This window comes from Dama dama, chromosome 13 (genome assembly GCF_033118175.1).
Source record: "Dama dama isolate Ldn47 chromosome 13, ASM3311817v1, whole genome shotgun sequence".
NCBI lineage: Eukaryota > Metazoa > Chordata > Mammalia > Artiodactyla > Cervidae > Dama > Dama dama.
Window position 1 is genome coordinate 22,831,768 of NC_083693.1, and position 144,179 is coordinate 22,975,946.

The 144,179-nt window shown below is 41.2% G+C and overlaps 1 protein-coding gene across 8 annotated transcripts; it reads right to left on the minus strand.

The window, feature by feature from the left end:
* Positions 1–7,736: 7,736 nt before the first annotated feature.
* CHD2 (chromodomain helicase DNA binding protein 2) lies at positions 7,737–116,856 on the minus strand. 8 transcript variants are annotated; one of them, XM_061158622.1, is made up of 39 exons: positions 116,293–116,825; positions 115,817–115,949; positions 98,821–99,052; positions 95,282–95,368; positions 93,599–93,660; positions 86,949–87,053; positions 84,019–84,159; positions 82,299–82,432; positions 81,378–81,603; positions 79,957–80,057; positions 79,029–79,073; positions 78,703–78,881; positions 76,644–76,768; positions 73,136–73,352; positions 71,142–71,231; positions 70,098–70,288; positions 58,632–58,820; positions 56,966–57,128; positions 56,483–56,635; positions 54,106–54,177; positions 50,872–51,021; positions 50,034–50,182; positions 48,951–49,047; positions 48,445–48,537; positions 44,827–44,997; positions 43,713–43,888; positions 39,277–39,318; positions 38,584–38,723; positions 35,064–35,202; positions 34,721–34,871; positions 33,486–33,608; positions 32,139–32,267; positions 31,119–31,259; positions 29,286–29,420; positions 24,576–24,754; positions 22,534–22,633; positions 19,757–19,970; positions 14,543–14,789; positions 7,737–8,070 (listed from the first exon to the last, which is right to left on the minus strand). In XM_061158622.1, the coding sequence occupies exons 2-39, from the start codon at positions 115,876–115,878 to the stop codon at positions 7,737–7,739; spliced, it is 5,484 nt and encodes a 1,827-aa protein (XP_061014605.1). In that variant the 5' UTR covers positions 115,879–115,949; positions 116,293–116,825. The 8 variants fall into 8 exon arrangements, 7 of the variants coding, with proteins under 7 accessions (XP_061014605.1, XP_061014606.1, XP_061014607.1 ...); XM_061158623.1 differs by lacking the exon at positions 86,949–87,053 and having other exon boundaries at positions 116,293–116,823; XM_061158624.1 differs by lacking the exons at positions 98,821–99,052; positions 116,293–116,825 and having other exon boundaries at positions 115,817–115,952.
* Positions 116,857–144,179: the final 27,323 nt, after the last annotated feature.

Sequence of the window (144,179 nt, forward strand, 5' to 3'; positions counted from 1 at the left end):
GCCTCCCTCCTGGGCTAAGGCAGCCAGGGGACTGTCAACCCATGTGCGTGCCCAGCATAGCCAGTCCAAGATCTATGATGGGAGGATGCCTAGCAAATTGCCGGGACTTAATACTCCCCCCCCCCTTGGTGGCCAAGACGGTAAAGAATCTGCTGGCAATGGGAGAGACCCGGGTTTGATACCTGGGTCTGGAAGATCCCCTGGAGGAGGGCATGGCAATCCACTCCAGTAGTTTTGCCTGGAGAATCCCAAGGACAGAGGAGCCTGGAGGGCTACAGTCCATGGGACTACAAAAGTTGGACATGACTAAGCAACTAAAGCAGCTTACCAATCTTTCCCCCAGGTCTCTATCGCCTCATCACCCTTCCAGTTATTTCCCTGGATCTTCCTAAAAAATCCAGCAAATGAAGAGCTAATGTCCGGCAGGCCAGGCAGCCTTGGGGAAGTTGTTCCACTGCCCAGAACTGTCTTCTGTCTGCCTTAAATGTCCCCCTGGTCCAGGCGGCCTGCTGACTGGGGCCTAAACTCTGGTCTGAGCCCCAAGCCCACTCACCCTCCAGGGAAGGGGGCACCCCGGGCCTCCTTTCCCGGGGCTCCCTCTCTGGGCACCGCACAAGAAAGAGCTCCAAGCCTCGCACCCACAGGGCCCTCGCGGAATTGGGGCTCAGGGCTGGAGGCGAAGGAGACCTGGGCCCCGCTGGGAGCCCTACTTCTCAGCAGGTGTGGTGGCATGACAACTTGTGGGCAACAGATTACCCCAGGGGCTCTGCTGGCGTCTGTGGACACAGGGAAGGGACAGAAGGAACGGGAGAGCAGGTCAGAGAAGGCTGTGGAGGAAACCAAGCTCCAACTGCATTTGGGGGGAGAAATAGGATTCGTCAGGGACCAGGAGGTGAGTGATGTGAAAGCCGCTCAGTCGCATCTGACTCTTTGCCACCCCCTGGACCATACCGTTGATGGGATTATTCAGGCCAGAATCTTGGAGTGGGTAGCCCGTTCCCTTCTCCAGGGGATCTTCCCAACCCAGGGATCGAACCCAGGTCTCACGGATGGCAGGCAGATTCTTTACCATCCGAGCCACAAGGGAGGCGGGGGGAAAACAGGGGCTGGAAGCCAATCTGCTGGTATCTGAGGCTGCAGGGCCAAAGGTTTGGGCTGGCTGCAGCCAGGGCGACTCAGGAGAGGAAGATGAGCCTGGAGAGCTGGTCAGGTCGTGCAGGGCCTCGGAACCCACTGAGCGAGCTTAGAGCTAAGGCGAGGGTCACAGGGAGCCGCAGAGGGATGCCTGGGCCTCGGGGCTCCGGGCGGCGCCGCCCGCCGCGGCGTGGGACTGGGAGGGAGGAGAGGCTGGCCCTGGCGGAGCCCGTGCGTCCCCGCAGGGTGGCGGGAGGTGGCCATCGAGCGGGGCCGCCGGACAGCCCCGGGGGCGGAGAGCCTGCGCGGCTGGCTGAAGCCCACCCGATGGGCCGCGGCGGGGCACTGCTGGTGGGGGCGGGGGGGCGGGGGGGCGAGGTCCCTGCAGCCGGCACCTTCCTTCTCTCCCCCGCCCCGCCACACGCCCGCGGGGACAGGGCGCCTCCAGGTCTCTGGCTCGGGAGCGGGCTCACAGCCCCCGAGACCGACCCTCGCCCCATCCCGGGGGGTTCATTCCCGGGGCGGCGCGGCCGGCCGTTTCTAGTGGGAATCTGCTGCCCTCTGCAGGACGGTTCTAGAACCGCGTCACTAGGACCCTCCAGCAGAGACCGGGGGCTGATCCCCAAAGCCAAGGCGGACCCCACCTACCTGGCGCGGTTCCCCGCAGCCTCCGCAGCCTCCGCTCAGTTCGGTCGCTCAGTCGTGTCCGGCTCTTTGCGACCCCCATGGACTGCAGCACGCCAGGCCTCCCTGTCCATCACCAACTCCCGGAGTTTACTCAAACTCATGTCTGTTGGGTCGGTGATGCCATCCAACCATCTCATCCTCTGTGGTCCCCTTCTCCTCCTGCCCTCAATCTTTCCCAGCATTAGGGTCTTTTCTAATGAGTCAGCTCTTCACATCAGGTGGCCAAAATATTGGAGTTTCAGCTTCAGCATCAGTCCTTCCAGTGAATATTCAGGACTGACTTCCTTCAGGATGGACTGGTTGGATCTCCTTGCATTCAAGGGACCCTGGTGCCTCAGGATGTGCCAACATGCCCCTTTGATAATATCAACAGATGCCAAGGGACCCCGCAGGGACCTCACGCAGGTCACCACAGCCCGGCCGGAGGCTCTCATATAGTTTGTGTTTGAGGCTTGGAGAGGTGGCAAACTGACCCAAGAACACCGGCTGGTTCAAAGCCAAGTGTGCCCACCTCCCAGACCCATGCCTCCCTGGGTCTGCCCTCGCGCCGTCTCGGGCCCCCGTCCCTCTCTCCCTGGCGTGTATGTGACATCTCGTCCTCCTGCTGGGTGCTTGTCCAGGGTCTGTCCCCCCCACCCCCCAATCCCCAACTAGGAAATTGGCTGAAAGAAGGCAGGGTCACACCTTACTGTCTGTGTCCACAGCGCCTAGCACAGAGCCCGTTCAGGGGAGAACCTCACTCTCATGATTTCGTCCCAGCTCTGTCTCCCCCACCGGACTGGGAGCCTTGATGGAGCCGGTCTGTGTCTCCATGTGTACACGGCTCCAGTCCCCAGTGGCCTTCCTCCTGTGTTTAATCTCATCTAGAGCAGGTTTTGTAGAGGCCCCCCCCCCGCAGGGCTCTCAGGACGGGGAGCTCCCATTGTCAGGTCCGGCTCCAGGGCGAGGGCTGTTACGTTCTAGGTCCCCCCAACCTTCCCCCCTAGACCCACGCCGCCTCCGGCCGAGAACTGATGGATGCTGACTGCTCCGGGTGGTCCTCGGGGCTTGCAAACCTCTCTCTTCTCCATGGCCTGAGTTCTCACTTACAAACCACCCTTAACCCTAGGAGCTGTCTGCTTCCTGTGCAAATGAAGGTGGAAAGGCCACCTGTCTTACAGCATGCAGAGAGGGGCCAAAGGGACAAGGGCTGGCCGCCCTGCCTGCCCCCAAACTATCCCTGCCCCCCAAGGCCATCTCAGTGCATGGCGTCAGTGGGGACCCTGCTTCGGTAACAGTTCCCTCTTGGGTCACCAAAGAAATTCAGAGAAAGGTGTGGACCCTCTGTGGGGCAGCTCTGGCCCCAAGAAGTAGCTGTCTTTCTGCCTGTTTTGGAGGTCTGAAGTCTGTAGGTTAGGGACTTGCCTGTATTCCACACAAAGTCCTGTCACGGGGCACAGAACTGACCAGGAGTCCCCAAGACTCAGCCCAGGGCAGGACCGCACCAGCAGCAGCGGGGACGGCCCCACAGGCCCGGGTTTCTACAGATGTTTATCCAGATGAGCCATATCTTCTTCCCACTTCACAAAGCAGAGCAAATGCCAGCTAGGAGGTGAGCCCAGTGGTTTTCCAACCTCAAAACCTGATGGAAGAACCGCCTCAGGCAAAGCTGGTCCTGCTCCTTTAAGAGCCACAGGTTGGAACCAGGAGCCGCAGGTCTGGCAAACTGTGGGGCCTTGTGTTTCAGTAAGTGACCTTTCTGCTGGCGCTAATTGAGGAGGACTTGCCCGGATGCCAGACGTGCGGGGGCCCTGCCAGGGAGCAAGGAGGGGCCTGAGCCTGCTCCTTCCAGTAAAAGGCAGGGGTTTTTGGCAGCGGTCAGTTTAGAAGCCTGGCTGCTATTGTAAATCATAAGCTGATTATTGCACTTGTTCTTAAAGTTTCCGATAGCAGTTCCAGGCGAGCTGTGAGTTGCAACACAATTGAGAGTTAAGTTTATGGTCAGGAAGAACCCTGAGCTCTTCCTCGAGTCTCTGACTCCCACTCCTTACGCTGGAACCCCAGCGCAGCCGGGTGAGGAGCAGCAGTGTGTCCTGGGCGGGCGCCACAGTTCACCCCCAGGCTCCGAGCGGACACACGGGCCTATTTGGTGTTGAGAGTTAATGGAAGACCTTTGCGAGGGCTGCAGTGCGGTTTCAAAGTCACCAAGTGCTGGTGAAACCCCTGGGGTCTGGCAGGCCTCTCCGCCTGCTGTGCAGACGGCTCTCCACCGCCGTGCCACCCTCCCTCCGCCACCCTCCCTCCGTCTGGGCCTTGCAGGAGCTGGGCCGGCCCCTGCGCCAAATCGCTCGAGTTAACATTTGTGTCAGTGTTTCCATTATAAAGTGCTCTTTCCACCTTCAAGAATATATGGCCCAACTGTAAAATTACCCTTGAGGCTGCAGGCTGGCTCAGACCCTGCGGTCTGGCTTCCTCCAGGGGGCTGCAGGGACCCCCGGGGATGCTCCCCGCCCGGATGACCCACCCGGGACCCGGGGGCGGTTGCTCTGCACAGACCCTGGTGAGTGCAGGGAGGGGACAAGGACAGCAGGTGCTACCTGGAGAAAAGTCTAGAACCTGCGGTGTTAGGTCCTGGACCCAACGACACAATGGGGGCCCAGGTAGGGGAAAAGCTCCATTTCATAAGCTGCCCAAGAATCCCAATGATCCAGCGACTGGAGGGAGATGAGGAGGTGAGTGTAGTCTTGGGTCACGCCAATGCAATGCAACGTGTTCGCCTGATTCTAAAAATCCTCAGTAACACTTTTTAATATACAAGAGTCAAAAGTACAGCAGTTTTACAATGTAGGAAAATTTAATACATACTATATAAACAACATTATTTACATCAGAAATCACTAGGACAGTGGCATTTTTCACAAATATAAATTAATTACTGTTTAGTCAACAGATTTTAAAAGTCCACAATTTTACAATAAAGAAAAATCATCCGTCCCCAACCAAGTGGGGCGCAGATGGACTAAAGCAGGCTGGGCCCCTGGCCTGGCTCTCCTCGCCGACACGGCCGCCCCAGACGAGCCGGGGGCCCACCGCTCCTGCTGACGAGTGGGTTTTGGTCTGTAGGATTCCCGTGTCGCTGTGTGAATTCCTAACTGGGTTGCGTTTGCACCGCGCGCCCTGATGCGGCCCTCAGGTATCGGGGGTATTGGGTTAGAAGGTCTGCAGCACGACATGAGAGGTGTCCTGGGTTCCCGTCGGAGGGTGTAAGGAGGGAATGGCTGGAAGGAGGGGGAGCCCGGGGCAGTGGCCGATGGGGGGACCAGCCTGGGGTGACCGCGTCCTCGGCGGGACGAGGGCACACACGTGAATCCGTGCTCCTGCTCAGGTTCTCGGTGGCACTAACTCTCCTCTTCCTCGGCCCTTGCTCTTTCCACCTAGTAACTACATCCTTCAGAGCCACAGAAAACCATCCTCAGAGACTCCAGGGGAGGCTTCTCCCATCCACGAGTGAGAGAATTCCTATCTGTGCAAATTTCTGGTTTCGACAGAAGCATACAGTATTCATACTGACTGACAATGAGGAAACGATTTCTCTCTCCCAACCCACTCTGCGAACACACTCCGGGACCTAAGACAGATGCTTTTATGAGGATACTGTACTTTCTGTAATCAACTTAACACTGATCTGGCTGATACTGCCTTTTGCTGCAGCATATGGCACTAGAAGTCCTGAATGTGAACAAAAGGAAGCTCCTTTTTCCTCATGATGAGACATCTTTGGGAATAACTCACACCTCCTATCAACAACTTCAGAGGAAAAAAACCCAAAAACCGTGAGCTCTGAAATGCAGGCCCTGCCGGTCCTCCCCGGGGCCCCTCTAACTGACAGGACCACGACCCGCCCTCCCACAGAGGAAGCCGAGCTGGGGCCTCTCTGCGGACCGCCACAGCCCGGCGATGGCTCAGGGACCCACAAGCCGGCCCGCCCTCCTCTCTGGCCGCGTGAGACCAGCACAGGCGGTATCAATACTGCGGGCAGGGACCCCAACCCGAGCAGAGGCAGTTTCCTGTCCCCCCCACAGCAGTCAGGCATGGCCCAGCGGGGCGACCGCTGCTGGGGCTCCCTGCGGTCCCCTGGGCTGTGCTCCCAGCATGCGCTCTACAAGCCCAGGGTGAACGACCCCAAGCACCAGGAGGTGCCGAGCCCACGGAACTCCCCACACCAGCTGTGCGGACCCTGCCTCCCACGAGGACCTCGGCACAGGCCAGCCGAAGACGCTCTGCAGAGGAGCGAGCGAGAGCCCCCCAGGCCCGCCCCTGCTTCACCGTGTGAGGCCACAGTAAAGGCATGAGTGGTGTGACGGTGATTCCTGGAGTCCCCTGGAGAGGGGCAGTCAGTGTGGGGAGCGTAACCCTGTGGACACCCAGGGAAGGGCTTCCACCAGCTCTGAGCCCGGAAACCCACGGGCTCACTGCACGTTCAAGTCAGTTATTCTGTCTCCGTCTAGAAAGGCCTTTGCGTACTCTAACAATACTGGCAAATTATCTTTAAGGTGAACGGAACAGAAGGCCCCGGAACCAGGAAAGGGAAAGGAGACTGCTAATTACTGCAGCTAACCTCAACCCGTCCTCAGCTCTAGGCCAGCTCTTCCTATCTGCAGCTCAGTCACCCTGTCCTTGAAGGCTTCCAGATCTGGGGGAAAAAAATGAACTTAGGTTTAGACTTAGCTTGACCTCGTTCTAAAAGATACTGAGTTCAGTTCTAATGATCTCCAACTAGCAGTGGCCACATGTTCACCACAGGGAGTAACGGATTCGTATCTGGCCACCCACCGCGCGCAGTGGCAGGAGATGTGTGATTCCATGACTCCTCCCTCCTCAGGTTGTGCAAAGATGAGCTGCAGATGGTGACCCGCCGCCACACGGACCACACCACCAACCCCCCCTCCAGGCTGGGAAACCCACCCCCCACCCCCAGTGCTCTGCTCCGGTGCCGCCAGCACCCAGCCAGGCGCAAGCCTGCTCCCAGCCCCTTTTCTCCCCCCATCACTCAGTGTGGGAACCGGAATCCACCCAGGATTCCTGAGCCCTGGCCACCCGCCCCCGCCCCCAAGGCCGCTCCCAGGCAAACCAGCCCCGCCCGGTGCAGTGCTGAACCACGACCTCCCCCCTGCAGGGGTTGGGGCTGGGATGGGGGGCTGGGGAATGGGATGGTAGGGAAATGGGGGATGGAGGATGCGGGGGAATGGGGGGTGGGGGGGGGTAAAGGAGGCCCACGCAGGAGACCACACCTCTGAGACACATAGTGTGGGGCAATTTAGTGTTGCTGGGGAAGAGGCCGTGGAGAAGGTGGCCCCCGCCCCCGCCCCCCCGCCATCAAACAGTGAGGCTCGAGTGTCACTTCTCCCGAGGACACGTCTGAGGGGGTACCTGCTCCCCTGCAGGTCCTGTGGTGCAAGACCCCACCCACGCATCCCCTCGCCTGTCAGCAGCATCCGTCTCATCAGAGTGCACCAGACCCCATGTGTCCAGCGGGTCCCAGCAGCCTTCATGCACACGTGCCTTCCCCGACCCCGCACTGAGGCCCAGGGCAACAAAACATTCACAACTCTAAGAACCTCTCCTGCCTTCACTGGGAAACAGCCCGTGAAGCTGGTAGACAAAAGCATCACCGCTTCCTCCTGGCACCCATCCGAGTGGGAGGCCAGGACCAGGCCGGAATGCGATGGGTGCCCAAGTGCAGGAGGGGGTGACCCAGATCAAAGCCGGGCTGAGCCAAAGGCCCCCACGCTCTGAGTGCCCCTCAGCAGCAGGCTGATGGCAGCCCTGTGTCCAGAAACGCCCTCTTGGGTCTGGGTAACCGGCTCCTGTGGATCAGACCAAAGACGTCCAGGTGCTTCATGACGCTCTCGCTCCCCTGCTTTCCAAGCAGTCCTTTATGTTTTCCTAACATTCCAGTTATAATCTGGGTTGTTTTTCTGTTCTAGTGATCTCTCCAAAGGAGACCGATGATCCAGGGGTGACTTGGAATCATGAGGAGATTTCTGAGAAGGGGGAGAGCGAGGATCTGAGACTGCGGGGTGCAGCGGGGGTAGGGGCTGTTTATACTCCCCCAGTTTGTCTGTGTGGAAAGAGCGGTGGTGGTCCGAGGGCCCCTGGCCGTGGTAGCCCATAGGGGGGCGGTGATCAGACATTCGTCGGAAATCCTGCTGGTGGTAATTTTGAGGCCTAAATTCATCCGATCGCCTCCGCTTGGAGTCATGATGGTGCCTGAAATAGAGACAGGAGAATCAGCTAAAGACTAAGGCTGGATTCCCACGCCTCCTCCGTCATCCACTGGCTCTTCCTCACGCTGGAGGACACTTCCAGGGACTCAGAGCAAATACTTACATACTAGAACTCAAAAAAAAAAAACACCCCAAACCAAAAGCAAACTAAAGTAGTAACAAAGGGCTATTTTATACTTATTGGCAAAACGCAGCCCATGAAATGACATGAGCCTCACCAAGTCTGCAATGAAACAAGCACAAACTCGACTCACTGATGGCTTTGTAAACTCACACTCCCTTCAGGAAAACTGGCAAGATCTACAAGCACTCTCATGCTCCTCAACCCAGCCCAGGAAAAAAACAGAGCCACAGAAATTATTTTCTAAGTTATTAGTAACAGCAAAAACTCAAGCAACCTAGATATTCAACAATAAGTGCAGGGTTAATTACTTTCAAACAGACTCAATGTGAAGAATATTAAAATTTTTAGCTGGGACTATGGCAAACTGCTTGTTATAATGTTAACGGAGAAGCTGTAAGAGTCGACAACAACCCCCAGCTCAAGAATTGGCAAAGGACTTGAATAGACATTTCTCCAAAGGAGATATACAAATAGCTCCAAAGCACATGAAAAGATGCTCAACATCCTTAATGAGCATTAATCCCTAGGTAAATGCAAGTCAAAACTACCATGAGGATGGCTACATTCAAAACACTGAAAATAAACATTGGTGAAAATGTGGCAAAATTGCAATTCTCATACATAGTTGGTTGGGACTGTAAATAGCTCAGCTCTAGTGGAAAACAGTTTGGTGGTTCCTTAAAAGTCAAACGCAGAACTACCATATGACTAACAACTCCAACCCTAGGTAAATACCCCCAAAGCACTGAGACAGACATTCAAACAAACACTTACATCCATGCTCACAGGAGCACTATGCACAATAGCCAAAAGGCAGAAAAACGCAAACGCCTATTAATGAATGGCGGGATAAACAAAATGCAGCATGTTTGAGGTTGGTGCAAAAGTGACTCTGGTTTTGCACTGTTGAACTTTGCCATTTGATATTGGAATACATCCTTAAATAAATGTGTTTATGTTATACATCATTTTAATGAGCATTTCTCACTTCACTTTTTTTTGCTAATGACATATTACTTGCTGTTTATTTTAGACTACAAAAATGATGTTAGACAAAAAAGCAAATTCGAGTGATTTTCTTAATGAGTTCAAAATGGGTGGTAAAGCAGCAGAGACAACTCACATCAACAACGCATTTGGCCCAGAAACTGCTAATGAATGTACAGTGCAGTGGTGGTTCAAGAAGTTTTACAAGGGAGTTGACAGCCTCAAAGATGAGGAGTGCAGTGGCCGGCCACTGGAAGTTGATGTCAGCCAACTGAAAGCAATCACTGAGATGATCGTCTTGTAACTACACAAGAAGCTGCAAAAGAACTTAACGTCGACCATTCTGTGGCTATTTGAAGCAAACTGGAAAGGTGAAAAGGCTAAATTGGTGCCTGATTAGCTGACCACAAATCAAAACAATCATCATTTTTCTATAAAACATTGATCCATTTCTCAGAATGTGACGTGTGATGAAAAGTGGATTTTACCCGACAACCAGTGACAACCAGTTCAGTGGTTGGACTGAGAAGATGCTCCAAAGCGCTTCCCAAAGCCAAACAAACCTGCACCAAAAAAGGTCACAGTCACTGTTGGGCGACCCGCTGCCCGTCTGATCCACTAGAGCCTTCTGAATCCCAGCGAAACCATTACATCTGAGAAGTATGCTTAGCAAGTCAATGAGACGTACCAAAAACTGCTACGCTTGCAGCTGGTATTGGTCAACAGAAAAATGAACCCAATTCTTCTCCACAACAACATCTGACCACAGGTCACACAACCAATGCTTCAAAAGCTGAATGAATGGACCAGGAAATGTTGCCTCATCTGCCATATTCACCTGACCTCTCACCAACTGAGTACCAAATTCCCTCAAGCATCTCAAAAACTTTTTGTAGGCAAAATGCTTCCACAATTAGCAGGAGGCAGAAAATGCCTTCCAAGAGTTCACTGAATCCCAAAGCATGGATTTTTATGCTACAGGAATAAACAAACTTATATCTCATTGGAAAAAATGTGTTGATTGTAATGGTTCCTATTTTAATAAAGATGTGTTTGAGCCTAGTTATAATGATTTAAAATTCATGGTCCAAAACCACAATTACTTTTGTATCAACCTAACATATACATTGGAATGTTATTCACCTGTGAGAAGAACTGGAGTACTGATACATGGTACAATGTGAATGAATCTCTAAAACATCATGTTAAACATCTGAAAATGCCAACCGTAAAAGGCCACATACTGTATGATTCCATTTATGCAAACTGTCCAGACTAAACAAGTCCATAGAAATGGAACGCAGAAGACTGGTGGTTGCCAGGAGCTAGGCAGAGAAGAAAGGAGTGGGTACGCAGTGGTCAGAATTTTCTTTAAGGGGATGAACATGTTTTGGAACTTGACAGAGGCGGTGGTTGCACAACACAGTGAATGCACTAAATGAATGTCCCTGAACTGTTCACTTTAAAATAATTAATTTATGTTATGTGAGTTTCACCTGAATGAAAAAAGGAGGAGGGGAGAGGATGGGAGGGAGGGAAAGAGAGACTGTCCAGGTTCCAGCCAAGATGGAGTACCAGGGACTATATCTACTGCTGAAACAGCCAGAAAGGGACAAAATGTGTGGACAACAGTTATCAAGACACCAGATATCAGGAAAGAACAAACAGCGATTCCTATGGGATGAGGAACCAATGAGGTGAGTCTTACAAGCACCCGGCTCAGCAGAAGCCCAGACTTCCTGAGATGGGGCGGGGGCATCAACACGGCTGGAGTTCAAGTGTAGAGTGCAAGAGAAGAAAGTTGCAGAGAACAGAGCTCAAAGCTCAGCAAAGGTGTTCCGTCGGGTACCTAGTGGGACGCGGCTCAGGCTCACTACCCAGGGGCCAGGGGAACAACAGAGAAGGACGAGAGACGCGGGCGCCCTGTGCTCACGCATGGCTGGAGCAGTGCCTGCTCCCTTCTCACTGACCAGACTGGCGAACCTCCCGCTCCAAGGGGCGCTGGTCGAACACCGTGAGGGGCCTCGCCTCAGCACTGCTCCAGTTCTGCCTAACAAGTGTCAGCAGCAAGATCGTAAAGAATCAAACTGCTCCCAAGTAACTAAACCCTGCTTCTGGACAAAACTCCAGAACAAAATATCCAGCACTTAACTAGGTATCTAATCAAAAATTATCAGGCATAGAGAAATAAAAGCAAAAATAAGCAAATCGGACCTCATCAAACTTAAAAGTTCTTGGTTAGCAAAGAAAACTATAAACAAAACAAAAATCAACCTATGGAATGGGAGAAAATATCAGCAGACAATGCCACCAACAAGGATTTAATCTCCAAGTTATACCAACAGCTCATACAACTCAGTAACAAAAAACAAACTCTGTGGAAAGAGGGACAGAGGAACTTCCCTGGGGGTCCAGTAATTAAGATTTCATGTTCTGATGCAGGTGGTGCAGATTTGATCCTTGGTCGGGGAGCAAAGATCCCACATGTCACATGGCCAAAAAACCAGAACACAACAAACTCAATAAAGACTTTAAAACAATGGTCCATATTAAAAAAAAAAGAAAAAACTTCAAAAATGGGTAGACCTGAATAGATATTTCTTCAAAGAAGACACAGAGATGAAAAGATACTTAACACTGCTAATTATTAGAGAAACACAAATCAGAACTACAATGTATCACCTTACACTGGTCAGAATGGCTGCCATTAGAAAGTCTACAAATAAACTGTTGGAGAGGGTGTGGAAAGGGAACGCTTTTTACATAATTAGTGGGAATATAAATAGATACAGCCACTGTGGAGAAAAGTAGGAAGGTTCCTTAAAAAGCTGAAAGTCAGAGTTGCCATATGACCCAGCAATCCCACTCCTGGGCATACATCTGAACAGAAGTCTAATTTGGAAAGACACACACACCCCTCTGTCTACAGCAGCACTACCTGTAACAGTCAAGACATGGAGACAAACGCTCACGGGCAGATAAAGGAATAAAAAAGGTGTGGTGCACACATACAATGGAATATTACTTTCAGCTATAAAAAAAATAATGTCATTGGCTGCAATATGGATAAACCTAGATAACATACTAAGTGAAGTTAAGTCAGAAAGAGAAAGATATCATATGATATCACTTCGTTTACATGTGGAATTTTAAAAAATGATTCAAAGGAAAGTATTTACAAAACAGAGATTCAGATACAGAAAAACTTACAGTTACCAGAGGGGAAAGGGTGTACGGGAAGATAAATCAGGAGTTTAGGATTAGTAGATACAAACTACTATACACAAAATAGATACACAACAAGGTCCTACTGGATAGCGCAAGGAACTATATTCAATATCCTGTAATAAACCAAAATGAAAAAGAATATGAAAAAGAACAGAACCAGGAAAATAAGACCTATAGTGAGGCAATAAATCAATCAATTGAAACTAACCCAAATGATAAAATTAGCAGACAAGGATAGAAAACCATTTTTAAATTGTATACCAGATTTCAAAACGTCAAAGACAGACATGATTAAAAAAGACAAAGGAAGAGAAACTATCCAAATGAAACAGAGAAAACATAATTAAAGAAAACGCAGCACCAGTGAACTCTGAGACAAATGTGTAACTGGAATCTTCACAAGAAAGTGAGGGAACAGAATAAAGTATTCAAAGAAATAATCGTTAAAAAATTCCAAACTTGATAAAATGATAAATGTGCAGCTCCAAGAATTCCCAAGTATAAGAAACATCAGGAAAAATACACCATGGCACATTGTAATCAAATTGCTAAAAAACAGTGGTGAAGAAAAAGACATTATGCAAAGAGGAATAAAGATGACAAATTTTTCATCAGAAATGATACAAGTAGAAAGTAGATGAACATCATTAAAGTACTGAAACAAAGTGTCAACGTACAAACTTATACCTGTCAATCTATAAATTTATACCCAGCAGAAAATATTTCTGATAAGTGAAGACAAAATTAAAACTTTTTCAAACATATAAACGCTAAAAGAATTTATCACCAGCAGACCCACACTAAAACAAAAGTCCTTCAGGCAGAAGAAAAATGATGCAATATGGAAATACAGAGCTACACAAAACAATGCAGGGCAAATGCCCACTGGAGCCAGACAAGATGATACAGCAGAGTGGGGGGTGAGGGGTACAGACCTCCTAACAGAGGCAGCTGCTGCTTAGCCACAGCTGCTATCCTGAAAGCAGCCTGGTGTCACCAGCTCTTCCAAAAAGAAGGCAGGACGTGGAGATGTTCATACGAAAGTTACCTATGTTAAATTCAAGGTGCAGCCAGAGCCTGTCTTTAGCCTAGGGGAAACCAAAGCTCCTAGGAAGTTAAAACATAGCTAAGTCCTGAAATTAAAGAGAGATAAAACCTCTTTCGGAGAAGGCAATGGCCACTCCCCACTCCAATACTCTTGCCTGGAAGATCCCATGGATGGAGGAGCCTGGTCGGCTGCAATTCATGGGGTCGCTAAGAGTCGGACACGACTGAGCGACTTCCCTTTCACTCTTCACTTTCATGCATTGGAGAAGGAAATGGCAACCCACTCTAGTGTTCTTGCCTGGAGAATCCCAGGGACGGAGGAGCCTGGTGGGGCTTCTGTCTATGGGGTCGCACAGGGTCAGACACGACTGAAGCGACTTAGCAGCAGCAAAACCTCTTTAGCCCTTCGTAACTCTCACAACTACTCTCACAGAAGCTGGCCCATCATAACATATCATCACATGGCTGCAGAGAAGGGACAACTTGGAAAGGCTCTGACCCTTGAACTGCAGCTCCTGGCACACCACAGGCTGCGTCCCACCTGGTGTGGCCAAGAGCCTAGCACAGAGCTTCACCATTCTGGCTGCTGACTCTAGCATTTTACGGCTACCCATTCTCTGGATTTTCTCAGAGGAAGGCAGCAAACTCTCCCTACACAAGTGTGATGATGAAACCACAGGTGGCTCCCTGGTCCCGAGAATGAAACTTAAAACCTGTAACTTGGCATTCGAAGCCCCTCCACCACCCAACCTGTCATCTTCGGGGTGGGCACCCCATCCTAGGGGGCCATCCTTGCCCTGGCCCTGGGATGTCTATTCTCTCTCTCTCTGCTTAACTGACTCTTTATGGCCCAAATCAAGCCTCCCCTCTTCCTCAGCCCTCAGGAAAAAACTCAAAACTCCCTTCTTTCATCCATGCATCCCTCTGAAGATGCCATGATGGCAGAAACGGGGGGCCAGACTTGGGACCACGCCGGCACACGTGAGGATGCGTGTTACGTCTGCGCTGCATGTCACTCCCCTGACCCTGAAGCCCGTAGAGCTCGGGCCGGCGCCTGAGGCCCACACACCGGTCGTAGTAGTCCCTGTGGCCCCGGTGGTCTCGGTCGCTGCTGTACTGGTCGTACGGCCTCTTCCTCGACAGGCTGTTGGGGCGGTAGCTCCCCGAGCGGTGGGCGTCCATGTGCCGCCGGTCCCCGTAGTGGTGGTCCTTGTACCAGTGCTGCTCGTACTGGTGGTGCCGGTCGCTCCCCCAGGGCGGGTTGTTATTGCCACCGCCATAGTTGAACTTTCTTTCCCTCTGCCAGTCACCTCGGTCTGCAAGAAAATAATCATCTCGTGACTGCAAGAAATGGCTGCGTTTCACTTTCACTGAAGCTTAAACTGGAAAGGGCTGACACATGCTGCAGACAGACATTCCACTTCCTCCTCCTCGGCCTTGTGCTGCTGGTTACCAAGCAGGTAATGAGCCCGAAAATTCTTTCCCAAAATGTTTAATGCAAAAGAAAACTTACCACCTTTCTCCTTCTGCAATCTTAAAAACTACTGCTTTTTGTTTTTCCTTTTTTTTTTCTTTTACTGCTTTTCATTTTCTATCTGCTTACCTTCCAATCCAGGGCAGACTCTTAAAATGAGATTTCACTAAAGCAAGCAAACAAAACCCAACAACAACAAAAAAATCCCAACACCAGGCAATTATTTGGGAAAAGGCACTGCTGAGTTTCACAGCCACAGGTAACATCCTCTGTTTATCCCTCTAAAGTTTATTCACCTGCTGGTACTGTCGGCTATGCCTCGTCCCGGGACACCTTGCTAGACCATACCTACTGATGCTACTCTTCTTCCTCAGCCCACACCACTTCCTTGCAATCCTCCTGTAAAAAGTGATTCCTCTAACTCTGGATTCTGTAACTCTCAAGAATGGGAGCCAAACTGCAGTTTGTTTTAGATTCTGTAAGCCTCCCTTTTTTCCCTGAGGTGAAGAATCACACTTATGAATCATAAAAGGCAGTGAAAAGAGAGAAGTCCAGGAAAGGAGGCTCAACTGGGTTGAAATGTGGTCCCCAAAACGTAGACCCACTTGGAGCCTCTCAGTGTGAAAACACGGTCTCTGAAGTTATAATGACGGATACTGACTTGAGATCACCTTGGACTCATTCACACTGGGTCCTAAATCCAGTTGGGGACAAAGAGACACAGAGAGGAAGGCCACGGAGAGAGGAAGACAGAGACTGGAGCCACGCAGCCAAAAGCCACACCACCATGGCTTGCTGGCAGGCTGTCAGCCAGGAGCGTGTGCCGAACAGGTTCTCCCTCAGACCTTGCACAAGGAACCAACCCTGCTGACACTGTGATCTCAGAGCTCTGCCTCCAAAACTGACAGAACATATTTCTGTTCTTTTAAACCACCTAGTCTGCAGTACTGTGTTACAACAATCTCGGGAAACTAACACAGAGGCTTAACCAGCAGGAACTCTCTGGCCTCACGGGACATCCATCTTCCAGGTAAGATCAAAGATGTGCCACTGACTAAACCTCTCTCTACTCATTCTATTGGCCTTCTAGCATTCTTCTACAAAGCCTAAGAATAATTCCATCAAGGAACCTGTTTGGCTTAGAAATTTAGACCATCAAAATAATATAGTCAACCAGTGGCTTAAATTCATTGCTGACCCAGGGTGGAGCACCAGGGGACCAAGAAGTAAAATACTTTTGACTACTCAACCAAAGAACCAACAAACAACAAAAAGACACACCTTCACAACATGAAAGGATCATTTGAAGATGGCTTCAAACGAAATAGAAGGTAAGGTTTCAAAAGGGTGTCAAGGTATGTGGTATAGTAGAGATGCTTAAACTCAAGCCAGGTCATTTATTTCCAGAGAAAGTAAACAGTGCTTTTCTTCCTTCTTGAATCCTCCATGGGGTAAGGTCACTGGTTGGGAAGTACTGACTATTAAGGAGAGGGGGTGAGAAATACGAAGTTTTAAAGACTACGAGTTAGTTTAATAAGAAGAGTTCTTTCTAAGGATCAGAATATAAAATCAGTGACCTCACAGTCTAATCCCGAGAGGAAAAAAATACGGTAAACCTGATATGACTGCATCTAAGAACATGGAAATATTTCCCAACCATGTTATTGTATAGTCATTCCTTACCCCACCAATAAAATGGAGATCAATTAATCGACCTAAGATTTTCAGGATTAATAGATATGGAACTTCTGCAGAATTACACCCTGCCAAAAACAATTAGAAAATGCCAGATAAACAGAAAATAACCTACTTAAAGACATCAGCGAGCAGCCCAAGCAATACAGACTAGAAGGGACAAGATTCCAAAGGGCAAAAAACCAAAGAGGTAGCGAGAGTCGACTAAGTTCACCGGGGAGATCTGTGATTCTGAGCCTGGGCAAGAAGCTGAATATCCGGGCTCTTCCCAGCAGAGAACCCCTGCTGGAGAAACAGAGCCACCAGCAGAGCCCTTGGTGGTCTTCCTAGGCTAAAGGGACACTGGAGACTTGAAGGACTCCAAACACACAGCCAGTTTCCCCTTACAACATTTGCTGCATCTGCAGGGAGCAGAAGGCTAAAAAGTGAAGCTGGAGACCTTCTGACAGGCAGAGCAGCTGAGGGTGGTGTCACAGTGCCGGGCAAACCAAGATCCGAGTTTAAAAGCTGCCCGCAGGGAGGGCCGCCAGGCGTAGCAGGCCCCCTGCCGAGCTCCCTGGAGGGCCAAGCCCCCCGGAGGGCCAAGCCCCAGGGGCAGGGGGTCAGAGGAGGACCAGGGCACTCACTAGTGCAGTGATCGCCTCCCGCTCTGTGTGACTGGGGAGGAAAGAGTAAACCCTCTCTGGGGCAGAGAGACTTCATCTGGAGCTTGTACAATTTTTAACACACAGTGCCTGCCATTTAATCAAAAATAACCAGGCATTCTAAAAGACAGGGCTATATGACTGAAAACCAAGGGGGAAAAGAAAACATACAAAATGGCTCACAATAATTCAGATATTAGAGTCAGCAGTCAAAAATTTTTAAATATCTACAGTTAATGTGTTTCAAATACGAAGAAAAGGTGAAGAACACCGATTTTTCTAAAGGCTTGAGAACTTTACTGGAAGATGAGAATGTACTTTAAAGGAAAAAAGTCAAATGCAAATCCTAACACTGAAGTTTAAAAAGAAACTACAATGAAATGAAAGTTTACTTCATTTTGATTATTATGGGACATTTGACTCTCTGTAAAATGTAATACTATGCTTCCATATCTAACAGTGGTTCCCAATCTTTTTGGCACCAGGACTGGTTTTGTGGAAGACAATTTTTCCATGGACTGGGGAGAAGGTTTGGTTTTGGGATGATTGAAGCGCATCATACTTATTGTACACTTAATTTCTATTATTACATCAGCTCTACCTCAGATCATCAGGCATTAGATCCTGGAGATTGGGGGCCCCTGACATATACTATATTAAGATTTTGTTCTATATGCTTTTTTCTTTCTTATTATTTTTATCTTTAAAAGAAGTAATTCATGCTCATTGTAACCAGTGAAGTAACAGATAATGGAGAAATTAATTTCCTCCAATCCTCCCACATTTTACCAGCCTAGAAGAAAAAAGAACAAAGAAAAAGAAGTGTTAATTGCTCAGTCGTGTCCGACTCTTTGGGACCCGATGGACTCTAGCCCACCAGGCTCCTCTGTCCATGGGATTCACCAGGTAAGAATACTGGAGTGGGTTGCTATTTCCTTCTCCAGGGGATCTTTCTGACCCAGGGATCAAACCTGGGTCTCCTGCATTGCAGGCAGATGCTTTACTGTCTGGGCCATCAGGTCTAAGGTAACTGCTATTGTGTGTATGCTTTCACATCTTTCTCTATGCTTATGCAAATACATCATTTAAATATTTATGATGGAAAACAACTTGGTGGTTCCTCAAAGAGTTAAACACAGAATTATCACATGATCAAGCAATTCCACATTCCTAGCTATACACCTAAAAGAAGTGAAAACAGACACTCAAATAATTGCATACAAATGTGCACAGCAGTACAATTCACAACAGCCAAAAAGCAGAAACCCAAATGCCCATCAACTAATGAAAGGACAAATTGTAGTCTAACCATACAATGGTGTATTATTCAGTCACAAAAAGGAATGAAGTACTGATGCATGCTACAGGGACAGACCTTGAAAACCAGATGCCCAGTGGAAGGTCCAACACATACTATATGAGTCTGTGTGATGCCATTAACACAAAGAATCCAGAATAAGCAAATTCACAGAGACTGTGGTAGTCATGAGCTGGGGAGAGGGCAAAATGAAGAGCGTTTTCCCTCTGAGATGATCAAAATGCTCTGGCACCTGACAGAGGTGGTAGTTACACAACAACACTGTGAATGTTTTAAATGTCACTAAACTGTTTATTTAAAATGGTTACATTTCTTTACATTATGTGACTTTCACCTTATAGAGTTAAACACACATGCCACAGAGATTCCGTGGTTTTTGCTGCTGCGTTTTTTCTTTCCAATTTTGCCTTTTATCTATAAGGCAACTCATTGTTTTTAACAACTGCTAATAAGAGAGTAAAAATGCCCTATTATTCATCTAGCCATCTTTCTATTAGTGGGAGGTCAATTTACTTCCAGCTTTTTATCATTATAAGGCTACAACAGCACCCTCATCACACACATACGTGTTTGCATTCCTACAGGACAGACTCCCAGAAAATGGGCCTTTGTATTTAGATACTCCAGACTATTTTCTGGAGTAGCAAGTCACACCCTTAGGAATTTGTGTGAATTTAACCCTGTAATGTTTGCTGATCTGAATGGGTTAAAAAAAATGGTTAACTTATTGTTACTTTAATATACATTTCCCTAGTAGTGATACGGTTCATCTTGTCCTACTGGCCATTTGAATCTCCTCTTCCAAATGAATTTTCCATTCCTAAGCTTTGTCCATTTTTATATTTGGTCATCCTGCTGTTATCAATTCATAAGAGGTTTTTCAATGTTAGTAGTTTTAACCATTTAACTCTCATACAATGTAAATGGTTTCCCTCAGTCTCTCATTTGTCTTTTGTTTACTTGAGTGAGTTATGTTTTCCCTCAAGTTGAATTAAGTCTTTTGGATCTTTATTTCATGTATTATTTCACTGAGGAAAAAAAGAGGACAATAAAGTGACAGAAAAGAATAAAGCACAAAGGTCAGGCTACTGTCTTTGGAAAAGCAAACAATTCTTTTGTCACCTCCTCTTAAACCTTCATGTAATGCCTCACCTGCAGTACTAAAGTGTCTCTTGTTGGGGTGATTGTAGTTGTCTCTTGGGTGTCCGTGCATCTGTGGGCCGTGAGAGGCAGGCAAATGAGGCTTCTGCGGGTGAAGGTTGTGCGGGGTGTGGGACTGAGACATCAGGGAGTCACGGCTGGAACCCGAGGCCTCTGGTCGAAATGGTTTCTTACCCCCAATCACATCCTCTTTCTTCTTCTGCTCCTGGAGAGTAAAAGGAAACCAAAGACCCTCAGGATCCCAGGCGCAATTCCCAAGAACAGTATAAAAATCATCACCTTTAAACATTTCCCTCTTGATTTTTGACAAGTCCCTCTAGGCTTCCCTGCTGCTTAATACCTTCTTAAGAAAACATTCTGGTAACTCCACTGAGCTCCAGGGCATGAAAACCCACACAGCATCTGCTGCTGCACCTACTAGGCCCCTCACTGTAAGGAGGCCCGTCTCCATGGCCCACGGCTCTCAGAGCACGGGCCGGGCTGCCGCTGCCGCTGCCTGGGGTGAGGAGCAGGTGCCAGGCTGGCAGCCCTCCTGCAGGCTGCTCTCGGGCCACGTGAAACCAGAACCACTAACCCCGGCTGGTCCAGTGGGATCTGCTTCCCATGCCAGAGTCATCACACTGAACACAGAAATCTAAGTAACATCACGTCTCTACCACACAAATGAACTATTCAAAATAAAAACATCAGAAAATATAGTAAGGAAAAAATAAGAAATGTGAGGTGACATAAAATCTCACCACCGAGGGAATTACTATTAATAATCTGGTCCATGTCTGCGTTTATAAATATATATACAGTAGTCCCCCCAATCCATGGGTGAGAGAGTCCAAGGCCCTCAGTGCACGCCTGATACTGAAGATAGTACTGAATCTGTGTGTTCTGTGCTTTCTAAAATGCATATATGCCTAGGGTACTTTACATTAGGCACAGAAAGAGAACATCCAAATGGCCGGTATCACTACACTTGGGCTTTGTGGCTATCATTAAATAAAATAAGGATTACCTGGACACAGCACTGCAATACCATAACAGTTGATCTGACAGCCAAGAGGGCTACCACTTAACTAACACACAGGCAGTGAACACGGTGTGGACATGCTGGACAAAGGGGTGGGTCACGCCCCAGGCAGGACAGAGGAGCATGGCTCAGGACTTCATCACGCCACTCAAACCCGTGAGCAAATTACAACTTACGGATTGTTTATCTCTGGAATTTTCTATTTAATATTTTAAGACCATGACAGACTACAGGTAACTGAAACTGTGGAAAGCAAGACTACATAGGAGGAACTACTATCTTGTGTGTGCGTGCACATGTGTATTTTTTAAACAAAAGTATTACCTGACATTCTTTTCTCAGTTAACGTACTGTGAAAATCTTATGTGACTACTTATTGAATATTACTATAATATTATATTTATCGCTGAATACTCCCTGATATGGATATATGAAGTCATTTCCACATAAACATATTTAAATCCTTAATTATCTCTTTCAACTAAATTCTTAGAAGAAATGCATGTTTTAGTCTTTCGGTAAATCTTCCAGAAAGGCTGTGAATGTATACAATAACCCCAACTAGTAGGACCACTAGTTTCATTTTTCACCTTAATCTAACTTCTGATAACCTGACTAAGGAAGCCCTTTAGCCTTTACATCATATGTCCAACTTACACTTATCCTAACTTCCCCTCTTTCCGAAAGTGCCTTGCCCAACTATTTCATTCCTTACTGGGGCTTTTCCTGACTATTCTTTCAAAGACTTTTCATAATGCATAAAGTTCACGCTAACATTCAGCAAAAATGTTACCAGAGTATTCCTGGATATTACTGTTCTAACACGTTTTTCCACGTGAAATTAAATTACAAACTACCTGAGGGTGCTGACCCGCCGCTCACAGCAGTGCTGGCGCAGGGCAGGCTCGTGTAACAGGAGACACTTCTGAGCACCTGCCCTGCGCCTGGCACCACTCCAGGTGCTGACGATCTGCGAGAGGATGAGCGCCCTTCAGCTCGCAGGCCTCCGCGGAGCCGACGGGGTGGTGAAGGAGGTGTCCAGTGTTCCTAGCCTGGCCCTACCTGGCTAACTGGGGTGGGGCACAGGGCAAGTCAGCAGATCTGCAAATGGACACACCTCTTCGTGCCCATCCCCCACTACCAAAGACAGGGCGGCATCTTCTGGGCACCTTTCAGTGTCTGCTCCTTCACTCAAGCGGTCGGGACCCTGTGCACAAAAGCTGGAAGGACGCCAAGGACACACGGCCCAGAGAGAACAGAAAAAGCAGGCGCTGCCCACGTGATCCTTCAGGAGCCACACTGATAAGCCACCATGAGACATGTGCATAGGGAAGGAAGGGCCTGGTGAATAACCGCTTCCAGGTCATAAGGACACAGAGGAGCAGGCCTCTGTCAGAACGTCAGCCCTGTCTGGCTCCTGTACATTGGCGCTATCACACATCAGGTCTTAGCCAACAGTCTGACTAAGTGGAGTATGTCTGACTGAGTCAAGTCTGACTTACTTGTGGAGTATGCGGACAAACTGCACGGCTAAACGGTGGAAGAACCCGCCAGGTGAGAAGCCGCACCCCCCTTCGGGCCCAGGCCTCCACCTGTGACGTAAGAGCAGGGAACCCCGGGCCCTTTCAAGACAGCAACCTATGAGTTTACAATCATCTCCTGAGGCGAAAACAGTAATGAGGGAATTTTTTTGGCAGAACTGATTTTTATCTGTTTGTATGAATTAGGCTTAAATTTGTATTTTTACCTCTTCTTCTTGAGATCTTTTCTTATGAGCCATCTTGTATAACTTGTGCAATTTTCGAGCATCAAATTCTGTAAACTTGGAAACAAAAATCCACAGGTTCCTAAAAAAAAGAAAGATAAATTTTTTCTGGTAAATTATAGAATTTTAAAAATAACTGTTCTCTTTATGGATGGCAAGTTAATGAATTTTGCTATACTTGGAATACTTTCCAAGTAGAGAAAATAGAGAAATAATCTTTCAGGTCTTGGCATCAATAACAAATACACATTCAGATGCTAACTAATGTCAACAGAATTTGACCAAGGGGTCTAGAGAAAAGGGGTCTGTCTCACAACTAAAACCCTCTAATTTATTTCACCTGTGACTTCAGACCTACTATCTGGCCCCACCTCTGTCCTCCCTGGACCCTCAGGCAGTCTTGTCATGATCACCAGCTCCGCAGGGACCCAGGTGCAGTTGGACGTCTCTGCACTGCTGCCCCTTCCTTCCTCCCACTTGTCACCACCACAGCCTGTCATCTCTGCCTTCAAAACTCCAAGCAACTGCTCCCTCTGACTCCACTGTGCGTGGCCTGACTGTCAGCAGGGGAGTGACTGGCGAAGCAGGTGTGGAGAACACAGAGGCACAGGTACCCTTGTGTGCTGGAAGGAAAGGCGCGCGTCCTCGCACGCTTCCTGGAGAGCAGTCACACCACGCCACGCAGTGCTGCTCAGAGAACACTGTCCAGCACCTGACCAGTAAACCTGCTGCCTCCTACAGAAAGTCATTTACCCTTCTCTCTTAAGCCTTCTGTAGTAGCACTTCTGCCATCTTAACAACCTGCTTTAAACCCTAAGAGCCACCTTCAAGGCTTTGCTGCAGCCCGAGAACTCTCCCATCTAAGCAGGCCCACTCTGCTCTCCCACACCGGCTCGGTCTACCTGCCTGCCCCTGCACGACTTCCCTCCCTGACTACTCTTCTGCATGGGTTTCTACCTTCTTGGAATTCCTACTAGACTTGATCTTCCAAGCACCACTTCATGAGGGACAGTTTCTCATGAGTGGGCAAGGAATTACTTATGAATCACAGCAGGCCAGGACCATAGTACCCAGCGCATCTAAACACAGACTGGCCTCAGTGCACAGTATCCAGCCTAGCTTCATGGATCTAAATGCTAGGATGATGACCTTTTATTATCTTCCAATAGGGGTTAAGCTGGGTAAAACGAGAGCCAGATGGCCAGATACAGGGATCCAGAAGTTGGGAACAGTCTAAGAGGATAGTCAAGTCACATTTCAAAACTTAAATGTTCTTTCTTCATGGCTGTGAAGCATGCTATGAATAGCATCATGACAGAGGTTTTCTTAAATCTCCTTTTCACTCAAAAATCCATCCACTGATATTAGGCTATTACACAAAGATAATTAACTGTGAAGTATATGAGTTCAGTGTAACTGTGGAGTATAGAAAGAGACTTAATATTACAATTGTCTTTGAGAAATTCCAGGCACGTTTTTATAAACACAGAAATGAATTATAAATGAATCTATGTAAGTCATGATGTCTTACAAACTGAAGTTCTGGATTAACTGCATTAATCTAAATTACTACTAGAGCTCTTCAACTATTAAAGAGAAGAAAACTCACAGCTCTGGTGGTTTGAACCTTTGCCTCCTCTTATCAGTTGATAGAGAACTAACCAACTAGTTGGACTATCTCTGACTATTAACCTGAGATGGGTGGAGTAGTGAAATTATAGATGATTTCTATCCCTTCCAGGTTCAGAGTCTTTATTCTGAGGACAGGCCAGCAAATCCAGTATCACAGTATTTCGTAATAATAGCATCCTACCCAATCAAGACTGGTCTCAGAGGAATAGGCTATTTCAGGAAAGAAAACTGAAGCCTGCAGGTATGCTGCCAATCATCGGCTTTTGCTGAGAAAAGGTTTTTTCATAAGGTGGCTGTGTCATGTTGTAAAAAACGAAAATAGAATCCTAACACACACTCTGTCATCAGTCAGAACAGGCGATCCGACAGGCATGCGAGCAGCGGCGGGTTACCTCCTCCACAGCTTGACGTGCTCCTGGTCTGAGTAGGCCTTGAGGCACTCAGCGATCCGGTCCCCAATCTTCAGCAGGCAGTTCCGGGTGTGCTCCAGCTGCTCCTGGACGCTGAGCCCCTTGTCAGGCTTGTCCAGCTGTTTCAGCGCCTTCTTCACAGGCCGCATCCTCTCCTTACACTGCAACAGAGTACAGACATAAGCCAGCCGCATCTCGCGCGTACTGTGCCCTGAATTCCCAGAGAGCACACAGCCCCTCAGGCCAGTGATCACTCATAGAGAAGCAGGGGAAGAAAGGCAGGGCAACAAGGAAAAATGTTAGAGTCGGAGAAACTTGAGGTTCCAGTCTCAGCTCCACCACTCAGAGCAGTGACATTCACACCTTACTTGGTCTCCAGAACACTGCTCTGCTTCCTCACCTGCCAGAAGGGCATTCATGACGAAAATCAAATGAGAAGCAGAGTTACAGACCTAACCTGAAAACCTGGCACCACAAACTACCTAAAACTGTAGGGTAAAATATTTACAAGTCCTTTGGGTTTATAAGAAACTGAGAGAAAGGCATCCAGATAAAGACAGTGGACTGAACACAAGAAACTTTTTCTCCCTGTCTCCATCCACTAACACAACAGGAAAGGAATTGACTTCAGAAGAGATAAGCTCACAAAGACAAGGCAAATGCAAGAAAACAACAGCAGCAAAATAGTACAGCAAGTGAAATCACTTAACAGAGAGCTGAGAGTCAACCCGATTTATGCTGCAAACTTATTGCCCCAAAGGCTTGCTAAGCATCACTGGCGGTAAGGGTGAAGGCCGAAAATAAGGATTTTTTTTTTTTAAAGACTGCCTAAAAGGAATAGACACCCAGATCTCTAACTGTGCCCAACAACATATATGGAAGTTTATTCTCTGGAGAGGATAAAAGTCTTTTAACTGGGCTACACAGGCATAGTTGGGGGGTAAGGCTACTGCACCGAAAACAGCATTTTATGGAATACATGTGTAATATATGCATATTAGATGAGCCACCAACCAGCTTGGTTTTTTTTTTTTTTTTGCCTCTCAGATTCCAGAATGAAGAAAGCCAGGTCTTAATCCTCCATCAGGAAAACTGGAGGATTCTTGTGCCTAAAACCTGACTACCCAAGAGCAAGAATCAAAAGATGCTAACCACCCCACTGAAGTTTCTGAGGAAGCAGCCCAGCCAGATCACCCTACGAAGAACACTCTCAAAGCGGACCAAGTGCCACCCACATCTCAGAGGTTCCAGTCAGAAGTTTAGTCTTCACTCTCAAATATAAGAAGGCAACCAAGGAGTGCCAAGCCATTGAAAAAATCTAACACAAATGATGAAAAACAAATCTAGGAGAAACATATGGGGAAAAAAGATCTTGGAAATAAAGTATGATAAGAGAAGTGAAAGCCTCAAAAGAAATAATGGCATTTCTCCTCAGAAATAAAGCTGAGGAGATCTCTGAGAAATGTAGGATTGACAAAGAAGTGGAAAACATTTTAAGATAATATCAGGGATCACTCCCAGAGTCCAATGTCTAAAAACTAGGACAAAACTAAGAACTGAGGAGGAAATTACCACAGAGTAAGTCAGGAGAATTTCTCTGACCTGAAGGGCATGGTTGTCAGCCACTAAGTTTCCAGTATACGGAACTAGTAAGGCACCTGTCCATGTAACTGGATAACAATGAAAACCCAACAAACTCCCATCACTTCGTGATAATCTCCATAGACATACACCTATAATCTTGTTTTCAGTATTATATTTAAAGTTTTAAAAAGGACACAAAATAAACTGGAAGATATCTGTAATGACTGTAACAGACAAAAGATTAGTATCATGAACAAGATTCCTATAGAAAAGGTAAGGACTACCTGTAATCACTTTTAAAAATCCAGATGCATATCAGAATTAGCTTGAAGTTTTTTGAAAAATACAAATGCTCAGGTATTGGGGAGGATAAAAAAGTATGGATATAAAAGTTACCTAGAATAGACAAAAGATATGAACAGGCAATTCACTGGAAACACGAATACCTGATAAATATGAAAATAAATGTTCAACACCACCACTAGCCAATTTTTTCATACCTTTTAGATTGGCAAAAATTAAGAAGTCAGAAATTACCAAGTGTTTCCAACACTGGGAAGCACCTAGAACTCACACTCATCATTAGAAAGCGAGCAAATCTTTACAATCACCTTGAAGATGAATTCTACAACATCTAATAAAGCGGAAGATGTGCAGACCCAAAGAAACACCTGGCTTTTCTGCACAAGCTACACACTAGAGGAGCTATTACACACACGTATGACAATATATTTACAATTTCACTGTAGCCTATTTGTAGTGGTGAACATTTGGAAAACCTCAATGTCTATCAATAGGATAAAGAATGAATTGTGGAAATCATAGAATAATAGGAAACACTGAAATCAGAGACACAATTATCAACATGAATAAATATCAAAAGTGTGCATGCTGAAGCAAGTTACAAGATACATAGTGTGGCATTTATCAGTAGGTTCCAGTCATGGGAAGCAGCAGTGCACGCTGTTTATGGACACTTGGGAGGATGTGCAGTGTAATGGGAAGAACCCAGACTCTTGGGTCAAATTGCCTGGGTCAGATCTCAGCTCTGCATCTTAACTCTGTGAAAAAGGACAAGTTACTTAACTCTCCTCGCATTATTTTTTTTTTTTCATTTATTTTTATTAGTTGGAGGCTAATTACTTTACAATATTATAGTGGTTTTTGTCATACATTGACATGAATTAGCTATGGCTCACATTATTTTTTAATGGGTAAAACAGAGATGATACCTACCTCACAGGTTGTCATGGAGAAAATACACAAAAAGCACACTAAAAATACCTGGTTGACTATGTGAGCTGTTACTGTCTTTAAAGATACTAAGCAGTAAAACTCTGAAGTCACACAGGAGGACTAGGACACGGGAGGGACACGGGAGGACGGCGACACGGGAAGACTAGGACACACGAGGACAGTGACATGGAAGGACGGCGACATGGGACGACAGCGACACGGGAGGACTAGGACACAAGAGCACGGTGACATAGGAGGACTAGGACACACGAGGACGGTGACACGGAAAGACGGCGACATGGGACGACAGCGACACGGGAGGACTAGGACACACGAGCACGATGACATAGGAGGACTAGGACACACAAGGATGGTGACATGGGAGGACGGTGACACAGGAGGACAGCGGCATGGGAGGACGGCGACACGGAAGGACTAGGACACACGAGGACGGCGACACAGGAGGACGGCGACACGGGAGGATGGTAACACATGAGGACTGTGACACGGGAGGACGGCGACAGGAGAACTACATCGAGTTTAGACTTGTGGGCACTTCTGGGGAGGGAACAAAGCAGGGCCCGGAGCTTTAACTTTACAGGCTGAGCCTTAAAAACGCAGACCTGACAAAACTCCATGGTACCTCTATCAATGCCTATTGTATTTCTGAAATTTTTCTGTTTTTTAAAAGATATCATAATATAAAAACAAGAGTAAATGAGCTGGTATATATAAATGCGATTTCCTTCCTTTTTTTTTTTTAATTCAGGTACAGTTTATTGATGCTTCCTTCGTGGGTCAGTGGTAAAGAATCTGCCTTCCAGTGAAGGAAACGCAGGTTTGATCTGTGGGTCAGGAAGATCCCCTGGAGAAGGAAATGGCAACCACTCTAATATTCTTGCCTGGGAAATCCCATGGACAGAGGAACCTGGAGGGCTACCATCCAAGGGGCTGCAAAGAGTTAGGGATGACTTAGCGACTGAACAGGAACAACAAACAGCTGATTTACAATGTTGTGTAAAAGCCATTTTTAAAATAATATGGTACCACAGAAGCATTAGTCAATGATTTTCTCCAATAAATAATGGGTTAAGAGAAGCAAGAAACAGATCAGAGAGCTGGTTGGGTAATTAATTTATTCATTTACTCACTTACTGAGATACTTCTATCATCTCCACGTACTTTAGAAGACCTAGTACTTTCCCTCAGAGAGCTCACAGGAAGAAGAGTAAAGAGATTTAAGAAAAATGAGATAAGTGTGAAGAGAAAAAAACATACACACATGCATATAGGTTTTTGGGAACACACACACACACACAAAAGGGTAAAAAGAGAGAAGACTCTTACAGGACGAGGTCAAAATTCTATCCATTGCTGCCCCAGAGCAGGAATATTCTGAGAGTTGGAAGACCACTTTTTCTTCAAAACTAAATGAACATACACTTAAATCAAGTGAGCAGTGATGTGTGGAAGTTTGGGAGAGGAAGAGACCTCAAGATAGGAGGAGAAGGGGCACGCGTGCAGCACATGAAGCACACACCCGCAGCTCCAATGAGGGGCAAGTCCCCGAGGACGCGCTGGCCTGTCACCACCCTACGGAAGGCCTGGTCCACGACCCCCCCCAGCGCCCTGCCTCTTAGGAGGCGGCGCGCCACGGCCTGGACCACACCCTAGGCCACGGCTTAGCTCCTCGCCCCACAACACGGGAGCATGTGAGACAGGCCACGCTTGCCACTGCTCCAGCTCACACGGCCAGGCCCCCAGCCTGGTCTCACGTCATGCTGCTTATCAGACCCACTGAGTCAGGCCGCAGGGACTAGGAGAGGCAAGCACGGCAGCTGCAGGCCCCGCCCCCTCGATTTCAGGACTTACTATGCTGAATGTCTCCTGGTCCAGATCATCCTCCTCATCCTCTCCAATGGGGACGGGTTCGCTTCCTGCTGTGATGTGGACAGGGCCCTGAGAGCGCTTGGATTTACTTGAAGATTTGGCATCACCACCTTTAGGCTTTTCAGAAAAGTTACAAGGAATCATTGTCATTTGTGTGCTCCTGTCTTGCAATTTGGACTTCTTTGCTGTATCACAGCACTACAAGTAGGTATACCAGATGACCTCAGTTTCGAGAGCTCATGAAAGCCAAACATATTTAATTAACAGTTTAATCATATATCATTCCCATTCCTGTCTCCAAACAGAGCCAATTATAATTTTAGCTTCGTCAGTGCTATTTTGGCTTCTATTCCCTAATCAATGAAATGTACAAAAACATCATCAAGAGCTTAAGACTGTGAACTGAAGAGCTCCAGCAGAGGAGCAAGCAGCAACTTCATTAAGAGCCTAAGAATGAGCATATGCTTCCATCTAAAGAACTAAATACTTTAAGTGACTGAATGTTTATGAACCCAGGCGGATGAAGCTCATGTATCCATGAAGGGTGCAGAATGATGGAGATACAAATATAAATAAAAATTAACTTTAGGCACGAATATTTAAAAACATAAAACAATACTATGCTTTATTTGTGATTACACAATATGTAGGAAAAGTATAAAAACACGGGTAAGAAGGTTTCATACCAATTTCATAGTGTTACAGAGGAGAGTAATAAAACTGGGAGAAGGACCAGAGGGGAGCTTCAACTTAGGGGTGTTCAGTAATGGGTGTGTGGAACACCAAACACAGTAGCCATAGAAAAACCCACTTGAAGTAAACATGGAAAATGTTAACAGCTGCAATATCTGTTGCTGGTACCAATATCTGGTACAGGGTTGCTGGTTAAATCGTTTTCTGTGCACCTATTTTTTAAATATTTCATTTTAAAGATATCTTTCTGCGGAAGCACAAATGCAAAGAAAGATATCTGTCTCAGTAGAGTTCATAACATTAGAAACTTGAAAGCAATGTCAGTATGGGAAACTTAAATTACTTCTAAAAAGTTATAATCAAACAAAATCTTATCTACTAAAAATGACTTTTTTATTTATTTGCTTGGAAAGCTATTTGTGATATATTGTTATGTGGGAAGACAAGGCAATCCAAATAGTCTGGCCTGATTTTTCTGATTTTGTTTAGAAAACAAATTTTTAGATTTCTTCTTATAGGCATATAATAAACGTTTCATATGCCCTCATCAAGAAATCTGTTAGACTTATAAGTGGATGGTAGAATTTAGTTATTTGCATGTTTTAACAATGATTAAAGATTAATTGAAAAATAACCTCATCAGAAGTCAGCAAGATGCAACACTATACCAGAATTCTAGATTTGGAATGAACTTCATAAAACCCAAATATGAAGATTACATAATAACAAGGCTTTTAACCCATTTCTACTCTTAATAGTATCTGGTTTGAACTCTAAACATTTCATGTATTCAGATTCATCTGTGGTCGGTGCTTTTCTACCATGAGTCTGAGAACATGTATCAAGTAACTTCCTGTCCCATCTCATTCTAAGATCCTCTCTGAAATGTGCAATAAAAGAGCAAGTAGAGGCTTCTATATTGAAGAATACCACAACTCATACACTGCCCCCTCTCTGCAGGAAGAGCTGCAGGCATCCCGACAGGAAGCCCCATCCTTCCTCCTGGGATATAGTCGTGAAATGACAATTCTTTCAGGGCCCTCAAACCCCGTTTTATTTCTAAATCCTAGAAGGGAATCCCAGAGGCTGCGGGCATCTCTGGAAGTAGAATGGCGTCAATACCTTCTCTTTTTTGTCTTTCGATTTCTTCCTTTCCTTGTCCCCTTCCTTGTCTTTCCTAGAGCTCATTTGTTTCTCCTTGTTCTCCTTGTTCTCTTTCTTCTTCTGTTTCTTTTTCGTTGGACTTTTTTCTAAGCCATCATCCTAGAAAACAAATGGGGCTGTGAGCTTTTGCCACAAACTTTGTATTTCCTCATTTACTTTCTAGAAAAAAAAAAAAAAAAGTAAAAAGCACTGCCCTCAATGGTTCATCACTGCATCCACAGAAGCATGTTCTCAAGCACACAGCCTTAAAGCCATCTGCTTCAACTGAAGCCTATAGAGGAGATGCTCCTCACTAACATTTTCTCTTTATTATTCACAGCAACCCTTCAACATAGGCATCATTATTCCCATGGAAAAAACTAAAGACCAAAGAGATTACTGCTAGGTAGTAACTGGTAAGATTGGTAGAATTTGAATTTACATATGCTTGACTCAAATCCATGCTAGTTCACCTACCCACTGCTGAGCCTCCTGGAACTAACCTCAAAGTGCAATAAAATAAAATCCCATAAAGTTTTCAGTCACTGATTCAACAGGCTGAATGCTACCAAGTTACTTTTCACTTTCCTTAGACCAGAGGTTACAAACTGACAGACAGGCCAAATCTGATCCACAGAAGAATTTTTTAGGCCCAACAATGAACTGCATCATAGGTGCCCCTATGCATAAGGCATGCACTCCCTGATTAACCAGTCTCCACCACTCATCATCCCAACAGTGATGCTGAGCATCAGCTGCCATTTATCACTGAATTTCGTGGTTCCCTTTATTTGCTTCCATTATCTATGAATTTTCAATCACTGATTTTACATGAACAACTATATTCCTCTCTCACAGGTTAAACAAAGATACATGCATTTCCTATTTCCATTTTACCTACTCTGGTATGTAAACCAAACACACTTCAAATGGTTTTACACCAGCTGGCACAATAAACGTAACTTAGAAGATAATCTCAGCTGAAATCCAGCCTCGTACCTTTACTTCTCCCTCTTCTGACGGATTGTCCGAGTGTCGAGGAGATGAAAACTCAATCCCATGTTCGTCCTTCAGCCTCGGTGCTTTGTTTTCCTTTTTGACTCGAGGCTTCCGCTTCTTTAATTTGGCCTGGAAAGGAGAAGAAAACGATGATAAAACTATAAATCAAGTCCCTCAAAAGCATGACCACATAACATTATGATTCTTTGCATAGTAGCAGCCACATAATTCAAAAGAGGAAACTCAAAAGAAAATTCAAGGTAGTGCAATCAATTTTATCTGAAGGAGAAAAAAATAAAAACATTCTGTGCCTCACCAAAATGTCCATATTCTTGAACCTACTGACTTCATTTTTTGGAATTTAATCTCAAGACAAAATTCAAAAGAAGAAAAAACACACTGTGCACAGATACAAAGAAAAGATAATACGCAAAAGATAGTAACAGGGGCAGAAAAAGACGCAGAAGCATGCTGTATCTAAAAATAAGGAAAATGTGTTTATCTACTCAGATATACTATTATCCAAAAGTAAAAAACATGATATCATCTCTCTCTCCAGAACCTAACTTACAGAATATCCTCAACGTATTATGTGAAGAATGACATACTTATGTGATGGGACTTTGTTAAGGACAAAGTATGGGATTGGGATTTTTTTTTTTTTTTTTTTCTAAAATTTGCTTTGTTTATAGTGCAGGGAAATTAACACAAATGGCATAGCTCTAGGAGCACTTAAGAATATGTACACACAAAGGCTACTGGTACTGGCTGTAATCTGTATTATCTCCTAACTGTGATTTGCATCTTTCCAGGCTTGAAGAGAAATGAAAAGCTGAGGAAATAAAAGCCAAAGCTCAGAGGAGTCCATTAGTAACTCAGTTGAAATCTTTCACCGAGCCATTGCAACTGAGGTCCACTTTCTGAATTAACCGTGTATCCTAATTACCCATTTTATCCCTGGGACCTGTGACTACACACAGCCAGTGTTAGCTGGAACGACAAGCAAACCCAGTGATATTCAGACAGTAAGAAGATCTATGTTCCAGAACTGAGGGAAGGGCATAAAGCGACAGCAACAGTCTGTCTAGACCAGGGGCACTGCGAGAGATGAGAACTATTCTGAGGCAGTACTTTAGGAGGATGGGTTTATGCTAAGGTGTTCAGGTCAATTACTACACAAACATTCCTACCATTACCAACCAAATCATTACTACTGAACTCCCAACAGCAACACCTGACAAGGAGAGGGTAGCGTTCTGTGCCACACCCGGCGGGGGCGTGCCCACCTAACCCTGCAGGGCAAGAGCCTCGGGCCCTGGGGGACGCCCGGCCAGCAGCTGCACTCACCTCTTCCCCGCCCGTCACGGTGCCCTCCTTCTCCAGACTCTTCCTGAGCAACTTCAGCAAGTAGTCTGCTCGGGTCTGCAGCTGCTTCCCCTGGGGCTTTTTATCTGTCTCCATGGGCAGAATCTTCAACAGGAAAGGAAGAGAAGCACCCAGCATGGCCCACGGCCCGGTTAGTGGATCAGGATGCACAGAGGTGACAAACAGCTGAGCAATCCTTTCCCTCCCCAGCCACCCAGAACACAGATAAAGCCTCAGATCCTATCTCATGTCCATGGCTCCCAGTCACTGAGCATCCCTTATGAGCTGTTCTCGTTTTACAAAATGGGATGGAGAAATCCAGCTCTCCCACTGGCTCCTACCTGTGCTGTTAACAGGGAAGAACAACTCAGGTAGGAGGGGCTTGTTGGCTTCGTCTGCTAGAGCATCCCAGCCGTCGTGGATTTCCTCCTTCCAGGAGCAGGGAATCCCTGGAGCTAGGTTAAAGCTTCGTTTTAGATTGAAAATGCTTCTTAGAGCATTGCCGGAGAGCACTGAGCTATGCCAGGACGCAGCGGGACCTCCTGGCCAGGCTGAATGTGGTCTCAGTGCTTATAGAAGGGTGCCGGCACCCTCTGAGAACACCGTATCAGGGACGAGCGCTGTGTGACGCGCCAGGAAAAGCCCTGCCGGGAGCCCAACATGGAGCGCATCCTACAAAAATTTGAGCCAGTCAGCTTTCCCTGCTTACAGCTCTGAGCACGGCCTTACTACTAGGCAGCCTGATGTGCAACGGATAGGGTGGGAGGCTTGATTTTGTGGGAGAAGTACAGCCCGTGTTTAACTCCATTACAAAAAATACCAAGGCACGGCTCATTCTTTCTCCAGGTGGAGAACTGATCCAATATCGTTTTAAAGAAAGTGCCAACAACTCAGGCCGAGGAATGCTTTTATTATTAATAATAATCCAACCCTGGTATTTGTTGCAATGAGACCTAACCTATGATAAATATCAGAATTTTAAGATTTCTCCTATATATTTCCCCACAATTTCACCTGGCTATTTTCTTCAGCTCTGAAACAGTGCCACAGTCCACTAGAGACAATAATGTTTTCAAGGATAGAAATCCCAGGAATTTACTGTTGTACTAATCTTCAATTTGATCCCCCACCTCTCAGAAAATAGTTAAAAGTAAGTCATTGATATAAAAATATACAACAAATCTTCTAGAAATCTCCAGCACCACAGAACCACTTACTTTGTCAGTTAACTTAAGCTCTGGGTCCGTTTTAATTAGCTCCCAGTTTCCGTAGCCATGTTCATAAATCCCCAGCAGTAGACGAGAGTCATCCTCTACTCCCCACTCGACATCAAAATGTGCAGCTTTGACACGACAGGATAAGCAATATCTGAAAAGGTTTCCAAAGCAGGAGCACGTGAGAGGAGAGGCCTTTCTGATTTGGAAATAAACACAAATGAACATAGACACAGCATTCTAGTACATCAGGGAGAAGACAACGAAAATACTACATGCAACTGTAACTTCAAATCTATTTTCTTAATGGCACAACCACCCGTGCATGGGTACATGTTATACTCACTTTTTTTTTTCTTCAGGGTCTACAGGGATAGATTTATGCAGCATCTCAAACTCTTCTTCATGTTGGATAATAGATTTCACATTAACCTGAACCCCAGATATCTTGATAGTTGGGCCTCTCTTTTTCCCTGGTCCTTTCCCTAAAGAACATCAATAGCATATTTGTTCTGTGAGAATTCACTGCTGTTTCACAGAAAATGTAGGTGAACAATCCTAAATGCTCTCTTATTCCCTCAATGTATATCTCTGGTTTACTGTTAATCCAAAGATACAATCAATAAGGCAAAAAATTTTCTCTTTAACCTTTGTAAAATAATCTCTAAACCGTTCAGTTCTTTAAGATTTAGAATTTTTCAGTCCAGCAGTGTTTATAATTGTATTTTAATCTTCCTCTTCATTTTATACTTTGGCTCTAAAATTAATTAATGAAAGAAGATTTTCAAGGCGTAATATAAACACTTAAGATTTTTCTTTTGTTTTTTAACTCACCAATATATTTTTTTAAGATGAACTTCTTTACTATAAAAGCCTGAGATCAAGTTAATACCTAACACATTTGAAAGGATGAACAAAATAAGTCATGGAAAGGTTGTCCCTAGCTTGAGTTTCAAATTAAAGTAATCCTAAAGACAAAAACAAAGCAGGTCAGCTCTAACCACAGACTTTCTGACCAGAGTCGAAATCCATGAGATAATGACACTTGTCTGTGAGAGAAAAGAAGCCCTAGGGACAGGGATGAAGGCAAGGTTCTCCATGTGTCCCTGTTTTACAGTTCTGACTTTGGGTCATGCAAATTGTTCACATAATTAAAAAACACAAAGTTTAATAAAAACAAGAAAAGTAGTCCCTAGAAACTGAAATGTAAACAAAAGATACTAAACTACATATTATAAGTTGGTGGCATAACCACACAGAGAAAAGAACAACTTCAAACAATTTTAAAACACGGTACTGTGTGTATTGCTAATGCATGTATTTTAAGGACAAAAAGAAATGCAAAGGAATCAGACTTTGCATTGAGAAGTCTTATTGTTAACAGTAACACTGGGGGAATTCCTTGACAGTCTAATGGTTAGGACTCAAGGCTTTCACTGCCATGGCCCAGGTTCAATCCAGGGAACTAAGACCAAGCAAGCTGAGAAACAGCCAAAACAAACAAACAAAAATCATAACCAAAAAAAAACAGTACATCTGGGTATTAATATTTGGAAACATGTGTAAGACAAATACATGATTATGCTAATATTTCTAGGAAGAAAAATTCCTTGGCTTGAGAAAAGAGGTATCAATACTCTGACATTAGAACTGGAAATTGGATTCAGGAATACATTCAGTGCCAGTTTACAGAAAATACAGGTATATGGAAGGGGCTTCCCTGGTGGCGTGTTGGTAAAGAATTCGTCTGCCAATGCAGGAAACCTGGACTCAGGAATACACTCAATGCCAGCTCATAGAAAATACAGGTATATGGAAACATGTTAAGTAATGCCCAGAGGAAGCAATCCATCAGATTCAGATTGTGAATAAGCACAGAGCACGTGTGGGCGAGGGGGCACGTGTCACAAGGAAATATTCCCAGATATGCTGTGAGATGGACAAAGCAAGGTACAACAGTATGCATGCTACATCACCAACTGTGTTAAAATAGTATCTATTCCTTTTTTGAACACATACATATATATTTTTACATTTCTAGAAAGAGACAAGAAACAGGGATAGTTGGTTTTCACTTTTGAGCCATATGAGTGTAACACTTATTCAAATCAATTACAAGGGAAAAAGAAAAACACTGTAATGTTAAGGTTTACTTTTGAATGTATTCTGGGTGCTATAAAAGCACAAATTTGGATCACTGTCCATACCACTCAAGTTAAGTTTTTCTTTCCTTCCTGGGGAAAAAAAAACAAAAACCACATCTAAAAATGTTTTCAGATGAATGGATAAGGAAGCTGTGGTACATATACACCATGGAATATTACTCAGCCGTTAAAAAGAATTCATTTGAATCAGTCCTAATGAGATGGATGAAACTAGAGCCCATTATACAGAGTGAAGTAAGCCAGAAAGATAAAGAACATTATAGCATACTAACACATATATATGGAATTTTAGAAAGATGGTAACGATAACCCTATATGCAAAACAGAAAAAGAGACACAGAAGTACAGAACAGACTTTTGAACTCTGTGGGAGAAGGTGAGGGTGGGATGTTTCAAAAGAACAGCATGTATACTATCCATGGTGAAACAGATCACCAGCCCAGGTGGGATGCATGAGACAAGTGCTCGAGCCTGGTGCACTGGGAAGACCCAGAGGAATCGGGTGGAGAGGGAGGTGGGAGGGGGGATCGGGATGGGGAATACATGTAACTCCATGGCTGATTCATATCAATGTATGACAAAACCCACTGAAATGTTGTGAAGTGATTAGCCTCCAACTAATAAATAAATAAATAAATAAAAATAAAAATGTTTTCAACTAAATTCAAAGTATTTTAAAATTCTATTACTCTCAGTAATAGTATAAAGAAGAAAATTTCAGAGCACAAATAATGCTCTACTTAGTGAAACAGCTAATACTGCAAGCCAAACATGACAACAAGCACTTCACATGTATGAAATTATTCAAGTGGCCATCCAAACCCGCTGACTCAGGGCTACGACTCAATCCTGCACGAGACCCTTGAGAGGCTATCACTTGTCTCAGATCTTGCAACTGAGAACCATCAGGGCCCAGATTCCAGGTACACTGGTTGCCTCCTACGTGTGAACCCTTAATCACAGCTGACAGAGCCTCCTGTGAGTAACCCCAGTGAAGGGAGACACAAGAATGGAGGCAACTGCACAGATATACCACAGTCCAGGGAACGGAAATGGTCACACCTTCATCTCTTTGAGGTTCAACTATAAGGGTGTCCTTTAACAACAAGGACTTCAGCTCTCTCCAGACACCTCCGGCTTGTGGAGAACAGGCAAAAGTACTTTTGGTGTGTAAGAGAAAACATGCTATAGGTCAAATTCAATTACAACAAATTCTAGTGCCAAGAAAGTCTCACTCTAACAAAGAGGTTTATAATATTCAGCTACTGCTTTGTCTATTTGGATTAATTCTCTAAACCCTTTATCCCAACAAAACAACACCTGTATGTGCATCCAAGATAATTACTACTAGTGGTCTGTAATGTACTCACTTGGAGCCACAATACAAATGTGCCCAGTCAGGCTTTACTTCCTCAGATCTTTACATCATTCAAACCACCTTGAACTTTCTACAGTAACATTAAAAGAAATCATTCCGCTTGTTCAGTGCTCTGCACCCTGGGCAAATCAACTTCGTTTGGGAGTAAATCTTTGGGATCTAACAAATGAGCTCACATAAAGGCAGGTGAGAATACACACCTCAAAAAATGAGGGAAGCAACAGGATACAAGCATGAAGAAGGAGAGAAGAGAAGAGACCCCTGAGCAGCAGAGATCCCAATCCAGGTCTTTGAGCATCACTGAGGCAGACTTGCTGACTTACCCTCACTGGCATTTTCTTTCAGCTGCTCTTCATATTCCTGCATTGCTGACACACAGCTGTTGTGAATCAGTTCCCCCAAGCGCTTCAGATCCGCCACAGACTTATCTACCAGCTCAGCATCACGTGCTATGCACTCCAGCCTGAGGAAAGACAAACACCAGGACACACCTCAAGGCCCTGTGCCCATGTGACCTACCGCTTGGTTTTGCATAAGCTTGCTCCTGCAAAGACACTTTTCTCTTCATTCCTCAATTGACTGTTTCAAGGCTCCAACAAGAATACTCCAGCAGTGACTATGACTAACTTACTTTCCGTCATAAAGAATTTGACTTGGAAGAGTCCACAAAAACAGACTAATTCAGAAAACAGGGGAAAGGGTTCAGCTTTCTTTATTAACTAAATGGGCTATCGGGTGAAGTGGCCAGAAGCTATTAGCACTAGTTTGCTTCTTTGTGCTCACTTTCCTTTCTCCAGCCTACTTCCATTCACTTCAGTATTCCTAGAAGCAAAGTTCAGTTACATCTGCAACACATTTTGTTGATCTCCAAGTCATCTGGAGCATGTCATGTCTAAAAATCAGACTGTCAAAAGGTGCCAGACCTTAAAAATGGAAAACAGAACCAAAAAAAGAAACTGCTACATAATAGAAGGGAAAAAGAAGTGGATAAGAAACTATTGTGTTACTAAACTTACCGTTCAAGAGGGAGACCAAACTTCTTATACGCCTTGATGAACCTAGGAAAATGATTAATAAATCACATTTAAAAAGCAGACTTCAGCTATGCTGGTGCAAACACATCCTGTGATGAAATATGAGCCATAAAAACGGTCAAAACATAAAAATGGGCAAAATCTCTTTTGCAACTGCAAAATCCTTGCAACTGCCACTAAACGAATGAATATCGAATGCCTTTGAAAATAGCCAACTTAAAATGAGTGCTAAAAAGCTTTTCAAACCAAAGATCAACTTTATTCCCAGTGACTGGTCATGAAACTGCTTAGGGATGTAACTGAGTATGGTGGCTTAACTCTAATAATATCATTTTTAGAAGGTACAAGTTTATAGGTAATAAATGATTTAATAACCACAACTCTTATGATAAAATCCAATATAGTACACGTCTATTCAGTCCACTGCTATTACTTTCAATTACATACTACAATATTTTCCATTATGTTCTGGTCATTAATACAACTAGAAGAGTTTTAGGACTGCCTCAAGTACTTTTTGTAATGAGGCAAAGTAAAATAAATTTATGATTTTAAACTTTTTAGGCAAAACTATTTTGGAAACTCTGACTCCTTCTGTCAAACAGTGTCTCTGACCTAAAACCTAATCATCCTTCCACAAGTCCCTGGTCTAAACTATGCTAAATGCCAATATATGTGTAATCTGTTCCCTTCCCTAGAGCCAACCACTAGCACTTTCACTAAAAAAGCAAGATTCACAATATATGAACAGCATCACTGTAAAATGCCAAATTATCTGGTTAGGTAACAGTGAAAGAAGAGATACCATGGAGAAAAAAATGAAAAGAGAAGGCACGGCAATTCTTAAAAATGGTGATGAATATGACAATAGCTGTGAAACAATATTAAAGGAATAGCACGGATACAAGGATTAGGAAAGTACTATATGTGAAAGCAAGCCTGAGGGTTATTCCTCAACTCTACATTTCTTTTTCTTGACATATACTGAAATATTTTACAACTGAAATAATATGCCCTTTGAGCTTACTTCAAAATAATAGTAAGACAGAGAAGTATCTAGGAATGATGGGATAATAAGGACCTCTGAAAATCTGCTCCTTCACAAAAGCAACAAGAACACTGGCAAAAACTGTCCAAGTCAACTTTGTTGGAATGCTGGAAATTAATCAAAGGCTTGCAGCTAACTTATAAGCATATATCCAAGAAAACAGCTAAATCTCAGTGTGAATGGTGAGCTCGCTGCCATTCTGACTTGCTCTGTTTCCCATGCCCTCTCCCCAGCACCAAGACTGCCTTGAAAACCACTTTCCCAGCTCAGCAGCTGTGCAAACAGCAACACAGCGGCCATTACAGGGAGCAGAACGGGCTTGGCGCTCCGCAGAAGCCCCTTCCCCAGAGAACAGCGCTGTCTGGCCTGGCCGACGGCACCCTGAGAGACTCCATTCTCAGGCTCGTCTTCATTTGACTCGGGTTTTTGTGAAGACACTGTCCATAGTTCATCAGTCAAAAATCAATCAGAGACAAAGGTTCGACACCATGGCTGCCTGAAGCAGCACTATAAGCTGGGGATGAACAAGCTGATCAAAAACTGTGATGGAAAAACTGGGGTGAAAAGATGTTCACAGGTGTCTTTGAAAAGCTAAGGCATATTCCTGGGAATCTAGAAGGCTGCACATGTGTAGGGCTGTGTGCAGGCACAGTGAAGACAGGAGAAGTTGTTAATCTCTCACCTCTGACCAGTCTTCAGGCTCCACACGAACAGGAGCTGAAGGATAAGGCAAAGTTGTAAACTGCCTGCCAGAGCACTGAACACACGCCTCAACATCCACAAGGAGTCCTTCAGCAAAGGCTGGAGATTTACTGTTTGGTAGACTTAAGGTGCTTAAGAAAGTCTCTGCCCAGTCATTAGCTGAGCTCTAAGCTAAATGAGCAGAGACTTCACAGAACTTGTCCAGAAAAGTTACCAAATAAGCAAACAACGACAATAACAAACAGCAAACACAAAAAACTCTGGCTGGCAGGGGGATTTTGATGTCCAGACTAGCCACATTTTACTACTTAAAATGTCCAGTTTTCAACAAAAAGTTATAGGAAACAAGAAAGTATAATCTATATACAGGGGAAGAAGTCAGCTTTCAATGGAAATAGTCTCTAGGAAATCCAAAAGTTGAACTTAATAGAAAAAGGATTTAATCAACTATTGTAAATATATACAAGAACTAAAGGAATCCATGTCTGAAGAATTTAATGAAAATTTGAGAATTGATGTATCACTAAATGGAGAATATTAGCAGAGATGGAAATTATATAAAGGAGTCACATATAAATTGAAGTTGAAAACTACAATAACTAAGATGAAAAAAATCACAGGAGTAGATGTGAACTGACAGAAGAAAAACATCAGCGAAAAGGTAAGTCAACTGAGACTATCCAATGTGAAAGAGAGAAAAAATAAAGACTATCCTTCAAAAACAAAGGAGAAATTAAGACATTCCCAAATAAATAAAGATACAACTTGTTGCTGCAGACCTGCCCTAAAAGAAATACTAAAGAAGAGTACTTTGGGCAGAAATGAAAAGACATGAAACAATAACTCAAATCCACATGAATAAACAAGAGCCTCAGGAGGATACCTGAGTAAGTAAAAAACACAGTGTATATGTATTTTTTTCAATAACTCTTTACTTCTCCTGAATCATTTTAAACCTGTACAATAAAAGCACAAAAAGGGGGAAGGAATGTACCTAAACTAGAGTAAAGTTTTAGAATACCACTGAAATTAAGTTGGTATTAGTCCAAAATAAATTGTTCTAAGTTAAAATATTAATTATAATCTCCAGAGAAACCACTAAGAAAATAATTTTTTAAATGTAAAAGAAACAAGAAAATTAAAATAGTATACTAAAACTCATGCAATATAGAAGAATGCAGTAATGAGGGAAATAATGAAACAAAAAAGATACAAGACATAAAAAACAAACAGAAAAATGCAGACATAAATTCTATTTTATCAGTAATTGCATTAAATGTAAATGGTTTAAAGATTTCAACCAAAACAAAGAAATCAATAGAATGAATTTTAAAAAATCATCTAACTAAATACAGCCTATAAGAGTTGCAAGTTGCAAAGACACAAATAGATTGCAATAAAAAAGGAAAAAGATACGACACATACAATATCAAAAGAGTTAGAGTATCTACATGAGCATTGAACCAAGATATAAACTTTAAGACATAAACTGTTGCTAGAGACAGAGGACATTTGATAATGAGAAAAGGGCCAGTCCATCAACACAACATATTATCAAGTATACACACGTAACAGCAGAGGCCCAAAATATAGGACGCAACAACTGACAAAATAGGAGAAATAAATAACACAGCAACAACAGAGACGCCAACACCCCATTTCCAATAATGAATACAACAGTCAGGCAGAAGATCAAAGAAAACAGAAGATCTGAACAGCAGTAAACCACACAGACCTAATAAACAGCTTTTGCACATCCCACTCAACCTCAGCGCAATATAGTCTTCTCTGTGCAACACTAGAGGTAGGGGGCAGCAGAAGCAGGGCCACACACAAGGCAGACTGCCGATTCATAATGGTTAAGAGAATACCCAGGCAAAAGGGTGCTGAGATTTTATCAGTGTTTGTATGTATTTACATTTTTCCATAAGAAAGAAAGAAAGAAGAACAGAACAGGTATAAGATTTAGTGGGAAACAACGACCTCATGGTTTCAAATGCTGACCTAAAAGGACTACGTGATATAGTTAAATTAATAATATGGATTAGATCATAAAGCTAGCTATCTTCAGAGTTTCTACTTTCTTCACCTGTTTAAAAAGATAACATATAAACTAGGGGGAAATGGATTGAAAGCAACAATTTTAGATTTTTCTGGAGGGCAGAGGGATGTGAATCAGACACCAACAAATGTGTGAAAGTACTGACAGAGAAAGATGCCTAAAACTGACAGAAAGTAACAAGAAGCAAGCTGACGAAGAATATGCTGTGTGTAACAATGTGCTGTATGTATTAGTACACCAACCTGATACCAGTATTAACACTAACAGAAAGCAAACTGGGGTTATCTGGACTCTAACTTTTTATATTATACCATTTCTTCTATATACATTGTTAAGTATGTATGCATGTATGTACTCAAATTCTTCAATAAAAACAAAAAAAAGTTCCAGCCCAAGGTGGCCGCCAACAGCGTCTTTCCTCTTGGCTGGACTTTCTTCATCATGAAATGTTCAGAGCAGAGAACAAGTAGTAAACAAAGAGCTCAGCTGAGGAAAAGCTTGGACTCCAGTCTCCCTGCCGTCCTCCGCCCTCCTTGTCACCCAGGCCAGGGATGTACAGCATGCTCGCCCAAATGTGAGGGGAGGGAGAGCAGGGCCTCCACCAACCTCCGGATCTCAGCGTCCGTGAATCCCTCCACCAGGTCCTTCCGCACACTTCGGGGACGCCCTCTGCGCTTGGGCTTCTTGTCATCATCGGAGTCATCCGTCTCACTCTCAGAGGCAGAGGACCTCTGGGCCTGTCTCTTAGACTCAGTGTCAGAGTCACTGTCATTTGTCTGAGCCTGAAAATGCAAAGTTACACTGTAGCAAATGCCAGGTCCAAGTGATCTAAGGACTAAGACCAGCCCATCTTAACTCCTTAAAGCTCAGAACTTCCTATTGTATCAGGCAAGTCAAACTGCCTTTAAGAAAGAGGGAGGCAGATAGCATGTGATGAAAGAAGATCTGCTTGGGGTATTCACACTGCCAGAGACATACTGCCTCTGGTCATCATTAAGTACATACTGTCTCTGGTCATCTGGTCACCATTAAGTACCCTGGAATAAAAATATTTGGATTATAGGTTCATGCTTACTTTCGTGGGCAAATTACCTCTCCACGCCTTTGTTTTCCATTTGTAAAATGGGGATAATAGCATCTATAATACAGGGTTTTCATATGAAGTAAATGAATCAGTTAGTGTAAAAGCACTGACTTATGCCTGGTACACTGTGAATACTCAATAACAACTACTATTAGCTAATATTGATTTACTAGGATCTTAGGCAGACCTAAGTGTGCTATCACCAACAAATTGAGTAATAAAAATATAGTTTATCTATTTCTTTGTTCTTGCAAAAATCAAATTAGATAGTGCCTCTCATCGTGCTTTGTAACTGAAGCACCTTTATATAATCTCTTACTAAGTATTTATACTAAGTGCTATGAACGAACATTTACAGATGAAGAGACGTTTGACTCTGAAAGCTGAAGGCCTTGCTGATCAGAACCAAACTGTCAGAATTACTACTTCTAGTGTCAGGCGCAAAATGCAGCCTTCTATCAAACTCAAACTCTGTTCAGCCATCTCACAAAGGGCCAAGATGCAGAGATGGAACGTCTCCCAGGTATGCACCTGGGCCCTGTGCACACGTCCACTTCCCTCTGCTAAGTTCCCAAAACTCTGCCCTGGAACCAACCCTCCACGTCAGAAGCACTTCCATCTCGTTCACTAGATCACCTTTTTAGTGGAACTCCGAATTCGAGGCAACATGTAAATCTCTTCCAGCTCCTTCTGCCGCTCTTCCTCCTCCACTTTCTTCCTCTGCTCCTCTGGGATGATCTCATCCCAGTCCTTGTGAGGACGCTCATCAAGCTCTTCTTCATCCTCCATCGTTGCGAAGTTGGCAACCTTACAACAAAAGGACTTCAGTCTGACCGACATTTCACTACTTCCCAAAACACCAACTACTGAAACGCCAATTCATGCAGTGCTTTGAATCTAAAATGCTATGAATGATAATAGGACTCCTATGACATTACATAATCAAAAAAATCAGTTTTCTACTAATTTTCTCCCTTATCCCCTCAAAAAAATCTACTTGCCAAGTTCTAAAGTTCATCAGGAATTTTACTTAAGAATAAAGAAAGATAGAAAGATACAAACTGTCTTATTAAAAGATATGCTATTATATCATACACATTTTCTAATATATTAACTAGAACTTTTAGATTTATTTAGATGATAATAATTGCAGGGAACTCCCTGGTGGTCCAGTGGTTAGGACTCCATGCTTCCACTGCAAGACTGCAGCGGACACAAGTTTGATCGCTGGTCAGGGAACTAAGATCCCACATGCCGTGTTGTGTGGCCAAAAACAAAGTAAATATAGATCATAACATCCGAATCCCTAATGTTAGCCCAGTGTGGACTGACAGGCCTGTACATGGTAAACTGCTACTGAATAAAGCTCATCTGAAACAAAGCGTAACTCAAAGTAGTAGCTACTATCTAGTCAACTGGTTACCTTATTCACTTTTATTAAAAGTATAGAAGCTCAAGGTATTTCATAATTTCACATGCTCAAAACTGTACTTTAGTCTCAGGAATAAAAACAAAAACATAAAATGCAAAAAATTCAAGCAAATTTGGAAGAATATTCCATTTACTTCATGTTGTGGTCTGATCACTAAGTCATGTCCAACTCTTGTGACCCCATGGACTGTAGACTGCCAGGCTCCTCTGTCCATAGGATTTTTCAGGCAAAAACACTGGAGTGGGTTGCCATTTCCTTCTCCAGGGGATATTCCCGACCAAGGGATCAAATCCCAGTCTTCTGCACTGCAGTCAGATTTTTTACCAATTGAGCTATCAGGAAAGCCTGATATCAGACATTTAATATCTATTTATATAGACATAATATGTATTCCAAAAAGAAAGGCATCTGCATGTATGAGTCTGAAAGTCTTAGACTATGGCTACAGAGAAACATCTACCAACTCTGGCCACTTCTGAGCAGTGGTGGGCAGGCCCCAGGCCTGGACTAAAGTTAAAGAGCTTTAGGAAGTTCCATTCCTCAAAATAATTTTAAGAGCTGACACTGAAATCAGAACTTTCAGGCAAAATTAACTCTTAACTTCCAACATGGATATCATGTCTTCACAATCAGAATTTTAATATTCCAGGACAAAACCAGAGGTGTGTAATTCCTGAGATTTAAAATTCAACATTTTTCTGTTCCATAAAACGAATTATCTGACTGATCTCTGAAGTTAAGCACTATTTGTAACTACTTTAGATCTCACTTTTAAAATGGTATTAGTTGATACAAATACCAATAACTACACATACATACATCAGTGGTTCATGCAGTTGGGAATTTAACTTTCCCAAGAGTGGTGCAGCAGTCAAGGGCCAGACTCTACAGGCCAGAATCCCTGTCTAAGAAATAATAACAACTCCAAACGTGTGACTTTAGGAAATTTACTTAGCCTCCTTGTGTCTCAGTTTCCTCATCTATAAATGATGGTAACAGTGACTTCAACATAACATTGTTGTAAAAACTGAAAGACTGATATACAGAATGCACTTAAAACAGTGCTTATAGTATGAATTTTCTAAGGATTGGTTATTATTACTTAAGAAATGTGTAGTCATGAATACCTTAAAAAAATGTTTGTTATGTTTCCAACATGTTAAATTAGGTTAACAAAAAAGAATTATTAGGAAAAGAAAGTCAATTCAGTGATGCACTCCAGACATACAGAGTCCCTACATAAGCAGAATCCTACCTAACTAGATGCTGAAACATAATGGCCAAAAGGGCTTTAGAAAGACAAGTGTCACCAGTCATCTGGCTTCTGATCAATCTGTAATATGCAGAAATTTTTCAGACCTAAATAATCATATAATATTTTGACTAGGACACCATCACGAAGATTACTTCTGTTTAAGAAGGGAGCATTAGTCACAGAAGTGAAATCCAGTTGAAAACACTAACAATTCACCTCCATCTTCTGCATCCTTAAGACACATTATCTCTGATCCTAGCGTTCTGTGATCCACTCAACCCTTTCTTTTTCTTCCACTGAGACAACTTCTACCTGTGGCCAACCCTGGACTTCATCACAAAGTACTGCTTCCTCCCAAACACTTCTTTCTCAGTCCTAGTGGGTCTACCACACAAAATCATCCATGTAACCTCTTACCCTTGTCCCTAACATGCACGGAACCAACCAATGATGAATCCACTCAACCACTTTCTCACTTGAATCTGGGCAACTTTTTGCCACTTTGATGACTCTTCTGTGCCTCCTAAGCCAATCTTCCACCTTGGAATGAACAACTGATCCAGTTTTTCTGACCTCAAGTAATGCTGGAGAGTCATCTGATCCTGCCGACTTGCTCTAACATGAAGCCCCACCTTCTAAATTCAGCTCTAGTCCCTATCAAGTTCTTCCCAGCAACTCCTGGCCCCTGGCCGGAGCCATCCCAAAACTGCTCCACTTCTCAGTAAACACCTCACTCACTGGTAAGTAAGGTCACCAACTGGAGCTTCTATATCATCTCTCCCCTCTCCTTCCCAAAGTGGATTCTTCTTTTGTCTTTCAAAGGCCAGATCTTCCATCTGTGCTTTTGATTATATCCCTTCCAGTCTCCTCCTGGGCAATGTGCAACCAAACTGTCCTTCTTTCCTTAGAACCTTCAATGTTTTCCTATTCTCAAGCTCTTTCCTCAACCTAGAAACATGGTAACACCCTTCAAAAGCCTTACCTTGCCTGACCCTTTCATCCTTATAAATTACTTTCACTGTTTTCCTTACTAAGCTTTTTAATAAAGTCTATACTCAACGCGGTCACCTGCTACTCATCTGGTATCCAGCTTTTGCATTTAGTCCTGAACTCATTTAATTTTCGATCAAATACCACCAACCATCCCACAACTTCCCGAATGCCACGAAGTCAGCAGGAGCTTCCCCACTGTCACCTTCTACTTTCATACCTCTGACCGCTCTTTGTCATGATTCTACTAATGTCTCTCCCAGAGCTCCACATTATCTAGTTCTCCACCTGTCCCACTGACAGCGTATTTGCAGCCTTTCTCACACCAACTATCTCTCTTCTATCCACCGACTCTGGGCAAGATGGACCACTTCGGTGGTTACCCCCATGGGAAGGACTGTACAGTCTATATTTACACCATTCTTGGAACTCTAGAGAATGATTTTAAGGGATATGAATCAACTTAGGTAAAAAGAAAAGCATAGAGTGTCTTGCACTGACAGAGTACTGACAGGCATTACTTATTATTGGTTCACAAATCAATGCCAAGGACTTTCTCAGACAATGATTTTAATACCTTAAATTGTGACAGAAGTTCATCTGTTGCACTTGTTGAGACTTCATTCTCTCTGGTTTCAGCCAAGCGCAAAATTTCATCTATATCCATTTCCTAAAAGAACATGGTAAAAAGGCAACAGTGGTTAGCATTGACTGAGAATACTGGTGCAAATAAACCAACTCTCTTCTCTGATACTCCATTTTCTTTTACACTCAGTTTTTCTAATGTTTTATATCCAACGTTTCAAACTACTATTTATACAAATCATAAGATGAAACTTCAGAAATTACAAGAAATAAAATTGGAATAAAAAAGAGCAAAGACAAAATCCTCAATACTTTTCTCATTCTTTCCTAGTCAATTTTGTAAGTACTTTCAGCTCTATAAGAAAAAAGAGAAGCTATGTTCTGCAAGTAACTACTCTTTCTTTAGAAAAGTCTCAGGCTCAGAATGTGCTTCCAGAAAAATTTAGATTCTCACAGATGATACTTATCAAGAAAATTTTTCCCCTTATTGTTAATTACCTGAGGCTCTGATTCCTCCCCTTCAAGTTCTTTGAAGAGATCCTCTGCTCCAAATTTCAAAATCGCTGTCAGCTCCTCTTTATTAAAAGGATTTGAACTGTAGAAGTAAAATGAAGTTGTACTCTCTTAGGGACGTCAAATAACCTCTATTGAGTTCTAAATATCTATTCTTCCTAAAGAGGTCCAACTATTGGTGAAAATAGAAATTCTGCCACAAGAAAAATGATCTCACAAATAATTCATGGTTTTTAATCCACAGGATGAGTCTGCAGTGGTGAACCTAACTTACCAAAAGACTAAGAAATTATTTCCCTGTTGGTTCATCTATTTACATGGGTAAGCAAGAAAGAAAATAAGCAACATGAAAGAAGGGAATTCTCTCTTCATCCTTTGATTCAGAAAGTTATTGTTCACCAAGAATTTTCAAACACCTCCTCTCTGGTCCAAAATAAAAGAACAAGCTTTTTCTATCTAGTTTCCTTTTTAGTGGAAAATCATCATCACCTAATTAGAAAGGGCTCGTTTGATTTAACCTGTAACACAAACTCTAAGACAGCCACAGAAGAAGCTCAAAAATTTGGTCAGAACGTAAACTCTCTAAGAGAAACAGTTGTGCTTCCAAATAAAGCCGGTTGAAACTTAAAACTATTTTCCTTTCATACCCTTTTGTTTTCAACAGGAGAGGCAATCTCCACACAAACATTTTTACCAATAGCAAGAAACGGCCGCCAATTCACTGAAAAGTCCAAGGCAATTCTGTGCCAGGCAGAAAGCCTGATGGCGAGCACACAGCTGTCGCTGTGTCGTACGGCACAGGCAGAGCCAAAAGCAAGAGGCTGGAGAGGAGGGCAGGAAAGACAAGAAGGCACATGCGGAGGGCTGATACGCCAAAAAGTAGAAAAGAAAAGAGGAAGGAGAAACAGGGAAAGCAAAATAAAATGAAAATGTCATCTTGCAGTTTTGGCTTGGTCCTTTCCAAGTAATCAACGGATTAATGTCTGTTGTAGAGCATCTCATGAGAAGAATGAATGTATTACACGAAATGATGATGTAAAATTGACTTCTGCTACCTCTCCCACTTACTTGGACCTTCCAGAGTTGTTTTCCAGAACCGTTCGGCCAGTGGTATCCATGCGCTGAATCACCAGATGGTCCAATACCATCTTCTTTTTGGCCCGTTCTATGATCTCTTCCTCCACGGTCCCCTTTGTAACCAAGCGGTAAATATTCACCTGTAAAAAAGGCAATGTTATGCTTATGCCTGTTCATACACATAGAAAGTTACTTCTGTCTAAAACCAAGAAGGGAAATAAAAAAAAAAAAAAATCTGTTCTCTGCTATGGCATACTACTTGTAAGTCATCGATCCAAGCAGACAACTTAAGCATTAATATATATAATATCTTCTATTATGGGCAGCATGTTACATTCTTAAATAAAAATTGCCTCTAAGAACTATTATTATAGCCTTGACCTAACGATAAAAATGCTGCTAAAGAATTATCTGTTCACCGAAAGTGAATCTCCAACCACATGTGAAACTTAAAGGCAGCTAATATCGGAACAAACTTTGAAATTTATCCTTGAAAGAAACAAGTGTGTACTTTTGCAGCATACGACAGCGCTAACATTGAACATGTGTAATAAAAGTAGACTGTCCCGAACAATGTGAATACAACAACTTTTCTATACTAAAATAGAAATTTTCAATTCTAAGTGTGTTCATCATGTATCTTTGAGTAAGCCAGAAAGTTACTGGTCATATGCTTTACAGATGGTGAGAAAGAACTGTTCCATAACTATAGGCTCATCTCATCTCAGCCCTAAAGACAGCTTCTCTCTACGAGCTAATTAACAAATAGATATCTACCCATAGACAACGACCTCCCCTCCAAGACACATCCAAAGGCTTCTCCACTAACCTGCTTCTTCTGACCAATTCTGTGGGCTCGGGCTTGTGCCTGCAAGTCGTTCTGGGGATTCCAGTCAGAGTCAAAGATGACAACTGTGTCCGCGGAAGCCAAATTGATTCCCAGGCCACCAGCCCTTGTCGAGAGCAGGAAACAGAAGTCCTGTACACAATGCAATATACTACTTTATGCAGTGGCCTTCTCAGAAACAGTTTCACAGTCCAATAAGCCCTTATACCTGGAAACCCCTGCAGGTGTGAAGAAAAGTGAGATATGATGGACAAACTTTATGGAGGCTAAAAGAATGTCAGGGACTTGATGGCAGAGTGAATTTTCATTTGATTAAGAGGTAAGAGTTGGTGCAATGAGCTAAGGGAGTAAAGGAGAAATGGATAAGGCAACAGGAGCAAAAGAATTAGTGGTCTTGCCCAACTAAAATTAGTATACAAGCAGTTAACAGAAACCAGACAAACTTAGTTATCAATGGATCACTTCAGTAAGTTGCCTACACACTTATTTCCTGGGTAAAGGTGAGTTATGCCATGTAAGGCAGGCAGTCCATATAAGCAAGGAAACTTTATTGAGCAAATGTCCTTTCATTTACTAGGCTGCTGAGGAATACAGAAACACTGTACTAACAGGTGACGTGACGGAACCACTGGGTAGCACAGGACCCTCAGTCACCATGGGACACGCACCGAGAAAACCAGAGCAGGACCGGCTGAAGAGCTGTGTACGGGGAAGACCCTGGCCCTGACATAGTCCCGTGTCCATAGCAACGGCATACCAGAGACTGGGCAGGCACCCTATACCTGTCTGCATCTCATGAAAGTGGCACTCACACACTGGCAGTTCTGAGTTATCTTTTGATAAATGGCTGTATTTAATACATATACATAAACGCAATGAAAGGGTCTCCCCAGTCTAAATAACAGCCATTCACCAACACTGTCACAGAACTAAAAATAGAGCTATCTCACAAGAACTTTTTTTTTTCATTTTTTTTTCACAAGAACTTTAAATAGTTCCAATAAAGAACTGATCATCAGGGGTGCTGAAGCACTGTCTGTGATCCTTGGCAGAAATACCCAGCAGTTCCACACCCTAGAGCGAAGTCCACAGGTAAACACTGAGAATAAGACATCTAAAACATAAAGGAAACCAGAGCTCTGAATGATCATAAAAGATTATTTTCAGTGTCACTCTTTATCAAAGGCAGTATGAATTACATTAAGATACTAGTTATGTCTATTACCAAATAGGGAAAGGTTAAAAATTATGAAACTGAAGGGTGAGGTAAAACAGAAGTATTCATACATAAAAGTATGAACATACAGACTTCCCTGGTAGTCCAGTGGCTAAGACTCCGTGCTCCCAATGCACGGGGCCTGGGTCCGATCCCTGGTCAGGGAACTAGATCCCACATGCCTCAGATAGGACTAGGCACAACCAAATAAATACATTTTTTAAAAAAAAGTATGAATATAAATTGTTTGGAAAAAGTGATTCGGCAAAAGGCACTAAAAACCTTTTTTACATGCTCATATCCTCTTAACTAAACATCTGACAACAATAAAATGGTTAAATAAATGAGGGAACAGGCATGAGAAAACATTAGAAACCATGATTTTTTAAATCTTTATTAGAGTAGAATTTTGAATGAAAGGTGACAACAAGACTATATGCAGCATGATTCCAACTGGGGCAAACATATAAAGAAATAAACGGTTTCCTCTCGGATGAATGAAACGGACCCAAATGATATGAATAGCAAGCTGGAATGGGAGTTTGTACAGCTTTTCTTCTTTGTACTCTTCACCAACTTGCAAAATTTCTAAATGTGCATATAATACTTTCCCCCAGTAATAAAGTACATAATTTTTTAAATTAATTTAAGAAAGACTCAGATTTGCAGAAAATGGTAGAGAAACCATTTTCACCATCTAGCCATGGGGTAGGGGGACGAGTGGAGAACTATGAAGAAACCGACTTTAGTTTTTTCTGACACAGGGTAGTCTAAGACATTTAACTCATACTGAGTTTTAAACTAAGAGTAAGGCACAAAAAAACTGATCTCAACACATTCTGAATAAAAATAGCTGACACTGATGGCGTGCTTGCTCAGGGCTGTGTGCTAATTGTTACACTGAAGTCGTCACTGCAGGGTTATGAAGCAGGGAGTGAAATCATGCTTTTACAGGTGAGGAGCTAGGAGGAGGGAAAGAAGGAATCGGAATTAGATGGTTATCAATATTTTTAATAATTCAATTCCTCTTGTCCTTGACTACTCAGAGCCTTGGTTCTGAAGAGATTATTGTCTAAAACTCCTCAAGGAAAACTAAAATTTTAGGATAGAGAAGAAGCCAGAATACCACAGTCTAATTGGGCCTGTGTGCAATTCGAGGGGCAGGAATCCTGCCACTCTTGGAGGGACAGACACAGTGCTTAAAGCTCATGAGAAAGCAGAGTGAAGTCCGGTCTTTCTACACAGAAGAGCCGCCCGGACTTCAGAGGCTCCCAGGCTCTCTCCACAGACTGCTTTGTCTCACCTCCAGCACTCTCCTTGGCTTCCTCTCCTCCTCACACCGCTACAGCCCTCCACACTAAACCTTTTCTCCCTCCTTCTCTCAAACCCCACGGTATTTAACAGCTTGACAGGCACACATTACAAGGTTACACAGCTTCTGGCTTGCCCTAAGGGCTCTTTCACCCGTGCCTTAAAAACAAAATATTTTATATTGCCAAAGTCAAGCTGAACACCTAACAGATGAACCAATGCTGCTATTAGTCCAAGCAGGGGAATTAAGCCACATCCCTACCAAGGTCCAACAAATTTGGGACAAGACAAACATACTTTTCAAGACTCAAGTCACCAAGAGTACAGGTGAGAACCTTCTAAAGTAGCACACATGTCAAAGTTAAACCTATTGGTCAGCCCTCTGCAACCTGGCCTTGTTTTCCTTCTAGGTCCAGAAATTTGCCATCTGGGAGCACCAGAGAGCACTCTGTTGCTATCAGAGCTACTCTGCCATTAATCCAGCCCAAGGAAGAGAAACAAGCATGCATATGCTTTTCTGGGGTGACAAACAACCAAGTTAAGAGGCACCTTTAACATCAGTGATTTCTCTTATCAGGTAGGATAGCTGCACTGTGAACTGTTTCTGAAACAGTACATTCAGGTAGAAAGGCTTTCCCCCTTGATACAGAGCCCAGACTGCCCAAATAACAAAGCCATGCATGCTGTACCTCAGACCCATCTGCGTTGAAGTGGTCCAGCGCCTGTTTTCTGATTTCTCCCTTGATGGAACCATCCAGACGCTGTAAAAATAAACCACGAGAAAATCATAAGGTAGGAAAATCAGCTGCACTCAAAATAGAACTGAAGACTTGAAACCTTCCTCACTCCAAAACGCTCTGAGTAAAAATAACCAGAACACACTGGCCAAGTGCCGTCCAGGGACTCTGCTTGAGCAGCACACCCAACATGCCCCAAGCTCTCCCATTACACACTCAAGCTCAGAAGCTTCTGGTTCTAAGGGACACCTAGGTCCACCCAAGGATCAGTATGGCCGCTAGGACAGCAACCAAGCTGTGCTTAGAGGCTCTGTCTGATTCTCCATCTGTGGGTACTCAAGAGACTAGGAAATACTACCAGTGGTCCCCTCCTGCAGAATCAGCTCCTGTGGAAAAGTGATGCTCCTAAGCTAATACGGCTGAAAGTTGCCCTGTTATTAACTGCTATATACACCAAAAAATCCTTTACATAATTTTGTTTGGAAGACATTTTCCCACAATATTGAAAACATTAAGCTGGTCATATATCCCAGCTTTTCCAAAAACTAAAGCATTCAAGCAGCCAAAATGTATCCTCAGGAGAGCCCCTGGGATTTCCCAGCACGTACAATTCTTACACTAGATTGTATGTCAACTCTAGGTCCAAAACAATGTCACCGTGGAGATAGCATATAATATGTAGATACTGAAGAACTACTACCTGTACGCTGTATAGAAAGCATTTCTCACTCTTTAAAATCATTTTCACATTGCTGCCCCTTCATCACCACTTGAGACCAAGTACCTCATTTTACAGAAGGCAAAACTGACCAGACAGATGTTGTCCGCTAGCCAGTGACCAGTGAGGGGCAGGGCAGGGTCTGAAAGGACATACAGCTCAGCGTTCTGCCCACCAAACCCAGAGCCACCTGGACACGGGCAGAACCACACGTGGGGACCCTCCTTCTCCTTTCTGACTACCAGCTCTACATGAGAGCCCTGACCCAAAGGTAAGTTTTGAAATCAGAAAACCCAAAGTCCCTCTTTTCAGTATTCTCACTAAGCGAAGGCATTAGGCATGATGACCTGAGCAGACACCAGACTACTCATTCCCTAGAGAAAAAAGTAACATGCTCTGATTTCACTTGATGCCAAATGATGAGCCAGACCTAAAAGCACCCAGGGAACAGATGTACTCAAAGATCACCGACTCTCCCTACTATGCTGTTTCTGATAATAACCACAGTATTTAACTATATTTTAAGACAGCTACTGCAAGACCACACCGGGTATTATGGATATAACTAGGCTTTTTAGGGTTATTATGAAAGATAATCTGCTACTGAGTTTTAAAGCTTGGTCTTCTTAGAATCACTAGCTTCAAGTATCTTCAGTATCAGCCTAACTGCATTAGTCCATCCAAAACTAAAGAAAAAACTTATTTAATAATTAAAAATCATGCCTTAAATGTCTTAAAAATCAAAGCATTAAAAAATATTAGGCCAAATAGGATGGGGAACATACATACACCCATGGCTGGTTCATGTCAGTGTATGGCAGAAACCACCACAATGTTGTAAAGTAATTAGCCTCCAATTAAAATAAATAAAATTAAAAAAAAAAAAAAAAAAGGACAATTCCTTCTCAAGTGAAATGTAACATGCTGAGGATTTTATTTGTTTGTTTGTTTGACTAAAAGAATAGCTATGACCTGTACCATTCCTATGGGAGGAAAAAACTCCTCTTGGCAGTCACAGCTGTGTATCAGTTTATAACACAGGAAAATTTGTGACCATTGTTTTTCAGTTTTGTGATCATCATTCCTTTGTATATCACTACCTTATGCTCTTCTTGATAATCCAAACTTTAATATGCTTTTTGTTATCACTGATCACAGGTATTTTCTATTAGGATCTTGTTCTGCTACATAATTTCTGTCCATCATAGTCACTAGCAAAAATTGATAATAAAATGTGTGTTTCTCCAGAATTGAAAACAATAAATAAATAAAAAATGTTAGGCCAAATAAATTGCACACATGCCTATACAGAGAATACAGATAAGTTTTTGTTTTTTTATTGTCTAACAGGCAGAAAAACATTATGCTAAAGAAACTCCTTCTTCCCTCTTATTTTTCTCATAATCTTACTGGAGATTAATGAATGAAGACAAAAACCCTTAATTTTACAAAAGTAAAACTAAGACCCTCCTGGAACCTTAATCTCAGTTTGTTTCAAACAAGTGAACTCTTTGTTTTCTACTTGAGGATAACTTAACAAGCAAAGCATACAACCTAGGAGAGAGGGAGGGAGAGAGGAAGGGAGAGACCCTAAGTACCGAGCATCCTTACCTGGAAAGGGTAGTGCTTAATAGTGAGGTACTCAGCCAGGATATCCAACATCCTCACCATCTGAGAGAAGATAAGGACTCTGTTTCCTCTTTCTCGAAGTCTTGTCAACAGTTTATCTAATAGAATCAACTTCCCACTGCTCCTGATCAGGGACTGAAGAATGAAAAGACATGATCATGATCAAAAGGATACTTCAATCTGCCCTTTACCTCTAAGAGTTCATATTTTTAAAATCATCTTAAAGCTTTTGGAAGCCTTCTGCAATCTAGCTGACAAGCAATTCCTGAAATGTTCTTTACCTGGTATCTGTGACAATATACTTTCCAGATTTTTCCTAGCTATTTGGTTTTTCTCACCTGTTTTTAAAGCTTATTTTGATGCTCCTTGAAGCGCCATCAAGGAGGAAAAGGAGTGTTTTTATTAAAAGCATCTACAGAAACTAAACTGTCCTTAAGAAACTTAAGAAACAAGGTAAGCACACACCAGAAGAATTTCCTGTCCATTTTCCCTTTCATTTTCTTCAGGGGGTTTAATCAGGTAACAGTGGTTGCAGCATTTCTTCAGTTCCATCACAATATTAAGGAAACCAGATGTGCTGCCTCTTGTTCCTTTGGCAAGAGCCTTGTAATTCCTGGTCAAAATCCATCTGCAAATTAAGACAATAATGATATTATTAGATGCAAAGAAAGAGAACAGGGTATACCAGAAGATTATAAAAGGAAACACTATTACTGAGGGCATGGAGGTGGAGGGAAATTAAAAAGGCAAGGAAGGATGCTTTATCTTCTGTCTCCTGCCACCTAATCAGGAACCCTCAAACATCTCCAGAGTCAGACCATTAAACATTCTATTCAGTATTTCAACCTGGCTGAGCATAGGAATATTAAAAGAGGAAAATGACAAGAAAAAATTTGATGTATGATGCAGGGAGCTCAATGATTAAGGTTCTCTGTGACGGCCTACAGGGATGGGATAGGGTGGGAAGCAGGAGGGAGGTTCAAGAGGGAGGGGACATATGTATACCTATGGCTGATTTATGTTGATGTATGGCAGAGACCAACACGATATCCTCCAATTAAAAGTAAATACTTTTTTTTTTAATAAAACCAAGGCAAAATATATATATACATATATATACTACAACATATATTACATTTATGTATTTTACATAAACAATGACTGTCACTGAAGCTGTCTTTAATATAGTATGAAAGTGGAATTTAAGCTATCACAAATTAGAAAATCAGTTAAATAAATGAGATATATCAAAGACAGAAGCTACATATCCATTTAAATTGTGTAAAAGGGAGTTTTACAGAATACAATGCTCATGATGAGAGTGTTTTACAACTCAGTTTGGAAAGAAGGGAGGACGGGGTGCATGAATATTCACACATATCCAAATAAGCTCTAACCACAAACCCCAAAATATGAGAAGCACTTTTCTTCTGCACTGTGAAATTTCTTTATACTTTTAGCAATCACATGTTTAGGAACCCATCTCAAAGAGGGATGCTCAAAGACTACAGCACTATTTATAAAAGGCAAGTATTCGGAACTATCCAAATCTCCATCACTGAAGGACTAGTAATAAACTTTTCCATAGATCCACTATGCAGTTGTAAAAAGGAAGGGCTGCCTGCCGCTGTAAACTACTGTGGAGTGTTCCCCAGCACAGCTGTTTGGCATCACTAAGTGGAAAAAGTAAGGTACAGAAAAATGCACACAGTGTGCTACCATCTGTATAAGAAGAGAAAGGCCAAAAGAAGTTAGTGTGTATCTGCTTGTATTTTAAAAATCAAAAATAAAGGAAAGATAAACATTAAGATGTTTAAATATAATAGTAATCATTACCTAAGGAGAAGAGAAACTAGAATGGAGGAGACAAGGATGGAAGGCAGGTATCTTTGAACAGGCCAGTCTTGGCAGTTTTGGCTTTGGAGCTCTGTTAACTATTATAAATAATCATAAACAAAATTAAACAAAGCAATTCCTTCAAAATAAAGTTCCCTCTCTCTGACCATATATAAACTGCTATTTAAATCTGTGCTGAGCCCTCACTAAAAAAGGCAGATTACCTGTCAGTTCTCCCATGTCTTCCTGGCACTGATCTTAATCCCATTTGGGCCTGACTCAGCCATTGACTTACTTATAATACTGTTTCTGAAGGGCTGACATCTCCACTCTGAGAATCTGTTCCACTTTGGCAGGAAGAGATTTCTCCACATCTTTCTTCACTCTTCGGAGAAGGAAAGGCTCTAGCACCTTATGAAGACTCTGATAGCCATTCTCTCTCCCTTTCCCATGGTCTTCTTCAAAATCTTCCCAAAACTCAAACCTAGAGATAAAACAGAACAGTGTTACTCAATTACAAAGGAGAAAAAAAAATTTCTTTTTCCAAATAAAATTTCTTTTTTAAGGAACCAACTAGGAAAAAAAAAAATAGTCTGTTAAAAAAAATGAGTCTTCCCTATAAGGATAAATAAATTTTATCTTTCACTAGTTCTTGAAAACAAGAGACTGAAAAACAAAAAGGCAAAGGAAAATCAACCAAATCAATTTCATCAGTCTATGCTGGATAACAGTAGGTTTCCGATTCTCAGACTGGATCCAGGGTTCACAAAATATTTCAGTAAATCATGCACTTAGTACCTAAGTAACAGACTTCATTTTTTTGGGCTCCAAAATCACTGCAGATGGTGACTGCGGCCATGAAATTAAAAGATGCTTACTCTTTGGAAGGAAAGTTATGACCAACCTAGATAGTATATTAAAAAGCAGAGACATTACTTTGCCAACAAAAGTCCGTTAGTCAAGGCTATGGTTTTTCCAGTGGTCATGTATGGATGTGAGAGTTGGACTGTGAAGAAAGCTAAGCACTGAAAAATTGATGCTTTTGAACTGTGGTGTTGGAGAAGACTCTTGAGAGTCCCCTGGACTGCAAGGAGATCTAACCAGTCCATCCTGAAGGAGATCAGTCCTGGGTGTTCACTGGAAGGACTGATGCTGAAGCTGAAACTCCAATACTTTGGCCAACTCATGCGAAGAACTGACTCATTGGAAAAGACCCTGATGCTGAGAGGGACTGGGGGCAGGAGGAGAAGGGGACGACAGAGGATGAGATGGCTGCATGGCATCACCAACTCGATGGACATGAGTCTGAGTAAACTCCAGGAGTTGGTGATGGACAGGGAGGCCTGGCGTGCTATGATTCATGGGGTCGCAAAGAGTCAGACACAACTAAGCAACTGAATTGAACTGAACATGTTATTGTGATAAAATGTTAGGTGGAAAATTAATCATGAACTATTGTTTAATAAGCTGCAATTTACAGGGAAAACAATATTCAGACATAAAAGAATAATTAGTGGTGATATCACAGCTGTCACCAAAGGTAAAAATTATATCGTTTCCATCAGTCATTCTTATTGCTCACAGATTTAAAATAGATTACAATGACAGTCAACCACACAATAGGCCCCAGACAAAAAGAAGGATATAAGTGATACAAATTGATACTAACAGAACTTGGAGGCACAAAATTTATTAATGAAATTTAAAAACATGTCACCCATAACAAATTCTGCCTGAACTCTACAGATCAAAGTTTCTCCTGTGTAAATATTAATTCAACCATCTTTGGATCACTAAAGGATCTGTGGCAGAAATTCAGTATGGGACATTCTGATCAAAGTTCTTTCAAAAATAAAAATTGAAAGAAGTTTATTTCATGGGGCTTAGAAAAATATGCTCTGACTTGCCACATGAAAGCCAACAAAGCACTTGGAAGAAGCTGCTTAGTTTTGTGTACAGACTGAAGCTCAGTGGAGAAGATGCTGTCCACAGCCTGCCTCCCGACAGCAGGATGCCCTGCTGTGCTGATGTCAGTCAAGTCCCGGAATTATAGATTTAGGACTCGACGTTACCTACAGCTACCATGTAATGAGATCTCTGATAAGAAAGTCAAAGACAGCAAATGTCAGCACTGCCAGTGGCCACAAGCAAGTTACCGCCTGCTGCCACTTCTGAACTCATGGATGGCCAGGCAAGTCATCAGGCACTAGGAGCATCCGTTTCAAGCCCACGTGACACCTGGTAATGCCTGAAACAACCATGCTCAGAGGTAGAGAAAATGACCTTTAGAGGCAGAGATCTGAAAATACCATTAAAGCATCTCCCTCGACAAACCGAAGGTACACTATATTTTGCCATACTGCTAGGAAGATAAGAACATAAAATAAATTGAAGAATTAAAACTGATAAGAGGATTAAAAGGAACAACGTAAAAAGTGAGCTATCTCAACAGCATCTCAACGCAAAATGTATGAGGCAACTGGAAGTGAAAGACCATTCCTATACATCAGGCTATTTTCTGAAGAGCTGGGAGATAAATAATTTCAAGAGAATGTTTTAATTTACAAAACACATATTATAATTACAACTACACTAGTCTAAAAACTTAAATAATGAACTTTTTTTAAACAAGACTCACTGCTCCTACTGTTTTAGGCAACAAATACTTTCACCGACCTAGTGTACTCTAATTGCGTTAAAGGAGCTAACATGAGATATTGTTTCTTGGATATATACTGAATTATTTACAAACTGCCTATGGCTGCTTTCTGTCTATACAGATCAGTAGCTGTGACAAGCCACATGCCTAGCTGAAATGTTTACTACCAGGTTCTTTAGGGAAAATTTGCTGGTCCGTGCACTGGACAACTGTCAGTTTGTACTACCATGGATATAAAAGGTGTACGTCATCATGGTGAACTTATGATGATACCACATCACAGCCTACAGAGTCACTATTTTAGCTATTTCTCTGTTATTCAACTTCTGTATTTAACATATGCCTCTCACCAAAGTAGAAACAATTCTGCATTTTCCAGATCTTGGGATTTTGGATAAATAGAAGCTCACTCTAGTGAGGAACAACAAAGAAGAAAATTAAATCAAAGTAGGTAGAATGATATATTACAAGTCATGCGATAAATATGTGAAAGGAAAAGTGCAAAAAAATTCAGACTGGTCTAGACAGCAGAAGCAAAACAACAACTACAAAACACTAAGAGGTAAAAAATCTCTGAAAATACTCTATCAAACAGTTATTTTGCAGGGTGGGTATGAAGTACACATTTGCACATGATTATATGCATACGCTGAATTCTTTGATGTAGCCATAGCCCTTTCTCGCTTTAAAAGCAAGCACCATACTTTGCAAAAACACTACATACAAAACACAGTGGTTCACTGATACGTATCTCTAGTGCGGGTAGTAACCACACACAGTAAGGGTAGGCTCCTGGTCAGAGTCGCCATGCAGAAAAGGTGATTGGATCGACTCTGCACAAAGGAAACACCATTTCAGTTGGTTAAAAAGAACACTAACTTTTGGATGCTGAGAACAATGGCCTATCACAGTGGAGGAAGGGAAAATTCAGAAGTTATGTGAGTAAACCTCTCTTCTGTACAACGACATTTCTTCAGTGGGTCACTTCCCTGAGAGGAACAAACGGTTGTAGAGAGCCGTAATGAACTTCAGGAACCACCACGCAGGGCAGGGAAAAGTACTCCACAGGCTTTGTCATCCACATCGCTCAGACGGAAACAAAAGAAAATCTAAACTCAGCTAATGGATTTCCTTCTTACACATACATCTTCGTGAAAAATGATTTTTTAAATGTCTGAAAATAATAATGCTTTAAAAACAAAGTTTACAAAGAGAAAAAGCTCTCTTACACATACACATGCTTAGACACACACATGCATACACACACACACAGAGTGTATCTCTTAACTCCAATCCATCCTCCAATAATGATCCAAATGGCCACATGGAAAACTTTGGCCAACACTAACTAAATGATCAGCTCTAGTGGAAAAAAGTAATTCAAAGTTCCTCTCTTCAATTATAAAAACAAGATACATAAAACTTTTTCCAAAATGTAGCCCATGCTGGGTGGGATGCCACAGTTGCTTAAGAGCAACAAAAAATTAATTATGACCATTTAGGAGTCAAAATCCCTACCATCCACTTCACCATTTGTACAAAAGGACAAATCTTAGCTAACCATTCACTGGAGGAAGCTAAGCATCACATTTCTTTCTCTAGAAAATGAGCACATATGTTCCCACAGACCGCAAGGTTCGCACTATGTAGAATACTTCTACTTCATCTCTATGGTGCTATGAAGGATGTATTATTTCTCTTTAGAATTTGAAGTTTTAAGGACATGGGCCTGGGTCACAGAAGACCAGAGACTGATCTCAGTCTATCCACTTATTAACCATATGATATGAGAAACATTTTCATCATCTAAGACAGCATATTCTCACTACAGTCTGAGACTAAACATACACAGTGTATCAAAAGTCAGATACAAGAAAACAATATGAAAATTCTTAAGTAATATACTTGAAAACTCTCTTATCCATTTCAGAAAACAAAGATAATAATTGATACCCCCACTGTTTCTAAACTTTCATTCATCACCTGTTTTATAGCACATACATTTTGAAAAACACACTTTATAAGAACATGGGCTTCTGCTAATACATGATGGATAGGGTATTTATTACAGAATGGACAATAGAATGTTTAAAAAGAGAAGGGGGAAACTGCCTCCCTCCTCAAAAAGGTGACTGCTATTGACTTACAGAGCTCTGTGGGAGGAACAGAGGATCCAGGTGAGCAGCAAATGGGACACGGAAAAGATCAGCAGCAAGACAGGGTAGGGAGGGTGTAGGATGGCAGATGAGCAATGCGGGGAGACAGCAGGAACTCTCTCAACTGGTGGTGACTTCACCCCTCTGGGGGACACTCGGCAATGTCTAGAGACATGTTTGGTTACCACAACTGGGGAAGGGGGGTCACTCCTGGCATGGAGTAAGTAGTGGCTGGCCATGGATGCTGCTGCACATCGTAAAATGCAAAGGAGAGCCATCCCCCATTTTGCAAAACAGAATTATCCAGTCCAAAACGTCAACAGTGCTGAGGTTAAGAAAGTCTGTTCCAAGAGAAGGCATGGGAAGGAGGGGTGCAGGGGGGCCTTCTCTCTCACAGGCATACTATAGTGAGGACGCCTGCAAGAAAAGGAAATGGTCTAAGCCTGTTCTACCAACCACCGCAGTAAGAACATAATAAGAGTAGTCAAGTTTCTCTGTCTCCTGAGGAGTCTCAAACTATTCTTTAAAACTAAAGGTGAAAAGAGAACAGCACAGACAAATGAAGGCAGAATTTGTGGTTACCCTCATCACCTGATGAGGAAACCAAACAGAATGCCTAAATGCGGGCCTAGGCCTGCTTTACAAGAAATATTAAAAAGAGCCCTTCAGGCTCAAAGTGACACCTGACAGCAACTGCACAAGAAGAAATGAAGATCACTAAAAATGATAAAGTAAAATGGAAAATATATGACTGCATAAACATATTTTCTCTTTTCTTAATTTCCTTAAAACACAAGTTTGAATAAAGCAATCATTTTATCACTGTATTCTTGGGTTTGCAACAAGGAAGGAGGAGAAAACAGAGCTATACTGCAGAAAAGTTGCTATATTTTACCAGGATTAAATCAGTATTAATTTTAAGAATATTGTGATAAGATATATACACTGAAAACCTTGGAACAACCACTAAAAACCATTTGTTGAAACAAAAGAAAAGGAACCAAAAAGAAATAAGACACATAGAGGGAAAACAAAACGGACATAAATCCAACCATATCAATAATTATATTAAATGTGAATGAGCCAAATGCTCCAATCAAAAGGCAGAAATTATCTTACTAGAGAAAAAAGGAAAATCCAACTGTATGCTGTCTGCAGGAGACATTTAGACTCAAAGAAAGAAACAGGGTGAAGGTACAACAATGGAAAACAGTATACTGTGCAAACAGTTCTCACGAGAGAGCTGAGAAGTTATAAAACCAAAACAGACCTGAAGAGCAAGAAATATCACTGGAGATGAAGAGGGGCATTTTATAATGATAAAAAGGTCAACAGATCAGAAACATATAACAAATATTGGTTTGGCCAAAAAGTTCATTTAGATTTTTCTGTACGACGTTATGGAAAAACTCAAATGAACTTTTTGGTCAACCCAACATAAATGTGCACACATCTAACAGCAGAACTCCCAAACTGACAGAACTGAAAAAAGTAGGTCATTCAACAACTATAGTTAAATAGTAAAACACTTCACTCTCAATTACTGATAGAACAACTAGACACGGAGTCAGCAAGATATAAAGAAGGAAAACTATTAACAAAGTTGACTTAACAGACACAGAATTCTACCCAACAAAAGCAGAATAAACATTATTCTTTTCAAGTATACATGGAATATTCTCAAAAATAAAAAACATACTAGACTATGTAACAAGTAACAATTCATTTAAAGCATGTGATCTAAGACAGAAGTAAACTACAAATCATTTGGGAAATGTATTTGGAAAATAACACACTTTAAAAAAAAGAAACCCATGCACAAAAGAAGAAATCAAAAGAGCAACGCAAAAATAGGTGAAACTGAATTAAAACAAAAACACAAGATAGCAACATTTATGGGCTGCAGCTATAGCAGTTCAGGGAGGGAACCTACATCTTTAAGTACCTATACTGGGAAAAGGAAGAAAATGACTTAAATCAATCATCTAAGCTTCCATCTTAAAAAAACAGAAAACAAGAATATTAAATGAAAAGCGCAGGAAGACAATAATAAAAATGAGAGTGGAAATAAATGAAATTCTAAATAGAAAAAAACAAACAAACAAACCAATAACATCCAAAGCTGGTGCCTTTGAAAACATCCCAAATATTGTTAACTTTTACCTATTGTAAAAAGACCGAGACAAGACACAAATTACCATAGTCAAAGTATTATTTAGATCAGTATTGATCCTTCAAACATTAAAAGGATTATGAGGAAATACTAGTTTTATGCCAACAAATTAAACAATTTAGATGAAATAAACAAACTCTTAGACACAAGTTAACAAAACAAAGTCAAGATGAAACAGAAAACCTGAATAGACCTATAACCAGAAATGGAAATATTAAAAATTTTCTCATAAAGAAAACCCAAAGCTCACAAGGCAACACTGGTGAATCCTATCAAATGTTTTAAAAAGTAATACAAATCTTAAATTGTTTCAGAAAATAAAGAAGAGAATACTGTACAATTTGTTCTATGATCCTGATATCAAAGCCAGAAAGACATCACAAAAACAAAAACAAAAACAAACAAACAAAAAAAAAACTAGGTACCTCAAAAACAAAAATGGAAAAATCTTTAACAAAATAGCAAATTGAATCCAGAAACATATAAAAAGGATTCAGCATTATGACCAAGTCAGATTTATCCCAGGAATGAAAGGTTGACAATATCTAAAAAGTAACTAATGCTATATACCACATTGGCAGACTACAGAACAAAAAATCATATGGTCACCTCCACAGGTACAGAAGAACAGTTCAGTTGCTCAGTCGTATCCGACTCTTTGAGATTCCATGAACCACAGCACGCCAGGCCTCCCTGTCCATCACCAACTCCCAGAGTCTACCAAAACTCATGTCTATTGAGTCGGTGATGCCATCCAACCACCTCATCCTCTGTCCTCCCCTTCTCCTCCTGCCCTCAATCTTTCCCACCATCAGGGTCTTTTCAAGTAAGTCAGCTTTTCGCATCAGGTGGCTAAAGTCTTGGCGTTTCAGCTTCAACATCAGTTGAACAGAAGAACAGCACGTGACAAAATCCAACACAACTCAAGAGTTTGTAAAAACTCTTCAAAAACTAGGAACACAAGAAAATTTCCTCATCCTTATAAAGGGTACCTAACAAAAATTCTGTAACATCCTACTCCCACCAATTCTACTCACCATGAAAGTTCTAGCCAATACAGTAAGACAAGAAATAAAAGGCATCTACCTACACTGGAGAAATGAGGTACTACAGCCTTTACTTAGAGATGTGAGTCTATATAAAGAACTTCAATCTAGACCACTTTTAAAAAAATTAAAAACCTCTTCAACTCATAAAGGGTGCTACCTGGTGGAGTAGAAGGATGTGCACGCATCTTTTCCTGCGAGAACACCAAAATCGCAACTAGTTGTTGAACAACCATTGATAGGAATATGTTGGAACACAACAAAAAAAGATACCCCACGTCCAAGGACAAAGGAGAATAAGGCAAATGATTTAACTTAAAAATGGGTGAAAGACTGAACAGGCATATCACCAAAGATACGCTAATGGCTAATGAACACTTGAAAAGATGTTCAACATTAGTCATTATAGAAATGCAAGTTGAAACACAATGAGATATCACTACCCACCAGAATGGCTAGAATCCAAAACACTGACAATACACCAAGTATCAGTGGATAGACAGAAATGAAAAAACTCAAACATTTCTGATGGGAATGTAAAATGGTACAGTCTCTTTGGAAAACAGGTGGTAGCTTCTTAAGAAGTTAAATATATATTTTATGAACAACTGAGCAATTCCACTCCCACGTATCTAGTCATTAACAAAATAGCCCCAAACTGAAGCAACCTAAACATCCATCAACTGGTGACTGGGTATGTATAGAATGAAATATCACTCCATAATAAGAGAATAACTCCTAATAAATTCTAACATGGGCGAATCTGAAAATTAGTATGCTAAGTAAAAAAAACCCAAAAACAAAAGATTACTTATTAGGATTCAATTTAGATGAAATTTTTAGAAAAGGTACATCTCTAGAGATGAAAACTGTTTAGTGATTGCCTAAGGCTAGAAGTTGAAGCAGAGATGAACTACAAACAGGCAAGAAGGAACTTTTTTTGGTAAAGAACGTATTGTAGAGGTAGACTGTGGTGATGGCTGCACAATTCTATAATTTACTAAAAACAAAAAAAAGAAACTGATTTGTATACTTAAAATGGTACATTCCATGGTGGTTGTTGCTGTTCAGTCACCAGTCGTGTCTGACTCTTTGCCACACCGTGGACTGCAGCACACCACGCCTCCCTGTCCCTGGCCATCTCCCGTACCACATTCTATGGTACGTACATTATATTCCAAAAGGCTATTTCCTCAGGCCATCCAAAACATGCCTTGCTCAGTTTACAGCACAGAGTAAGCACTCAAGTCTTCTCCAAATTTAAAAAAAAAAAAAAAAAAATGTGGAGCATTTATCTGTTAATTTGACAATTCTTAATTGAACTGTTTACTGCATGCCATGTACTATTCTAGTTCTGTGGCCCACAGATGAATAAGTAAACAAGATCCCCGCTACTTTTGAATGCATAATTTAATGGCATGGGATCAGTGAGGAAATAAACAGGGGGGAAAAAAAGGTGCCATATAGAAAATGAAATGGATTAAAAAAAGAAAGAAAGAAAATGAAATGGGGTATAGAAAATAAGCATGTCTGATAAGGAACTTCAGGTTCGCTGGTCATATAAGCTAAGGCAAAGATATTATAAGTGACTTCCCATCTGAAGATGAGGAGAAAGAACATTTCAGACAAAAAGAATAGCAGTGCTTGGACCCACACATATATGGGCACGTTATCTTTGACAGAAGAGGCAAGAATATACAACGGGAAAAAGACAGTCTCTTCAACAAGTGGTGTTGGAAGAAGTGGACACCTCTGCAAAAGAATGAAATTAGAATACTTCCTAACACCACACACAAAGATAAACTTGAAATAGATTAAAGATCTAAATGTAAGACCAGAAACTGTAAAACTCTTAGAAGAAAACATAGGCAGAACACTGTATGACATAAATCATAGCAAGATCCTTTGTGACCCACCTCCTAGAATCATGGAAATAAAAACAAAATAATTAAATCGGACCTAATTAAACTTAAAAGCTTTTGCACAGCAAAGGAAACTATAATCAAAGTGAAAAGACAACCCTCAGAATAGGAGAAAATAATAGCAAATGAAACAAATGACAAAGAATTAATTTCCAAAATATACAAGCAGCTCACACAATACTCAATACTGGAAAAACAAACAACCCAATCAAAAAGTGGACAGAAAGATCTGAACAGACATTTCTCCAAAGATATACACATGGCCAATAAACCTATGATGAGATGTTCAACATCGCTCATTATCAGAGAAATGCAAATCAAAACAACAATGAGGTATCACTTCACCACAGACAGAATGGCCATCATCAAAAAATCCACAAACAAGCACTGGAGAGGGTGTGGAGAAAAGGGGACACTCTTGCACTGCTGGTGGGAATGTAAACTGATACAGCCACTATAGAAGACAGTACGAGGATTCCTTTAAAAACTAGGAATAAAACTACCACCTGACCCAGCAATATCACTTCTAGGCATATACCCTGAGGAAACCCAAAACTGAAAAAGATACACGTACCCCAGTGTTCACTGCAGCACTATTTACAATAGCCAAGACACGGAAGCAACCTGGATGTCCATCAACAGATGGATAAAGAAGCTGTGGTACATAGACACCATGGCCATAAAAAGGAATACATTTGAGTCCATTCTAATGAGGTGGATGAACCTAGAGCCTATTATAGAGTGAAGTAAGTCAGAAAGAGAAAAACAAATATCGTATAGTAACACATATACACGGAATCTAGAAGGAAGGTACCGACGAACCTGTTCGCAGAGCAGCAATGGAGATGCAGACACACAGAACAGACTTATGGACAAGGGTGGGGGAGGAAGGAGAGGGTGGGATGAGTGGAGAGAGCAGCAGGGAAGCATATACAGGAACATACGTAAATAGATGGCCAGTGGGAATGTGCTGCATGACTCGGAACTCAGACTGGGGCTCTGTGTAACCTAGAGCGGGGAACGGGCAAGAGGTGGGAGGGAGACTCAAGAGGGAGGGGACATATGTACACCTATGGCTAATTCATGTTGATGTATGACAAAAATCAAACCAACATTGTAAACCAATCATCAAACAATTAAAAACAATAAAAAAAGAAAAAAAGAAAAGGCTTGTTAAAGGAACCAAAAGATGGCCAGAATGGCTGGAGCACAATCAGTGGTGGAGAAAATACTAAGATGGATCAGACTAAGTAGGATATTCCACATTAGCGTAACAATTTAGATTTCAAGTATCATCAAACACCATTGGATAATTTTAAGTTTTATGAAATGGGCATACCATCTCTCCCACAAAAATCTTTTCAGTAAAGACATCCCACAATTCTTTAATAAGGTAATTTTAACAAATCTGAAGTTGATGCTTTTATTATCAAAAGCTTAGATTTAAGTTATTTTATTGTCAGATTGTATACCTTGTATACTCCATTCCAATTACATTGATGACCTTATAGCTACTGGGAGAAGGTCTGAAATGTTTTCTATGTAAATTATTTCCTCCAAAGCACTAAATGATTCAAATGCTTGGCAGACAATATGCTTTCTTCCTTAACAGACTGATTTCTGAGCTTTCTATCATTTGTTATAAGACATTTCACACTTTAATTGCTGCCTCAGTTCAGTGCTTTGCTTTCCCCAAACCATGCCATCTGTTTTCCCTAAGGTCTGCTAAAAAAAAAAAAAAAATTAAAAAGCATTGGCATTTCAGACATTCTAGCATCTTTTGAAATACATAGGAAGGAGCTTACTTCTCAGGCATAATAAAGTGCAGCAAGGACCAGAGCTCTTTGAGGGAATTCTGAAGAGGGGTCCCCGTAATCAGGAGCCTATGGTTGGACTTGAAATCAATCAGAGTTTTATACAATAAAGAGTCATCATTCTTCAACCGATGGGCTTCATCCACTCCCAGAAAGGCCCAGTTAATACTGCCCAGCACAGTCTAAAGTAAAAACAAAACAGAACGAGCCACCAGGTCAGAAGGGAACCCAAAAATACTTTCAAGTGTTAATTATCTCTGTACAAATACCATCACAAAGGTTTACATCGAAACATTTATTCTTCACTGACTTAAAAGTATATAAGACTCTTCTGTTTATTCTGTTAGTTGCCAGATTGGTGTTTACTCAAAAGAGCAGGTCATCCTCTAAAACCTACAGGGGGTCTTTTAGGTATTGCTGCATGCCTCAAAGTTAAAAAAACAAAAACTGGTATGCTGGGCAAAAACAACACAAAAACAAAAACTCATGATTTTGCAGTCCCTCCTTAATTAAGATTCTTCTCTGCCTATTCTCCATCCCAACCCTGAAGCACAGAAACACCAAGAGCCACCAAGCTGTATTTGTTTACACCTATCATCATCAATGGGATCACTTGGCACATACATTTCATTGTAATGGTAGAAAGGAGATAATTTAAAGAGCTTCATTTTTCTGTCCTCTTCACAGAGACCATTCACAACATCTGTTCTGGAGAAGTGCTTAACAATAAGATGGCAAATGCCTGAGAGGCACTCAAGACCAGCTTCCAACGACTGACCAGAATCTCCTATCAGTTGCGGGCCTCAATACTCTTTCATCCCGTCTTATTCAACTGGCTTAGGTGACCCAAGGTCTCCTTCAACTGTAACGTTCTGGGTTTTTTTTTTTTTAATAATATAACCTTATTTTCTTCATGGATTTTCTGTTCTTCATTTGTTTGCTTTTTTAAATAAAAACAGAAAAATAACATGGCAAGGGGGAGGCAAAGACCACACCATTTGGACAAGTCACACTCTTGAGTTACCAATTACACACCTTATCTTTTAAGAGGATCTCATATGTTGTTATAAGCGCATTGAACTTTAGCCTTTTGGTTTGAGAGTGAATCCATTCATATTCTCGTATCTATAAGAGAAAATAGAAATTAAGACACAATTTCTACTTTAAGCTTTCTATATCACCACAAAGTCTTATGACAGATGCAACAAAATATGCCAAATAAAAAATTAAATCTAATTAGAACTTAATGAATACCTTATACATTCTAAACTGATCTAAGCAACCAAAGCACAGAGCAATACAAGTTAGAATTAAAAGATCTATTACTAAAAAAAAAAAAAAAGATCTATTACTGAGCAGCAAAAACTTTATTGCCAGAATTCAAATAGTCTTCTCTCCCTATTCCCCCACCCCCACCCAATAAAGTACATTTGAGAAAAAAATGCATTTCATGAGCAATTAAACCCTGGTGACTTGAACTTATCTAGAGATCTTCCAGCATGAGAATTTTCTTAAGGAAATATAATTTGATTATTCTTTGGGTAGGGCACACTTTTATTAGTAAATAAAACAAATTCCAACTTCTGATTTGGTCAGAAATTTCATTAATCATATAGCAGTAAGATGTGGCCCCCAAGAAGGAAAGAGAGGCTTACAGGATAAAAATACAACCTAGTAAGAATGAAAATAACATCAATGCAGAGAAACATAAAAACTAACACATTCATACAAAAGTATAAAGTATATAACTGGACACCCAGCAAGCACAATGGCCCATGACAAAGCTACTACAGTTTGGTTATCAGGTTAGGAATGGAAAATGGGTCAAGGAGAGCTTGAGAAAATCACCATCAAGTGGGAAGGAAGAACAGAGAAAAGGAGTACTGGGAAGAAAAGAAAATGTCCCTGACTCCACAATTATTTAGGGTTCATTTTCTTTGCCCTCACCTTTCAGTGCAGTAGTGTTTGAAGCAATTCTACATAATCTAGATTTTCTTTTTTAATGGTTAATGGATGGATTAACAAACCGAGGAACTATTATGTACTTAGAAACTCAAAATTAGAGCAATGAAATCTGCCAGAGTTTAGGTTAGGCAATTTCAATGAAACTATCTGATAAAAATAAACTTGAATTAGCACAATAATACATGGTGAGAATGTCTCTCTAAAAGGTTTTAGGATTCCCAGTGGCTTGCTCTGATTATAAGCAACTCCCTAGAAACAGTTTATTCCAACATGCAACCAGTGGTGAAAAAGCCCAGGTCTGGGATTGGACACATCCTTGTCCCTACCCAAGCTCTGCCACAGTCCAGCTGGCCTGAGGACAAGTGTTAACCTGTTAATTTTCTTCATCAGTTGATTGGAAAGAATATCATCTACTTTAAAGATCATCATAAGGATTATAGGTAATATATATGAAGTACCCAGCACAGGGCCTAGCACATAGTACCTTAAAAAATGTTACTCGTTATCAAGAAAAGACCTGTCAAACAAAGATAAACTTAGGCCCGTGTGCTCCAAGTTCCTGATGCTCAAGTTAACTTTGGTATCAAACAAATACTTCTCATGTCTGCTGCTCTGAAATAGCTCACTGTCCTTTTATTCCTTTCTTATAAGTTATACAACTGCCCCATTTTTTAAAAGTTAGGAAACAAACTCTAAGAACTAAATTATTTTCAGTAATATCTCTGTCAAATACTATTAACACTTCATAAGGCATAAACTATCACATAATCCTTTGTAAATAAAGTGGTCTTGAAAGTACAGAGGAAAGAAAGAAGAAAAACTTAATACTGCAATCCAACTAGGAAAGATTCCCATTCATGTATTGCTGCTGTTTTTCTTTACAAAGCAAGCATACGTTTTTACGACTATCAAAATTGTATTTTTGTGATACAGAAATCTCCCAGTATCAGGGGCATAGCACAGTGTCAGAATCACAATTTTACTAAAGACTATAATAGCTTTAGGTCAATTTCCAAAATACATTTATAACACAGATTCTATGCCAATTCTTTTTGTTTACACACCGTATTTCTGCTCATCAGGTCACCTATGTAAACCACTACGTTAATCTCTGGTGCCCAGATTTCAAACTCCCTCTGCCATGAGGTGAGGGTGGATAAAGGGACGACTATAAGAAAGGGGCCATACAGCTGGTGCTGGTGGAACAGGTAGGAGAGGAACGATATGGTCTGGATGGTCTTTCCTAGGCCCATTTCATCAGCAAGGATTACACTGTTACTTCTGCAGAAAGAAAAAGATAAGAACAAAAAGATCATCAGTTCACACACAAAAAACAGAACAGTACGTGCAAACAGCAGAGGCATCAAGGCCTCACGATATTCCTCAGCAAGACATGGGTTTTGAGCCTCAAATGTCTTTCCCCTCCTCTGCAATCAAGTCTCCTACGTCAGAAGACAGCAAGGTAACAAGTAATCTAAGTATATCGAGGTCCGGATTACTCCAAGAGCCGGTTTAGATCACGTCCTTTATCTTGCATTTTGGTCTTTTCCAGCTACCTCTTGTAACAGAAGGCAGGTTTGTAAGTGGTGTATTCAAGCACGTGACCTGGGTTCCATCAATACAGAAAGCAGAGGCAGACAGGCTACCCCATTGCTGGTGAGCCCTACAGCCTGACAGTCACGGGCCCTTGTTCACACCACCCACCCGTTCCACTGCCTGCCACTGGGCTGTCTAATGCTATAATCACTACTCTCCAGACCTACATGCCGCAGGCACACAAGAGCTTGTTTTAAACGTACTGGTATCCAGCAGGGGTAGGCTGCAGATCAGATCTCTGAATCCCACCCCAGACCTGCTGAATCGGAATATCTGGAAAAGGGCTCAGAACCCTGTATTGTTAACAAGCACTTCTGGATACATTGTAATATGAGTATACTCCTTGGACCACACTTTGAGAAACACGGCTCTCAAGACAGGCAGGATTTCAATAGGGTGCTAACAGGAAAGGACTGTCCAGATACTAGGAAAAAACTTCAATTAATTTGAGCTAATTTAAACTTAAAAAAATAGCCAGAGTTAGGAAGTATGTTCTGGAAATAGAAAAGAGTCCATGTGGCACGAAACCAGGGATGCATATATGCCATAAGGTTGAAAATATAAAAAGGTTCTTGGAAATCAGGCTGTGGGAGGTTTACGTATGTATAATACACACTTAATCAGTGGACCAGAGAGAACAAAAACTAATATTCAAGTTAAAGACAACTAATTGATTAGAAAAACAAGACATTTAATTCACTAAGAAGACATCTCTTTGAGTGATTTCCCTCTTATTGCTCTCACCTTTTCACACCACTGGGGAGGAAACAGGGTTAGTTTTCTCCAACATTTCCTCTCCCTAGCAAACTGCCACTGTCCATTTATACACATGAAAGGAGGTTTGGATTGATCTGCCTGTTTTTCTGGAACTAGACCAAAACAGCATGTTACATAATGCAAGGTTCCCACAACCAGGGCCCAGTAGCTAACTGGACCTTTCTCAGCTGATTCTCAATTAATGAGTTTAAAGACTCTACAGGGTGTGATTCATTCTCTTAGGTGGGCTCCTAAGAGCCCTGAAGTGTAAAGCAAGAGGGTTAGTTACACAACTTCTAAGGCTCCACTTAGCTTATAATGTCCTTTAGGAAGGTCACATCTCACTATTCTCTGAAACAAAAATAATTTTCCAGCAATCGAGAACAGCAGTTACCTCAGACTTCCATTCTCAAAGAAATCAAACCTCCTCAAGATCTCTGTTTCTCACACTGAATGTTAAATATTATATAAATTTTAACAAGACAAAAAATAGATGGCTCAACTGGGAAAGTCACATACATAAATGCATCTCTGTAAAGAAAAGCCATCTTTTCAGCATTGAGAAAAGAAGTTCACATATCTTTGCTTTCAAGCTGTAGTCTAATTCTGAAATAAGAATTCTTGCTTTGCCACAAAATACTGACAAATTTAAGAGTTTACATCTGGGGAAGGAATGTGCAGACAACATAAGGTACTTCCCCTCCTCCCTCCACCTCTGTGCCGCCATAATGGTGCACACGAGCGTGCTGGCTGGCGCTCCAAGAACACCACCGACGTGGAGAAGAGAGGCAACCGCCAGGTGCCCATCTATCAGACCACGCTCCCAAGTCACTGTCAGGTTTCTAACCATGATGATGAAGCACAGTCACGCTGGCAAGTTTGAAATCATCCATGATCACCGGGCTGTAAAAATTGTCGAGAACCTCACAGGCAGGCTACATAAGTGTGGAGTGACCAGCCCCAGATTTGATGTGCAACTGAAAGACCTAGAAAAATGGCAGAATGACCCGCTCCCATCTCGTCAGTCTGGTTTCATTGTAGGAACAACCTCAGTGGGCATCATGGACCACGAAGAAGCAAGATGAAAACACAGGAGGGGAAACCTTTTGATTCTTTTTCAAGGGATATAATACATATATGCAAATAAAACGCCTTGAGGGGGTTTAAAAAGGTACTTTTCACCCTGCATGTTCTATGAGGACAGGGAAATCCTGTCTTGTCTTGCATCACTATTAAATTCTCAAGGCCTACATGGGTTCCTAACGCACAGTAACTAGGGAATACTTGAACCTGCAATGTACAGTCTCAAAGTACCTTTAAACCTCATTGTCTCATCTCTCTTTCTTCTTTTTTCCCAAGACTATGGTAATCTGATTACAAAAACTGAAGGATAATTTCACAAGTTCAACTGTCAGAAAACTTTCTCTAAATGGGATGGCCTGTATAGCAATTGGGGAGCAGGGGAATCATAAGACTATTTAGCACCAGTATGTAAATTAGAGATCTTCTCTCATCTTAGAACAATTCCTTCCACACCAAAGATTTGGGCAAATTACCTTGCTATTTGTGCTCACGAATAACATAGTATGACGCAGGTCGCTGTCTATTACCCTCCCAATAACTAACCAACAAAGCACTTTTTGCTTCAGGCTAAAGTGGTAATTACACATACAGGAAAAGTCCCATAAGTGATTTCTCTTAATCATATATATATATATATGTGTGTGTGTCATATATATATATACACACACACACACACTCACACACACATATATATATACACACACACATATATATATATGAATCTTTTTTTCTATAATATACAATGGACTTCCCTTGTGCTCAGTGGTAAGAATCCACTTGCCAATCCAGGAGACATGCGTTTGATCTCTGGGTCAGGGTGATCCCCAGGAGAAGGAAATGGCAACCCACTCCAGTATTCTAGAAAATCCCATGGATAGAAGAGCCTGGTGGGCTACGGTCCATGGTATCCCAAAAGAGTCGGACACGACATAGTGACAAAGAACAATAATATACAATGGGGCTTCCCTGGTGGCTCAGATGGTAAAGAATCTGCCTGCAACGCAAAAGACCCAAGTTCAATCCCTCGGTTGGGAAGATCCCCTGAAGAAGGGAATAAAAAGGAGTAATTCTTTGCATCTAACAATCCTAAACAGCCAGAAACAGTAGAGAAAACATCAGACATAGTCTTCTACGTACTTGCACCAGGAGTGAGCAAGCCAGTTGAGACCTTCCAGCTGATAATCTCGGAGCTCCAGATTCTCTCCTCCTAAATATGCCGGCTGTTTCTTTAAAGCCACAAATCGTGGTCTCTGCTTCAGGGCCTGAAATGCAGAATGGAACAAAGACCAGGTGTGAAGAAAACCTTCTTCCTGTTCATCTATTAAAATGCTAGCCATGATTTCTGCGCTCTACACTAAACCATAAGAATTGACATTTCACATCTGTATCACCAACCACACCCAACCCACCATGAGTTCCTGCATCGTTGTCTACATCCCCAAAGCCAGACTGCGGCCCGAGATTATGTTAGTTATCGCTCCCTTCCTGAAGTAAGTGCGTGAACATCATTAAACAGCACTCACTCTGCATCACCTCTACAGTAGGGCAGTGAGTCGCCTATTTTCCTCTCGGCGTTACCTTACTCTATCAACAGCACAGAATAATGCCTCTGGGAAAGTCTGTCTATGCCACCATAACAGCATTTGTAAATGCTGAAATGCAGCCCACCTCCCTTGAAGCCCCAACCCTGTGAGTCCGGCTTTCTGAAGGAAAAGATGCTGCTCTCACCTCCAGAGGTGTGAAGATTTGGCAGTCTAGTAAAACCATGTCTCCACGGTTTGCACAAAACGTGGATTCTACGGCCAAATCAGTTTGGGAAACACTGGGTTAAAAAGTTATATACATCCCATGGCTTGTGACTCTTCACAGTCTACCATGCTTGTGGATGCCGTGAGCTTACAGGAGAAGCTCATAGGAGTGCGTCCCAAAGTGATTTGCCCACAAAAGCCTTTTTTGCAGGGAGCATTTCTCTGGATATGAGCACTCTCTGGAATGAGTGCCCTATTAAGAAGTGTTTGATAAGGTAATTATTGTTTGTTTCAGTTCTCCTCTGTGAGCAGCTGGCAGTCAACAGAATCAGATGCCTCACTCACACCCACTGGAAACCAGCGGTCCGCTCCTGCCAAGTCTTCTCACAAAGCTTCTCCCGTCTGACCCCTCAACCGCTGCTACTTCCCTCATCCTCACACCAATTGTCCCTTCAGGGGCTTATTCTACATCTTCCTGGTCGGACCTTCTGGCTTTAACTACTTACTCTGGAGTCTCCAACACACAGTCATTAGATTAAGCTTTCTAAATGAAATACTATTTCTGTCCTGCTGCTCTGCTCAAGAGGGTAGGCTTATCAATACCCACAGGATAAAGGCAACATATCCTTCTAGGTATTCAAGACATACACACTTTGATTTGTCAATATCACCGCGCTCTTCCAACCCCGAGGCCTGGTGGTTCCCCAACTACATTATAAGAACATCCTTCTCTTAGTATCTTTCACAGAGGGCAATAACCTGGGCCCTTTTATCTTATCTAACCAGCTCAATCTATTCTTCAAGCGTAGGGCAGTTCATGTACCACAACTTCCTCTAGTTTTAAAACCCCTTCAATGGTCCCTGTGGCTCACTGACTTCTACCTCTGGACGTATCATCACACTCACTGACCTTCAGTGACGCACTGCTTTTCACAGGTACAGGTTTGGTGCCACGAATCTGAATGACAGCCTCTTGGACAAAGAGGCCATGTCTTACATACACTTTTATTACTGAGGACCCAAGCATTCCACTTTACACAGGGAATAAATAGCAACAAAAGACAAGGATCTGTGCAGCCAGTGTAGCAAATAAGAGATCCTGACAGATCCTTGTCTTTTGTAGAATACAGAGACACTTCCCTTTCCCACCACTTCTCTTTAAAGTGCTTTAATTCTTTCAAGGAGTCTCCACAATATCTCTGAACTAGATATATCTAATTGTGTAAATAATAAGATGAAATGAGTTGGTAAAGCCATTATACAACACGTCCTCCTCTCCTGTTTTAATGATTCTCCTTTGATACCAAGATGAGGTCACCTTCCAGTTCAACATGAGAATCGTCATTTACTTCTGTAGTCTTTTCTCTTACCAACATCTATGTGTGTGACCAGACCCTTTCAGCAGTACACCTTTCCCCTGAAAACTCAAAAGCCAGCAGTCAGCACACCTTGCATTCCCTTGTGGGGATGGTTTTTGAGTTGTTGCGACTGTGGAAGCTGTCAATGCAGCTCTGGAATTTCTTTCCGATCAGGGCTTCGTCTTCCCAGCTGCACTCTGAATAGGGCAGTCCCATCCACTTGCATAGATACTCAGGTTCGTTGGAAGGGGCCGGCTTCCGACTATGAGCTATTTCACATACAAAAATTTACAGATCAGCAACTGCCAATTAAAGGAGAGGGGTGACATTCTGTTTTATGTGTAACCAAGGCAACACCACGTGGCAAAGCATGAATTGCTCTTAGACAATATTTATAAAAAAGATCCCTCACTTACCTGGAAAGTCTGTTTGACCCAGTGTAGATTTGCTTGTCTTCACAGCTAAATAAATGGAAAATTAGGTAAGTTATCACAAAACCAAGAATACAGTGACATTTTAGGTCCTGTGAGGAAGAGTACAAATATACTCTATCTCACATCTTAAAAACATAAAACAGAGACAGCCGTGTTCTTCTCACGACCCCCTCTGGCCCCATTTCTCTGTCTCCCCCCTCCGCCTGCAGCCCCACCACCCCATGGATTCATCTCCCCAGTGCCAGGCCTTCTGCCAAGCTGAAGGACCAAGTCCCAGTCCTCCTCGACTGGCAACGCCAACTGCTGCCCAGGCTCCGTGAGTCTCCTGGTGTTTGACACGCCTGCCCCTGGCTGCCATCTCACTGGCGGGCCTTTCTCACTCTCCTCTGCCGGTTTCTTCCCGACTTCCAAAAGCTGGCATGCCCTCAGACTGCTCTCACCATGTATATATACATTTCTTAATGATCTCATTAAACCGTAGGCTTTAAATACTATGTACACACAGATAAATTCTCAAGTTTCAATCTCCAGCTAAGACCGAGTTCTAAACTCCAGATTCACCCACTCTGCAGCCTTCACAATACTATCCACTTAGATGACTGCAAAGTACATCAACCTGACAGACTAAGCTCGTGACTTCTCTCCCCTTAGTCTTGCTATTTCAGTAAATGGTACCTCCAATCTCCTGTTTGCTCAGGTCAAGAATTCTGGCACCACCCTTGCCACCTCTGTCGTCCCCCACCTCCAAATCCACCAGCAAGGCTTGTTAGCTTTTCCTTCAAGATAAATCTAGGCATCTCACTATTCTCCAAAAAATGCATTTTTTAATATCTATACATTACTCCCAAAAGAGAAAGTTCTTTTATTCCTGGAACTTCAACACTGCTTAAATGAGTTTCCCTATACTTACCTATTACTCTTTCTACGATCTGATACTGTTTGTTCAGCTCCGAGGCCAGCTCTTGTTGGCAGTTGAAATATTCCACATCTTCAGGAGAAACCTTCCCTAACCTGGCCAGAAGTCAAACAGGAAAAATACATGCTAATTAGATCTGGAGAATCCGTACTCATCTATCAATGCAAAGTCAAAACAGTAAAGGAAACTTAGTCTTTACTTTCTTATGTCCCTTTAGTAATCTTGTACTAATTAGGCCAGAGATTTTAAGAAAAACATGTAAGACTTGTAGAAAACACTGAAACCTCAGACTTAAAGGACACACCAGCTGTTCTTGCTGATGTGGCCTGTTTATAAAGAAACCTAAAAATAAATATTTTGTGTGATGAATTCATGTGATCTGTGATAAGTTCATATATCTTAACAGACAAGGCCAATAAAACTCAGATTTATAAGATGTCTTTTTTTTAATATATGATGAGCTTTAGGAGTGATTAACTGTGACATTTTTAGAAAACAAATTATTCTCAGTTATAAAACAACACCAGCAACTTGAAATTAAATATTACTGTAACTTTCAAGGACTTTCAAAATTCTAGTAACTGCTCTCCAAACTACCCATACCTCAGAGATACATATTTTTGTTTTTGACTCAAAGGAAAAAAGTATCTGATTTACTGAAATAGCATATTCTGCACAGTAATAAAACAGGAACTGGAACCCATTTGTCCCTAATTCCTAACACTAAAAAACCTGATCACATGATACTGAAACGTGTGTCCCCGGGGGAACTTACACTTCTTATTTATTAGTCAGTTTAGGGGTGTATGTAGTGTGGCCCCACATTTCTCATACAACCTGACACGTTCAAACCTGTAAGTAAGCTAAAAGCCACAAGGTGATCACAGTTTCACAACACTCCTGTCACCTCATTTCTGTAAACTGTAAAACCAAGATCAGTTTTAAGTATACCATACCCCGGAGAGTTCTCTAGCACACCAAACTCCTGACATCTAGGCCACACCAGCACAACCAAAGAAAGTACCAAGTGCTTAGGACGTGAGCCGTGGACTCAGGCTGCGGGAGCCCCAGTTCGGAGCCCGCAGAGCTGCTCTGCAGCTCACTCTGCCAACAAATAACACTGTACAAATGTCACAGGCTTACTGTGAGGACTGATGACGAGATCAGGTCTGAAAAACGCCCCATAAACTAGTTGTTATTATTAAACTCTACAGACTTCCTGGCTATACATAAAAATATGTATTATCGTCAGGTCACAGTTTTATAAAAGGTAACCATGGATGCCTCCACGTTCATTCAGGTGACAGAAGCAAAATTTGATGTTTTAGACAGTCATGTTCTCCATGGACTATCTAAAAACCCTCCCTTCCCCCAGGCTGCAAATGTATTTCTTTTATCCAGGACAGGTAATGTACCATTGCTTGATTTCATCCTCTTTCTTCTTGAAGTTCTCTAGTTTTTTTAGACCCTTCACTTTTTGTTGCTGTAAGGACTCTTCACTCTCCCATGTGCTGTGGATATATGACCAGCCCTTCCACTTGATGAGGTACTGGACTTCGCCTTCATCCTTTTCAGGGTCAAAGTCGCTACTAGGGTCTCCATTAGCTTCGACTGCATACACAGTAGTAGAAGCTCCAGTGGCTGCAAACAGATTCAGTTAAATTTTAAGAAGTCTATGAAACCAGACCCTGAAAAGCTTCCCAAATACACAGCTGTCTAAAGAGTCTCTTTTTGGATGAAGTACCAAAATCCTTTGTCTTCAAATATGCAGAAATTCACAAACAATACAGAATGAACATGCCCAGCAATTTCAAATGTTTTCAAGATGCAAACCCAATTTTTCCCATCTAAACATTCTAAAATTTGCTGGTGAAATCAAAGAAATCTTTGTGTTCAAACACAATAAAAATGGAACAGCAACATCCTTTTGCTTTGGTCTCTACTAACTCAGGCTAAATACATAAAATTTGGGCCTTTCTGAGCAGAGAGAAAAAGTAATTTGCCAGCTTCCAATGGCAGGGAAGTGGCAGCAGGAACCATGTCCAGCCGCAAAGGTGGCAAGAAGCCCCTGAAGCAGGCTAAGGGGATGGACAAGGAAGAAGCAGCATTCAAGCAGAAACAAAAGAGAAGCAGAAGTAACTCAAGGAGCTAAAAGCTAAGGCCACAGGGAAGGGTCCCTGGTCACAGGTGGAATTAAGAAAGTCAGAAAAAAGTAAGATGTTCCTTGTGCCTGAGACAACAATGATCCTTAAATCCATTCCTACTTAAACATTTGCATTCCCTTCATAAACACGTGTTGCCATCTATAGCAAGAATGAAGTACTGTCTTTGCATACCTCCTTTCTTTCCCAGCCTTGAATCTAAGACTTTTTCAATAGTTTCACTATTATCCTGCTGTTCATCAACTCCTTCTCCAGTCATTTCAATGAGGTCATCTGAGTCAGTCTCAAAGTCATCGTCTTCTTTATAACTGCATGAGGAATAATGCCGAATAAATAAGAAACTCTCTTTTCAGATCCAAAATCACCATACATAAGATCATTAGGACAACTCTTTTGGCTCCAACTTGATGTTTTGCAGATCAGCCACGATAAAGTGGGCTCAAAGTTCATCTTTTGTTCCTGCTTAAAGTATCACTGCATGTTCATAGATAGCTGCAGGAAGGCTAACTCATATTTCAAAATAAAAACTGACTAAAATGATTTTTGTAAGCAAGACACAGAAAACTACAAGGACATTCTTATGTTTTCACTTAACGACATCATTACTATGTATAAACAAGGAAACAACTACAAAGAAAGAAAATGCATAATGAAAAAAAATGCCTAATGAAAAAATTGGTTCTAAGATTAATGCATCAACCCTGCATTTTGTCTCCCAATAACAAGAATACAAAATTTAAGTCTTCAAGTCACTGAGCATGCTTCCTGGTACGAAAAATATTAAAACATAACCTTCCACCATATATTATGCTAACAACGAAGGGTTTAGGAGTTACAGAAGAGAAAAACACAATGCTGGATGCAGTACAGCCAGCTGTAGGAGGAAACAGTGCTAAGCTACACATTCATACATTCAAAGCCTAGTCTTAGCTTTCAAATTATTAACTGGATTCATTGAACAGGTGATTAATAACTTCAGGATTCAGGTTCACCATCTTTAAGTAAACCAAAAGAAAACTATGTACCCTCTAAAATGAAATTAAATGCCCTCTGACTGGTATAAAGTAAATTATGTATGTTTTGTATCATTTCCTTTATTTCATTTTCTATTAATGCTTCATACACTATCATAACCTTGATAAGATTATTACATCCAAGTAACATTATATAAAGAAAGTGAAAGTGAAAGTCTCTCAGTCCAACTGCTTGCAATCCCATGGTCTATACAGTCTAGGGAATTCTCCAGGTCAGAATACTGAAGTGGGTAGCCTTTTCCTTCTCCAGGGGACCTTCCCAACCCAGGGATCGAACCCAGGTCTTCCACATTGAAGGCAGATTCTTTACCAGCTGAGCTACAAAGAAAGCCCAACACTATATAAGCTGAAACTCAAAGGAATTTACCTGATTGAAAGTGCAATTCAAAAGTAAGACTGCAACCCAAATGTCTTTCCTAAAAAACAGTGTTATACTTTTATTTTTGTTATTTTCTTGGCCACACCACAGGGCATGTGGGACCTTATTTCTCCAACCAGGGATCGAACCCACACCCCATGCATTAGAAGCAAGGAGTCTCAACCACTGGGCTGCCAGGGAAGTCCCAAAGAATGGTATGAAATGAAGATAAAGTCACTACCACTCAAGGAAACGTGAACTTGAATTGAAGTAGTTATCGTCATAGGAATGAAGGCTTGCTATGAGTTATCACTATTATTTCCATTTTCCTATTGGCCAGGACCATTCTTTTTGAAAGAACCTTTCTGAATACAATCTCAAGACACAGATCATTATTTTCACCTGTCAAATGCCTGATCCTGGACTTATTAAAACCAAGCTCTAGCCAGTTACACTATGACCCTTCCTCTCGCTAATGAAACCCTTCCGGGACATCACCTACCTCACATTTTTAGCTGCTCTGCGGCGCGTCTGCCTTTTGGGAGCTTCATCATCTTCATCCTCATCATCAGAAGAGTCTTGCTTTTTCCTCTTTCCACGCTGAGTCTTAGGTTGCTTTTTAACACGAGGTTTGGGCACTGTTCTAAAGTGAGAGAAGGAAAAATGGCCAAGTCCTTACTTCATCATTTGGTGTCTACTTTCAATCTAATTAACTGTACTTCCCAGAGCAGGGCTCAATGTAGAGATTAACCAAGGGAATGTTAAGACATGAATATTCCTAGGTCCTGTTCCATGAGATTCTAGTTCATGAGAAATCTGCTTCACTAGAAACATGAAAATGGTTCTACTGCTGATACCTTCCAGTCATTTATAGGAGATACTGTCGGTCCACTGTAACTGCAGGTTCCACATCCACGGACTCAACCAACCATGGATCAAAAACTTATTTGGGGGGAAATAAAGTCCACAAAGTTCCCAAATGCAAATTTTGAAACTGCTGACCATTAGCAGCTATTTACATAGTATTAACATTGAAGCAGGTATTAAAAGTAATCAACAGATGACTAAAAGTACATGGGAGGAGAGGCCTAGTCTACACAGAAATACGAACGCACGGCATTTCATATCAGGAAGGGACTTGACACCTGCAGATTCTGGCATCTATTTAACACAAGGGTCCCGGGACCCATTCCTGGTGAGGATGAAGGGACGGCTGCACTGTGGGTTCTCCGGCAAGGATTCTCAACTGCTCCTCAGGACCACCTGACATAAACATACACACATAGCCTGTGGCTGATGGCAGCTCTTTTCTGGGCAATTTGGAATATCCACCAAAGTTACTAATGTAACCATTTTACTTCTGGGAATAAGTAAAAGATACAAACAGATAAACTGATACAGGCACAGTAAAGTACTCAATGTGGTATTTGCAATAACAAAAAATTAGAAAAACTGAATGGTCATCAAGTGGGAACTAGTTCAATAAATAGAATACTTGTTATTGTTGTTCAGTCACTAAGTTACGTCCGACTTTTCTGCAACCCATGGATTGCAGCACACCAGGCTCCTCTGTCTTCCAGTATCTCCCAGAGTTTGCTCAAATTCATGTCCTTTGAATCAGTGATGCTATCTAACCATCTCATCCTCTGTCACCCCATTCTCCTTTGGCCTTCAATCTTTCCCAGCATCAGGGTCTGAAAACAGAATACCATGCAACCATAAAAAACAATGGAGGGAGGAGTTTCCTGTGCATTGGTAAGGAAAGATTTCCAAGAGAGATAATGAAAGAAAAATGCAGGAGAAGATGCATGGAATGTTATCATCTGTATGAAGAAGTAAAGGACAAGAAATAACTACACGTATTTTTTCTTCCATGTACGTAAAAGACACCGGGGAGACTAGCTGAGAGACTGTGCTCTGCCGCAGACCACGGGCACAGCTGAGACCGGCCCTCCGCTGGCGGCGCCTCCCCTGCAGCCCAGACTGAGAGCCACAGACAGGGGTTCTCACAAGGAAATCAAGTACTCCCACAGCGGTGAGAAGGTGAGAGGAGAAAGACGGTTGGGAAACTCACAACCACAGCCACCTCTCTCTCTCATACTTGCCGTAACCTACACTACACAGACAGATGACCAGAGAGTCAATAAAAGATGGGTAAAATCTAGAAGACAGAACTAGAGTGGATTCCAGGGCTGAGAGCTGAAACTCAGATGAAAGGAGACAACACCTACTAATGAATGTCCCTACAGGGGTAGAAGGTGAGGGGGCACGTACAACATTCTAAGCCAGGGATAGACAAATACTTCTGCTGTAAATGGCCAGAGGATAAATATTTTTTACTTTCTCAGACAAGAGGCAAAGTTGAGGCTGCCACATAGGTACTTACATAACAAGAGAAAATAAATTTCAACAAATATTTTACTGAAAAAATTAAAAATAAAATAATAATGATCAAGTATATTTTTTGTGATACAACATCTACTAATGAGAAGAACAGAATTCTTTTTGAAGGGATAGCATTTCACTTAATTAGGGTTCAAATTTAGTGTTCCTTATCACGAAACTACAAATGTTCACCAGAAGCTATACTGAGGGACTTCTCCAGTAGTCCGTGGTTGGACTTTGCCTTCCAATGCAGAACCCTGGTTGGGGAGCTAGGATCCCACATGCCTTGTGGTCAAAAAATATCAGAGCATAAAAACAGAAGCAACATTGTAACAAATTCAATAAAGACTTTAAAAATGGTCTACATCAAAAAAACTTTTAAAAACAAGCTGTGTTGAGCTCACAGGCCACATAAAAATAGGTGGGGAGTGGGATTTGGCCCAAAGACAACATTTGCCAAGCCCATCCCAATACTGCAAGGAGAAAAATCTTCCTGGGGCCTCGCTGCCTCCTGTCTTCCTCCCCCCATCATCAGTACCTTTTGTTGCCATTTGTCTGATCAGAAATTACCAGTTTCCTCCCACCTCCACCTACTTCCATCTCTGCACAGATTCTCTGCTTAATATTATATAGATCATACAAACAGGGTAATAAACAGTCGAGTATGTTTCAGTCAGCCAATTAAACGTAGGAAAACTTAGTTCTCCCCAAAAGAACCTGTACCCTGGTCAAAGACACAGAGAGCTTTTTTTTAAGAGTGGAAGAGATATTTGTTCCTCATAACCAGTCCACCTGGAATATGAAACAGCAAGATTCACTCTCTAGCTATGTACCGTGCAAACGCACAAAATCCATAAGTAGCTCAGTCATGTAACTACTTGCTAACGATGCAGACGGGCAAGAAGCTAACCAGGCATTCGGAATCCAGAGTCACAACACACTGCAGCTTGTCAACCAAGGCCCTCGTGCCAGCACTACAAGCATCCTCCTCAACCTGACACAGACTAAGCTCAGCCAGAGGCAGAGACGTGCAAGCAAACACTGCACCTTCTGGGGACAGGTCTTCTGGCTCTCACTGTTTGCTCTGGTTCGCTCTCTGCACTGGTGCCTTGCTCCTGTTCATCTTCTGAGAGCTCCCGTTTCCATTTTTCTCTGTGATCAAAAGCAAAGCAAAAATTTTTTTTTTTTTCTAAAAGAATTCCTCTAGATCGTTTTGCTTGAAGAATCTGGCAAAACCAATTTCAAGCGGAAGAGCCAAAAAAGGCAGAACATGTATATTTTAGGTATTATGCTAAAAGATTTGTTTTAGCTCCAAATTTTGGTTGTGCTCCTTCCTGGGATGTGTAATATCTATTCCTATTTTGTATCTGGTATCAAAATAAATGATGAAGCTAAGGCTGTATTTTTTTTTTTAATTATTTGTTCTGAAAAAAAAAAAAAAATGGTTGCAAATTCTCTAATATTCTATTTTTATTTACTACTACCATTGACCAGACTGAAGCTATAATATATACTAGATTAGAAGTTTTCAAATTTTAGTATGGATCAGAACTATATAAAGGATTTGCTGAAAGGGATTTCTAGGCCATAGCCAGTTTTTGATTCAGGTCTAACATGAGGCCTAAAAATCTGAATGTTACCAAATTCAGATGATGCTGATACTATTGAGAGCGTTCTCTTAGTACTACACTAGCTATTTTAACATCTTCAGAATATGCTGATTAAACAATCCCTAAAATTATGTTATGAATGATAAACCTACCACCTACTAATTAACCTGCCCAGCTAATGAAGTAGTTTTAGTAATCCCTAACACAGTAGGTGTTGTTCTGCTCATCAAGCTAACAGATGTGAGGGAGAGCCACACCCTGTAGGTGCCCTGCTCTCCCAACAGTTCCTGAAGTTTACTTGAAAACTAAAAAAAAAAAAAAAAAAAAAAAAATCACAGGAGCTCAGCTCATTCCTCACCTGCAGGGAAGAAGGAAGGAACACACAGAACAGCAACTGGTCACGAAACATCTAGGGAAACAAAAACCTCAACAGGCAAGAACCTGGGTTTAGGGTTTCTAACAAAACAATTACCATTGTGCCTCTGGCCTCTGTATAGAAAATGAGGTTATGCTAATTGCAAATTGCAAAGTCAAGTCAATATTCTTCATGGAAAAATAAGTCAAAGTAATAGTCGAACAACCTTTCTCAACAGTCCTACACTTGATTCAGTGGAAATACCAGGAAAGAAAACGTTCTCAAGCCTCCCATGAAAAAGTCATAGAGCACTTCCACGTACATTACTCAAGTTCTACTGGCACAAGGGCAGGCAAGTGAAGATACATCTTTGTTAAATAAAGATACAAAGAATGAATCCTATCAGTCTGTCAGACAAGTAGGGTGCTTACGGAAGGTGACTGGTAAAATATCAAGGTCTACTATTATCACCTAATATCCATCCCTCCCTCTTTAAAGCAAACCATACTTTGGGCACCTGCCTTATTGTCCTTTCCTAGAGTCTCATACAATGTGTTCTAAAGGATCCAAGGAATAGATGAACGGACAGGAGGGAAAAAAGATGTCTCCAGCAATGGGGAGACTGATACCTAAGGATCTAGCCTTCCTTGGCCAAGTCTAGAACAGTTTATTTAATCCCTTAGAAGGAGCTTACACAGTCAAACTGGAAAGCTGGTTTCATAGGAAACAAGCTTGAAAGGACAGGCACGTAAGACCTAACGGAGAACAGAGGAGATGAGAAAGCTCTACAACCAAGTATCATTCATAATTTCTCTAACTCTGCCAGGAACTGAGAGTGTTATATCAGAGTAGCTAACAAGGTCCACTTCAACAATTTTAGAGACGAAAATGGCAGTAGACACTGAGAGAAAGGATGTTGAGAGTTTTCCAGTTAAATTGCAGGTCTGTAGATGTACAGATAACCAAGAGGACTTTGAATATCCCAATATGAGAAGGTACAAAAACAGCCAATCAACTGGTCCAAAGTCCTCTTCCCATATAGAGGGAAACTCAAACCCAGCGGGAATAAGCTGTTTGGTATATGTCAAACCCACATTTCTGCTGCTCTCACCAGAACCCACTGAAGACCATTCCAGGAGGAGCTGAACAGTTAAGAGGCTTAAAAGGTTGAAAGGAGTTTTATGTATGTGTATCTGAAATTGGTGGATTATTTCAATTTTCATTTTAATTTTCAAGAATGGTGGGGGAGGGAGCAAGTTAGGACCAGCAATACTGTTAATTCTGTTAAGAGGTGAAGTGACAAGGGCAAATCAATTACTAACAGATTACTGCCCCAACCCGGGCTCTCCAAAAGGTGAAACCATCCACCCCTAGTTTGCTGGCTTCTCAAATAATGTAGACTGTGACTCCCTGATTAAGCTGTACATTATAAGCTGGGCTACAAAGAGGAGAAGTCTCAAATGTGAGATCATGATTAAAATATTTTTCATGTTCAAGAAGACTTGAATTGCCAGATCCAATTCTAAGAAGCCACCAGTGGGATTCCCTAAATGGGAATCAATCAAACTTTGGCCAAAATTTTGGTAACTGGGGGAGAAAAATACTAAGATTTGACCGCTGAGGCCTCAAGGCCATATAAATAGATAGGAAAAAGTCAGAATGCAAGTTAACTAGGTATAGTTTTCTTTCTTTACTGGGAAAAAGTGGATTCCTTTTAATTTTTCTTTACTGGGAAAAATCAAATCTAAACAACTATAAAGAAGGGAAGGAAGAAAAGCCATTCTAAAATAAAATAAGCCTAAAATCTGGCCAAGAGCTACTGAGGCTTTCTAATTAACCGTCTTTGAGAGCTCAAAGAAAGGAAATCCTTTCTCTTCCACTTTAGAAGGCAGAAAAGGAAAAACAGGGAACCAACTGCTTTAACAGCACTGATTTTCAGTCAAGCAAGTCTCTATGAAGAGGATAAATCTGTTCTAACAAGGACTCTCTCCTGCTGTGTCAGAGGACTGTGACAGACTTCCACTTCACAGCACTGGAAAGGAAGAAACAACTATAATCTCAGGAGAATAACTTCAAATGATTACAGATAAAATCATTTTTAAAATTCCAGGTGGAAAAAAATAAATAAAATTTCAGGTGGAAGAGAGGTTTCTAGAATCACTGTTCAGTGGAGCTCAACACTACTGTGACTGTAATGAGTCAGCAGAAATCCTACCCAACATTTTACAAATTAGGACAGCATGAATAGGGACTGCCTTACCTGCCTCCTGAGAAACCTGTATGCAGGTCAAGAAGCAAGTTAGAACTGGACATGGAACAATGGACTGGTTCAAACTTGGGAAAGGAGTGTGTTAGTTATATGCTGTCACCCTGTTTACTTAACTTCTATGCAGAGTACATCATGAGAAATGCCAGACCAGATGAATCACAAGCTGGAATCAAGACTGCTGGGAGAAGTATCAACAACCTCAGATATGATGATTCCACTCTATCAGCAGAAAGTGAAAAGGAACTAAAGAACTTCTTAATGAAGGTAAAAGAGGAGTGAAAAAGCTGGCTTAAAACTCAACATTCAAAAGCCAAGATCATAGCATCCAGTCCCATCACTTCATGGCAAACAGATGGAAAAAAGGTGGAAGCAGTGACAGATTTTTTTTTCTTGGGCTCGAAAAATCACTACGGACAGTGACTGCAGCCCTGAAATTAAAAGATGCTTGCTCTTTGGAAGAAAAGCTATGACAAACCTAGACAGAGTATTAAAAAGCAGAGACAGCTCTCTGACAACAAAGATCCATATAGTCAAAGCTATGGTTTTTCCAGTAGTCATGTACGGATGTGGGAGTTGGACCATAAAGAACTGCCAATTAATTTAAAAAATGTTTTCCTCCTCTAAGCTTTTAAAATGCTAACTCACATGACTCTAGCGGAGTTAGTCCCTTCTAAGACTGTAGTCCTTAAAGTGTCAATATCACAACAGCAAAAAAAAGTCTGTGAAAGTGCTCCAGACTAATGAAACCTGACAACTAATACAATATTTAACCTGAGACTGGATTCTGTACTGGGGGTGGAAAAATATAAGCAACATTGGTGAGCTGAATGACCAAACTGGAATCTAAATTAGACAATGGTATTGTAGCAATGTTAAATCTATTTACCTTGAAATTGTATTTTGCTTACAAAAGCTAATATCCTTATTCTTAGAAAATACACACTTAGTATTTAGGGGTGAAAGACCATGATGTATGAATCTTAGTCTGAAATGGCTCAGAAAAAATATTACCTTGTGTGTATACATAAACATACATAAAGAGAACTCTCACAATGATAAAGCAAATGGGGCAAAAACGGTACACAATGGTGAATCTCAGTACACAGGCATTCCTTGTACTGCTCTTACCCTTAAAATTTTTCAATTGTTTGAACTTAATCCCCCCAAAAAGTTTAAAAAATGGTTCCTTTTAAAAACTTTAAAATCTGTGATACAACCTGCAGGGTTTCAGAGAAACATTGCCCTGTGCTAATATGTCAAAATTTCCACTCCCCTGAGTGCGTCTCGCTCAGTTCTGAAGTCCATGTGCACACACACTAGGCTGTCGTCCTTGCTGAGATCAGACAGGGCCCAGCAGTGCAGTCTCTCGTGACCTGAGTCTCAGCAGCTGCAGGACCTCCTCTAAACCATGTTACTAACTAAACTGACTCAGGAGAAGAGCTCTCCACAAATCCCAGTGCCCTCCAGATGCCCAGGAGGGCATGACGTGAGGCCAGCCCAGCGCCCTGACAAAGAGGCACGAGGAGATCCTCCACTTATGGTAAGTTCCTAAGGAAGAGCCCAGGAGTAGACCAGCAGCCTCACAGAAGACACACCCTCTCCCCCTTCCCAACAAGGAGTGGAAAGGTTCTACTCGGGCAAAGAACGGTCACAAGGGCCTCTGAGAGCTGCCAATTTTGGAGAGCTCTCAGGATTGAAAGGAGAGGGAAAAGCAAATACAGAAATCAGTCAAAATAGCAAGTCTGATGTATCACACAGGGGCTGAAAGCTGGAGGGCTTCTCACACCCAAACGAAGCTACATAAATGAGGTGTTCAGGGACTTCCGCTAGTGCTTCAATGCTCAAGACTCTACGCTCCCACTCCAGTGATGACAGGTTCAATCCCTGGTCAGGAACTAAGATCCCATGTGGAGTGGCCAAAAAAATATCAGGAGTTCAGGTTTTCAAGTACAGTACATTTAGATTCCTGCCAATGGACCAGCAGAATGTTGCCAGACACTGGAGGAAAAAACACATGCATGGACTTCCCAAAAAGCCTCGAAAGCCTTTAGCCGGGGAAACTGAGATCTCCTGAGCAGGCCCTGGGACGGGGATAGAGTCTTCTGAGCTGCCATGAGGCAGGGGCTTGCCTACAGTTATCATTTCTGCAACTCTAATGAAATATTTAAAACACAAATGGAAATTGTATGCCCTCTAGGCAGGGCAAAATTAAATCCTATGACTTTTCTTAGCATAGTTTCTAATAACTCTGTTAGGTTACCAGAATAAGTATTACCCTATTTTAGAGATGGGGAAATTTAAAGAGTCACATTACTGTGCCTCAGGCCAAATACTTAAGAATTATGCTGTGTTTAGTCACTCAGTCCTGTCTGACTCTTTGCAACCCCATGGACTCTATAGCCCACCAGGCTCCTCTGTCCACGGAATTCTTCAGGCTAGAATACTGGAGTGGGTTGCCATGCCCTCCTCTAGGGATCTTCCCAACCCAGGGCTCAAACCCAGGTCTCCCACATTGCAGATGGATTCCGGATTCTTTCCTCTCTGAGCCACCAGGGAAGCCCATGAACACTGGAGCAGGTAGCCTATCCCTTCTCCCAGGGATCTTCCTGACCCAGGAATTGAACTGGGGTCTTCTGCATTGCAGGTAGATTCTTTACCAGCTGAGCTTCTAGGGAAGCCCAAGTTAAGGATTACTAATACTTTAAAACAGAGAAGATATAACTGGGACTCTCAACAAGAGCCAAAGACAACTGTTTACCATGAGAAACCCCTGAATTTGTGTGCAGGGTTTTGAGTATTTCTCTGAGAAGACAGGCTGTAGAATTCAGTTTGTTAAAGGGATTCATACATTCCACCCCATAAAGATTTAATAATTTCTCAAAAAAAAGTCAAATTTTTTTTTACCGTAAGTAGAATTTTTAAAGTTTTACAATAACAAATATATAATCCATATCATAAAGGGATTTCACATTAACCTCATAATTAAAATTTTCTTGCTTATGAACTCTCAACAGTAAAACTACACGGACACAATAATGTACTTCATATTAAAATGGGTGTCCAATCAATATAATTTTATCACGCCAACACAGAGAACAAAGGAACAGGAAAAACAGCCAATCTAAATGTGTTCCTTGCTTAACTGGAACAGAACACCAAATGCCTGTATGTTTGGGATTTGTGCACATTTTTAAGAAAAAAAAAATAATGGGCTGATAGGGCAAATCAGATGGAATAGCTGTGGTGTGCCCTGAAAAGCAGCCCAACATTTAACACTTGAAAAACTAAAAACTTCAAATGCCACTGCTGCTGCAGCAGATTCAGACAGACAGGATGCCAAGTCAGCAAGAGACAGAAGCGGACTCTGGGGCCCAGGGTGCACTGCAGACGCAAGGAAGGCAGTCTCAGAAACAGCCACATGCTCCAAACTCCCCAAGTGAGTACTACCCCAGGAAAGACTTACTGTTTTTTCAGCTGCCTCTGGCCTCTTCTCTTTGGGCTCCCACTCTCAGACCCGCTACTTGCCTTCAGGGTGTTAAGGGGAAAAAGATCACAGACTTTAGTTCACAGTTCTCAGGGACAACACGAACCCCGGTTCCACAATGCAACATTCCTCAATAATGAGCTTTCAAACAGAAAGACACCTAAGCCTCTGTTTGGTGGTGTTCACTCTTTCATTTTGAAAATTAATCTGTCTCTTATTGCTGAGTTACCTGTAACACCAAGAAGTATTTCTTTCAGCTTGACTTCTGAAAGAACATAGTCTAATAAAATTTTGTGATGAAGGAGACATCCTGTATCTGCAATGGCCCACTGAGCAGCCAGCAGTCACATGTGACTGAGCCCCTGAAATGTGGCTGGCGTCACTCAGGAATGGACTTTTCATTTTACCTAATTATAACTAATACACATTTCAAAAGACCCATGTCTAATGGCAACCATGCTGGGTGCTGATATAGAACATCTGGCACGAAAATGCCACACGACATTTAGCGTGCCTTTAAAGGCGGTGACCGTGAACCTGTTTCATTTCAGACTCAATAAAGTGCTTGCTCAACCATGAGCCAGCAGTACTCTGCTGACAGCAGCAGACCAAGGGATTCCAGTCACGGACATCTGAACAACTCTTCTCACGTGTTAAACCAATCGGCAAAATACTCCCATTTCTGTTGGTCCTGTGACCTACCGACAGTGTGTTAATTTATATACAAAAGGGAAAAGGTTTACACACCATGTGCTTGGTTATAACAAACATGGAAAAGAAAGCTAGCTGAGGTTAACCAGCTCAGAGGTCACTCAAAATAAAACACGATAAATGCTATGCACGTGTAGTGGTCAATCACATTTTTAAACTATACTTACTGCCCCAAACTCATTAACCTTTGGCTACTAATATTTAACTGTTATCAGTAGGACACTGCATAGTTAAGAACAGCAAAGTCCTCCAAAGAATGCAGAGAGGACATTTCACTGAGAGACCAAAGAACACCTCCTCAGAATGTAGTCTATAAACCTAACACAGAATTAAAACAGAGGATTTCCCCAAAAACTTCACACAAACTGAGGAAAGGTCTGATTCTATAGAGACAACAAAATCCAATATATAACACTAATTTTTAAAATCATCAATCTATTCAGTCTCAGAAAATTTCATCAGAAACTAAATAGGTATTCAATATTTTATATTGCACATTAAAAATGAACTCAGAAAGCAAATTTTAACAATTTAGGTAAAGTAAAATAGTTACTTAAGCACACTCTCCTTTTCTCAGCAGTAAATCTAAAGCTACTTCCTTTGTCACCTTTGCTTAGTGACCCAGCTAACAAAATCTAGAATTTACAAACTCGATGTTTTAAAAAGTAAACTTCTTGCTATAATCAACTGCACTATGAGAAACAAACAAACAAAAATTCAAGGGCAGTTTTATATAATACTCTACTAAAGCATACACTGACATGATCTTCCTGGTAATTTTTTTTAAAGCCACATGTGGCTTTTCCTGTTGTGTTACAAGGTCTAAAAAACTTGCTTTCCAGTCACTTAACTCCCATGCCCAAAGTTCATGGTAATACAAACCAGAGTTAGAAAGGATGAGGTAAGATAAGGAGTGTGAACATATCCCCCTAAAACATTGTTTTTTCTTACCTCCTCCTTAATATTAAATCGTGATGGTTCTTGTCTGCTTCGGTTTGACCGCCTAACCCCATAAACATCAGGATATTCTTCCCACATCTGTAAAATTAACAGACTACACATGAATCTTTTTTCTTGACTCCCATTTACTATTTACATTATTGGAACATATATTTCAATTTAAGTGAATTCAAATAACTATATATCAAAGGGGTTGTTTTGTTTAATGAGACAATAAAGGACCATCTTTAAAAAGAATAAAGCATATTACCCTAGAACTCTAACTAAAGTTGTGACAATGCCTCTTCGTCACTACACGGCTATTAAACTAGAAAGTACGTTGACTACCCATTGTCAAAACATAAACTTACAGTTGAATAATATGGAGACATAAGAGAACTGCTTACACTAAAAAAATATTTACTTATGAATTTTAAGTCCCTAATGCTTTCAGTTTCAGCTTTGACTGCATAAGACTCATCTGAGAAACTCAAAATCAACAGAGCCCCACCACCAACTCTTGTTAAGTAAGAACCAGTTTACTTAACATATATTTAAAAATTCCTCAGGATGTGCAGAATGCCAGATACAGTCAAAATTCAGCATTTCGAACATTCAGCCTTAAGTTCTCAGAAGGAGACCCATGGCACCCTTGCCCCAGCACACTTCACTGTACTAACAGTACTTAACCCTTTGCCTTTAAGACCTGATTTTGGCCTCTCCTGCCTTCCAAGATGGCCTACACTCTTTCTATGGAGTGTGTATCTCCCCAAATAATCCTTCTTTCACTTTAAAAGACTCAAATTAACAAATCAAAAGGAAAGATACAAAAGGTCCCCCCCTCCCTTTTCTTCCTTATTCGTCTAACCCCCAGCCTCACTCATCTTCCCACAGGTAACGATAAGTATGTTGCGTGTGAATGAAGTGAAGTGAAAGTCGTTCAGTCATGTCCGACTCTTTGCAACCTCATGGACTATATAGTCCATGGGATTCTCCAGGCCAAAATACTGGAGTGGGTAGCCTTACCCTTCTCCAGGGGATCTTCCCAACCCAGGGATCAAACCCAGGTCTCCCACATTGCAGGAGGATCCTTTACCAGCTGAGCCACAAGGGAAGCCCAAGAAAACTGGTGTGGATAGCCTTTATCTTCTCCAGGGGATCTTCCCAACCCAGGAATCAAACCGGGGTCTCCTGCATCACAGGTGGATTTTTTACCAACTGAGCTATGAGGGAAGCCCATGTTGTGTGTTCTTTTAATGAAACCAATCACCTATAGGCAAAATAAATTTAAAAGATTGTGGAACACTGAAGTGAAGATGCACAACAGAGTTAAACATTTAGAAGAGATGCTTGAAAGCCAAGATTAGAAGGTTGGATTTGCCATTGAAATATGGGAGGCAGCTAATGTCATGAAAATATTTGGAGTGAGGCAAGAGAAGCCTCGGGCTATGGCTCATCATGAAATGTGTGGAAAGTGGACCCGTAAAAAGACAAAAATGATGAAAGACGATCCAGGAACACAATATGTCACAAAGGCAAGGGAGGACATAATCAACAGTACCTTAATAAAAAAAAAAAATCCCAAGAAAGCCAAAGAAAAACAACCCCTCCAAAGATAATAAGCATGATGTTCTAAGGAATAGGCATTTCAGAACGAGAAGCCATATAATCATGTAGTTCAGTGTCCTCAGTTTACAAAAGGGAAAAATTCTTAACCTTAGAATGAGTCGGAGGACAAAAGATCCAACCAAGAATTAGTAATAATCAAGCGGTAGGAAATAAAGGCAAAAAAGGCAGCAAATGTCCACAACTCGACCCAATGGGGCAGAGAAAGGGAGGTAGCAGAGCTTTGCTCCAGCCCCGCCAATCAACCCACACCCTGCCCTTTCTTAAACCTGAAAGCTGTAAAATGGCTCCACAGGAATTAGTGTTTATTAACTGGGTGGCTCAATTCTTTAAATGGTACTACATTAATTAGCTTTACCATTTTAAAATATTAGGCATTCAGGCTCACCTGTTGGAACTTTATTACAACATACACTGTAACGTGTACATCCTAAAATCATCTTGTGTTCCCATCTGTCCTTTTGAGGGCTAATGATACCTAATTCAACTCTTCAATAAAAGCTACCATGTGAAAGAGAAGAGTGTACAGAAAACAAAGAGTGTTCTTTACAAGCTTGTTTTAGAATAATTATTAAAGTCATAACCTAATCATTCTAACTGGCTAGTACATCCATCCATGTATCTATTAACTTCTTAAAACTGATCACCTTAATATTTCTGGCCAAAGCTGTACTTCCACTGTGACATGCAGTCTTAATCCTGTCTCTCTTTAAATTAAGTTTTACATATATGTATGTATATTATACATACACATATATATTTGGCCTTACAGTTGATTCCCAGAATCCCAGTCAACATGACTTTAGTCAAGTTTTAAACACCCTGTGCAAGTCGTGGTTTCTATGGCTTGCTTTACTCTCTGCAAGTAAAGAACTCTTCACTGTATAGAAGAAAGTTAAAAAAGATGGCCAAGCAAGGCCTTCTGCAGGTACATTTCTGAGCTGAAAGACACTCAGAGAAGATACTCTAAGCGGTACCTTCCATATACAGGGTCTCTCTGAAATAATCACCACCTGAAATGTCTCCTGTGAAAGGTCTCCACATACGGAGCAGGCAACACAGCACAACCCTTGAGTGTCTGAAAGTCCCTTCTCTGGTGATAAGCTAGGTAGCAAGGACAGTTTTCATTTCCCTGTCCCTAACACTACAACACTACCTGCATTCCCCAACCTCCCACCAGCCCTTCAGGGCCATTTAATCTTAAGCAATGACTATACTGGGAACAGAAGAACTGAAATAACAGTTAATCTCAATTCTGCCAACAGTTGAAAGCCACTTCATTTTTTTTTTTATTTCAGGATTGTTGAAGCTATTCTATAGAAGTTGCAGGTAATTTAAAATCGTTTGTCCTCCTGGGAAGATCTCTGTGTGTAGACACAGATTTGTATCTTAGAGGAAAAGTTGATTTCTCATAAGGCTTTCAGCATAAGACATTTTTAAACTTCTAAAACCAATTTTTAAATATTTTTAGTGATTCTAAACTTAATTCTCTCAAATTAGAATTTCAAAAGATCAGCTGCATCTCATGACTACCCAGACCAAGTCATTATTTTTCCCCAAAAGGAATGCATCCCAAAGTTTGGACATCAGTGAGAAAATTCTATGCAACTCAATTTTCACCTTTTTGCATTCTCTGCTGGAAAATTCTTCTGATAGGCGAAGAGTATCTACATTGCCTAGGTACAGATAATTTCTTTTCTGTGAGGATTACTTCTCTATTCTTTAATAAAATAAAACATCCCTTATTCTTGGACTGGAATCATCCATCACAGTACAACTGCATTTCACAATCATCTGTGAATGATTTTCTCTGGTATTACTCACTATTGTGCTAAAATAAATATATATATTTTAACCACCTTTTTTAAAATGCCAAAAAAAAAAATGTCTCTCTGCCCTGACTGTTCAGCAAGGCTGATTGATACCTTCTTCACATCAGCTATCCGTTCCTTCTTAGAGGCTGGTTTCTCTTTGGCTTCTGGAAGAACTGGCTGGGACTTGGAACCTGCCGATTCACTCTCAGATTCCGACTGACTCTCCGAAGATTCAGAGCTACTATTTGACTCACTGCCATGGCCACTTCCTGGGTCGCTGCCCTGCTCACTCTCCGACTGGCTGCCTGAGTCTGAACCCGAAGCTTCTTCAGATGCTGAATGACTTAATTTAAAAAAAAAAAAAAACAAAGATTAAAAAAAAAAATTTAAGAACTGCCACATAAATCGGTTTTAAAAGAAAAATCCTAGCATTACTATGACAGCAAATAGTAATTTGGTAATTAATACAAGATCAAAATTTTCAAACATACGTTTATATTCTTATTTGCAAATATTGTCACTAGTGCCATTCTCAACATCCCTGACAGCTACCATTTCCTGATTTACTTATACAATGCCATATGCCACATAATTTATATAGATTAGCTCTTTAAAAATAAAATAAAATGGGGGATATTATTTTGTCCTTCACTCAGATGAAGAAAAACTGAAGCTTAAAAGTAGTTAAACAATTCTCCAAGATGACACAGGTAGGGTTTGAAACCAGGTCCATCTGTCTGAATCCAGTAAGTCTTATTTGTTCATTATTCAGCCCCTCTCTCAAGACAAAGACAAAATCAAAACAAAGCAAAAGGAACAAACAAAAAAGCAACCAACACAGAACAAAACAAAACCAAGGCAGAGTCACTCAAACAGTAAAAATGCAATCGATGCAATTATCCAATCAATGGCTCTCAAAAACAGGTGCAAACTAAAAACATACACACACTAACCCCAAACCAGAACTCCTGCCCTGAAATTTCCTGCAGGTGCGTTCCAGACCTGGTAGACTTAAAAGAAAAGGATAAACAAAGAGTCTAATCCAATAAAGACTGCCATTGGCTTCCCATACAACACCAACTGCATCATTCCAAGCCCCCATCAGGAAAGAGCAACAGGTAAATGGCAGCAGAAGTCACACCAAAAAATAAAACAGAAGGCAAGGGAAGACTGAAGGCAATATACCACCCTGTGTTCCTCAGTGTTAAAAAGAGAGCCAGGGGCACGGTGGCAGGAATGAGGATACTCTAAAGAGACGTAAATCTGATGGACTCTACAGGGGGAAAAAGGTGGACAGCTCCCTCAGCTCTTCTGCTTAGAAACTATCTGTTCATTTAGGAGAGGCAGAGCAGAGGAGGAAGCAGGCAGCAACCCAGAACCTAAAGTAATGCCAACACAAAGGACCTCAGGTCTAGCAACCAGAAGACCAAAGACTGATGGCATGAAGCCAGAAAGGACTTTTTAAAAAGAGCGAGGCTTTTTATCTACTACCACTCCCTTCCAAACTAGAAATGAGGGGCTACCATTTGACAGATGTGTCCACAGAATGAACAGGACGGTACACAGGGAAGAGGCATTGACCCAAACATCCCATGTGACCCACAGCAAGCAAAATACGGTCAGAGGGACTTCAGTTTACATGAGGAAGCAATGAGAACACAGGGAGTGGGAGAGTGTCTACCTTGGGAAAGGGAGCAGAAGGGGAAAGCGACTTATTTGTCCGATTATGTAGTAGATGCCAGGCAATATGCTGAGTACCTTACATGTCTGTTTGGCTTATACATCCCCCAGCACAACACTTTTAGGCATTATTACCTAAAAGTGGAGGATGAAAGTGCTGGGGGGAGTGAGGCAGAAATTCCACCTCAGGTGTGGCTCTAAAAAGCTCATGTTTTGTTTCACCACAAGAGTTCAAAGTCCTAGAGACTCAGCCGATCAACTTGATCCCTGTAACAGTGACTCAGTACCTTCAAGGCCCCATTACACTTACCGACTCCTGGGTCCTTGGCACAGTAAAGTTAACTAGCCCAGGTGACTAACACATCTTAACTCACTTATTCTCCACCTGTGACCACTCAGAAGGTGCTCAACAAGCAAGAAGAAAAAAGAGAAAGTAAGCAGTAACCAGGAAAAAAAAAAAAGTAACCAGAAGAAAAAAGAGAAAGTGCAGGCTCTGGCCCTCCTGGCTTGGGGCTCCACCCTAGATCATCTCAGGCCTGCGCCCTCTTGCAACCAATGCCATCAGTCACTGCCAGTGTGATGTAAACAGTTCGATACCAGTTCCCACGTCAAGGTATACCTGTGTCCATGAATACCTCATTCTCTTTGAATGGCCTCATAGGATGAATACATATTTAAACTGCTCCCTTGTTAAAGGGACATTTAGGTTATTTTCAAATTGTTCTCTTATCGAATAGGCTACAGATATCACTGATATACTTCCATATCTCTGTATTCCTGAGCAAAATATTTAGATTTTCAAACTGTTCACTATAACAAAATTATATTTTTGTATATATGCTTCACGTGCAGCTCTGTATTTGTTTGTGTAGGAAAGTGACCTCTGGAAATGCAAGCAGGCATACACCACCTTTCAGGTAAAAAAACACATCCAGGTTTCTATCAGTACATAGCCACGTGCATAAAACCATTTTAATCACCAAACTGCCAACAGTGCTTTACTCTATGGGGTGGATTATTTGAAGTACCTTGTGCATTTCGTGAATTACTTGTGCAATTTAAAAAATAAAAGTAGTAACTCTGAAAGTCAAATCCAAGAGAAAACATGGAATTTTCAACTGTGTTTACCTCTGGGGGTAAAGGGAGGCAGATGTAATCAGAAAATGATATGGACGGGTTTTAGGACTGAGGCTGAATGGTTGAGTTCATAGCCGTTCACTATGTATCAATCTTTTTAGTCTTTCAAATTGTTCATAATAAATTCAACCGAGAGTCAAATTCAAGGCAAGGGTGTAAGAATCCCCAATCCTACACAAAATGAACTAAAGATATGCATGAGAGTAAGATCAAGGTTTTATTTTTTAATCATTTCTGAAATAAGTCAGATTTAAGCGACCTAAAATAACATTGGGGGGGGGGGGGTGTTTTCCAAAAATAAGCCTTAATAAAGAATAACTCAATTAATTTGCATACTTCTTCTAGGAGGACAAATTCCTAAATGGTGAATTAGAAAAAGAATATTTAGAAAAAACTATAAATATCTCCACATTTAAGATACTGATGACCTAATTATTAATTCAAAGGACATGAAATTCCCCGAAATATTATGAAGATTCACTATTAATGCCTAATAATAATACTAAATACTATCAATATTAAACTGTAGCCTGCTATGTTTAGAGTAGGAGATGTGTAAAGTCCACAGGACTGGAAAACAGGACAAATCAAGTTAGAGGGTAAGTAGTCCTCTCATTAAGCTTTCACCTAAATTAAAGTAATAAAATTACCTGATTTCCAATGGCATTAATAGCTAGTTATAAGGCAATGAAAAATGGAATTTCTGAGAATGATTATCCACCATACATATAGAATTCTCATGAAAAATAAGTTTACTTAAAAATTACACAAAACCTAAGTTGCAGACAAGTTTTGTAATTTTTGATTGAACAATCACAACAATGGAAACACAATGTATAAATAAATAAAGGGGACTAAAGTCAAAATTGCGAATTGCTGGATTCCAATAGAAAAATACTTATTTAAAAAAGCTTTAAAAAAAATCTTAACACTTCCTGTCACTCACTGCTAAAAAAGATTTGTTGACTCTTCAAAATCCCTTTCAAGCTGGCAAAAATAGAGATTAAGTGTGTCTTTACAACTTGACTGTGAAAGCAAGCTGTTCCCTTTTTAATCACCACTTTAGCAAATGACCACAAGAGGGCAGCACAGCAATACTTGACTAAAGAGCAAGCCTGCGGTTCTCTGCCCAAGAACTGCCATTTCAGCACTTGCTGGGTTCTGTTTATTTTCCTAAACTTACAAAATGGCCGAACTGCTTGGCAGAACTTGTTTTTCTGGTTGGTGGTGGTGAAAGCAAAATCTAGTAAAAACACAAAGCAATCTACACTGGAATTCCATAGAGCTTATTTCCAGACTATGTACTAGCAATAATAAAAGAACTAGCATTTATGGAGCACTTTTGTGTCATATGTTAACATTCTCCTCTAATCCGTACCCTCATTTTACAGTTCTTGCCCAAGTATGTGTCTATGCCAACCCCATCCCCACAGTCTGAAATATGAAACCCACAGTATTAACCTCTAAGTGGTATTGCTGTCCCTGTCATAATCAGTTAAAAGAGATTATCAAACCACCCAGCAAGAGATCAAGGCCAGAACCATTTCAAGGGCAGTGCAGGACAAGTCCTCCTCAGTCACTCCTATGTGTCATAAGAGGATAGAAAGGCAAAGATCATTAAGTCACAAGTTTCTTACTGGTAATAAAAAACACTATAAAAAAAAAAACACTATAGTTCCTCTCATAAGTTATTTCGTCTCTTTAAGACCTCCTCCACCTCTGGTTCAAGTCCCATGATCCTGAAGAATAAGCTACATTTTAAGTCAGGTTCAAAGACAAGAGACTGAGAAATTTCAATGTACACTCAACAAAGGATTTATACATACAACACAGGAAGAATTACAAAGCAAAAAAAAATTCCAATAAAAACTGGGCAAAGGAAATGAACATGCAATTACAAAAAAACAAACAGCAGAAGCCAATAAACATTAAAAAAAAAAAGGTAATTAGGCCTCACTAGTAACTTGGGAAGTGTAATTACAGCCCATTAATTTTACACTTATCTGCTCTGCAGAAATTAAAAAGTCTGGTAACATTAAAGTTTGAGGAGAAAGTAGGGGAAATAGTACTCATATATGATTACTGAAAAAGTAATCAGCAAAAGCTTTGGAAACCTATTTTGTGTTATCCAGTTGAGCTAAAAAATACACGTATGAATCATGTGATTCAATCAGTGGGTATATAACCTAAACCAATCATCAAATGTGTGCAAGAGGTGGAAAAGTATATAAAAATATTCAGAGATCTGCTCACAAGATTTTTAAAAAGGAATTAACTTTCATGTTCATATATGAAAATGCAAAGAAAATATGAATATATGAATATCAGTTCAGTTCAGTCACTCAATCACACTATGCAATTAACTACAGCAGTTAAGACTAGGGATGTGTCATCTATAAAAATCAATATGACAATTTCAAGGCCGTATTTTTTAACACAAAATATATTGCATGAATCATATAATTTTTAAAGTGCCAAGTTTTTCATATGCCAAGTTCATGAGAGTGACAAGGGAAAAGGGGTTAACAGGATTTTAACTGTATCTATCTTGTTTAAAACTTTAATTTCATTCTTTGAACTTTTCTGAACTTTTCTTAACCTCTCAAAAAAAGAGCTGTGTTTCTAACACTGCAGAACTAATTAATATTCTGACACAGATCATCCTCAGATTCAACAATTCTTTGGGAATCTACTTTAACACTGGGAATACGAAGGATTCTCTTTTCAGAAAAAGGTATTGGGTTGGCTGAAAAGTACATTCAGGTTTGGGAAAAGCCAAATGAACTTTTCAGCCAACCCAATACCCATGAGACAAAATGCACACCAAAATGCCCTGTACAGTTTCAGAAGATAAAGGGTTAAGTCCTATCAGTAACCATCTCTTGCTTCCAAAATTAAGAAAAGGGGGGGGGGGGGGGGCCGGGAATCTACCTTTCATAACCATGCTTCTAAAATTCTCAGCTGGTGTCAGGCAGAAGGCACCTTTATCTCTATTATGCTACTTCTGCTGCCCAATAACCAGGAAACACTGGAGTGGTCCTCAATAGTTTAGAAAAACGTAAAACAAATGGAACCCAGACAAACAAATCAGTAGGGAAAAATGAGTTATAACAAGAAGCCTGGGTACAAATTAAATACCCATTTCACAAACAGTTATCCCGATCCAGATCTGATAATGCCCTAAGGACTACACAAAAGGCAAGCTTTCTACCCAGGTAGAAGACCAACATGGAAGACCAACCCTTCGCGGAATGAAAAGCAGTTACAAGAACAACTAGCCCTATAAACCACCATGGGTTTCTCTGGTGGCTCAGTGAAAGAACCCACCTGCCAATTCCGGAGACAAGGGTTTGTTCCCTGGGTCAGGAAGATCCCTGGGAGGAGGAAATGGCAACCCACTCCAGCATTCTTGCCTGGGAAATGCCATGGACAGAGGAGCCTGGCGGGCTATAGTCCATGGGGTCGCAAAGAGTCGGACATGACTTAGTGACTGACAACAAAGACATAATCCACCATATCAACTGATGTATTTACCCCTATTTAGACCCTGAGGCTGGATGAACTTGTTTGACCAGGAGTTCCTTTCAGCCCTTTGAGTCTTTTCTTTCCTTATTAATAACTTTCAGGCAATTGTGTTTTAGACTTTTAAAAGACAGTAACTCCAGAGTTCAAAGGAGATTTAAAAGTCCTGGCTGCTAAGCTCAATAGTAAATGTGGAACTTATGCCCATATTGTCACAGGAAGTGAGGTCCCTGAACCAGTCCACAGAAAAGGTGAGGGCTCCCAACTTTCTTTTTTCCAACTTTCTTAAGAACAACCAACAGTTTTTGAGGCAAAAACTTTACTGTTTTAGACAAGTTTCTCACATTTGCCATCACTGATGTTCTGCGCCAGACAACCCTGCTGGGGAGAGGGTGGAGGAGATAGACAACCTCGTGTGTGGTAGGATGTTTAGAGGGATCCCTGGCTGCTACGCGCTAGATGCTGACTGCAGTCCAACCCCAACCAAAAACACCTCCAGACGCTGCCAAAGTTTTGCAGGGGTGCAGGGAGGTGGTGTCCTTAATTTCAAAACTAGTTCATTAAAGCATTACTTAATTCTAACTTCTATTAAAGAAACAAGCTCAGAGGGTCCTGTCTGCAATTCAACAGCTAAAAAGAAACAGAACAGACCCAAAATCCTGTCCCATTAGCCCCTATTTCCCAAACCTGACTGAGTGCAGAAATCAAGGGAGCCTGTTGTCAACAGATTCCTGGGCACCATCCCAGATGGTGCTAGCGGTAAAGAACCCGCCTGCCAATGCAGAAGACAAGAGAGACACGGATTCAATCCCGGCATTGGGAAGATCGCCTGGAGGAGGGCGCGGCAACCCACTCCAATATTCTTGCCTGGAGAATCCCATGAACAGAGGAGCCGGGCAGGTGAGTCCATAGTGTCACAAAGAGTCAGACATGACTGAGCGACTGAACACACATGCATCCCTGAACGACTGAGTTACAACTTCCAGGCCAGAAGCCTGGGAATGTTTAACAAGCAAACTCAGGTGATTCTTAGCAAGTAGATTTGGGGACTTAAATGTCATATAAAGCTAAATTCAGAGGGAACAGATCTTTTAATCAAGCAAGAGTAAGGGAGCACTGCAAGAATTTGACCCATCAACCACTTCCCTCTAAAGGACAACTTACCAGTCATATGCTGCCTCCATGTGAAGGTCGAATAACATATACTGGAACTGAAGATGCTAGGTAAGACTTTTGACACCCACCACCATCAGGAACTACTTCTCCAGTGCATGCATAAAACAGCTGTTCCAGCCCTGGCTTTTGCAAGGCCACACCTGGAGCACAATTCTGATTATCTGCCCCCTCCCTTCCATCCCTCCTCTCCCTCCCCTCCCTCCCCTCCCTCCCCTCCCTTCCATCCCCTTTCCATTGAGAAGCTCAAGGTCTACAAACTGGCCAAATTCAAAGTGCATGTGTGGCTGGAGAAGGTCAAACCAGACAAGGGCAAGGTTCCAGAGCAGAGCCCCCTCCCCCCACCCACCAGTGCCTCACACTACCGCCAAGGCAATCACTTCCCGGATACAATTTAACTTGAATCTTTTCACGTAAAAGTATGGCTTTATGGCCTTTTGAAAAGCAATGTGTCTCTTCATCAGTCACACCGGTGATTTTCACCTTCTGGTTTCTTAATAAGTTTAAGGTAAACAGAACACAGAATCATTCTACATTTTCAATCACCAAATACTTTCCGCTTACCCATCTATAATAATTCATCCTGGAGCCAAACTGCCAGTGCCTGAATCCAAGTCTACGCTGTCCTCGCCCTTGTGCCTCAGTTTTCTCGTCTATAGAAGAGGAGTGATGATCAGGCCTACCTCATAGACACAGTGTGAGGACAGACAGCTCAGATGAACACACACCAAGGATTTGGAATAAGCTGCAGGCTCACAGCAGTCACTATCTCAGCAATTACTGAGCCTCTGCAGAATAAGTCAACACAGGTTTCAATGAAACATCTCTCAACAATCAGATCTACTGGTTTGATATTTAACCTAAGTGTAACACTGTAAGCAGAACCAGCAAAAATGAATCTGAGAAGTAATTACAAACCCTCTAGCTCAGTATACAACCCGACTGAAGGAATGGGATGACACGGGTAGTATAAAAAAGCTCAGCAGGACGCAAGACCACCCACAGAAATTCAAAGGCAAGCTCTGGGGACGGCTGACCTGGGAAAGCTAGCGGAAGGAGGTCACTAGCGATCCTGCTACACTAACCTTCGCGCTAAATAAAATATACATTCACAACTCCTTAAAACAGCGCCTGGCACAGCGAGCACGCTATAAAATGTGAATCGACTCTGGTATTTTCTTATAAAATGTTCACCGCATATGTTATTTTCCTTCAAGATAAAAATCCAAAATGAAAGATTACCAGCCATGGCTGGACTGAGAAATCACTCATATATACGCAATACCTTGAGATTTATTTTTATATCCTACTCTTATTCCGTTTTTAAACGCTGGTTACAATTCACAATCCACCAATGGATGACAAATATCACCGTAAATAACTGCTTCACAGGACAACCCAGGGCAACCACTCCGGCCCTAAACTACCTTTTCTCAGCTGGGGGAGAGAAGGAATTCTGAATGGAATGTAACTGCATTCAAAGTCAATTATGGAATCCAAACTTTCAGAGGTATCTAAAAGGGTCTCGAGAGTCCCTTGGACTGCAAGGAGATCAAACCAGTCAATCCTAAAGGAAATCAACCCTGAATATTCACTGGAAGGACTGTTGCTGAAGTTGAAGCTCCAATCCTTTGGCCACCTGATGTGAAGAGCTGACTCATTGGAAAAGGCCCTGATGCTGAGAAAGATTGAGAGCAGGAGGAGAAGGCGGATGCAGAGGATGAGATGGCTGGATGGCAAGCTCCGGGAAGCCTAGCGTGCTGCAGCCCACGGGGTCACAAGGAGGAGGACACGACTGAGCAACTGAACAACAAGAAGGTTTAAGACGACAATCACAGTAAGGAAGAGACAGCAAGAGTTTAAAGCAATTGGGGGGCAAGAGAAAAAAAAAACCAGTATAAAGTTTAAAGGTATGCTACAGTAGGATCTGGCATGCCGTTGAATGGAAACCTTCCCTCTTTTCCATACACCACCTCCTTATGAGCACCCCAGCCCCACTGCTTCCAAACCAACTGCCAGGTGCCCTAGAAGGGAGCTGAGAAACCAGGACAGGTGTACCAAGCGCTCCGTCGGGAGATCTGTAACACATGCGGAAACGTCAATGTACGGGAACAAGGCAAATCTAAACACATGCAGAGCTTTTAAAACCAAATCCCCAGGGGCTGGGCTGGACACTGGTGTTTTTAGAAGCTCTCCAAGGTCACCAACCAACCAACCAAAAAAAAAAAAAACCAGAACTCAACAGATTCATAGACCAAAAGTAAAGGAAACGAAGGAAGCAGTGGAAACCCAAACACAAATCACGAGACTACAGGTCTAACAGAATAAACGGGACAATGCGCATTACATTACATGAAACAAATGCCACTGCGGGGAAGACTGATGGGTAAAAGCAACCTACAGCCAACTCAGTATTTGTTGTAAATGTTAGAGCAGTTACGTTTATAGCCAAACAGCACTGTGCCTTGGTATGAATCATTCCCTCTGGTACAGCCTGAGGTAGAAATGAGGCAGAGGGTGAATGAGGGCGATGACTGCCAGCCCCAGGAGGAGGAGACAAGGCCTCCACTCACAGGGACTGCCAGCAGGACTGTGACTCAACACAAGCTGGGCCAGCCCAGAGAGCCACACACTCCCTTCAGAAGGCTGGGCTTCTCGGGAAAAGGGAAGAACAATTCTAGGATTAACAAAATACACCCAAGGTGTCAACTAACTAAAATCACCTCAACTGGCCTAAACTGACTTCTGTGGGAGGCCTGGCCACCAGTCTCAGGGGCAACCTGGCTCTTAAAGAGCAACTTAGAAACTATTGAAAAAGAAAGATGAAACATGAAGAATAAAGTGTTACTCGTAGCTTGCAGTTATTGAGTACTTTCAACCTAACAGTGTCTCTGCTAAGCACTTTATAAGCATTACATAATTTAATCTGCATAACCCAATGAAGCCTGTAATTATCCACTTTTTTTTTTGGCTGCACTGCAAGGCATATGGGATCTTAGTTCCCTGACCAGAAACTGAACTCACATCCCCAGCAGCGGAATTGACTCTTAACCACTGGACCGCCAGGAAGGTCCCATATCCACACTTTAAAAATCACAGAATTCCAGCAATGTACTTCACTGGCCTAAACTGAGAAAAGTTGTCTGCACTAAAGTAAACGCTGCACCATGCCTGTATGCTCTGTCGTGTCCGACTCTTTGTGATTCTATGGGCTGTAACCCACCAGGCTCCTCTGTCCAGGGGGTTCTCCAAGCAAGAATACTGGAGCGGGTTGCCATTTCCTCCTCCAGGGGATCTTCCCGACCCAACCTGCATCTCTTGTGTCTCCTGCATTGGCAGGCGGGTTCTTTACCACTAGTGCCCATCACCGTACACACCTCTCGCCAGGCCAGGCAGAGAAGGAACTGCTAAAGACTTCACAAATTACAAAATGACTCATTAGAACTGAATCATAAGTATAAAATCAGAACTATCATTACAAAGCTGCCTTATCACTCCTCTGCATCATTCTCCTCATAAAGAGGAGACCCCCCCAAACTGTGGGGTCTCTCCAAAGTTATCACTAAAATAACAAAAAAGGTGACCTTAGCCAAACATCTTAACATAATGCTGTACATCAATTATATTTCAAAAATAAAGTAAATGATAGAAATAGACATGAGATTTGAGAATCAGAGGCAGGGCCTGGGAATGGTTCAGGGGGAGGGGAGTGAATCTGGGGGAAGAGGGAGTTAAATGAAGGGAGATAAAACGTATAAACTTCCAGTTATAAAACAAATATAAAATATGTGCTCCAACACTGCTAAATCACTGATAACAAACATACAACACTCACTGGCACTTACTGAAATGTGTCAACTTTCGTTGTTTCGACTTTATACTAAACTAATAACACTAAAGTTCCAAAGAGGTAGTAACAGGCAATTTTGGTGAGGTATGAATTTGAATTCAATGTCCAGTCAGGCTGAAATGCAGGAGGGAAGTAGTCAGCTATAGTAACAAACAGCAGCATAAGTAAGGCAACACAGTTGTTTTTAATTGTATACAAAATAACTCTTGAGTGATTAAAAAAAAAACAAAAAGTTTCTTCTCTAAAGGAACCTCTTCAAGAAATCCAATCAAGTTTTAAGGCTCCCCCCCACACACAAAATTAAAAAACCCTTCAAAAAATTGATGCTCTGGTCCAGAATACAATTACCAGATGTCACACAGAGCAGTCACTTAATATTTTTATATCAGGAACAAGCTGGCTGTGCTACATTTTATGTGTGAAAGGACAGAAGTCTAGAAATAGGTGGTTTTAGGGGGCATATCTCACAATTGTCAGGGTGGTTTAACTGCATATGGAAGGATGTCAGTCAACCAATTATAAAATCTGTGAGTTTCACATACTGTCAAGTAAAATGCAACTGAACTTTCAGATTCACCTCTCAAAAAATAACTTGCTAAAAATTTTATAACTAAAGTTCCTCATCAAATAGTCTGCCCACCTTCTTGCAATTGCTTAACCTTTACAAAAGATGTTACACTCCAAAAAGCCAAATGCCAAATGGAAACTGCAGGTTTTCAAAACAAGAATCCAAAAGAAAGAAAAAAGATTAACTAGCACTTTTCTTGCCATTTCATGACATTCTGCACACAGGAGGAAAATCCATAGAAGGCTCAATGAACAGACCTAATACTCCGCTTCTTCAATAAGTTAATTGGCTCCAAGTAGCATGCAAATAGTTCACAGAGATTAAGGATGTATCATAATATTCATTTTAATTCACACAGTAATATCTATGACATCTACTACAGAGCAGTTTACATCCTAGAACACAACCGCAGTGTTATTCTCTTTTAATTTAGGGCATTTAGCAAATAAAATTTTAATGTAACCAGAACTCAATCACAAAATATAAGAACAAACCTTTCTTCTAATATGTTAATGATCTTCAAATTCTAAGTACTGTCCCTAAGGCTGTTAAAATTTTCATCATATATATTTAAGCATATAACTGAAAAATCATTTACAGAATATTTGATGAACAAGTCTATAAAACAAACTGAAAACCCAATTTCACCTAAAAGTTTCAACAAAGAATTCCTCCTGAAGAACCAAAACTATGCGAACCTACAAAACCAATTAATAATGTAGTGAATTTTACTCTACAAACTTGATACAGAAAACATTCACGATACGCCCAGAGAAACATTTCTACCTCCATTCAGGAGTTCCACATCTCTTTGGAAGTATCGTATTTTACTCCATAAAAAAATCTTAACTATTGCCAACAATCTGACTGATATTGCACTGACTGTTAAAACACCCCCCAAAAGCTTGGGGGAAAAAACTATTCACCGGGGTACGGTTACAGTATTGATTACAGACCAATACTGTCTTTCCTTTGTGCTTAAGTTCATTACTTGTGACCAAATTATAAAGTAATGGTTGGTAAGCTATGATTATTTTTTTAACCAGAAACCTTGCAAGGGTTGCTAAACAAGGCAGACCATGAGCATCACTGTAATATTTTAACAGGTTTACCAGGACTGAATTAAAATTTCCAGAACGGGGAAACTTTCCTAAGATTTCACCAAGGAGTTCCACTATTGCGCATGCTTCGTGAGTCACTATTCTTTAGCAAGTGCTGTAACACTTACAAAGACTTGTCTCCTAACACTTCTTTATAGTAATGAATGGCTATTGCTGTATTCGTTTGTTAACCTGATATTAGTAAACTAACAGTTACTAAGAAGATGAAAATCTCTTGCTATTTTCTACCTAATTATCCCTTAAAAATAAATCACTTTGCACATACTGACCTGAGTTTTTCTCCATCAAATGTCAACTGAGAAAACGTTTGGTACCAAGTAAAAATGCACGGGGACAAGTTCAAATAATCTTCCCTTTGTTTATGAGCCATGTCTTAAACAACAGCTCTAACACCATTAACAACTTTCAATTAAAATAAAAATATCTCAACAGTGAAACGCTTTTGGTCAATGGTCAGAAACTCACTAATCTTCACGGTAAACACAGACACACAAAAATAGAGGGAAAAAAAAAAAGAACCCTCCAAGATATGAGAAAGGAAAACGAAAATTGTAAAAATAAAAAAAAAAGGCAGGTTTTCGAATTGAAGTTTTTCGATTACTGCCCTTCACTTTCTCCATAAGCAGAAGCCGCTTCTAAAACAGTAAAACCATTCCTAGGGTTGCGCAAAGAACACCCGCCGCAGGGTGGAGACGGCCACAGACAGGGCGGAGGACGCCGCCGAGAAAGGCCGCCCACCGGAAAGTCCCAGCCAGCGACCCTGCCCCTCCCCCCACTCCGTGCCCCTCAGCTGGCGGCTGGTTCCGCGAAAAAGAACGACCCAGGCTGCGCACGCAACCTAACGTCATTGCGTACGCTCCTCCCTGTGGCGAGGGGCCTGACGTCACGGGGCGGAGCCTGCCCGAAGGCCGCCGCTGTTGACCCGCTGTTGCCAGGCGCGCGCACAGCCAATCAGCAGTCGGCGCCGGCGCCGGCCGGCCTTTGAACTCCGCACGGCAACTTCCTGCTGTTTGGCGAGTACACAGTGCAATGCAGTATGTCTGTCAGCGCTGCGGCACAAAGGAACAGCCATTTTGTGACTGAGCTGGACCTGCACCAAGATGCCAGGGGCTCAGAGCTGCTGCCTGCGCTAACTACCAAGCTGCCCTTTATTTCAGTACCAAAGAACGAAAAGGGGGGAGAGGGGCAGATGTTTTGGTAATTCAGGTTTCAATTTGCTTTATTTTCAGTCTTCTCAAAAATATCCCGACTCTTAAGAATTATCAGCATCATAAAATGGCTGCCACTTAAAAAACTCCCTGTTCCAGTTCACAAGCAACTGCATTATGCCAATTCCTAACCATCACCAGCCTTTTAAGACTGACAACTAAAAGGCTGATTTAAAAAGCAGATTTTGCCCGCAGCTCAGCTTATCAAAATAAATCTGGTTCAAAGGCAGAGGGTTTGGAGATAAATTTTAATAAACGTTTATGATAAAATCAAAACGCAGCGTCCTAGAACACAGAGCTCTTTGTGTGCACACTTCCACTCGCTTTCCCTTCTCTTCCCATTATTTGCTATTACTGAAGTCACCCCAACTGCGAATTCTTTTAGGTAAGTGTGTGAGCCTCATTTCTCAGTCCATCCCTAAAACTTTGTTTCAAATACTTAAAACTTAGATACCAAATCAAACATTTTTCAAAGTGAACTTTTAACCTTCAAAAACCATGACATACAACATGTAACATTATACTTAAGCATTAACTTCAAAAGAGTAACAAACTTACAAAATGACTATTAAGTATTGCCATTATTTCCCAAAACAGGAAAATACCAGATCTACCCAAACTTACATTCAGTTCTCCCAGGTCCTAAAGTAATTTCACAGACCAAAAAGTTTACTTGGCCTGTAAACTCCTCCCTTCCTCTCTGATGGCTCAGGCTGCAAAAGTCATTTTTCTAATAGTCCCCAAACACTAGACTTTGTGCCATTGAAACTAGGTCCTTCTGGAGAAATTCTGAAGCATTCAGGAACCAAGTACTAGCTATGTTAAGTCATAGTTTTAACTCACTTAAAAATACTAGCTATATTAACAGTCATAGATTTAGCTCACTTAAAAATAACAATTTACTACAGTAAAACATCACTAACACTCTCTTAGCTTTACAATTTTTAAAGGAAGTGATGTCATAATTATGTACATGTATTAGTATGCAATTTAGGGGGAACAGTAATTTAAAACTCCATCTTCTTTTCAAAGTGTCTCAAATATTTCACACTCATCAGGTGTATGAATCAAAATATACTTGACAAAACATTCAAAAGTACAGTGCATGCTTCTAGTTAAGCTGCAACCCCATAACCAGAAGACAAATGCATGGCAACTTGCATGTTTTCCAGGTCAGAGTCAATTATTAAAAGAAAGAATAACAAAACCACTTAATTTTTTTAAATTAGAAAGCAGAGTCTGATCAATGACGTTAACCACAAACCTTGCATGAGAAAGCCAAAACCCATGTGAGATATGCAAATCATACACTCAAGGGAGTACCAATTTTAGGTATTGAATCTTTAATAATTTGTCAAAGATTCCTGGGGATTCCTATTTCTTCAAGTCACCATCACTTTTCAGAAAAATCAGTTTAGAATCAGTAGTTTTCTGTCCTAAACCTAGCCTAGATAATTACACGGGTAATTCAATTTCAAAGACAGCAATCCGAACTATGTGACAACTCAATTTGCAAACGAATTTGGAAAGGTATTTTTCAAAGCAAGGGTGAAAATATTTTAAGTCTTATAAAACAAATAAGAATTCAACATTAGAAATAAGCCATGTTCAAAACTTTCAAATCACTAACCTAGTAATACATATTGTTTATAAAAAATTATAAAAGTAAAAGCAAACTGGGGAGGGAAAAAAATTCATATAAAACAATCAAATTCTTGTTAAATGCATTAATTTAAAATTTGTAATGTGACAGTTCATAGAACACACATCAAGAAATATATTCATACATACTTTGGAAAATTAATATACAGATCATACAACAAAACATCTTAGAGGCTTTTCATACAACAAAATATCTTAGAGGCTTTATTACTTAGTCACTAATACAGTGAACTCCAACAAATGTGAAACAAATCATGATTTGAACAAACGGTAACATTTGTAAGCTTCAGAAGATAAAGCATTCCAGACGACTCTGTCGAAATAAATCAATAAATTTAAAGCAGCTACAACTAAAATGTGAGGTTAAAACACTACATCTACCAACCAGAGAAAACTGTCTAAATATAAGCATACAAATGCAAACCTTAAAGTATTTTAAATATAAAATAAACAATTAGAATCACAGTAACACACACAAAACAGAAGCATATTAATTGTATTCCAAGATTTCTGTGATCACAGGTTTGATTTCATAAATGCAGGAACTGTAACCATCGAGTGTAAAGGTTTTGATTAAATCTTATCAAATTTCCTAAAATGTCAACAGTATCAAAAGAAACATAGAGTCAAATAAAAATATAAACTGAGAGGCATCAGTCAAAGGGTCCTTTTTGCAATTTCATTTTAAAATGTACATTTTTTCATTCATGTAACTTTCTCAAATGTCTATTTACTATAATTTACTACCACAAGGCTCCTCTATGGCCTTCAGTTACTAGTTTGGGTATCCTAGATTCTTCAAAGAAAAAATTTGCCTTGTATGTAAAATGGTGCAATGCAGCAATGGCTAAACCGACAAGGTCATTTTCCCACAGCACGAAAACCTAAAAACTGAAATTTACTGTCAAAAAACCTGTGGTTTGCAGGAAAGGCCCCCTTGAATAAAGGTACCTTACCTTTTGACTGCTGTAAGAGGCCTTAAGTCACAACTTAACTTTCATAAATTGCTACCAAAAAATTAGGGTGTGGCATATTAGCAATCTCAAGGTCACGCTTTAAAAAACGAGCTCAAATTAGTAAAATACTTAAAATAAAACAGACAGCTATCCTTGTCTGTCAAGGTAAACAATGTAAGCTGAGGTTTCCCCAAAAAAAAGAAAAAAGGAAGAAAGTTGATAGCTCATACCTCGATGCATTGCTGTGTAGCGAACTGTCCTCCTCTTGGCTTTTGTCCTTATTTCTCATCATCTTTTAATTCTTAAATATTAAGGGGGAGGGGGAATCTGTGTTTGCTTTGAAGTCCTGTGCCCAGGTATTTACTGTCAAAAGTTGAAAGAAAGGTAAGGTCCCAGCTTCTATCGATGGCTTTTATTATCAGGAACAAAGTCCTGACTATGTAACGATATTGTTATAACACAACGGCGGTAAGCACCAAAAAACAAAATATTTCTATTTTTTCCTTTAAAAAAAAAAAAAACATGATAAACCGAACAGAGGGAATCATCACTATCAATAAGGAAAGTTTCTCAAAGTAACACACTGGATACAAATAACAATCTCTGTATCTTATTGCGTCATCCAGGAATTTCACATATTTACAGAAAATAGAGCAAACTTAAACATGTAAATCTTTTAAATTACCACTAATGATCGTGAACTTACCTGATCCATGTAGTAGGTCCAAAGCAAGAGTCCTATCTAGTAGTAGAAAAATATCAGATCCCAAATAATTAAAAATAAAAACAAAATTCTCCGTTAAAAAGCAAAAAATAAATAATATAATCCTCAAATATGTTAACTGTTCAAAAAAATAAAGCAACAAATAATCCTGAAACGGGTCCGGAAGAAAAAAAACCTCATTAGGAGAGCGCACAAAAATGGAGGTGCGCCATGGCTTCTAAGCTGGAAAAACAACGACCTGGGCTCGCAGTACGGCTGCTTCTTTCCAGCAAGGCACGAAAAGAAAGCTCCCAAGAGCTGCTTTTCCCCCTAAAAAAGGCTCGAATCGACCCCAGTAAGCCACTAGGAGAGGCAGGGGGCTGCGGGGGCCCCCTGAGGCTGCCCGAAAGTTAGGGAAAGTTGCGTAAAGTGAGGCGAAGGCTGGGAGCTGAGCGCGCTCTCTCTAAGGCACAGCCGCCATCTAGAGCCTCCTTCCCAGCTCTGAGCTCTGCCTTTGATTGACACTCTCTACATTTACCCCACAACTCAGGTGATGTACCATAGACCCACCCCTTCATCTCCACCAAAAAAAAAAAAAAAAAGATCCTCCATCCCAGGGAGCCTAAGGACCCCTACCCCCACCCCTCCCTGCCCCTCCAGACCACCCCATCAGGCGGAGGGGGGAGGGTTTCTTAACCCCCTCTGGCTCAAACACCCTTTTTAAGCCAGAGAGAAATGTAATTTGTTCCTTTTGTCTAAAGATCTGCTAAATATTTCAGTCCTTGAGCTAAAATAACTTCCTCTCTGGACAGGAAGTGGTGTTTTATCAAGCCATTTTGAAAAAGGGATAATTCTTAGGAGAATATAAAGCTCAGCTTAAGTACTAATCTTTTTAAAAACTACCCCCCACCATGGTAAAATGGTTTCTAAATAAAAGCAAAACCTCAATTTCATAAATTAAAATTCAACTTTTGCCTCCCTTATGAAGCCTAAAAATTATCTAAGGATTAAGTTTAAGGGGGAATGTTCCATCCCAACTGGAAGGAAGGGGCACAAGAGCGCCTCCCTAGTGTTCAGTTGCATTAGGGCAAAAATTAATGCAACTAGTTTTTATTCAAAAATCTCAACTTTTCTTTGTATTTTCACAAAATTCTTTAACCCATTATACAACCTTGCCAAAACCATACCCCCAAATTCTCATACCATACTGATTCAGGCAAAACAATGTTACTGAATTCAAGAGCATGGAGCTACCAATGAAAAAACAAACCCAAGGAACTCCACCTCCAAAACCAACACATGTATTTCAACCATCCCCTTGTATTCCGAATCAAATTCTAAGTATATACCCATTTCAACAATGGTAAACTAGTAACAACCTGTCATATCTGATGGGAAAGTTACCAAAGTAATGTCACAGGGCAAAATCCTACGTGTCAAAACCATGACATTCACGTAAACAAAATCACTATGCCAAAACCAAATCATTCAACTTTCTCAACAAGCACCCCAAGAAAACATTCACACAACCAAAAACAATCAACTCTCCTCACTCGACGTTATCAGCCAGACCACCACCCTTCCCTCACTGAAAAGCCAACTTGAGACTTATACTCAACAAAAGCAGTAATTTGCACCCAGGTAAATGTAAAATCCATAACCAAAACCCAGTCTCAATTCCATACTTTCTACAAAAGATAATTTTGTACCAAAATCAAAATCCCACTTTTGATCTATATAAACCAACCAACTCAAATCAGCCAATGAGAATGAATACAACATCTCTATTGATCACTGACTTGTGTATCCTGGTATTTGACATTACAAACATGGTGTGATTAACATTTTCTCACCAAAACAAAACACAAAAGCTGAACTATCATTTGTTCTCTATATAATGGGAAAATATAATCAACAACTCATTTGGTTTATCAAAGTCTGCCACACCCCATAATAGTAACTGAAAATAATTTTAACTGATTATCAATGAAACTGCAGCATTCACCCAGAATTCAAACAAAAGTTATCAATGACATAGTGTGGTTCACTTACTCTAAATTTCTAAATGTATAGCAGAAAAATACAATAAGCAATCTTATCTTATAAAATCTACTGTAGACATTATTGACACCAAAATGTTAAGTTCTTCTGCAAATACCCTAAGGACCTTTCTATAACCCAACACCTCTTTACCTAATATTAACCATTAAGATAAAAGAGGGATTGAGTTTAAATGTTCAGATATTCTACAAGATGTTTTATTTATAATATTTAATAAGCATAGGTGAAAGGGACCATTTCCATCAAAACATACTAATTCAGAAAAATACTCTTATCATTCATGCTGAATTTTGAAGCAAAAGGCATTTTTTTAAGAAGTTCATTAAAGTCTCACAGCAAATCAAATATCCTTAACCCACTGGTTAAGCAAGATGCTTTCAGAAGGTATAAAATAGTATTTTAACTGAATAACCATTTTTTAAGGCACAAATAAATTTCTACAACTTTGTAAAAAGACAAATCTTAACCAACCAAGTAAAATATTTTCCAGCACACCATTTCCATTTTACCAGCTTTATTCAGTATACTTGACTGCTGGGCAACTGTAAAAGGTCAAATGTCATTTAAGGCGACACTGAATATTTAATGAAATGAGCTTAAAAAAAAAAAAAAAAACCCAAACTGAGAAATTTTAAAGTGTTAGAAATTTTATTAAAGTTAACATTCCACAAGGTCATACTCATACAAATCAAACCACAAAAAATTCCAGGCATACAAACTATCATCTGTTAATGTGCCATCTTTTTCTACAAATGTCAAAAATATTCTTAATGATACAAAAAGTCTCTAGAAAGTCAAATTCACTGTCCATCTGTGCTGTTAAGAAACCTCTATCTTCATTCATTTCATGAACTCCATGTTAAAAGAACCCTGTCTTGGTTGCATATTATCACAGCACTCTTGTATTAATCCATTTTTCTCAATTCCCCATAGTGGACTGCCATCTTGATTTCTCAGTGGTAGGGTCCATTTGAGACTCTTCAAGCTGACTGGTGCTTGATGAAAACATTAAAAGAAAAAAAAAATGCTGTTGGAATATTAACAATCATATTCCTTCAAACAGACAACATCTACCCACCTTGAGGATAAGCATACCATACATAATGCTTTAATAATTTTGTAACAACTTTAAACTCTAAAATTGTATTATATTAAGTTGCATGTGCTGCACAGACAACTTCTCATTGAGAAGCATGGCAAAAACAGCACACCAGTAACAAAATTCTTTTACCGTCATAGATACAGAGTAACCATAAAAATGTGGCAGTCAAGAGTCACACTTTTAATAGTTAAATGTTGTTATACTATCTACATGAGAAATGGAAACAAAAATTCAAATCCAACAATTCTGGAAAGCTAAAGTACAGCAACACTATGGATTCTAAATCTCAATGCAGAAAACTTTCCAAGCTTCTTCAAATAAAACTAAATATGGAAAAGAATCTTAAAAGAATTAAAAAAAAAAAAAAACAAAAAACCAAAGCAGTGGATCATAGCAGTTTTCTGGTGCAACAGATCTTAATTTTGCATAGATAACACAAATGGCCGATACAGATAATCTTGAGCTACATACATGAGAATGCAGGAAACATAGCCACTAGAAAACAAAATGATCAAACATGCAGAGTATCTGCCTGTCTTATTTGATGTATCAGATTTCAAATTCAATACAAATAAAACTCTCATTTCAAAAACATCAAATATTCCTCATTTTTTAAAAAAATTATTACTTAAATAATTTGAACTAAAGGAATTAAGGTAAGTCAGGAGATTTTACCATTAAATAAATGGCCCTGATTCATCATGATCAAACATAATTAGAAAAATAAGCTTTAACTCAGATCTTCTCTATAAATTTTGCAGCTCTCCAACTAAATTTATAGCAATAAAGTATGGATGACTGACTTGGAAGTTATTAAATATAAGGGCATTTTTTGCTCACTAGGTAGTTAATACATTCATTCCAAAACTATAAGGATTCATTGTTGTTGTTGTGTACTATATACAGTACAAAAATCTACTGAATAAATCACATGATTAACCAAGAGATATCAACACTCATTAAACAGATACTAAAAATGAGTGTCACAACATCAATAAACATCAAATGAAAGATATTTCTCCCAAACATTTTTTGCCGATATCTCTCCAGCCTAAAAGAAGAACTAAAAATAACTCATTTATTTCCCATATCAGTAAAATAGCTTCCACTTGAATTGTTCATTCCTTAAACTTAAGGGACATATACCTCTATATTAAAAAGATAAAAACCTTCATTCCTCTAGATTAGTTAATTATAAACTAATTTCTCAAACTCTGTTACAATGAAGGAACAAGCTCTAAATGAAGTTTGTAATGTAAACACTATTATGATGAACAATGACACTAATGCATTGATAGCAAGTTATAATCATTATAATAGCAATAGGTGCAATTTACTCAATCTAGTACACTAAGTGATAAACTCAGTGCTTCATATTCTCCTGCCACAAGGCAAGAGGTAAAATCCATTCTTGACACTATGTAAAATATTAAAACCTTATTTAGAAAAATTAAAACCATATTTTTAAAGATCCACAAGGAAGCCTAATGATATTAAAATCGTATCAAAATTAACAGAATACATCATCTTGTGTGACAAAAATAGAGATTAAAAAAAACCAGCATATTGGTTGTGCTATCATATATACTGTCATCATATTTAAGATGGTAAAAAAAAAAAAAAAGGGGGGGGGGTGAGTGGGATGAAGAAAAAGACTGGTACTAGAAAAGCCATGATCAATCTGCATTCCTATGAAGCCAATCAAAACCCAGAAAGTAAGCATTGTGTTAATAAGCAAAAGAGCTAAGTCAAGCATTCAAAGCACTTAAAAGAACAGTAAAGGATTTCAGAATGAGCCATTCAATTTCATGGAATTTCAATTTCTTACAAAAATTAAATTTGCAAATAAGCGAAGTTTAAAAAGTGAAAAGGTATGCATGAGTTGAGCCTGGAAATTTCATTGGCAACTAAATCCAGTTCTTCATCTGTAAAACAGAACAGCAGTACCTACCTTATGTAGCAGTAGTGGTGAAGATTAACATTTATAGCTTTTACATTACCTGGCATATAGAATGACCTCAATAAATATTAGTTATTACTCTTATTACTCCAATATACCAGAGTAACCAAAGTACCTGAGGACCTACAGACTAACCTTAATGAATCAAACAATTTATATTCCAGTGGTCACGGTATCTCTGAAAAATCTATAGGGTCATGGGGTCAACTATTTAAAAGACAAAAACAATTTCTGCTTTAAAGAGTATTTAATATCACATTTGGAGAAGGAAATGGCAACCCACCCCTGTAATTCTTGCTTGGAGAATTTCACAGACAGAGGAGCCTGGTGAGCTACAGCCCATGGGGTCGCACAGAGTCCAACATGACTGAGTGACACAGCACTAATGCTGCATTAAGTAAGATCAGTACAGAAAACTGAACAGGGTCTTTTCAGCCATTTGTGGGTTACTGCAAACACACTGAGGAGATGGTGGTTTGACCCAGAACTCCATCATCGCACATGCAAGCTTCAAGCTAATACTATGAAAAGTTAAGAGAATTTTTCCCCTATAATGGTCACTTATACCTTTTTTCTTTTTTTAAATTTTAATTGCTTGTTTTAAGTCAGTTCTAGAAAAACTTCTAAGAATGTAGTAAGTACCTACTATCTCTTAAAATCCCCAAATACTGTACAGCCAAAAATTGAAAACATAATATTGAACAAGAAAGTTTTAAATCCTAATTCAGTAAATTTATTTAAAAAACACTGGGATACTGTAAAATGAGTTGTTAGTTGAAATGCAAGCAAGTGATTCATTACTGGATGTGTTTTAAGAGAGGTTCCCCTAAAATAAGCCATTTCCCTACCTCTACTTCTTAGCAAACCCCTATTTTAAAAGCAACAAAATATGTGGGGGACGGGGAAGAGCACAAGGAAAAAGATGAATGACTCAATTTTTTAAACAAATGGTTCTAATAAATGCTACCATTTGTCAAAATTCAAAGACTTAATGCAAAACCAGTGGGACAAACGGGTTCAAAATTACAGTAAGGAGGAGAAATTGATCATTATCATCACGTAATTAATCTTCTTGGTACTTATGTCATAATTTCAATCTTCTTTGCACAGCCTTTGAATTTGAAAATATTTAATAGTGAATTCACATATTCTGTCTTATTACCAAAAACAGCTTGACTCCTCAATAGGATTAAAATATATTAACAAGTCTGGGTCCTAAATAAGGTGGGCATGCAAGAAACAAAAGCAGCCAGCTGTTGTTCACAGTGTCAAACTATGCTGTTCAACTGTGGGGGCTAAGAAAGTCATCTTACTTAAAAGTTTTATTATCAAATCTTCCCCATTATCCCTATTAGTTTAAAACTTGATTACATGTTCATGAAAGATTGAAAGCTGTGGTTTCTTGAAACTTTTAAGCTTTTACTGAGTCAGAGTTTAGTATTCAAAGCATATCTAAAAGTTAGTATCTGAAGCATTATAAACTTAATAATGGATCTTCATTTTTAGTTTACACCCAAAACACTAGTTGACAAATGTTTAACAGCAACTATATACATTAAATCAACAAGTATTTACTGAGCATCTACTATGTGCCAGGCAATTGATCACTTTAAAATAGAAGGCATGAAGTCAATAAATTATACTACATTAGGAAACTTTTCATTTTTGTCCTCACCACGCCCCATTTAAAAAAAAGATTCACTATTTTACAGGTCCTAGTCACCATTTATATAATAGAGGTTCAAACAATAGTGAGAAACAAAGATTATCATACAGAATCTAGATATGCAAATATGATTCAAAACTCTTTTATAAAACAATTACTAAATAATTATCATACTAAAAAGCTTTGTCAAAAATAATTCCATCTGAGAATTCATCCAAATTCATTTATACAGTCTCACCACTCTTTTCCCACTATTTCTCAGATGGTGAGTTAGAAATTCCCTAGTAGTAACCACACCTTCTACACTATCAAGGCGAAACCCTAGTGTAAAAAGGACTTTTAGTTGGGCTGTCAAGTTTAAGGAAAGCTCATGATTACTTCATTTATTTGAATTAGTAACAATGAAATCCAGAAAAGTATGCTCTATTACCAAGAGAATTCAAGGGCTTCAGAGTTCTACATATGAAAAGCTGACAAAAAAGAAGGATCCAGAATAAGCTAGGTTTCCTTACAGGACAAGATACTAAGTATTCAATGGTTTGTGGCTATTAGCTACAACTATTCTCTACTCCTTAGCTCTAAATAAAGTAGACAAAGAAAATGTGTAAATGAAACAGCATAGCTGTGTTCTAATAAAGTTCTATTTATAAAAACAGAGGGCAGTTTACAAACACCTAGATCTACGGTGCAAGTTGTTTATTTTGGCTGCGCTGTGCATGTGGCCTCTTATTTCCTTGACCAGGCATGGAACCCTTGCGCCCTGCAGTGGAAGCCCAGTCTTAACCACTGGACCATCAGAGAAGTCCTAGGTATAGTATTAAAAGCATATTCAAATACGATTTCTTGCCATTTAAACTTTGCCTGAACCTAAGTTAAAAAAGCAGAAAATAATACAAAGTTGGAGTAAATTAATAAGATTTTCATAAACTTGGTACACATCTAACCATATGGGCTTATTTTTGTACTGTTTTGAACCTCACTAAATCCCTGTTTTTATAGACTCATTTACTTAAAATTTCCAAAGTCATATTTAAACTTAAAAAACAGATTAAACATATAAATTGAGTAAAAACTTACTAAATGCTTCCACCAACATCTATTTCACTTCGCTGTAGAGGCCCCTTAGTTAATTCAGCTTCAGGATTCATATTCCTACAGAAAGCAAAAGAACATAATTTTATGTACAGAAAGACAAAAATAGATTTATGTGGAAATTTCAACATCTTATCAGAATCAATTACCAGACATGTATTTTAAAAAGTTCCAAAAGATCAAAAGTTCTAATCCAGAGAATCTTAAATCTGAATGCTCAGAGCTTCACCAGTAGAATGTTACTATAAAAAAACATGTTAAGTCTCAGTCCCCAAGAACTTCCTAGGTAAAAATCTGGGCTCCCTAACAGGCAGTCATGGTTGTTAAAATAGCTGTTTAACAGAGCCCACCTCACTCCTCAACAGAACAGAAGTGTTTTATTTTCTGGCCCTTCATCTAACCTGCTGTCAACACTTCTAAAGGAAAGCTTCCATTTCCAACCTGGCAAGGCCGTGTTTCTCACTCTTCAGTATCACCGTATTATCATGAACCTTAGTCAACACTATTCTAGGATAGAAACCTTAAGTATAATTTCCAACTTTTCTTTACTACTAATTAAATGGACCTACTCAACACTTGTTCAATCACTAAGTCTTGCTGGACTCTGTGACCCCATGAACTGCAGCATGCCAGGCTTCTCTGTCCATCACTATCACCCTGAGTTTGCTCAAACTCATGTCCACTGAGTCGATGATACCATCCAACCATCTCATCCAGTCATCCCCTTCTCTTCTTGCCCTCAATTTTTCCCAGCATCAACACTAACCCTCTCTCTAAAATATGTGCTTGATAAAAATACCATACCCATACTTTTCACTGATTAGACTGAAATACTTCACCAACATGGAAGACAATGTTTCTCTATCTTGAGTAAATTTTTGAGACTACAGGTATATACTTTTTCCCGTCACTGCTGTGCCAAAGTATGATTGTAATAATCAAAATAATGGGGCAAGAATTATCCAAAATGCTTTGTTTTTTTAAAAGTTCAATATGAAAATGTACCAATTTAAGAATTTTTAGAAAATAAAATAAAGTTTAGGATTTAAGCAACAACTAAGCTACCTAAATGCTTTCCAAGACCAAGGTTTCCAATTTTCAAATTATAAAGCAAGTTCCTGATGACTTTACCAAATCTAAAACCCATGAATCATTTTTTGACTGTTCATATCCAAGAAATATTGCAAAGATCGGCTTCAAAATTTCTTCTAAGATCAAGATGCTAAAATTTCCTCCCAACGAATTAATAAAATGAAGCAATTAACAAGAAGCACAGCATTACTCATTTTTAAGCTTCCAAATTAAACCTGAGCTTATATAAAGAAGATAGTTACTGAACAAAGATAAACCCTAAATCAATCAAGTAAAATAAATTGATTTAGTCCCTGAGAGCAGGGCAGGAATGACTTAAGGGAATATCCATGAAAGAAATGTCTGAGGAAAACGCATCAGCTTATTAAAAAAAGCTCTCCACCAGTACAAGTATGTGGTTCAGGGTGCTCACTCCATGAAAGCCAGATGAGAAGTTGGATCACACTTTGCACCACCACAAAAATTACTGACACTAATGTAATCTACCACTCTATCTCCTTTCCAAAACCTGACAAAACCTTCCTTTATGCGGAGACCTGAGTTTGATCCCTGAGTTGGGAAGATCCCCTGGAGAATGGAATGGTAATCCACTTCAGTATTCTTGCCTGGAGAATTCCAGACAGGGTAGCCTGGCAGGCTACAGTCCAGGGGGCTGCAGAGTCAGACACAACTGAGCCACTAACACAAGCTAAGTTCACCTTAAGAAGGCTACAAAATTTGATAATTTTGCTCATATTCCTATCTTTAATATTTTGCAGTAACAAGGATTCTCATTTAGTATGAAATTAAAGGTATGTTATGATTGCTGGTCATTTTATAATAAAAGGCAAAGATGACTTTAGTGTAGTCTTACATTAACACTAGGCCATCTGTGCTTTTCTTACATTTGATTGTCATCTTTTGAGATCCTCAAAACAACCTAACATCTTAACTAAGAATAAACTTGAGAGCATTGTGAAATATAAGAAATTTTTCACAAAAATAAGGTACAAGTGGTAAAGTCATCAAGTTGTAAGAAAACATAACTCATAAACCATTAGTTAAGCAAAATATTTAGCTTGATAACCTAAATTAAAGTGATTTTGACTACTCTGTAATATATATTAAGGATATAATTGCTTTTCTGGGAAATATTCAATTTCAAATAAACTTAAAAAACAAAGGCTTATTTGCCAAAACAGCGGATTATCTAGCTTTACATACACTATGTATAAATCAAATTGTTGCAGTAAACATGCTTCTTGGAAGTTATGTAAACATTCAAATCAGTTTTTATTTGTAAAGTTCAGAATATTCTTGAATTTAAATTGTAAAGGTTAATTATATTCAGAAATAACAATCAATTTGAAAATTAAGTGTACTGAGCCACTTAATCTGGAAGGGAAAGGTAGCTGAGTAAGAGGAGAATATTTATCTTTGAAATACAGTTGTATTCAGAGAAATTTTATAGATTATGTCAAGCATGTAAGCTTTGTAATCATGATGGTCAGCTGCAAATGTTATTGAATACCTTAATCTTTAAATTATTTAATGAAATAATTATTAGGAAAAAAATTCAAAACAACGCTTTCATTGCAGCATTCTAAATCTCTATTTTTTAAACACACTTCTCCATTATGTCTGCATTTATACTATTTATTAATATTTCAGAATGCCTAAAATTAGGAAACAGCTTCTCTGGTGGCTCAATGGTCAAGAATCCTCTTGCCAATGCAGGAGACACAGGTTCCTGGGTCGGGAAGATCCCCTAGAGAAGGAAATGGCAACCCGCTCCAGAACTCTTGCCTGGGAAACCCCATGAACAGAGGAGCCTAGCAGGCTATAGTCCATGGGGTTACAAAGAGTCAGACACAATTTGATGACCACCATCAAAATTAGGAAAGTCAGGTATACTACTGGCCCAGGTCTCATGTTAGTCAAATAACTTCAACACAGAAATAACATCTACGATTTGCAATGCAAAAATTATAAAAACTGCTCTCCAGTTTAAGAGAATTAGACACTATTATTTTTACCACACAATTTAAGAGCAAACTGGTGTGAGATTGGAAAACTCCAAATATTTTATACAAATTAGGAAGACTAAAGCCCACAGTGAATAAAATGTCAAGATTACAGAACTAATTCACATTAGAAGCTGGGTCTCCTCTCTGCTGAGTCAGTTACTCTTTCCATTCTTTCACACACCTCTCATTAATGGAGAAGATGGAGATATCCCCACATTATCTTTTTTCCCTCTCAACAAAGAAGAAAATCAGAGTAAAAGAGGCAAATTAATTGGCTGTCCACAGTCCAAAATTTTAAACAATTAAGAAACTGTGAACAATAGTAAACTAAGCTTGAAAGAAAATTTATATTCAAAATTATCTGTTTCATATAATCTAGCCTCTAATGATATATGTAGTAGTTCATGAAAGCCTTTTGTTAACTATGGGCATGGCTTCCTTCATATCTGTGGAACTCCAGGGAATTTTTTAAACAGTTGTTGCCACGATGATAAACACAATGGAATCCAATCTCAAACCTGATCAGGTGATTTTGATTCAAGAATTCAAAATGTTAAAATAAAAACAAATATATAAGTATTTGTAACTTTGACTCAAACAGAAAGTAGTAATAAACTAAATATTTTTTTATGAAATATAGTAACTTAAAATAATGGTATCTTTGGTTATATTTGCTCTCATGTATCCATTATTTTTGTCTACCAGAAATACTGCCAATTTTACAAGCTTGGCTCAGCAGCAGATTTCAAAACACTGACCGTATTATTATGAAGGTCAAAGGACATGCAGATCTTTTTAAAATGTGACTTATTAAAATCTTTTATTTTGTTGGTGATAAAAAGGAAAACTGAACTCCATTATGTTAATTTAGGAGTTTCTATATCATTTAAACTATTTTTATAATGATTAATACTGGGCAAAAAAAGATAAAAATCTCCATTTAACATTTTAATCTTTTTTAAAGTCTTTTTTTTTTTTAATTTTATAGATTCAAATCACAACTTTGGTAGTCTATTATAAGTCACTGCCAATTTCTACTGAAACTTACCCTAAACTTCACATACATTTGTGTCTTAAGAAGTTCAAGTCTCAATTTTTACAACAGTGTCCAAGCACATCTGAATGCCAAAATAACATCCTATCATTTACAAGAAGGAAACCCTAACCTTGGTATTTGTATTAAGGATGCTGGGATGAAAGACGTCTTGACTTTACATATATGACATCTTTAAAACATTACTGTTAAAGGTCTAACATTTGGTTTCTTCTGTACATTATAATAAACACAAATTTGACCAAACTGCAAAAGGACCAAAAGCAAAACTTAAGCTAAAGCAAAAGAAATAAAAATATTACCTTTATCATCTATTTGAATCAACAGAATAAGCTAACACCAATGATAAATTATCCACAAAAATTATAAGAACAAATGCAAACCTGCCCTTATATGAATTAATTGGTTATTTGACTATCCTTAAAATTTCCCAAGATATCTCATTATATTCCATATTTCCTCTGGTAAATCCCTTGCTAATATCACTTGACATTAATTTCTACACTCAGTGTTAAGGAGTAAGAAATTATTCCTGAAAATTATTTTTTTCATTCATGTATCTAAGTTTAGGATATCAAAATACCATATACATGTTGAAATTATTCCTTCCTTTCAAGCTCTAAAGACTTACTAAGCTAAAGGTAACAAGTCTCTTTAGTCATATCATTTTAGTTTCCTATAAAATAACTTATTTTTATACCTGTTTGGGAAGACAGACTCACAAAAATAGGTAAAATGAGTATTTTAAATCCACTAAATAATAACTAGACTATGAAAGGGTCTACTTAGTTTTTGAAATACAGTTCTTTTAAGAATTGTAAGATCTGCAGATACAAAAATTCTACGCCATTTCTAAAACATAATCTGTACTATCAAAAAAATGGCTGAAGAATGTACCTTCCAAATTGTAAAGATGACGACTCAACTTCTGATTTAACCATAAATCTAAATCACCATTTAACTGAAAAGTACTGAATGTCTCACAGCTGATATAAATTACATGTATCAACTGTTTTAACATTAGCACAAAACTGCTTTGATATAAGGAAATGCATGTGATGGGCTTTTTCTCATCCCTTTTTCGAGATTAACTCTACAATTTGTGTCACATTGACGACCTTTACTGATATTTTCCTATTCAAATGTTGGTAGCTATTAGACTTCATATGTTGGGTTAAAACATTTACTTACTTGCTATACAAAATACAGACTATCACAAAGATTTATCCTCAAGGATAAAAATTCCATGGTCTCAGTCTTCAAAATGGCATACCTTTTGGAGGGGGAAAGAAAACAATATTCTAAACAATTTATTGATGGAACCACCAAAAGCCAAGTAGGAATACATGTTTTTAAAGTTCTTATTTCATAAAAGGAACAAAAACTAAAGTCAATGCTCACAAAACCCTAATTTTTAAAACATTCTCCCCTAAAATGTTAGTATGAATAGTAACTAGATTGAATTTTCCAATGAACTTATTTCTTTAATATTAAAAGATTAAAACTGTTTGCACAGTATAAAAGAAAAGCATATCTTTGGTTTATGGTTTTCCTGAAAGTGTAATCAGTCTTTTTCTTGGTCCCAAAATTAAACAAAGGCTTAAAGGACCTTCAATATTTTAAACTATTCAAAAGGCACATTAAGTTACAATAGCTATGCAAGTAAGACCTCTCAAAGAAAAGGTTTAAAGATTTTGTAAAATTATTTCAGATGTTTACTCATAATCAGTATCAAAAATATAAATTATCAAAGAAACTAAAAACCTAATAAGCTTACTTTTACGTCAAAGTAGTAAAATTTACCCATTCTTACCTCAAATAAAACAGCGTATTTGTTCAGAATCGTCAACCAAATTTAATTTTAATCTTGTAAGTTACCTTAAAAAAAAAAAAAAAAGATAGTATCAGTGTTTTGATTTTTGAACAATTCTTGGCCAAAGTTTCAGTGTGATGAAACAATGAGAAAATATTCCAGAGACATGATCATTGGATAAATTCAAGAGATGGCTCATCAACATGCTACCTGTACATTTAAGGTTGCAGTTATTTATCATAGTATCTATCAGTCTTTGTTTTCCTCATCTTTTAGTTGCATGGAAATTAGAGACAAGGTATTGAGATTAAAAAAAGAAAAAATTCACATCTTTGGACAGGTTTAAGATTATGACCTTGTTTTCATTTTTATTTTTCTTTGATACTAAACAATACACAAAAACAAAGAAGTTTACCATTTGTAAAGACTGAAATCATCTTAAATTTTCTTTACCATCTAGAACTACCTTTTACAAGAATGAGCAATTAAAAATTAACTCCAGGAGAAATTAGTGAAGTTAAAATGGCTACTGATTACTTTAAATTTTTAAACCACAAGTTATTTGATCTCACCAAGTGGGATATTAGCTTTGTCTTTAAAGCAAATCTAAAACATGTACTATCTATGATCTTTATTCAATTTCAAACTGAGGTCTCCAACATTTTCAGGGTCCCTTCCCCCATTTCTCATGTAAAAAGATCTTATGAGGTTAAACAGCTAGCAATTATTTTGCATTTTTGCTATTTAGAGGATTCTGAAAAACTAGATTCAGAATATTAATGTAAAACGACTTGCAGTGTTCAAAAATTTCAAAAACGTTGATTTGAAAAACCAAAACGGTTAAAACAACAGAGTCTGTAAAATCAAGATATGCGCAACTGATGTAACGTGTAGCAGTATATGAATGCTATTCGGAAAATAAAACAATTTCACTAAGAAAAATACCCTCAGAAACATTAAAAAATACAACAGTACCTTTGATTTTACAAGTACTACGTAAATCTGCCGAACACTATTTTTACGTAGATCTTCACCTCCACAACAACACATGAGCTACCGCAGGACGAAGACAAATATATTCTAAAATACACAAAGGTTTTGTGCATTTGTGGTTTGTTCTTCAAATCACTAAACTTAAATTCCCTCTCAGACAATGTTTCAAATTTCTAGACTGTACAGGGGACTCTACAAATTTTTTTAAAAAGCATAATACACTATTAAAATACTGTTCCATTTTGAGCATAACTGGATTTTTATGCATGCAACAAATATGGCTCCTCTTCATCGCCCATTACCGAGCAATCCTACTTTAATATTTACACTACCAGAAAGTAACTTCACAAAGGGATATGGTGTCTGAATATTCCTTTGCAAAAGTTTTGTCGACCACAGCTTGTGAGGATACACATTATTTTTAAAAATATTCAAACGACGAACTTAAACTTTTAAAAGTCGAGGAACTGACCCAAGTACCTCCTAACATTCAGGTGTGGTAAGTTACAGATAACGGCTCCTTATGACCTTTTTAAAAGTACCCCAACAGTAGATTTAATCATTGTTCAAACAACAGAATGTCAAACAATCTTGGCGTAATTACTCAGTAAAATAAACTACCTTAATCAAACGTCATCGTCTAGCACCGTAATTATAATCTATTTCCATTAAACAGCCCTGACGACATAGTAAACTTGGCTTCGTAATTTTTGAAATACCAGAAGCACTCCTCCAACTTGCGTTTTTTAAAAAGACAACCTTAACGTCAATAAAGGGTTGAACAAGCAGCAACTACCTTTTCATCTGTAACACTGCAGCCGTTTTCAAAATCGGCTTGCAAAGAGTTAAAAGCCAACACCCAAAAGGAAAAAAAAAAAAAACAAGTTTTTATTTTTTGTTGAAACGTAGTCAGGGTTCCATTGTTCTTTTAAATTCGACCACGAAGATGAGTTTCCACCTCACGGGAAAGGGGTTAAAAAAACTCCCCCGTTGGAAGGACGTGAAAAGGGGATTCTTTTTTCCTTACCCTGAATATCAAAATAACTCACCAGGACAGACGGGGGCTCTCCTCGCGCGGTCGCCGCCGCCGCCCCTCTCCCCGCGGGGCCGGTCCGGGCAGCGAGGCGGCCCCCCGCCCGCCGCGGGGTCTGCAGCGGGGCCCCGCGCCCCCAGCCCCCGGCCCCGCGGCGCTTCCCGCCCGGAGAGCCAGCGAGCGGCGCCGCCGGGGGAGAGCCGGCCCGCGAGGCCCGGCCCGCCGCCCCCTCCTGCTCGCGCGCTCAAGGACATTTTGCTTTTCCTCCCAAGGACAAAGGACAATAAAAGGAGCCGGGGAGCCACTCACCGGGTCCGAACGCCGCGGCCGGCCCCTCCTGGTCGCCAGCACCCGACTCCCGCGCCAGGGCGCCCGCCCGAGCCTCCCGCCCGTACGGGTCGGGCCGCCGGGGCCCCGGGGAGCCTCGGCGGCCGCTGCCGCAGCGGCGCTTTCCACGTCGTGGGCCCGGCCGCCCCGGGCGCCTCTGCCGCGCGGGCTCGCAGCCCGGCGCGCGGCCCGCCTCGCCCCCCAACCACGGCCGCTTTGCTCCCGCGGGTCTGCGGGCCGCCCGGGAGCAGCTCCTCGCCGGCCGGCGGGCCCCGCGGCCGCGGCGGAACGCCTGACAGCTCGGGGTGCTGCTGCCTCTCCGGCCATCTTGTGCCGTGTGTGTGTGGTGTCTCTCTCCCGTCTCCTCTCTCGGCTCTACTCCCTCCTCCTCCTCCCCCCGCCCCATACACCACACAACATGGCCTCTTCGCTGCGGCGGCGGCTGCTGCGGCGGCAGCAGCTCCGCCGCCTTCCTGCCCGCTCCCCTCCCCCACCCTCCCCGCCTCCCGCCCGCAGCCCCAGGTAGCAGTACGCATGCGCGCCACCGCCCGCCCGCCGCGGCCATTGGCTCCTCGAGCTTCCTGCCACCCCCTTCCCGGGGAGCGGCCTCACGCACGCTCGCAGGCGTCTTCCTCCCGCCTAACAACAACCACTTGAAGACTATTGGCTAATTCTGACCCCACCCCCTTCAGCTGCCTCCCCGAGGATAGGCTGGTCTTAATGCCACTCATCTTCTGTAGGTGTCTGTGGTTTTCTTGAGGGGGTCCCAGCCAGCGATTGGCTGACGATGGAACCTTTGGTTTGGAGCTGGTTTGTTGGTTTGCGCCCCGCAGTGCGGACCCCTCGGAGAAAACTAGGGGGTCCCAGGCGCGGAATAGCCCAGGCCAGTATTATTAGTACAGTGTCCTAGAGATGGGGCCTTCGCTCCCGGAAAAAACTTGGAATTCGGTGTTTCTGACTTCAGATTTTTGTCGTCTTTAAAAAAAAAAAAAAATGGAAAATGACTGACAGGATGACGGGCAAACAAGATGCAGGTTTGGGCAACACCATTTTTCCTCAACTGTAGATTTTTCTTCTAAACAACCCAGTCCTGCCTTAAAGGTCACAGAATTAGAGCCAAGTTATTTTCCAACCAGCACATCCCCGTAGCCAAGCATCCTAATTGAGATGCCACTTATTTGAGAGTTTGTAAGCTTTTTGTTGACCATTAAGGAGAGGCCGTGTTTTAGTATGTACACTGTACCTCGACCTTGTGAATCAGTATCTCTTAATCCTGGTTGGGCCAGACTCCACCCTCAGGGAGTGTTTGTTAAAGCGGTAGTTTGAAGCTGAACAGCCATAGTCTACCTGCCAACCACCTTCTCCCAGAGAACAGGCAAAACAAGCTTCACTTCCTTTAAGCAAATCTTTCCCCGCCCCCTCCCCTTCTTCCTACTTAAATCTGGAAGCAACTCTTGGCAGAGGAATAACTGAAAACCTAAACTTTCCTGAGATGGATGGGAAAAGAAGAAGTAGTGGCTCTCTCCCAATGCCAGCATTTTACAAATCTTGCTCCTTTTGGCAGGGGACCTGGGAAAAAGGAGAGGAATATAGACGCTCTTAGTCTTAACGGATTTATTTGAGGGAAGGAGTCTTGTGGAAAGGTGGGCAACTCTGAAATTCTCTTAAGACCCTGTTTTCCGTTCTTGAATTAGAATCAGAATGTTAAATATTCATGAGGCCTGGGACCTAGGTCTGGCCCCTTCTTTTCAAAACGATACAGTTGTTAGTTCATTTAAGTACAGCATCAACTACTTAGGACAGAACTAGGGCTAGAACTCAAATCTCCTAACTTTATATAGATCTTAGGGTTCCTTCTAGCAAACTGGCCATTCTCCTTAACAGTATAATTTGAGCTCTAAGTGAACACAAAAAGAATGCTTCTTTAACTGAAATTTGGCTTTCTCCATTTAGTTTCCAAGGTATTCCTTTACACAATCTAGCTTTGAACATTGTAGACCTGCTGCAGGCTATGTTCTCTGAAATAGCCCCACCTTGAACTTTGTCTTCAGCCTTTCTGATTTTTCTTGTGTATTCTTTGTTCATCCCCCGACCTTTTCCCTCCTAGCCCTACCTGAAATCCATCTCTGATTCTGCTTGTCCTGGTTCATCGCAGAGTACTTCTCTGCCAGCAAAACTGGCCTGAACAGGTCCTTATTAAAAATAGGTATGATTGAAAAGCACTGAGTAAGCTATGCACCAGGCATTGTTCTAAGCCCTCATTGGAGGTTGATTTAGGTGATCACACAGCACCCATTATCGCTGTGTATTATCTCTGTTAGGAAACTGAGGCTCAAGGAGTTTAACTTGCTTAGGTTCACACTGCTAAGAAATATTAAAACCAGCATTGAGCCCCATAGTCTGACTCCAGACCCATTCCCTTCTGCCTCTCCCAGTTTTTGGCCAAGACTGCCCCCTTGGCAGATGCGTTCAGTTGGATCTCCCATTGTGGGAGCTGCCTGATTTGCCAGGTGCTCTCTCTCCCCTACTTCATTGAAGTGTTCCACCTTCAGAATCGGGCCTCCCTCCAATTGGGAGATGTCAGATGTCATTTTAACTTAATTCCCAGACCTGGTGCCCATCCTCCACCCTACTGCTATCAATCGCCTGGCATGCCACCTGGGAACTCTAGCTCTCTGGTTTTGGTTTTGTCCGTTTGTTTTTGGCTGTGCTGGGTCTTCATTGCTGTGTTTGGGCTTTCTTTAGTTGCAGCAAGCAGGAGCTACTCTGGTTGCGGTGCTCGGGCTTCTCATTGTGGTGACTTCTCCTGTCGCAGTGAACAACACTTTAGGCACATTGGCTTAAGTAGTCATGGCACCTGGGCTTTAGTTGCTTGCCAGTGTAGGAGACCTAAGAGACTCTGGTTCAACCCCTGGGTCAGAAAGATCCCCTGGAGGAAGACATGGTAACCCGCTCCCATATTCTTGCCTGGAGAATCCCATGGACAGAGGAGCCTGGTGGGCCACAGACCATAGGTTTGCAAAGAGTCAGACACGATTGAAGCGACTTAGCGTGCACACACGCCTTAGTTGCTCCATGGCATGTGGAATCTTCCAGAAGCAGGATTGGAACCCTGTGTTGGCAGGCAGATTCTTAACTCCTGGACCACCAGGGAAGTCCCTCTAGCTCCCCTGTATTACTCCTTGTTCAATTGTGGATCCTCATGGTTCAATTGTGGAGTGACTCCCTTTTAAGAAGATACATCTTGGGTGGCTTACAGAAGACAGCTTTCTTCTCCCAAGCTTACATTCCACACAACGTCTTCTTCAGAGAAGGCCCTTATCTACCCAATGGAAATGTTTTCCCTATCACCTCACACATGACAGTCATGATTTCTTTTGCCATATCAACAATGTGCCTTTAGCCACCCTCATTAAAGCTAGACTGGTGGTGGTGGTTTAGTCGCTAAGTCATGTCCAACCCTTGTGACCCAGTGGACTGTAGCCCGCCAGGCTCCTCTGTCCATGGGGTTCTCCAGGCAAAAATACTGGAGTGGGTTGCCATTTCCTTCTCCAGGGGATCTTTCCAACCCAGGAATCAAACCTGTGTCTCCAGCATTGGCACGCTGAATTCTCTACCACTAAGCCACCAGGAAAACCCACCAGGGAAGCTAGACTAGCTCTGTCCTGAATAAAAAGCACCTGACGCCTGGCAGACCACAGCCTCCTTCCATCACAGTTCCTTTGTGCTAAGTGATCTGCCAATGAACCCAGAGGAGGTCGCTCCCTCCCCCAGCCCCCCCCGCAGGCTCCTATTACTACTGTCTCTCCTTACCAGCGAAAATGAAGAACCCAGCCCTCAGCCCTGACTTACTCAGAGGAAAGGCCTCTTCGTGCACTCTAAGTAGATCTGTTCCGATTTAATCTTGTCCAGAAAAAAACTTGGATGGGCAGAGAATATTTCTGGAAGGATGCAAGATCTGTTTACACTGGTCATCTCTGAGGAGACCTGAGAGGAAGGTGGAGAATCAAATGGGAAGGGCATTTTGTACTCTCTACCCTTTCATGACATTTGAATTTTGAACCATGTGAAAGTATTACCTTTTTAATGAAAAGGGAGAAAACTCAATCTCCTGGGCTAAAAGTTGACACTGTTAGAAAGGTAACTTAAAAAAAATTTTTTTTGTGGGGACTTCCCTGGCAGTCCAGTGGTTAAGACTTCCCCTTCCAGTGCAGAGGGTGTGGGTTCGATCCCTGATCTGGGAGCTGAGATTCCCCTTGCCTTGCGGGCAAAACACTAAAACATAAAGCAGAAGCAATACTGTAACAGATTCAATAAAGACTTTGAAAATGATCCACATCAAAAAAATCTTTTAAAAAAATTTGTGTATATGTCATATGCACTTGCTACACAGAACACTTGTACTTTTTTTGATTTTTTTGTTTTAATGAAATAAAGGTCACACAACACTCAGTACCTCCAGAGATGTGAATGGCCCCTGCAGTGTCCCTGGTTGATGATAAGGGTCCCTGGCACATAAGATGGGCAGCAGCTCCCGGTCCCCGTGTGCCGTGGCCGCACACTGCAGGACAGAGCTGCTTGCTTGCATCCCTGCAGCTCCTCGAGCCTGTTTCCCGTTTCTGTCCTCCTCTCCTCTGGTGGCCATTGAGGAAGAGCCAGCCAGCCATGCTTCCCGCCTTGTGTCCTATCCACCTTTGCCTGGAGTGTCTCCCTTCGCGGGTCAGCCCAACTCATCACAGAGGCTCAATCAAAACCTAGGATGACCTTGATGTCAGAGGCAGAGTTTTCAAATACAGGGTTTTCCAGATTCCACAGCTCTGCTCCTGCTCTTTGCAGTTTCTCTTGCTGCTCACACTCACGTGACTTACACGCAGCCTCTCTCTTATTTCTGGATACACCCTGCTCCTTCTTCACACACGGCGGTCTTTCTTTTTCCCAGGGTTCACCACACGCAGGCTTGAAACCCGGTTACTCAAAAGGTTTCCAAATACAGTTCTTGTTTCTTCCATGTACCAGGTACTATTTTTAGAAAAAAAAAAAACTTTATTCCTTTTTAAAAAATGTTCATTTATTTGGCTGTGCCACATGTTAGTCGCAGCACACGGGATCGTCACTGCGGTGCATGCATTCTCTAGTTGTGGCTCTGGGGCTCCTGAGGGCTCGGGCTCAGTAGCTGCGTTGTGGTTCCGCAGGTCCGGTTGCTCTGCATCATGTGGGATCCAAGTTCCCCAGTCAGGGAGCCAACCTGTGTCCCCTGCATTACAAGGCAGATTCTTAACCGCTGGACCAGCAGGGAAGTCCCAGCAGGTACCATTTTAGAAACGGGGGATGCTGCACAGACTGGGCTTCCTGTTCTCGTGGAGTTTATACTCTGATGGGGCAGCAGTCCGTACAGAAGAAAATACCGAGAAGTCATCAGTGAGGTATGTTGATGGAAGGCCTAACCTCAGTATCAGGTTGAGTGGTCAGGGAAGGCCTCTCTGAGGAGGTGACATGTAAATGAAAGCAGAAGGACACAAAGGAGGGAGCTATGTGTAGCCAGTTCCAGGCTAACGTGGCAGACGGTATGCATGCAGCTAATTTTGCTCCATCCCCAAACTGCATTAAACAGCTTTTCTTTTCCCTTTCTTTCCTTCCTTCTTTCCTTCTTTTCATAAACTCATAAGGAAAAGAACACAAGAGAGCAACACAATTTCCGAAGCTGGAAAATAGATGGATTAGGGTTATCTTAAAATTTAGCAGGCCTGAGAAAGCGAAGATCCAACTCGCCTTACACTCAGAAGGCTCAGAAGCCAGAACTGAGGATCACTGGGACTAATGGGAAGGGGAAGGCTGAAATAAAGAGAGCTGAGTGTCAGCAGTTTGAGAAGCAGTGAGAGCTCACATCCCATCCCTGATCCCAGCAGGAGACTGGAGATTATTCTGAAGAGAGTCTCTGGTCTGAAGGATGTAGGGCACACAGAGGGCCTAGGTACCACCCTGAAAATCAGGAGATCCAGAGGCCAGATGCTCAGGAAGTGAGATGACTCCAGTCGTCTTGCCCCCAGGGCTCAGTGGTAAAGAATCCACTTGCCAAGCTGGAGACGTGGGTTTGATCCCTGCATCGGGAAGATGCCCTGAAGAAGGAAATGGCAACACATTCCAGTATTCTTCCCCAGGAAATCTCATGGACAGAGGAGCCTGGTTGGCTACAGTCCATAGTGTTGCCAAGAGTCAGACACGACTGGGCACACCCACAGTCCCAATTTGGCTCTCAGAATGCTGGCAATGTGACATTTACCTTTGAGTACGAGATTGGAAGACTCTTCTTGAGGAATCTAATAGGTCTATGAGGAAGGCCCACAGGGGGCATTCCTAACTCCTAACAATGGTCCAACCAGGTCACCCGTCAGTAAAGCTCAGGATCAATGTATCAGACACCTTTTGTGCACTGCTTCCTAATCCTCTTGACCTCAGCTGTTGTTCTACCCAAAGTCATAGCCACTGTTCCATCAGGTTGCATATAGCTTCCCAGAGCAAGTATGATGGTTCGTTTCCTGTGTCAGTTTGACTAGCCACAAGATGCCCAGATATTGATTAATACTCCTGGATGAGATTACCATTTGAATTGGTAAACCGAGCAGATACTGCATGGATGCTCAGTCGTGTCTGACTCTGCGACCCTGTGGACTGTAGCCCTCCAGTTTCCTCTGTCCTTGGGATTTCCCAGGTAAGAATACTGGAGTGGTTGCCATTTCCTCCTTCAGGGGATCTTCCCCACCCAGGGATCAAGCGTCTCCTGCGTGGAAGGAGACTTCTTTACTGCTAGGCCACCAGGTTAGCAGAGTGGATACTGGGCCTCATCCAATCTGTTGAGAGTTTGAATAGAACAAAAAAGCAGACAAGAGAATTTACTCTCGCTGCCTAATCTTTTTTTGAGCTGGGTCACTTGTCTTTTCCTACACTCAGACTGGAACTTACACCATTGGCTCCCCCGGTTCTAGATCTTTGAACTTGGACTAGAATTACACAACTGGCTCTTCTGGCCTCCAGTTTGCAAATGATGAATCATGAGATTTCTCAGCATAATCGCCTGAGCCAGTTCCCTATAATATCTCTATCTAGACCTATCTCGTCCCTGAATCTTGCTTTCTGTCTCAAAGCTGCTTTGACGTCTCTGGGTCAGCAGAATCACTCTTCATCAGCATAGAGGAATGTGAAGACAGGAATTCAGGGAAGATAATACCTGTGGGGATACCTTTGATCCCCTGATTGGACAGCTGAGACACACTCTACGAGACTCAGAAGATGCCATGGAACAGAGCACCCTTCACTGCGGCAGACGTCTAACACTGATACTTTGCTCTGCATTTTCCCTCCCGCCGTCCCCCACTCCTGCTTCTTTGGATCACTTCATCACTCCCCTGTGTGTAAGTCTTGGGCTCTTTTCTGAGGAAAACCTTGGCTGAGATACAATAAGACCCAATCTTACAGTCAAGAGCTTCCAGTCACCCTTTCAGACTCTACTCTTGATAAGGAGTAACAGTTAATAGTAAATAGTAAATAGTTAATGCCTAACAACTAATAAAAGTTTCTCACATGAAAGATAAGGACCAAAACCAAGAGGAATGGGGAAAAAAAAAGTAACTTGAAGGAGAAACAGGCCATGAAGGGAAAGGATATTAAAAAATAAAATTTGTTAATTATCATTAGTATTTCAAAAGGAAAAGAGATGATATTGGATCCACGAAACAAGGAAAGGATGCCATATAAAGAAATAATTCAAAGAAATAAAAAGAAACATAGTGACAGAAATGGAAAACTCAATAGAAAGAATAATAAAAGTGGAGAAAACTCAGAGAAAACAAAGTATGAAGGACAGAAATGGACACTAGGAGACAAAATTAGAGGATAACTCATGTAGGCAACCCACTCCAGTGTTCTTGCCTGGAGAATCCCAGGGACAGGGGAGCCTGGTGGGCTGCCGTCTATGGAATCACACAGAGTCTGACACGACTGAATCGACTTAGCATGCATGCATGCATTGGAGAAGGAAATGGCAACCCGCTCCAGTGTTCTTGCCTGGAGAATCCCAGGGACAGGGAAGCCTGGTGGGCTGCCATCAATGGAGTCACACAGAGTTGGACACGACTGAAGCGACTTAGCAGCAGCAGCAGCATGTAGGTTCAACATTTGAATAATAGAAACTCCAGAAAAAGAAAACAAAGGTAATGAACTGGAAAGAATCACCAACTAAATAATTCAAGATGTTCCAGAGTTGAAGAACACAATTTCCAGGTGGAAGAGGGTGATCTAGAAGCAAGACCAACAGATGAAGTAGACAGAGTTTCATCATTGTGAAATTCCAGAACATAGAAGTCAAAGGAAGATTCTACAAGCTTCAAGGGGGGAAGGTCACATACAAAGGACCAGGAATCAATAGTTTCAGGCTTCTCAATAACATCGCTGGAATCAAGAAGTTAGTGAAGGGACTTCCCTGGCAGTCCAGTGATTAAGACTCTGAGCTTTCAAAGTGAGCGATGCAGGTTTGATGCCTGATCTGGGAACTAAGATCCCATGTGCCAGGCATGGCCAGGAAAAAAAAAAAAAAAGCATGTTAGTGAAGCAACATCTTCAAAACACTAAGGGAAAAATGATTTTCAACTTCAAATTCTACACCTAGCCAAAGTATCTAGCATATAGGAGGTAAAATGAAGACAACTTTCATGCAAAATCTCAAAAAGTTTACCTCCCATGAGTGCTTTCTCAAGGAGCTGTTGGAGAATGGATCCTGCAAGGGAGCAAACCAAGGAAGAGGAAGTCACAATCAGAGGACAGAGGAGACTTATTGCAGAAGGCGGGCAAACAGAATCCTCGGGTGGACGGTTACAGGGAGATCCCAGGCTGTCGCGTCTGCTCCAGACAGCCACCAGTCAGAGCTGGAGCAGCGTAACCCAGGAGACAGACTCGAGGATGGCTGCATCTGGATCTGCCTCCCCTGGCTCCTTGCTTTTTGCCTGAGGACTGAATACCCAGGTGAACCTGCTTTCTTGCTCAATCGTTCAGTCATTTCTGACTCTTTGTGACCCCCCACCATGGACTGTAGCCCCCCAGGCTCCTCTGTCCATGGGATTCTCCAGGCAAAAATATTGGAGTGGGTTGCCCTTTCCCCCTCCAGGGGATCTTCCTAACTCAGGGATCAAGCCCGTGACCTAGCTTATAATCTGGATGTGACCTATCTGGGCCAGGTATTGATAAAATTCCTCTCTCCCCCATTAAACCACGCCATCTAGATCAGCTGAGGACTCACTTCTTCCTCCACAGATATGGTCTGCTTGGATCTACTGCTAGACCAAGGTGAGCAGCAGATTAAAACGGAGCAGCGTACTCCCCAACCACATAACTGCCGCATGTCTAACACTTGCCTCCTACTCATCCTGTCAATCCCCCGACTGTCTGCAGCGTATCTTCTCCAGGATTCACTCCTGACATCGCCTAGGTGAGGTTCTGATAAATTCCCAGGGAAGCCTCAGTCAGACTACAACCTTCAGATGCATCTCTTTGCCGTCTTCTGGGAGCCTTCATCTAACTCTGCGAATATCCCATGATAGCTAGGTGAGTGCCTACAACTCAGGCTTTCCATTAAGTGATAACTGTTCAGGGCCTTCCCTGGGGGTCCAGTGGCTCAGACAACACACTCCCAATACAGGGGGCCCCAGTTTGATCCCTGGTCGGGGAACTAGATCCCACATGCTGCAACTAAGAGTTCATATGCCACAACTAAAGGTCCCAAATGCTGCAGCGAAGATCCCATGTGCCACACCTAGGACCGGAGCAGCCAAATGAATATATATTTTAAGTTGAACTCTATCAAACTTCCAAGGGGAGTGTAAGGGAACTTGTGCTTCCCAGCCAAGACACAGCCTGAGGAGCCAGATTTATACACCTGCCTGAAACAAACAAAAGAGACAAAAGGCAAGAAAAATGCAAGGGTATTTAAGACAGCAGGCATCAGCTAACAAAGAACCATGATTCCTGAATGCAGGAAACAAATGTGATAAGCACTCCTATTACCCCAGCTTACTGCCTGGATTGCAACCATGTCTCCAAGCCTCAGTACTGGGGGAGGAAACCTAGGCAGAACCCTGCCATCCCCCTAAGCTGAGGAGATGGGCTGGCAGTCCAGGGAGTCCAGGGAGGGCAGGGAGTCCAGGGAGTCCAGCCAAGGTGGCTGCAGTTACCAGGGCAGAGTACCAGAGAGAAGAGAGCATGAGCCATAAAAGGAACAGTTCATAACCTGACTGTGTAACATTAGAAATATCTCCTTGAAACTGTTAAGAAAATGAAAAGCCACAAACAGGGACAGAATATCTGCAAATCACGGATGAATTATATAAAGAATATGTAAAAAACTCTCAACATTAAATAATAATAAACAATGCAAACATTTTATATCGTATATTAACACATACATGTGGAATCTAGAAAGAGTACTGATGAACCTATTCGCAGGGCAGCCATGGAGACCCAGACATAGAGAACACTTATGGACAAGGGTGGGGGAGGAAGGAGAGGGTGGGATGAGTGGGGAGAGCAGCAGGGAAGCATATACAGGAACATACGTAAATAGATGGCCAATGGGAATGTGCTGCATGACTCAAGGAACTCAGACTGGGGCTCTGTGTAACCTAGAGCGGGGAACGGGCAAGAGGTGGGAGGGACGTTCAGGAGGGAGGGGACATATGTACACCTATGGCTAATTCATGTTGATATGTGACAGAAATCAAACCAACACTGTAAAGAAATCATCAATGAAAAATAAATAAACATAATAAAAAAATAAACAATGCAATTTTTTAAGTGAGTGAAATACATAAAGAGTTCATCAAGGAAGATATACAAATTGTAAATAAACACATGAAATCATGCTAGGGGAATTCTCTGGCAGTCCAGTGGTTCATTGCCAGGGCTTGAGTTCAGTCTCTGGTTGGGTAATGAAGATCATGCAAGCCAAGCAGTGAGGCCAAATAAAAAAAATAAGATGCTCAGTATCATTAGTCACTGGGGAAATTCAAATTGAAAACGCAATGAGATATTACTATGTACATAATAGGAACTTGAGAGTTTAAAAGACTGTCCCAGCAGGATATAATATACATGATAAATATAATTAACACCACTGCATGATATTTGTGAAAGTTGGTAAAAGAGTAAATCCTGAGTTCTCATCACAAGAAAAACACTTTTCCTCTTTCTTTAATTTTGTACCTATATGAGATGACAGATAGTCACTTAACTTATTGTGATAATCACTTTATGATGGATGAAAATCAAATCATTATGGTGTATATCTTTAACTTATATAATGCTGTATGTCATCTACATCTCAATAAAACTGAAAAAAGAAAAATGAAAATAAAAAAACTCTGCCAGCTTGTGAAGATATAGAGCAACCAAAAAACATGCTCATGCTTTGCTTTTGAAAGTGCCAAATGGTACAGCCCCTTTGGAAAACATTGGCCATTTCTTGTTCAGTTCAAAATACTTAACGTATGACCCGGGGCCTAGATATTTACCTAGGTGCATGTCTATGAAAGGGAATACTACTCAGGACTTCCCAGACAGTCTAGAGGCTAGGAGGACATGCTCTCACTGCCTAGGGCTCAGGTTCAATCCCTGGTCAGGGAACTGAGATCCCACAAGTCACGTGGT

What these genes read in the sequence shown, in the direction of transcription:
- CHD2 (XM_061158622.1), bottom strand. Translation starts at nt 115,878, where the DNA reads ATGATGAGAAATAAGGACAAAAGCCAAGAGGAGGACAGTTCGCTACAC. An exon ending in AGAGCAGCTAAAAATGTGAG is followed by an intron (nt 82,433 to 84,018) that starts GTAGGTGATGTC and finishes TTCCTCATGCAG; the next exon opens with TTATAAAGAAGACGATGACT. An exon ending in GAGGATGAAATCAAGCAATG is followed by an intron (nt 80,058 to 81,377) that starts GTACATTACCTG and finishes ACTTCTGGCCAG; the next exon opens with GTTAGGGAAGGTTTCTCCTG.